Here is a 144,179-nt window from a genome sequence, read left to right on the forward strand (position 1 = left end):
CCTCTAATTGCGGCCGGGTAATGTTCATTCATCTCCTATTCATCTCCTATTGACTTAAATGGGAAGTAGATGTGCAGTACCCAGCCACAGTCGCTATAAGTTGACAGGGCAGCTCCAGAATAGAGCATTTCCAGCCTGTCTCTACATATATTGGACTGCACTCAAATGACATCAGTGCAGTCCGATGTAACATAGTTGTAGAAAAAGTTATGGACTGCACATCCAAAAATCACAAGTTTATCTAATGCCGGTATGCAACATTTTATGCACCTGAACATGAGGTTCTTGGTTAAACATTATGATCAGAATGTATGAAGCCTAGTGCCACATCAAGGTGAACCTCTGAGTGGGTCCCTAACTTTGATGCCTTAAAGGTGAGGCACTGTGCGCCAACCACTGCCGCAGTGGCACACACACACACACACACACACACACACACACACACTTAGACTTGTATAGTAGAGTGTGATCCAGTAAACACTGCCAAATGCATCATGCTATTTTTTCTCATGCTGAATCGGCATGAGAAAAAGATCTCAGATCTGACGTGCATCATTGATTAACATTGGTCAGAGAACAATACAAGATTTTCTCGCACTTCAATCCTCCATCCTCCATATTCTACACCAGTGTGAACGAGCCCTAACAGTCACACTAAATTCACCAAAGTTTACTTACTTAACATGCATAGGAATTAAAAAGAAGACCCCCAAAAACAGTCTAGTAAGTCCCCAAATTATGCAAGTACACATAAACACATTTGCTTGTGTATAAGACGTAAAACGGGCTTTACACGCTGCAACATCGCTAACAATTGCTAGTGTCACGGGCGAAGGGGACGCGCTCGCCACGCTCGGGTCCGGGGCTTCTGCTGCTGCTGCTCGGTGGCTCGAGCGGTGGACCGGACCCGGGGACTCGAGCAGCGCTCCTCACCCGTGAGTGAAAAGGGGGTGGTTTGGTTAGGGAGATTGTTTGTGACACCACCCACGGGTCGTGGTGATAATGGCACCACCGCTGCTGGTAACGGGGATCCCGGGAGAGATGGTAGGGTGCAGCTGAGATGTTGTCCCCTCCGTGGGCAGGGGTTGGTGATCCCGGGGTCCGATGGTGTAACGGGGAGGCTGGATGGCTGGGGTGCAGGGTTGCAGGGACAGCGTGGCGCGGTGCCGGACGGCACTGGTGTACTCACTCAGACAATCACTGACAGAGTCTCTGGTAAACCAAAACGGCTGGATGGACGGGTCCCGCAGCCGGCTGCAGTGTTGTTGTTGTGCTCTCCCCGGACGGCTGATGGTGGCTGTCTTTCCCTGCACCTTTTAGAATGTTCTGACTCCTGTGGTTGCCCACCGGTAGTCCGCTCCCTGGCGTATAGGTGCCGTAGGAGCCCGTTTTGCCCGCAGGCGCTGGCCCTTGGATCTCTAGCCTGTGGCGGTGGCTGTATATCCTCTCTGGGTGGACGGTTGCCTTCAATCGGGACTTGGTAGTTGGGAAACCCCTGGGGTTCCTTTCACATTCGGATTTGACTATTGACGGCGGCTCCAAGCCTGGTCGGGGTCCGATGGCCCTGCCTGTGTGCTTAGCTTCACTCCGTTCCCCGGTCCGGTACCGGCGGGCCGACGCCCGACCCCGCTCCTTACGGCTCTGCAGAGTTCCACTAACTCCTGCAGACGGCCACCACCATCTGCCAACCTTGCTATCAGTGTCTGGGCTCCAACCCAGACACCCAAGTGATCACTCCTCTCACTTTCACCTCCTCAACAAATCTCACACTTTTCCTGCCTCCAGGCCTGTGAACTCCTCGGTGGGTGGGGCCAACCCACTGGCTCCGCCCCACCTGGTGTGGACATAAGACTCTGGAGGGAGGCAACAAGGGTTTTGTATTTGGCTGCTGTAACTGCCTAGGGTGGGGGTGTGTATGTTGGTATGTTTGTGACTACCTGGCTAGTCCAGGGCATCACATTCCCCCTTGGTAAAATGCAGACCGTCCGCGGGCTGCCCGTTCATTACCGTTTTTATTTTTCAAAACAGTAAAAATATAAATAACAGGTAAAACGGTAAACATTTAAAACATAAGCATTTTCTTCAGGTCACCTTAAACGTTGGACATATAAACATTTTTAATACTGACGGACGGACGGACGGATGTCTTTCGCTCTCCCACCCAAGCAACCTAGCCCTGATGCTGCCCCTAAGAAGCGGGCAGCACCCCTTGACCGCAGTCCAGGTCCAGGTTACCCGAGCGGGAACGGGTACGGTAACTCGCACCCGACTGTCACTTCAGGGGACCCCACGTCCAGGGGGACCCCTGACCCCCGGAGGATGGCCACCGGTCCTGGTGGTGGCCGGGCCCCAGCCTGCTCTGCTGTGGGCCCTTCCTCCAATCTGCCTCTCCGGAGGCGGCAACGGTATCCATCCCACAACATTATTTACCGGCCCACAAGTTCGTGGATGGCCTGCCAGTTCTCGGCCATGTCCATGAGCAGTTCCTCATGTGGACGGTAAACACATAGAGTCCCTCCGGGGACAACTTGCCGGCAACGGCCAGAATAATCACGTAGATAATCAGATGAAGCTTCGGTTGGATTATTTTTCATTCATTCAACTATTTACACGTTTAACATACGGCACCCCTAAATGGTAGTTTCCCTGTACCTTAGTGGGGGTCGACCTAGACTGGGGCGTGTGGACCTTCTGGGCCCAATGTTATCAGTGGAGGGCAAGGGGACAGAGGAGACAGTCAGTTCCTCTTCCCTTATGGCAGATATGGCAAGTGGAGACCCAAGGGGAGGGGGTATAGGTGCGTCCCTGGGTGCTTGTTCGAGCGGCTCACTGGCGGGCGGTTCCGTCTCCATTTCTTCCACGTGTTGTGGGAACATTATCACCGGAACAGTCACCGCACCGTTTTACATAGGCCAGTCTGCTGGAAAATCACCCATCACTGTGTGGATCACCTTCTTCTCCTCTTCTCCGCTCGGTGTAGGGACTGGAACTTCATTTGTCACTTTCAAGGGGTGAGGACACTTCTTCATATGGTCCCGGGAAACCGTAGTGGCAATCTTCCCTTGGTCGCGACTGATCACATAAGCCTTCTCATTCTCCCACTCAGTGGGCTGTATGACATACGGGGTCCTTTCCCACTGTTCATCCAACTTATGAGTCCTTCTCTTCCGTTTCAGCACGACATCTCCGGGCCCAAAGGGGATGGCTGATGCTCGCTTATTGAAGTGTTGCGCTTGCTTCTCTCGACTCTGACCGAGATTCTTCTCCACATACTCCTGGACTTGTCGGTATTGGATTTGCCGCCGAGTATCCCAGCCAGCAGTCGAAGGGAGGGCTTCCGGAGCTTCCAAGCCAATTTCTAGGTCCACCGGCAGCCGGCTCGGTCGGGCTCTCATCAGATACGCCGGGGTGCATTTGGTAGAGCTATGTTGTACATGTCGACCAAGTCGGGAAGCTTTTCTGGCCACAGGTTCCGCTCTTCCAACGGTATCACTTTGAGGAGATCCAGGACCAGGTGGTTCATCTTTTCGCACATCCCGTTAGTTTGGGCATGGTATGGCGTGGTCCTAATCTTCTTACATAGTTACATAGTTACATATAGTTGCATAGTTACATAGTTACATAGTTACTAAGGTTGAAAAAAGACCTAGGTCCATCTAGTTCAACCTTCCTCCACCAGTTCTACATTTGGTCACTAAGTCATTTATAACCAACAATGTTGTGTGTACTGAGGAAATCATCCAGCCCTTTTTTGAAAGCTGTTATAGTATCTGCCATTACTACCTCTTGTGGTAGGGTATTCCACAGTCTGACTGCTCTAACTGTAAAGAACCCTTTCCTGTTTAGCTGTCGGAATCGCTTTTCTTCCACTCGCAGTGAGTGCCCCCTGGTCCTTAGTATTGTCTTCGGAAGAAATAAGTCATGTGCCAGTCCTTTATATTGACCACACATATATTTATACATATAAATGAGATCTCCTCTGAGACGTCTTTTTTCTAAGCTAAACATATCTAACTTTTCCAACCTGTCATCATATGGGAGGCCTTCCATTCCTTGTAGTAGTCTAGTTGCCCGCCTTTGAACTGACTCTAACTTCTGAATGTCCTTTTTAAAATGTGGAGTCCAAAACTGGATCCCATATTCCAGATGTGGCCTTACAAGTGATTTATAGAGGGGTAATAATACGTTGGGATCGCGGGATCTAATCTCTCTTTTTATACACCCTAGAATCTTGTTTGCTTTTGCAGCTGCTGCTTGACATTGAGTGCTGCTGCTCAGCTTATTTGTAATGAGAATACCCAAGTCCTTCTCCTATTCTGTAGTCCCGAGTTTACTTCCATTTAATGTATACGCAGTTATAGGATTACTCCGTCCTAGGTGCATTACTTTACATTTATCAACATTAAATCTCATTTGCCAAGTATCTGCCCATTCTGACATCTTATCCAGATCTTTTTGTAATATTATACTATCAAGGTCAGTTTTTAATATCCTACATAGTTTGGTGTCATCAGCAAATACTGACACTTTACTATCAATCCCATCCACAAGGTCATTAATAAAGAGATTAAAAAGAATTGGTCCTAGCACAGATCCCTGCGGCACCCCACTGCTGACTATGGCCCATTTAGAGAATGTTCCATTTATGACTACTCTTTGTTTCCTATCTTTTAGCCAATTCCTTACCCAGTTGCATATAGTTTCCCCCAGTCCTTGCTTCTGGAGCTTTAGTATAAGCCTATTATGTGGTACAGTATCAAATGCCTTTGCAAAGTCCAAAAAATCACATCAGCTGCATTACCAATATCCAGGTTTGCACTTACCCCCTCATAGAACCCCAACAGGTTGGTTAGACACGACTTATCTTTCATGAATCCATGCTGTCTGTCAGTTATTATATTATTTTCTGCAACATATTTTTGCATGTCATCCCTTAAAATGCCCTCAAAAACTTTGCATACTACTGATGTCAGGCTTACTGGACGGTAGTTGCCTGGATCTACCCTCTTACCTTTCTTAAATATCGGTACCACATCAGCAATCCTCCAATCCTGAGGCACCAACCCCGTTACAAGCGAGTCTAAAAAGATGAGATACAGCGGTATGTCAATTACGGAGCTTCTTACAACCGTACAATTGGCAGAACTCTTGAAACACCTCTGCTTCAAAGGCTGAACCCTGGTCCGTGAGCACCCTCTCCGGGTATCCGTGCGGTCGACAGTAGGCCTGGAAGGCCCTAGCTGCGGTACGGCCAGTCAAATCCTTGACGGGAACAACCACCATGAATCTGGAATAGTGGTCTACGATGGTTAGGGCATAGGTATACCCATTCCGGCTGGGTGTGAGCTTAACGTGATCCAGGGCAACCAACTCCAGCGGTTGGTGGGTGACGATTGGTTTTAGAGGGGCTCTTTGGCTGACTTCATCCTTCCTTCTCAGCGCACAGGGGCTGCACTCTCAGCATCAGGCCTCCAAAGACTCCCGCATCCTACTCCAATAAAACTGCTCTCTCAGCAACATCTCCAGATTTTTCCAGCCGAAATGCCCGGCGCCATCGTGATATGCCCGTAGGACTTTGGGCACGCTGGCCTGAGGAACTACTAGCTGACGGACCTTCTCATGAGTCTTTGGATTGATCAGTCCCCGATACAGCTTCCCCTCGTGCAGGTACAACCGGGCTCGTTCTTTCCACAGCCGCTGGGCCTCAGGGGGCACTGCCGGATCCATTCCGGAGGAGCCTTGCTCAATCATGGTCTTGACCAATTGGACGGCAGGCGCTTGGTCTTGGGCTTCTCTCCAACCCTGACTGGGTAGCGGGTCCAGGTTCGCCTGTTGTTGTTTGACATGTAATTTTTCGACCGGTGGCCGATGAAACGCGGGCAACTCAATTTCTTCGAGGTCATCGTCTTCTGACCCCCCATCCGGCAGGTGGGGCATCCGAGACAACGCATCCCTGTTGGTGTTCTTGCGGCTGGCTCTGTATTTGATCGTGAAGTCATAATTAGATAGCCTGGCCACCCACCGCTGTTCCAGGGCGCCCAGTTTGGCCGTGTCCAGGTGAGTCAACGGGTTATTGTCCATGTAGGCCGTGAATTTTGCCGCTGCGAGATAATGTCGGAACCTATCGGTGATTGCCCACACCAGGGCCAGGAGCTCAAGCTTGAAGGAGCTGTAATTTTCGGGGTTCCTTTCTGTGGGCCGGAGTTTTCTGCTGGCATAGGCGATCACCTTTACTCGCCCATCCTGGACCTGGGACAGGAACGCTCCCAAGCCCACATTGCTGGCATCGGTGTAGAGGATGAACGGGAGGCTGTAATCAGGGTACGCCAGGATTTCCTCTCCCGTCAAGGCCGTTTTCAACTGGTGAAAGGACTCCTCATGCTTCTTCTCCCACACAAACGGAGTTCCAGGGGACCTGCCACCCTTGGTCTGTCCCACAAGGAGGTCTTGCATGGAGACGGCCATCTTCGTGTACCCCTTGATGAAGCGACGGTAGTAGCCCACCAGGCCCAGGAACTGTCTCACCTCTCTCACTGTGGTCGGTCTCGGCCAGTCCTGGATAGCAGTGATCTTCTCGGGATCTGGGGCGACACCTTCTGCGCTCACCACGTGTCCGAGGTACTGTACCCTAGGCTTCAGTAGGTGGCACTTGGAGGGCTTCAGTTTCATCCCATACTTGGCTAGGGACGCGAACACTTCAGCCAGATGTTTCAGGTGGGCCTCGTATGTCTGGGAGTATACGATCACATCATCCAGGTACAGTAGGACCGTTTCGAAAATTGAGATGTCCCAGGCAACACTCCATAAGCCGTTGGAAGGTTCCAGGGGCATTGCACAGCCCAAACGGCATGCTGTTAAACTCGCAGAGTCCCATGGGAGTGGCGAATGCAGTCTTCTCGCGGTCCTCTGGTGCGACCGCCACCTGCCAGTATCCGCTGGTAAGGTCAAGGGTAGAGAAGAAGTTAGCAGTTCTCAGCGCAGCTAGCGACTCTTCGATACGGGGGAAAGGATAGGCATCTTTATGCGTTATCTGGTTGATCATCTGGTAATCCACACACATTCTCATGGTGCCATCTTCTTCTTTACCAGCACCAGTGGGGAGGCCCAGGGACTACAACTATCCCGAATGACCCCTGCCTCCTTCATGTTCCTCAACATGTCTTTGGCGCATTGATAATGTGCTGGCGGGATGGGCCTATATCTTTCTTTGATGGGTGGATGTATGCCTGTGGGGATATGATGTTGAACCTCTTTAATCCTCCCGAAATCTAATGGGTACTTGCTGAAAACCTGTTCATACTCTTGCACTACCCTGTATACCCCTTCTTTGTGATGTGTGGGTGTGGTTTCAGTGCCTACGTGTAGTTCCTGGCACCACTCTCCTAACTGTTCAGGGGGTATATCGTTACTGGCAGGGGATGCTGAGGTAGGAGGGGCGGCTTCATGAATGGTGTGAGGGTCTAGGGCAGTGATGGCGAACCTGTGGCACTCCAGCTGTTGCAAAACTACAATTCCCATCATGCCTTCACAGCCAAAGCTTTTGCTTTGAATGGCCAGGCATGATGGGAATTGTAGTTTTGCAACAGCTGGAGTGCCACAGGTTCGCCATCACTGGTCTAGGGTAAGCAACTTGGCAAGGGTAGCGTAACGGGGAAGCCTAACTTCCTCCTCTCCACAATTCAGCACTCTTACAAGCACTCTCCCCTTTTTGACGTCAACCACCCCTCTGGCCGCCATCACCATGGGCCAGTGTTCGGAAGGCGTGGGTTCCACCATCGCCGGGTAGTCACGCCACTGGGGGCCTACTGCTGCCCTGCACCAAATCATCATCTCACTTCGGGGTGGCACTACCAAGGGGGCCACATCCATCACCCTCACTCCACCAATCTCTCCACCAGTTGAGTTCACTTGGTGCCGATACAGAAGGGCCCGGATCCCACGCTGCACAGCCCTCTGTCGGCCTCCTCCTGCTGTGGCGGCCAACTGCTGCAACAGATTCAGCACCTCACTCATACAATGCTCCATCACATTGGTCCCTAAGATTACTTTCGGGGTATGATCACTGGGTTCATTCATTACCACAATCATCCCTTGACTCTTTAACTCCGCACGTCCCACAGTCAGGGTCACTTGCTTGTATCCCACCTGGGTTAGCGGGAGTCCATTGGCTGCAACAAGAGTCAGGCTATTATCAGAGGGGGCAAGTTCATCAGTACTCCAATACTGCTGGTACAGTGTATATGGTATGGTGGTTACCTGTGATCCTGTGTCCAAGAGGGCCATGTGCAGGACGCTGTCCACTGCCAGGGGGATGATGAGGCGAGCTCCGACGTATCAGTCTCGCCAATCGGGTGGGCCGTTGGTGTCTACTCCTGAGGATTGGCCCTTGGCCCCAGGGTTTGCTCGTTTAACGGGCACCGCCTAGAGTAGTGGCCAGGCTTGCTGCACCTGTAACAAATAGGAGGCCCATACCGTGAGTCTTTGGTCCTTCTCCGCTGCATCCAAGGGACGTCCTCCGGGCTGTCAGCGAGCTGGATCCTCCCTGGGGGCTTGACTCTCGTCGGAAGCTGGAGTGCGGTGAGGATCTTGGCTAAGTCTCCATCCATGCGGCGGACCTGGGCAGCTAGCTCCTCCATCATCCCGACAGGCGCTGCAGGGGCCGGTAGAGCCGGGAGAGGAGGTGCCACCGTAATGGGAGCGGTTTCAGCTGGCCATGGGGCCGCCTCAGGAGCGTCTGGCGTTGGGGCCTGCAGGGCCTTGATGAACCGCTCCTTCAGCACTGCAAAGTCCAGATTGGGGTGTTCTAGGGCCCATAGCCGTAGCTGCTTGTGGTCTTCCGCAGACCCCAGCCCTTGCAGGAATTGTTCCACCAGCATCTTATTACTGTCCGCATCATTAATAGTGTCCACCGCTTCAGCGTACGGAGGGCTGTTTGCAGGCGCAGGGCATAGTCTCTTATTTTGTCTGCAGGCCGCTTCCGACTGATAAAACTGCATCCGCAATTCCGCTTCCGTGCGGGTCTCAAAAGCGATTTAGAGTTTCTCAAAAATGGTAGTCCCTGAGGCCCGGTCTGCGTCGGTCCAGGTCTCCGTCTCCTGCTTAGCCGCGCCGGTTAGCTGTCCTAGCACTACCGCTGCCCGTTGCCTATCAGTCAAGGGATATAAATCGAGGACCGGGGTAATCTTTTTCCGGAACACCTGCATACATCAGGCTTCCCATCGTACTGCGGCAGCCAGGTAGCACCGGGCACATAGGGCAGGGAGAACGGCATTACCTGGGTGACCGCTGGGCCCGCGGCCTCCCCCGCTTTTGCGGCCGGAGCACGGGCTACCCAGTTTCCATCTACGGGCGCTGCTGCGGCTGCGACAACCACTCCTCCAATGGCTCCGTCAGGCGCAGACATCTTTTTCCCGTCCCCATTGGTTCTTTCTAGCACTTACGCTTGTTGGGGGCGGGGCTTCACTTTCACGCCTTCCCTGCTCGGGGAAGACGCTCGAGCGGGAGATTTTCGCGCCAAAGATGGCGGCGCTTTCAATTTTTCGTCCGGATGCCGCCGGCGGAGACTACAAGGCGCACTTCTACTGGTAAGTAGATGGGTTCTATCCTGTTCGTGACGCCAAGTTGTCGCGGGCGGACGGGACGCGCTCGCCAAGCTCAGGTCCGGGGCTTCTGCTGCTGCTGCTGCTCGGTGGCTGGAGCGGTGAACTGGACCCGGGGACTCGAGCAGCGCTCCTCACCCTTGAGTGAAAAGGGGGTGGTTTGGTTAGGGAGATTGTTAGTGACGCCACCCACGGGTCGTGGTGATAATGGCACCACCGCTGCTGGTAACGGGGATCCCGGGAGAGATGGTAGGGTGCAGCTGAGATGTTTTCCCCTCCGTGGGCAGGGGTTGGTGATCCCGGGGCCCGATGGTGTAATGGGGAGGCTGGATGGCTGGGGTGCAGGGTTGCAGGGACAGCGCGGCGCGGTGCCGAACGGCACTGGTGTACTCACTCAGACAATCACTGACAGAGTCTCTGGTAAACCAAAACGGCTGGATGGACGGGTCCCGCAGCCAGCTGCAGTGTTGTTGTTGTGCTCTCCCCGGACGGCTGATGGTGGCTGTCTTTCCCTGCACCTTTTAGAATGTTCTGACTCCTGTGGTTGCCCACCGGTAGTCTGCTTCCCGGCGTATAGGGGCCGTAGGAGCCCGTTTTGCCCGCAGGCGCTGGCCCTTGGATCTCTAGCCTGTGGCGGTGGCTGTATTTCCTCTCTGGGTGGACGGTTGCCTTCAATCGGGACTTGGTAGTTGGGAAACCCCTGGGGTTCCTGTCACATTCGGATTTGACTATTGATGGAGGCTCCAAGCCTGGTCGGGGTCCGATGGCCCTGCCTGTGTGCTTAGCTTCACTCCGTTCCCCGGTCCGGTACCGGCGGGCCGATGCCCGACCCCAGTCCTTACGGCTCTGCGGAGTTCCACTAACTCCTGCAGACGGCCACCACCGTCTGCCAACCTTGCTGTCAGTGTCTGGGCTCCAACCCAGACACCCAAGTGATCACTCCTCTCACTTTCACCTCCTCAACAAATCTCACACTTTTCCCGCCTCCAGGCTTGTGAACTCCTCGGTGGGTGGGGCCAACCGCCTGGCTCCGCCACACCTGGTGTGGACATCAGACTCTGGAGGGAGGCAACAAGGGTTTTGTGTTTGGCTGCTGTAACTGCCTAGGGTGGGGGTGTGTATGTTGGTATGTTTGTGACTACCTGGCTAGTCCAGGGCGTCACACTAGCGATGTTGAGCGCGATTACACCTGCCCCCGTTGTACGGCCAATATGTGGTGATTGCTCCCGTAGCGAACATTACCGCTATGGCAGCGTCACACGCACATACCTGCTCTGCGACGTCGCTCTGGCCGGCGAACCACCTCCTTTCTAAGGGGGAGGGTCATGCGGCGTCACAGCGATGTCACACGGCAGCCGTCCAATAGAAGCAGTGGGGCGGAGATGAGCGGGACATAAACATCCTGCCCACCTCCTTCCTTCCGCATATCCGGTGGAGGCAGGTAAGGAGATGTTCGTCGCTCCTGCGGTGTCACACATAGCGATGTGTGGTGCCGCAGGAATGACAAACAACATTGCTAAAAAGCAGAAAACTATTTTTTATTTCAGGACGACCTCTCCGCGGCAAACAATTTTGCCCTATTTTGCGATCGTTTCAGATCGCTCTTAAGTTTTACACACTGCAATATCGTTAATGATGCCGGATGTGCGTCACAAACAACGTGACCCCAACGATAATTCATTAACGATATTGTAGCGTGTAAAGCCCCCTTAAGTCCTATAAGACATTGTTTTCTTTAAATCTTAAGACTCTATTGATATAGTTTAGCTACTCTGCAATCCTTTGCAGCTGTATTTGGTTTGGAAACATTAGAGATGAGCAAATATATTCATATATTCAAGTAAAATTGATTTCTACTTGAATTTTACAAAAAGTTGCATTTGCCAAAATGCAGATTTTTGTAATTTGCTTAAACATGAATTCAGAAAAATGGAGGTTTCTAGCTGACATTTTTCTGAAGTGTAAAGGACTTTGAAAAGGTTAAAAAATAAAATAAATCCTTGTACTCACCTTACTGGTTTACTCACAAGCCCATCATGCATCATGCATTAGCTTTTCTCTTGCTTGGGCATACCCGTATGTAATTGACCTCATAACTGTCATCAAATAGAAGGAAGGCTGAAGAATTCTATTTCACAGCGCATGTGCACTCTATAAGTCATGTATGTGCTGTGTTATTACATATAATGATTTGTACATTGAGTGAGGTCCAAATAGGAAAAACGGCATTTGTTAGAGGGTTATTTGGCCCAAAGAAAATACAGTGGGCCAAGTCTTCAGATAGCTGCTGCGGCCGGGTACTGTACATTCACTTGCTATTGATTTGAATAGGTGGTGGATGTGCAGTACCCGGCCACAACTGAGCATTTCCAACCTCCTGCTGCCGCTACCTCCACTGAGAACAGCTGATCGGCAAGTGTGCCGAGTGTGGGACTCTGGCCAATCAGCCATTGAAAACCTATCCTAAGGATAGTCCATCAAGGTAAAAGTAGTGGACAACCCCTTTAAAGTTTAACATTCTGTCAGCCAGAAGTGACAGTATAACCTGAACTCACAACTATGTAGGGAATGTAGCCTTTGTGGTCTAATTGCTTTCTCCATTCTACAGAAGCTGAAGTTTACTCTAATATACCAATTAGAGCGCTAGGCACACCCTTAGTGTATCCAAGAGGCTCTGTACCCCCTTTCTGTTCTCGGCTTTTTCATGTCCCTGCCTCATTCATTCATTATAAATAGTACAGGCTTGCCTGGAGCTAACACTGTCTGCTGAGAATGTTGATACCAGTACTGTCAATTAGCAATGAGGGAGGTAATGACATGCCAAACCAGTGTGTAGAACTATGCACCCAGCCTCTTGGCCACACCAAGGGTGCACTCAAGCACCCTAATGTGCATATATGATTAAATTTCATGTTTGGCAGAATGAAGGCAGTGAATAGAATACAGTATAAGTGCTATTACGGATCGTATTTTTGGTCTGACTGCGATCCTACAAAACATTGGTTCACGCAGGGACCAATGCTATTCACTGAGGCAGTACACATTTTCCTCAAACAGGGTAGTATGAGGAAAAAAATCATAGTGTGACGCCCTGGACAAGCCAGGGGTCACAGGTAATGACATCACCACACCCTACACCCCGGTTAGGCACATCAAAGCTAGACCAGAAATCCTTGTTGCCCTCCTCCAGAGGCTGATGTCCACACCAGGGGGTGGGTCAGGCGGTTGGCCCCACCCACCGAGGAGGTCACAGTCCTGGAGGCGGGAAAACCAGGCAGTTTTAGCTCAGGAGTTGAGCTCAGGCAGAGCTCGAGTGCAGAGGAGAGTTAGAATTTGGAGATGAGAGAGAGTAAAGTGACAGCTTAAGAGCCTGAGAGCGTCCGGGTGTGTGGCCCGGATGGAGACAGCAAGGTTAGCAGACGGCGGTGACCGTCTGCAGGAGTGGCCTATCGGAGGTGCCGTAAGGACCGTGGACGGGTGGTGGCCCGGCGGTACCGGACCGGTACACAAGGAGAAGCCAGCACCATTGGCAGGGGCCTTTCGGATCCCGGCAAGGCTAGGAGTCGCCGTAAATTTGCCAAATCCGTCAGTGAAGGGGACCTCTGGGTTTCCAAACAACTAAGTCCCGATTGAAGGCAAGAGTCCAACCGTATGAGAGAGTCACCGCCACCGCCAAGGCACCAGTTTCTCAGGGCCAGCGCCTGCGGGCAAAGAGAGGCTCCTCCGGCCCATATCCAAGCCGGGGAGCGGGTTACCGGTGGGAACCCATCGCTACCAACATTGAACATAGGTGCAGGGTAAGAGACAGTCACCGTTAACTACCGGGGAAAAGCAAACGCAGCCGTCCGTGGGAACCGTCTTTCCAGCCGTGTGTTTTACCGAGAACTGTGTCATCGTCTCAGGCTGAGTGAGTACCACAGTGCCGTGAGGCACAGCGCTGCCCCCGCGACCCTGCACCTCACCAGGCCCCGCACCCAGCCTGCCATCACTCATCCTCCACCCCATCACTGGGCCCCGGGACAACCCACCCCTACCCACGGAGGGGAGAACTAACAACTCGGCTGCTCCCTGTCACCGCTCCCGGGATCCCCATACAGAGCAGCAGTGGTGTTACCAAAAATCACCACAACCGTGGGTGGCGTCACGGACACTAAATCCCCAAAACCAATCCTTTTTTCACTCACGGGCGAGGAGCTCCGCTCGAGTCCCCGGGATCCGGCCCATCGCTCGAGCCACCGAGCAATGGCAGCAGCAGCCGGACCCGAGCAGTGGGAGAGCGTAGCGTCCCCTCCTCTGCCCGCGACAATAGCATGCACGATTTGCCTACATGAATCGGATTGCACTCCACCATTCAAGGCTCTGGGTACATGACAAAAATTGGCCTGCACTAGAATGACATCCAAATAATGTCACAGGTATGACACGGTAACCAGGAGTAAGGGAACTTAGACGGGCCCGAAACTGTCCCTTATTCCAGAAGTAGGCTCAATTGTAGCCAGGTCTGGACCACCAGGGTGGCCCTAACTCCTGAGCAACCCTGGTCTAACACCCCCGGGGAGGGTCGGGACAGAAGTAAACAATCTCAGAAATACCAACAGACAGGGGAAAATAAGAGCTCAAACTCACTGCAAGCACACAGGGGAAAAAAACAATACATGCTTAGGGACACATAAAGTACAGGGAGAAAATAAACAAACAACAATGATATTTCCACAGCACACCAAATCGCATGCAACCGTTCAGCAACAACTGGGTCACCATGCATAAAGACCGATAACGCTGGAGCAGAGCTAGAGCTATCTTTGGCATGTGAGGCTGAACTCCACCATCTTTTAAATGGCGGAGGCGGCAGTGACCCCAGCAGCCATTTAGCAGCCAGTAGGAATCAACTCCTGCTCAACCGAAAACCAGAGAGCTCAATGCAGTCAGCACCTGACTCTGGATGAGCAACTAAGAAGCATCAGGTTGCATCCCAGACTCTGCAATGTGAATAGAGTCTGGAGTTGCCATAACAAATGTGGTCAGATTTTCTCTGCCAGAATGAAGAAGATGGAGAATTTTTTGTTTTTCACTCTTCACCACATCCGGGAAGAATGGATCCCAAGCTGACCGCACTCTGATGAAACTCGGATCAGAGTCTGATTAGCATAATTGGAGCAATTTTCTTTCAGGGAGAAATACAACTGTGTGACCCCTAGGCTAAGAGTGTGATTTGTAAATGGGCTATATCCCTTATTGCTATTTGTTTAGTTTATGCTGTCACTTTGTGCTGTCAGATGCCTTTTAAGGTATATTACAAAAATACATAACATCAGTGCAAAACAAACCCTTTAAATGGCTGCTGTCTCCTGTTGACTGATGAGCTGATATAATGGGGACATGATGGCAGTCTACCTACTCCGCCTGATGAGATGAGAAGAGACAATTGCACACACATCTTTAATACCTAACAGTTCTCACATCTCGGGTCTATAAATTGCCTGTTGTGTGTCACTGTATATGCTGTTTTATTCCTTTGTGTCACCGTAATACTCATCACGGTAGAAGATTTTCCAGCCCTCTTGTAAATTTTAATGTAATCCATAACAGAAACGAGCGCATATTTCAGAAATACAACTAACATTTACAAAAGTAAAATGAGCTACATTGCCGCTGGCTTGGACCGGAGCCCAGTGTTGTGCGGAGGAAATGTAAATTTTTATGTACAGTGTTCACAAGTCTTTTGGTTTTATTTGGATTTTCATTTTTACTGTATTCATTTTCATGAGGTTAAGTTTTGCACAGCATTTTTACTGTGATAATATTTACGCAATTAACTGTAGCGGTTTTTTTCACGTACATAATTTGTGGAATGACGTAACTCAATGGGGCCAGCGCTGCAATGACTGTCAGCGGTAATTGTATTTTCCTCTAGGAGAGAGAATAGAAGAGGAAGAATAAAAGAATTGACTCCTACTTCTCCGAGCGGGCGGCTGATATATACGGATATTTACGATGTAGAGCTGTAAACCACTGAGTGCAAACAATTATACCAAAGACCAGAAGGTTTGGCCATAAATATGGAAAATGTGTAAATTATTATGTAAAAAATATAAATATTCATTAGCACTCACTTTCAATTATGCAGATATCACATTGATACGGAGGTAAAAAAAATTGACTCTCAAGAGGCTGCAAAAAATTGTCTGATGGCAAACGCTGGATGTTCCCAATATGCTGCCTTCACCCATACTTACATGAGATAGTGTGAAATCTGCTCCCTTTATTGTCTACATTTACCCACATTAGAGCCACATATTTAATTCCCACTACAATCTTACTTAAAGAGTTATGGTCATCTCCAAAATCCTATCACAATATGTAATAGGTGTAATATTAGCAAATACCTCCAATTAGAAATGTAGTATAGTTCTCCTGATCAGTTATGTCTCTTACCTCATGTGCAGGGCATTGCAGGAGCTTAAAATTCCAAGTGAAAGGGAGTAAATTTCAGCCTAACATAGCCATGTGATCCAAACCACCTAGGGTGCACAGATGAAGAAAAGGGGCGGTCCAACCCTGCAGATGTCAATCTAAATAAGAGTAAGTGGTAATCCAGCATAGTAATGCTCATAGTAATGAGTAAGGGTCTCTATGGCCTGAAACGCGTAAGGCTGTACTGATTTTAAACATGTATGTTTTTAACATGTTTTGTGAATGAAAGATGTCTTAATTTTCACTGAAGACTAGACTATGGGTGCCTGATTACCACTTACTCTTGTTTAGATTGACTATTGTAGGACCTTAGTTATCCATAGTTATGACCACTCATATAGACAGTTAGTTGCTAGTGGTGATACGTTATAACCTTGGATCCCTAAAGTTCTGCAATGCCCTGCACATGAGGTAAGTGACATGGCTATATCAGGAGAACTATACTACATTTCTAATTGGAGGTATTTGCTAATATTATTATTATTATTATTATTATTATTATTATTATTACTACACCTATTACATATGTATAGATGGGATACGATTTTGGAGATGACTAACGCTTTAAGTAAAATTGCAGTAGCAATTAACTATATGGCACATAGGCTCTAATATGGGTAAACATAGACAATAAAGTGAGCAAATTTCACATTATTACACCTACTACATATTGGGAGAGGATCTTGGAGATGGGAATAACCCTTTAAACCAAGGTCTACACAGTGATGTTTTCTAGTGCTACTGAAGGAATTTAACTACCAAACTACAGACATAGTCCAAAACAATACATGAGCTGTTTGTAAGATGCAGCCGCCACTCAATAGTTAAAATCAATCAGTAGAATTAGTTAAAGTCTTTTTGTAGTCCTATCCTTAAAGAAGTACAGAATTAGGAAAACATGGCTGCTCTCTTGCACATACAGCTCCTCATATTATCTATGGTCCAAGTCATCTTAAAGGGACTCTGTCAGAAGGATTAACCCTCAAATTACTGTTCTTGATAGGTGTCTGTCATGGACTTTCTTCTGTTGAAGATTTTGGTGACAGGTTCTGAGTCTGAGTCTGACTTTTTCTTCTGGGACTCAGTTTATTAAATGGATTCCCTTTCCTTTGGGCCCTATCTCCTGTCCATGTCCCTGATGATAAGACCCCCTTCACAACCCACCACCCGGGGGGAAAAGGCAAGAACCGAAGTCAACCACCCAACCGACAAATAAAGACAAACAGGGGTAACAACTACAACAACTACTCGTACACACGGCAACCACACATAAAGGAGCCACAAAAAGTGTACAAGGGGAAATAACATAAAAGGGGGGAAGAAAACAAACTACTGGGGAACATCCATACCATTCAGCCAGCACACCGAGAACTGCTGCAGCAAGCACCAATGCTGCAGCCCACAACACAAGTCTCTAAAAGAGAGGATTACACCAGCTCCTTTCACCTCCTGGCCAAGCTACCAAATGATAGGAAATAACCGGCACTCTCAGATGGAAGTTGAGGGTATTTATAGGGCCTGGGTGCGGTCCCAACCGGAAACACCTGACCAGGAGTCAGGAGCTGCTGGAAAGAAAACTGACATTAATCCACTCCTCCCTAAAGGAAAAGTCCTTCCTCCTTCCTCCCCTGTCTCTGTTTTTACAGCAGGAGGTAAGAAGGATGGGGGAGGGAAGAACAGGCAGGCAGAAAGGGGCAGGAATAACTAGCACAACCGAACCCACTTATTAGATAGTCCATGGCACCTATCAATCAAGTAACAGTGTATTTCACAAACTTTACTTGCCTATATTTTAGAAAGTATACATCCGATCTCACAACTAAAGGTATGTATAGAATCAGCATGATAGCGTCACTAAAACACTCACTTTTGTTTATATAGGAAAATCCTGGTGGTTGGTCCTCCTTAAAGGTATGTTTTACACTAGATATCCCAAAACAAAGAATCTCATTTTGGCATAGTTTTGTGAGGCTAGTATATGTATATATCTGGTGCCTGGCAGCTATATAGCCAGAACTGCATGGAAAGAGAATAAATATGGATATATGTTATTTACTCCAGATTGGGCCAGTGTGATAATTTTTGTTTTTGGGGGGGATCTATTTTTATTCGAACCCATACCAATAAGTATTTTTAATATAAAAACCCTAAAAACTAGTGGAAGACTTGTACATGATGTATGCAATGTAGCCGAAGACTGTAAATTAATTCATAGACACAAGTGGTCCTTATGAGATGGCAGGATGCACTTATTTGCGGTATCACACAGTTCACATTTCTTTGCCTCTAGCTTCAGCATTTAATTACCTGTATTGAGGAAATCTTTCTATTCTTTAGGAAAGAATGCATTATCCATGACGTTTATCCGCTCAGACTGTCTAGATTCCTCGATGTTAAAGTTTGTAGCTCTCATTTAATACATGAAACTTTGAGATACAATAGATTACATAAAATGAAAAAGGAAAATGCAGAAATGGGTTTAGTGCCAAATATTCCACCGTCTGCATTACTCACACCTAAAAATTAGATTACAGGGCGCTGCCTTGCTTTCAGTTTTTATGCAGCCATATTAAAGATTTTAGATGCACAGTATACACTAGTTCTAGTTCTATAACGAAGCACAATGGCCTCTGTCATATACAATATATCACAAAAATAAGTACACCTCTCGCATTTTTATATTTTATGATATCTTTTCATGGAACAACACTGAAGATATGACACTTTGATACAATATAGAGTAGTCAGTGTACATCAGGGGTCTCAAACTCGACTGGGTATATGGGTAGCACATACAACTTTTCATAATTTGTTTGAAATTTTTGGCAACATTTTTAGTGGCATTTTTTTGTTTACATTTTTAGATTTTTTTCTTCCAATGGCCACATACAGTTATATTGCCTTAAAGTTAGAACCATATAGTAATTCTAGCCAACATCTTATAATAATGTTCCCATTATGCTCCCTATCTTGTAGTTATATTCCCCATCCAGGTCCCTATCTTGTAGTTATATTCACCATCCTACTCCTCATCTTATAGTTATGTCCCTCATCCTGGTTCCTATCTTGTAGTAATGCCCCATCGTGGTACCCATCTCATAGCAATGTCCCCATCTTAGTCCTCATTGTGTTGTAATGCCCCATCTTGGTCCCTTTCTTGTAATAGTGTGCCCAATCCTAGTCCTCATCTTTTAGTAATACCCCATCCTTGTCCCCTTTCTGTGGTAATATACCCATTATTTTCCTCATATTGTAGCAATGTCCCCATCCTGGTCCCCTTCTTGTAATGATGACCCAATCTTGGGCCCCTTATAGTAATGTCCCCATCCTGGGTTCCTTGGACATCTTGAAGTAATGTCCCACATCCTGGTCATCTTGAAGTAATGTGCCCATCATGGTCCCCATCTTGTGGTAATGTGCCCTTCCTGGTCCTTATCTTGTAGTAATGTGCCAATCCTTGTCCCCATATTGTAGTAATGTTCCTTTGTTGTCCCCTTCTTGTGGTAATGTCCCTAACCTTCTCCCCTTCGTGCAGTAATGTTTCCATCCTGGTCTCCTTGTAGTAATGTCCCCATCATGGTCCTATTCTTGTACTAATGTGCCAATTCTTGTCCCCATCTTGTAGTAATATGCCAATTCTTGACCCATCTTGTAGTTATGCCCCATCCTGGTCCTCATCTTGTAGTAATGTCCCTGTACTGTACTAATGTCCACTTTGTGTTATTTTTTACATACACAAAATAAAAAAACTCTTCTCGCCTATACACCATTCCCTTGGCATTCTCTTTTCTGCACATATCGCCATAGGCAACATAGACCCCTTGATGATTGTGACCCTTTCCAGGCCAGCCACAGGTTAATCAGAGGCCAGCAGCAGATAGCATGGCGGAGTTTAATGTCACTACCATGCACCGATGGGGTTTGATATCACTACCATGCCGACGTCTGCTGCTGACCTCTGAATTGCCAGCCGCTGGTATTGCAGTGCAAAGCGCCGATTTCTGCATGGTAATACATTTCAATTGAATGTGCATCTAAGGACACACATTCAACTAACATAATTTGCTGACATCGATGGTCCCAGTGGTCTACGCTGTCTGTCAGCTGCATGTGCAGCCTAAGTGTCCACATGTATGCTGCGGGCCACGTGTTTGAGACCCCTGGTGTACAGCTTGTATAACAATATAAATTTGTTGTGCCTTCGAAATAACTCAACACACAGCCATTTGAAGATGAATCACAGATGCCCAATAGAGTTTAACTCTGGAGACATGCTTGGCCTATTCAGCAGTTCAGCACCTTTAACCTCAGCTTATTTAGCAAGGCAGTAGTCATCTTTAAGGTGTGCTGGGGTCATTGTCATACTGAAACCCAGTTTTTAAAGGGAGGGGATCATTCATTATGTCACAATACATGTTAGAATTTATGGTTCCCTCAATAAACTGTAGCTCCCCACAGTTGGCAGCACTCATGCAGCCCTAAGTTATGACACTTCCACCACTATACTTGACTATAGGTGTAGCACTGGCATGACTGCAGGGACACCGACTTACCACCCCGGCCAGGTTGCATTCTCCCCTACTGCCCTGTGGCTGTCCACATATTCTCCTGCTCTCTCCCCCCCTCCACACACTGGCCCTACTCTTGAAGGGCCAGTGTGCCTTTTCCCAGAAATACCTCTCAGGATAGGGCAGAGAGTCACTATGTATTTACGGCACCTTCCCATTAGAGTAGGCGCTTGCGCAATGCCATTATTTAGTCTTTTGTCTCCTAGCTAGTTATTAGGTCCTTTGCTTCTGTCCTGTCACCTGTACCTGTGTCTGTCTTCCCATACCTATCTGTCCCTGCCGTGCCAACCACACCTGTCCATTCCCACCTGCTAGTCTGCCTCAGTCATCTCACCAATACCTGCCAGTCCCGGTCACTGCCCTGGGAGTGGTATCTGGCATCTGCCTCATGGCAGGTGCTCAGTTAAGCCCCTCCCACTAGGGGGTAAGACCAGGTCCCCTCTGTGGTCCAGTAGGTCCACTCCTGCTTGTCGCCTCTACAACACCGGCGGTGAGCGTTCCAGTTTGTGCAGGCCATGGACTCCACTGATTCAGACACCCTTTTGTTGCCAGCGCTGTACCAGGAATGTTGCAGATGTGGGAACAGCAAGAGCAGATAATGTCCTTTCTGCAGACAGTTAACACTCATCTGAATGCCCTTGGGTCTGGCTGTTTCATCAGCATCCTTCCAGCAGGTAGCTTTGGCACTGACAGAATCCTGGACCTGTTTGTCTGCTCCACCTCGTTTTGATGGCAATCCAACCAATGCCGAGGTTTCATCAATCAGTGCTCCTTGCACTTTGAGCTTTTGCCAAACTGGTTTACTTAAGAGCGGACCAAAGTGGCTTTCCTGATGTTGCACCTCGGTGGGGAGGCTCTCGCTTAGATCAATTTCCTGTGGAAGAGAAGAGATCCGGTCACCACTAATGTCCGAGACTTTCTGGAAGCTTTTTGGAAAGTTTTCAATGGAAAAATAAGCCCTACCCTGAAAATAATCCCTAGCACATTTTTTTGGGCAAAAAAATAATATGACAGTGCCTTTGTAACGGGGTGCCGGGGGTGCCTCGGGGGTTGTAGTCGTGGCCCCTTTTTCTATCAGGCAAACCCCCGGCTCCGCCGTCACTATTGGGACAGGAGATGGCTTGGTGGGGCAGAGTGTGGTGGTACTGAGAATGTTGTCAGACGTAGGAAGACTCTGCAGACGGAGATCAGTTGAATCAGAAGACATATTTATTGCACGTATCTTCACAACAAAGGCAGCAATTTGATAGCATCGATTCACACCTTCTGCTGGGGGAAAACTCTTCTGGTCGTATCCTCTCATGGGGCTGTGCCCGGCTACTCCACTTCACCTGGGCTCCCACTCCGGCTACCACAGACTTGACCCACCCAAACCTGTTTCACCACAGAGGACACTCTTTCTTTTCCTTCGTTAACTGTCCACCTAGCTTCCACACTCTGCCCCCCCGCTGTTCTTCTCTCCCATCCCAGACTCGACTGCCTCAAAAAAAACTTCCTTCCTTCCTCTACCACACTCTCTCCCTCCCCCTTCTGCTGCCGGCTCCTCCTTTCTCTTGCCCTGTTTCTATGGGGACAGCCGTCCCACCCGGCCACTAGGGGAACCCATCTATACAGTGCAATTACAGTAAAACATACACATTAACATTAACATTAACGGCTTTGTCTACCCCAGCGTGGGGTATCTTCAGGGGGGGAAAACTGTGCCTCTTTGTAAAGGGTCTGTCCACCCCTTACATTCCTCCCCTCTTTTTGCCTTAGCCTCCCGGCAAGGCTCGCACCTGTGAAACACAAGCTTAGCAGCAAGGCAACCTTTAATAAAACTTTAAAACCCTCTAGAAAATATAAACAATCACTGAGCGTACGAGTTCTGCGCCCGGAGTCCCTCCAAGGGGCTCCCGGTCTTTGTAGGCAGTTTGCCCGGAGGCCTCCAATAGGCACTCCCGGTCTTTGCTGGTCTTCTGCCCGGAGGCTTTCACAGCACTCCCGGTCTTTGCAGACAGTGGAGCACGGATAATAAAAGTCTCCTTCAACATCACAGAGGGAGTCCTTGCCCAGTCCGGCATCAGGCTCCTTCCGGGCTCGGTAACTTAAATGTGGTTACAAACTTTAAACCTTCACCAGTTCCTCAACAATACCGGTTTTTAGCACAGATATGTCCCTCACCTCCGGTCGCTGGGATTCACACGGGGTGGTAAGCTCGTAGCCATTCGGCCCGCTGGGCCTTCACATAATCGGAAAGGGACTGACCTGGCAAGCGGCGCAGCCTCCGGAACGGTTCGTAGTTAACCGGTGTCTCCGATTCTTCTGGCTCCGGCTTTGGCCCCTCGGTTCCCGGCGGAGGTGACGGGGTAGCTGGACGGGACGGCTGTGGACTTCCGACGACGACCACCGGGTGTGTCACCATACTTTGACGAATCGCCAATACCACCGGCGTCTCCTTTTCCGGCTCAGCTATCAGTCCTGTAGTGACTTCTGGCGACACCGCCAGCATGTTTCTCGGCCGGTAGGCCTCAGCCAGCACCGGTCTCCGCTGTGTACGTCTCCGGCACTGACACTCTTCGCATTCAATCTCTTGTTGCCATTGGGCGGCCTCTTGAGCAGTGGGTGTCCGGATCACTCCTACGGCAAATAGGCCCCGGCATCCCACTTCTCTCCGGAATTTCACTTTTTCTCCCGGGTACAGGGTATGCAGACGTTGGGGCAAGCCCTCAGTGTCCAGGTTAACCCGGTTATAAAAAAAATGATCTCCGGTCTCTTCGTCCTCTATGAATCCATAGCCCTCCGCCTGATTGAACTTGACCACGGTGCCAACGGTGCATTGCCGGTCAAACTCTTCGCTAAGGGGACCGGCCATCATCTCACGGGCCACGGTCTCGGCCAGCAACCTCTCTTGCACCGGATCGGTTTCAGGCGGTGGGGACTGTCGTCGGGTCAGGGGCGCCGGTTTTACCGGCTCCCAGAAGAATCCCCACTCATCTTCCTCTAACTCCCGGGCATGCTGCTCTCCCGGGGCCGGAACTTCTGTGGGGGCTGGGGGACCCACCTTGTCGGGTATAACCACCTCCGGACTCTGGAGAGGTGTTCCCAGCATTTCGCTTCCCGGCTGTAGTAGTGTCTTGTAGGTGGCCCGGACTTCCGTAGATGTCTCGCCGGTCACGGCATCCCAGGAAGTGACCCACGTTACTTTTGCGGGCCGCTCCGGACCTCCTGGCACAGCCGGTAGTTTAATGGTAAGGGTTTCTTCAGCTGCAGTCTGACTCGGGCGTCCTCTCCCCAGGCTGGTTGCCACCAGCGCGCCCGCTGCAGCTCGCTGCTTCATCTGAGTCTCCATCTCACTTAAGGTCAGTTGTGGAGTTTGCGTCTCTTGCAGCTCCTCTCGTAATGGCGCCAGGGACGGTGGAGATGCTGGGGAAGGTGGAGGCGGGCCGTCTTTTCCCGCTCTTGTATACACTCCACCCCCAGTCTCACACATTAAATCGACCCAGCACAGGAGACGCCTCTTCTTTTCTGTAACGCCGCCCTCTTCACATGTCTTCAGCAACATCTTGGGACCAGCACCTCCCCTCTTTGGGTGGCGCACTCTGTACTTCTTTTTCTTCGTCAGCCAACTCAGGTTTTTTCGTTTGGCGCCAATTCTTCGCGTGCTCACTGTGTTCGTGAAGATGGCGGCCATTTTAGTACCGTCCCGTGCCTGGTCCCACACCTTAGGCACCACTTGGTCTTCACATTCGGGGACCGGGACCCCCTGCAGATAATCCGGATCCTGCCGACTACGCCACATGTAACGGGGTGCCGGGGGTGCCTCGGGGGTTGTAGTCGTGGCCCCTTTTTCTATCAGGCAAACCCCCGGCTCCGCCGTCACTATTGGGACAGGAGATGGCTTGGTGGGGCAGAGTGTGGTGGTACTGAGAATGTTGTCAGACGTAGGAAGACTCTGCAGACGGAGATCAGTTGAATCAGAAGACATATTTATTGCACATATCTTCATAACAAAGGCAGCAATTTGATAGCATCGATTCACACCTTCTGCTGGGGGAAAACTCTTCTGGTCGTATCCTCTCATGGGGCTGTGCCCAGCTACTCCACTTCACCTGGGCTCCCACTCCGGCTACCACAGACTTGACCCACCCAAACCTGTTTCACCACAGAGGACACTCTTTCTTTTCCTTCGTTAACTGTCCACCTAGCTTCCACACTCTGCCCCCCCGCTGTTCTTCTCTCCCGTCCCAGACTCGAGTGCCTCAAAAAAACCTTCCTTCCTTCCTCTACCACACTCTCTCCCTCCCCCTTCTGCTGCCGGCTCCTCCTTTCTCTTGCCCTGTTTCTATGGGGACAGCCGTCCCACCCGGCCACTAGGGGAACCCATCTATACAGTGCAATTACAGTAAAACATACACATTAACATTAACATTAACATTAACGGCTTTGTCTACCCCAGCGTGGGGTATCTTCAGGGGGGGAAAACTGTGCCTCTTTGTAAGGGGTCCGTCCACCCCTTACACCTTATTTTCGGGGAAACATGGTATACTGAGGAAACCTTTACTTATTTATTTTTCACTGTGTGTCTTGTCACTTTTGGACACATTTGTCCTAGCACTCGAATTTTGGCAGGATGTGGGCTCCTCTTTTGACAGGTCTAGGGGGAAGTGTGAGACTGCCAGATTCCACTCCCCCTGACTGCTGACTCCCCTCTGTTAAGAGGATAGTTGACTGTTGATGGCTCCTAGTTCTTGCTTGGGGTGGCAGCCCAAAGAAATATATTCATAGCTCAACAATGTAAAATTCTCTAAAGCACTTGAGGGTTTCAAGGTGCTCTCCATACATGTAGATGAATTCCTTGAGGGGTCTAGTTTCCCAAATGGGGTCTCTTGTGGGTGTTATCACTGTTTAGGCACCTAGGGACTCTCAAATGCAACATGGTGTCTGCTATCTATTCTAGCTAATTTTGAATTGCAAAAGTCAAATGGTGCTTCTTCCTTTCCGAGCCCTACCGAGCACCCAAACAGTAGTTTTCCACCACATATGAGGTAACTGTGTACTCAAGAGAAATTACACAAAAAACTGTATAGTGCATTTTCTCCTGTTATCCTTGTGAAAATGTAAAATATGGGGGTAAAATAACATTTTTGTGGGAAAAAGTAACATTTTAATTTTTTCCTTCCTCATTGCTCTAGTTTACGTGAATCACCTGAGAGGTAATACACTTGTTGGATGTGGTATTGAGCAGTGTGAGGGGTGCAGTTTTTAGAATTATGAAACTGTGGGGTATTTTTTGTCACCTAGGCCCCTCAAAGTCACTTCAAATGTGATGTGGTCCCTTAAAAAATAGTTGTGTAAATTTTGTTGTAAACATGAGAAATTGCTGATAAACTTTGAACCCTTCCTAAAAAAAAAAGGATGTTTCAAAAATTATGCTGATGTAAAGTAGACATGTGGGGAATGTTATTAACTATTTTTTGTGGCATAACTATCTGGTTTAAGGGCATAAAAATTGACAATTTGAAAAATGTGTAATTGTACATTTTTTTTTTGCCAAATTTTTTATATTTTAACAAATAAACGCAAATAATATCGACCAAAATTTACCACTAACAAAAAGTACATGTCATGAAAAAACAATCTCAGAATTAGGGTACGGTTCTACTTGTGCACAGCTTCCGATGTGAGAGTATCAGAAGCAATATGCTAATGACCCTCTGCTGCAAGCGTCAGCTGAGGGTCATGTGACTGTGATCCGATCTCGCGATCGGGTCACATCTGCGGAGAAGAGGGAAGGAGCACTTTCTCCCCATCTTCTCCGCTGCCTGTCTCTGTGTACATCGCACTTCGGTCAGATGACAACCGAGTGCAGTGCAATGTTTCACACGCAGCCAGGGCCGGCCTTAGGCTAAATGGCGCCCTGTGCCAAATTAACCTTTGGTGCCCCCAGACCATGTCACAGTCGACCTGCAGCCAATCAACAGCTGGTTTACTTTCTCATCCTTTAGATAAAACTGATATCCAGAGGAAGTCATAAAACAGCAGCAGCTCTCATTTCTTCTGAATTACAGTTTTGAAAGAGGGATAATGAAGCAGCCGCTGATTGGCTGCAGATCACAAGACCCTGGTGCCCGGTTGTATTGCTTTTCTGCTGCGTTTGTTTTTTTCATGTACGGTAAAATGACAAAAAAAGCCTCACCCTAACCATACTGCAATTTAGTTATTTAAAAAAATGAAAAATCATTTGCAAAAAACATCCTGAAAGTCTATATGTATCCGCCGTTTTTACTGGCTTCATTTCTGGTGTCTATGCAATAACTTGAGAAGAGACAGAAAATTACGGAACATTTAGGGCTTATTATAAAAATATATCGACTTATTCTAAAAATATATCGAATTTTTCAAAATTACAATATGATAGTGCTAAATGTTATAATGGGTGAAAACCCACACGTTAATGGGGGGCCCAGGCAACCAACACAAGAAAAATGGGAAGTCAGGGAAGGGGGGGCTCTATTTATAATATATATATATATATATATATATATATATATATATATATATATATATAAAATATCATATAGCTGACAAAAAAGACAACCGCTATAAAAATCCAAGAGGGATATTAGCTTGGTGCAATCAATACCATTGGCTGATAATATCAGTTTAAATATGTCAGGGAGGCAAAATAGAGAGTCAGCCAAAGATAAATCAAATAAATTGCCCTAAGGGGTACTTTGCATGCTGCGACATCGCTACTGTGATATCGTAGGGGTCAAATCGAAAGTGACGCACATCCGGCGCCGGTAACGACGTCACAACGTGTAAAGCCTAGATGCGATCGCAAAAGCGTCGAAAATCGGTGATCTGTGTAGCGTCGGGCATTTTCATAATGTCGCACCAATAGGAGATATGATGTTGTTCCTCGTTCCTGCGGCAGCACACATCGCTGTGTGTGAAGCCGCAGGAGCGAGGAACATCTCCTTACCTGCCTCCACCGGCTATGTGGAAGGAAGGAGGTGGGCGGGATGTTTATGTCATGGGCGGCGGGGCGCTGCGCTCGCCAACGCTTGGGTCCGGCGCTGCTGCTGCCTGCTGCTGGCTGCTCGGTGGCTCAAGCGGTGGTCCGGATCCGGGGACTCGAGCGGCGCTCCTCGCCCGTGAGTGAAAGGGGTGGTTTTGGGTTTGGGTAGTTGGTCCGTGACGCCACCCACAGTGTGTGGTGAGGTTGGGGCACCACCGCTGCTCTGGACAGGGATCCCGGGAGCGATGACAGGGAGCAGCCGAGATGTTTCTCTCCCCTCCGTGGGTAGGGGGGTTGGTGGTCCCGGGGCCTGGTAAGGTGGGATGGGGAGGCAGGGTTGGCAAGGTGCAGGGTCGCGGGGTCAGCGCGGTGCCAGATGGCACAGTGGTACTCACTCAGCCAAGAATGGACACAGAGTCTCCGGTAAAACAAACGGCTGGATGGACGGGTCCCTACTCCTGGTAGGTTGGTGGTAACTGCCTTTCCCTGCACCTGTTGTGTATCTTCGGTCCCGATGGCTTCCCACCGGTAACCCGCTTCCCAGCTTGGATATGTGCCGGAGGAGCCCCTTTTGCCCGCAGGCTCTGGCCCTGGGAATCCTAGCTCTGGCGGAAGCTGTATTTCCCCTTCTCGGTTTGGACGGTTGCCTTCAGTCGGGTCTTTGTTGCTAGGAAACCCTGGAGGTTCCGGTCACTAACGGATTTGACCGGTTCAACGGCGACTCCAAGCCTGGTCGGGGTCCGTAGGTCCTGCCGGTTTGTGCTGGCTTCTCTTCGCTCCCCGGTTCGGTACCGGCGGGCCACCGCCCGTCCCCGGTCCTATGGTTCCGCGTCGATTGGCCTCTCCTGCAGACGGCCACCACCGTCTGCCAACCTTGCTCTTGGTGCCCGGGCCACGTACCCGGACACGGTCAGTCTGCTCCTCTACCACTTTACTCCACTCTCTTTCACTCTCTGCACTGATCTCTACTCAGACTTCCTTTCCCGCCTCCAGGACTGTGAGCTCCTCAGTGGGTGGGGCCAACCGCCTGGCTCCACCCCAGCTGGTGTGGATATCAGCCCCTGGAGGGAGGGAACAAGGATTTGTGTGTGACTGGTGTGCCTATCTCGGGGTGTGGGGTGTGTTGTTGCAGTACCTGTGACGACCTGGCTAGTCCAGGGCGCCACATTTACGTCCCGCTCATCTCCGCCCCTCCGCTTCTATTGGCCGCCTGCTGTGTGACGTCGCTGTGACACCGCACAACCCGCCCCCTTAGGAAGGAGGCGGGTCGCCGGCCAGAGCGACGTCGCAGGGCAGGTGTGAGCGTGTGAAGCTTCCGTAGTGATAATGTTCGCTACGGCAGCTATCACAAGATATTGCATGTGCGACGGGGGCGGGTACTATCGCGCTCGGCATCGCTAGCCAATGCTAGCGATGTCGCAACGTGCAAAGTACCCCTAAGACTTACCCATAACAAGCAGTGGTCAATCAAGAGTCCCACATCAACATAAAGACCCTCCAACGCGCGTTTGGCGGAACAATAGAGGTTATAGCTTTTTCAGGGAAGGTGTAACAAATAATGACATATGAGGACCTTAAATAAGCGGTGACCGCATTGGACCTGCAAGGACCTATTTCTGGTGTCTCCGCCAATCGGGTCGCTGCTCAGGCGCATGCGCACAGCGCAGCAGACAACACACGCCCCCCGGCCACACAGTGGGAGGAAGTGCACGGAACCCATGGCAACCATGGACGCCGATTGGCGAAGACACCAGAAATAAGTCTTTGCAGGTCCAATGCGGTCACATGACCGCTTATTTAAGGTCCTCACACGGCATTATTTGTTACACCTCCCCTGAAGAAGATATAACATCTATTGTTCCGCGAAACGCGCGTTGGAGGGTCTTTATGTTGATGTGCGACTCTTGATTGACCACTGCTTGAGTTATGGGTAAGTCTTAGGGAGATTTATTTAATTTATCTTTAGCTGAGTCTCTATGTTGCCTGCCTCACATATTTAAACTGATGTAATCATCCAATGGTATTGGATGCACCAAGATAAAATCCCTCTTGGATTTTTATAGCGGTTGGAGGCCTCTCTTTTTTGTCAGCCATATGATATATAGATAGAGCCCCCCTTGCAGGACTTCCCATTTTTCTTGTGTTGGTTGCCTGGGCCCCCATTAACATGTGGGTTTTCACCCATTATAACATCTAGCACTATCATATTGTAGTTTTGAAAAATGTAATATATTTTTAGAATTTTGTACTTAATAAAGTGGATATTTTTATAATAAGCCCTAAATGCTCCGTCATTTTCTGTCTCTTCTCAAGTCTATTATGCAGTGGTATATGATATGATACGAGATGTGCACTAGTCAATTATTTATATACTAGAAGGTGGCCCGATTCTACGCATCGGGTATTCTACAATTTACGTATTGTGTAGTTCATGTATGATTTTTGTTTTTTATATATATATATATATATAGATGTTGTTGTGTGTAGTTACCAAGTGTTTGTGTAGGGCGCTGTACATGTTCTGGGTGTTGTCTGGGTGTGGCGGGGGGTGAGAGCGGTGTTGTATGTGTGTTGCGTGTGTTGCGTTGTATGTGGAGTGGTGTGTGTCTGTCGCGTTGTGTGCGTGTGTGTTGCTCGGTTTGTGTGGGTGTGGTGTGTTTTGGGGGGAGGTATGTTTTGTGCAATGTGTGTGTTGTGCGGTATGTGCGTATATTTATGTATGCCGCGGTGTTTGTGTGTTGGGTGTTGTGTGTGCGGCGTTGTCTGTGTGTGTGGGTGTCCGTGTAGGGCGGTGTTTGAGGTTCCCAGTGTGTGTGTGGTGTGTTGTGTGTGTGTGTGTTGGGGGGAGGTGTGCACCTCCCATCGTGCTCCATCCCCCATGCTGCACATCCCCCATCATGCCCCATCCCCCATGCTGCGCACCCCCCATCGTGTTCCATCCCCCATGCTGCCCAACCCCCATCGTGCTCCATCCCCTATGCTGCGCATTCCCCATTGTGCTCCATCCCCGATGCTGCGCACCCCCCATCGTGCTCCATCCCCCATGCTGCGCACTCCCCATCATGCTCCATCCCCGATGCTGCGCACCCCCCATCGTGATCCATCCCCCATGCTGCGCACTCCCCATCGTGCTCCATCCCCCATGCTGTGCACTCCCCATCGTGCTCCATCCCCCATGCTGCGCACTCCCCATCGTGCTCCATCCCCCATGCTGCGCACCCCCCATCGTGCTCCATCCCCCATGCTGCGCACCCCCCATCGTGCTCCATCCCCCATGCTGCGCACCCCCCATCATGCTCCATCCCCCATGCTGCGCACCCCCCATCGTGCTCTGTCCCCCATGCTGCGCACCCCCCATTGTGCTCCATCCCCATGCTGCGCACCCCCCATCGTGCTCCATCCCCCATGCTGCGCACTCCCCATCATGCTCCATCCCCGATGCTGCGCACCCCCCATCGTGATCCATCCCCCATGCTGCGCACTCCCCATCGTGCTCCATCCCCCATGCTGTGCACTCCCCATCGTGCTCCATCCCCCATGCTGCGCACTCCCCATCGTGCTCCATCCCCCATGCTGCGCACCCCCCATCGTGCTCCATCCCCCATGCTGCGCACCCCCCATCGTGCTCCATCCCCCATGCTGCGCACCCCCCCATCATGCTCCATCCCCCATGCTGCGCACCCCCCATCGTGCTCCGTCCCCCATGCTGCGCACCCCCCATTGTGCTCCATCCCCATGCTGCGCACCCCCCATCGTGCTCCATCCCCCATGCTGCGCACCCCCCATCGTGCTCCATCAACCATGCTGCACACTCCCCATCGTGCTCCATCCCCCATGCTGCGCACTCCCCATCGTGCTCCATCCCCCATGCTGCACACTCCCCATCGTGCTCCATCCCCCATGCTGCGCACCCCCATCGTGCTCCATCCCCCATGCTGCGCACTCCCCATTGTGCTCCATCCTCCATGCTGCGCATTCCCCATCGTGCTCCTTTCCCCATGTTGCGCACCCCCCTCGTGCTCCATCCCCCATGCTGCGCACCCCCCATCGTGCTCCATCCCCCATGCTGCGCACCCCCCATCGTGCTCCATCCCCCATGCTGCACACCCCCCATCGTGCTCCATCCCCCATGCTGCACACTCCCCATCGTGCTCCATCCTCCATGCTGTGCACCCCATCGTGCTCCATCCCCCATGCTGTGCACCCCCTATCGTGCTACATCCTCCATGCTGTGCACCCCATCGTGCTCCATCCCCCATGCTATAATAGTTCTCCTATTATACTCAGAGAGGAGTATATTAGGAGGACTATAATAGGAGGAGTAGTCCTGGGGGGAGAGGAGTATAATGCCAGCTCCCTGCACATGTGTACCGGGATCCGGTGTACGCTGGTAACTATGATACACATCGGGTAACTAAGGGACCTTAGTTACCCGATGTGTATAATGGTTACCAGCGTTCACCGGCTCCGTCACGATCCCAGCAGCGCAAGGTTATGTCTGGCGATGCGTGCGGAGGGCCGAGGCGAGCGGGCAATCCATGCGGAGGGCGGGGCCAGGCCGAGGCGAGCGACCAATCCGTGGGGGGGCGGAGCCAAGGCGAGGCGAGCGGCCAATCCGTGCGGGGGGCGGGGCCATGGCGAGCCCAGCGGCCAATCAGCTTTGTGTAACCGTAAGGACACAATTTTGGAGCAAGACAGACAGACAGACAGACAAACAGACAGACAGAATAAGGCAATTATATATATAGATGTCTATGCAATGACTGTATTATGTGTCCTTTAAGTATATAGAGCGAGTGGCTTCTTCCAATTTTAGGCGCCCCAAGAATGAGAAGGTTAATTCTTTTAGCCGTTTCATAGCTTTTGAAGCCTACAGCAGCTAAAATAATTAACCAAAGATGGAACATGTGTGCAGCAAAATCATTTTGAAATTGCTGTGCATCATGTCCCTTTGCTATGGTGTGTTTGCAGCGCTTTTTTAGGCAGGTACTCCCTGTTGCTCACACGCCTTTATCTGTTGCGCACAGGAAACATGTCCGTTTTTTTTCGGCACCACTGATGTCCCACAGACCCCATTATGGTGTGATCTGTGAAACATGTACAAGAAAACACGAACATTGAAAATAAAGTGATTTTTATATTCAAGCTCTCCAGTGACGCTGTCTCTGGCCTCTGCTGGCTGCTGCTTCCTGCACGGCTAATTACTGTCATGCATATTCATTTATGGGCAGCACAGCTGACCTGGAAGTAGTTGCAGAGGGGAGACACAGCGGCGGCCGGATGTAGCAGAGCCGAAGAGTTCAGCACCACGGACAGCAGGAGCGGGGGCAGGTGAGTTTACCTCCATGTGCTATCATGTATCACAGATTGCACATTGACAACCCACGTGTGCTGTGAATCACGGCACACAGAGGGACACATGCGCTTTTCACACGTCAGTGAAAAATTTCCTTGTTTTTCACTGACATGCGAAACAGGCCTAAAATCTTAAATCTTAGAATATGTCAGAACGGATGCAGTCAATAATCTCTGGTGAGGTAGCAAAAACCTGCTGACTGATTCTCTTTAAGTGATAAGATGGATTTATTCTGCAGGTTGGTGCTGTTACAGTGATACCAGATTCATATTGTTCAGCTTCTATCACACAGTGAAAATGCTTTTTTTTTATAAAAAGTTTTTTCGTCGCCATATTGTGAGAACTGTAACTTTTTTCTTTTTGGAGCGAACAGGGCGGTGGGGAAGCTTATTTTTTGCGCAATAAGCTGAAGGATGTTTGGTACTATTATGGGGTGCATAACATTTCTTAATTGCTATTTATTCAGATTTTTCAGAAGCAAAATGAGGGAAAACCAGCAATTCGCTTATTCTTTTCAATTTTTTGCTCAGTTCACCATGCGATAAAAGTGATGACTCATTTGTTCTTCAGGTCAGAACGATTACACTATACCAGATTTATATAATTTTTTATACTTTACGACTTTTGCACACTAAAAGCAATATTTTACAAAAATTAATTTCTTTTTGCATCGCCATATTCTGAGAGCTGTAACTTTTTTAATTTATTTTTTGTTCAAAAGAGCCTTTAGGGCTTATTCCTTCACATATGACTTTTGTTGGCTTTTTATTGAAGTTTTGTGTTTTCAGTAAGACTAAAAAACATTTTTGGAGTGATTTTTCCCAAAGTTTTTTTTGTTTGTTTTTTTTTGTTACGGTGTTTGCGTAACAGCATAAGAATTTCTTTATAATAACCTACACCTTAGGCTAGACATTTACTAAAAGAACAGCCCCTTTAAAAGGGCTGTACACTAAATTTGACAACCCCCATTCATTCCATTTGCTGAAGCATAACCACATACACCCTTTGTAATAAAATTATGCCCCACTTCAATCCATAAATGGGATGTCAGCAACCCTTTCTCATTCCTCTTGTTTGCCCCAGAAAAATAAAGTTATACTCCCCTCCGGTACGGCTTAGTTTCCAGCGATGTCTTAAGCTGCGTTCCATGAGGCCCCTTGACCAAACAGCGCCCAGTGTCTCTCTCTCCGCCTTCAGACATTTGAGCAGGATGTGAGCGCTACACTGAATTTCTGCCGAAATGTCCAAAGGTGGGCACAAGGAAGCCGGCACCGATTGCTTTTGGGGCCCGTGTATCATAACAATGTCACAGATGCCCCTGGAATGCAGTTTTAGACATCGCTGGAACCAAGGCTGCACCGGAGGGGCGTATAGCTTTATTTATTTTTCTGGGGCAAACAAGGGTAATGAGAAGGGGTTGTCCAAGTAGTGGACTTCCCTTTATTGGACTGGAGAGGGGCATCATTTTATTACAAAGGTACAAAGGGTGTATGTGGTTATTCTTCAAGGAGGTGCCATTTTACAATAATGGGTTCATATTATTATACTACTATGTAAGGACACACACACGCACACACGCACACACACACACACACGCACACACACACACACACACACACACACACACACAACACCCCTTGCATGAAAATGATGCCCACTCCAGGAACACAATCACATATCCTTGATGGTAACAATAGCACATACCATATTTTTTGTTTTATAAGATGTACCGGATTATAAGACGCGCCCCAAATTTATAGATAAAAAAGGTAAAAAAAATGGGGTCCGTCTTGTACTCCATTGTTGTCTTACTGGAGGGGGAGCAGAGTCATAGGAGGCAGGCACTGCAGTGGGAATGGTGTGCTGTGCTGGCAGCAGTGTGGGCTGTGCTGGTGTCGCGGGCGGAGGAGGGGACGCTGCACTCTCCCACTGCTCGGGTCCGGCCGCGGCTGCTGCGGCTGCTGCTGCTCGGTGGTGGCTCGAGCGGTGGGCCGGATCCCGGGGACTCGAGCGGCGCTCCTCGCCCGTGAGTGAAAAGGGTGGGGATTGGATGGTGGGGATTTGGTTATTGTCCGTGACGCCACCCACGGTTGTGGTGAGTTTGGTGACACCACCGCTGCTCTGGACAGGGATCCCGGGAGCGATGACAGGGAGCAGCCTGGATGTTAGTTCTCCCCTCCGTGGGTAGGGGGTTGGTTGTCCCGGGACCCGGTGATGGGGTAGGGATGGATGGCAGGTGGGTTACGGGGCCTGGTGAGGTGCAGGGTCGTGGGGGCAGTGCTGTGCCGCACGGCATGGTGGTACTCACTCAGCCAATGATGAGGACACAGTTCTCGGTAAAACACACGGCTGGATGGATGGGTCCCACAGACGGCTGCGGTGTTGTTTCTCCCGGCAGGTTGATGGTGACTGCCTTTCCCTGCACCTATGTAGTGTAACGGTTCCAATGGGTTCCCACCGGTAACCCGCTCTACCAGCTTGGATGGTTGCTGAAGGAGCCCCTTTTGCCCGCAGGCTCTGGCCCTGGGAACTTTAGCCTTGGCGGTGACTGTGTTTCCCTCGCTCGGCTGGACGGTTGCCTTCTGTCGGGACTTGGCTGCTGGGAAACCCAGGAGGTTCCCTTCGCTAAACGGATTTGGCAAATTCACGGCGACTCCTAGCCTTGCCGGGGTCCGTAAGCCCCTGCCGGATGGTTCTGGCTTCTCTTTGCGTACCGGTCCGGTACTGCCGGGCCACCGCCCGTCCATGGTCCTTACGGTTAGCTCCAATAGGCCACTCCTGCAGACGGTCACCACCGTCTGCCAACCTTGCTGATCTGTCCGGGCCACACACCAACTTCAGTCTGCTCTACTACCACTTTCCTTCCTCTCACTTTCCACTCTCAAACTGCTCTGCCTGCTTTTCCCGCCTCCAGGACTGTGAACTCCTCGGTGGGCGGGGCCAACCGCCTGGCCCACCCCCTGGTGTGGACATCAGCCCCTGGAGGAAGGCAACAAGGGTTTTTGTCTGACTTTGGTGTGCCTGACCGGAGTGTGGGGTGTGTTGGTGTTGTTCTCTATGGCCCCTGGCTTGTCCAGGGCGCCACATTCCCCCTTAGTAAAATGCAGACCGTCCGCGGGCTGCCCGTCCATCACCAGTTTTATTTTCACAAGCTGAAAAATAAACGGTAAACAGAGATAACAATTAAAATAACATCTTCCCACATCGGGAGGTACTCTTGCTTAAACATTACTAACGGTGTAGGCTTCCGCTCTCTCCCACCCAAGCAACCTGGCCCTGATGCTGCCCCTAAGCAAATGGGCAACACCCCTTGACCCCAGTCCAGCACAAGTTACCCGAGCGGGTTCTGTCCTTTTCAGGGGACCCACGTCCATGGGGAACCCCTGAAACCCCCAGAGGATCGCCACCGGTTCCGGTGGTGGCAGGGCCCCAGCCTGCTCCACTGCGGGCCCTTCCTCCAATCTGCCTCTCCGGAGGTGGCAACGGTGAAATCCACAAACATAATTATTTACAAGCCACAAGTTCGTGGTTGCCTTGCTAGTTCTCAGGCTTGTCCATAAGGAGTCCCTTATGCAAAACTTGTAAGCAGTCCCCACGGGGACAACGGTGCCGGCAACGACCGGTTTCAGTCACGGTTAGTCAATCAGGTAAATCTTCAGTTAATCATTCACTTATCATTCTTTTAAAACTTTTAACACTGGTGGTCCCAACGGGGACAACTTTTAGGCGGAGGACCGCCGACTTCACTGCTCGCTTTCATCATCCTCAGCCGGCCCCAGGTGGAGGAACACGGGGATCAGCCCCTCCAGCGCATAGCAGGCGCGACGGGTAAGGGCCGCACGGTAACCATTATTTCCGCTCCGAGGGATGTAAGTGACCTCCATGTCACACAGGGCAACGACCCCTTCGTCTTCCTCGGAAACAGGCTCTGTGTCCGGTCCGGAGTCGCTATCATCTGTTCCTGCACCAGGCGGGTCGCCGCCAGCTGCCGCAGCTTCTGGGCTCTCCACTCTCTCAACCACTGCCACGAGGGGGTGTACGCCAGACGGACCAGGCGCAGCACAGTGCACGGGCAAGGAAGATGGACGCGACATGGGAGCCAGGGGTAGACCGGGTCCCTCAGCCGCAATGGCCGGTCCCTCGGGGACACAGGGGCGTGGGTCACTCACCAGATCCTCCATCATTGCTTCCATTCCATACACCCGGGCGACTGCAGCTACCTCCTCCACCTCCACGGTCCACTGCTCCATCAGCCTACATATATGCCTCCGGTAGTGTCGGCAGATCCCTGCCGTTCGGGCCCTCAGCCATACCGCTGTTCCGGGCACCGGCTCGGTAGCCTCCGCGTAGCTGGGTGGAGCGGACATTCTTTGCAGGGGTTAGCGGATCGTGGGGTCCCGGCGTCCCTGCTTTTACAGCCGCGGGCTACATGCGGCCAGACGCCATCAGTCCCCCTTAGTCTCTTTCCAGCTCCTCCTCTACAGGGGCGGAGTTTTGGCCTTCGCGCCTCCACTACTCGAGGAGACGCTCGAGCGGGAATTCTTCGCGCCCAAGATGGCGGCTTCTCAAATCTTCCGGCCGGACACCTCCGGCGGTTACAAGGCGCACCTCTACGAGACGGTAGAGCGGTAAGATCCTGTTCGTGACGCCAAGTTGTCGCGGGTGGAGGAGTGGACGCTGCGCTCTCCCACTGCTCAGGTCCGGCCGCGGCTGCTGCGGCTGCTGCTGCTCGGTGGTGGCTCAAGCGGTGGGCCGGATCCTGGGGTCTCGAGTGGCGCTCCTCGCCCATGAGTGAAAAGGGTGGGGATTGGATGGTGGGGATTTGGTTATTGTCCGTGACGCCACCCACGGTTGTGGTGAGTTTGGTGACACCACCGCTGCTCTGGACGGGGATCCCGGGAGCGATGACAGGGAGCAGCCTGGATGTTAGTTCTCCCCTCCGTGGGTAGGGGGTTGGTTGTCCCGGGACCTGGTGATGGGGTAGGGATGGATGGCAGGCGGGTTACAGGGCCTGGTGAGGTGCAGGGTCGTGGGGGCAGTGCTGTGCCGCACGGCACGGTGGTACTCACTCAGCCAATGATGAGGACACAGTTCTCGGTAAAACACACGGCTGGATGGACGGGTCCCACAGACGGCTGCGGTGTTGTTTCTCCTGGCAGGTTGATGATGACTGCCTTTCCCTGCACCTATGTAGTGTAACGGTTCCAATGGGTGCCCACCGGTAACCCGCTCTCCCAGCTTGGATGGTTGCTGAAGGAGCCCCTTTTGCCCGCAGGCTCTGGCCCTGGAAACTTTAGCCTTGGCGGTGACTGTGTTTCCCTCGCTCGGCTGGACGGTTGCCTTCTGTCAGGACTTGGCTGCTGGGAAACCCAGGAGGTTCCCTTCGCTAACGGATTTGGCAAATTCACGGCGACTCCTAGCCTTGCCGGGGTCCGTAAGCCCCTGCCGGATGGTGCTGGCTTCTCTTTGCGTACCGGTCCGGTACCGCCGGGCCACCGCCCGTCCACGGTCCTTACGGTTAGCTCCAATAGGCCACTCCTGCAGACGGTCACCACCGTCTGCCAACCTTGCTGATCTGTCCGGGCCACACACCCGGACCAACTTCAGTCTGCTCTACTACCACTTTCCTTCCTCTCACTTTCCACTCTCAAACTGCTCTGCCTGCTTTTCCCGCCTCCAGGACTGTGAACTTCTCGGTGGGCGGGGCCAACTGCCTGGCCCACCCCCTGGTGTGGACATCAGCCCCTGGAGGAAGGCAACAAGGGTTTTTGTCTGACTTTGGTGTGCCTGACCGGGAGTGTGGGGTGTGTTGGTGTTGTTCTCTGTGGCCCCTGGCTTGTCCAGGGCGCAACACTGGCAGCAGAAGCTGTGCTGGCTGTGTGGAGAAGGCCAGTGCGGTGGGTGTCCCGGATGCTCTGTCAGCGGTGCGGGCTTCAAAGAAATAGCATCCGAAGCGGCGCATGCGCAGATTGAGCTCTCAGTTCAATGGCAAGATCTTGAGCTGAGGGCTCCATCTGCACACGCGCTGCCCCGGGCGCCATCATTTGAACCCAGAGCATCTGGGACATCAGCCATATCGCCCTGCTCCACACAACCACCGCTGCCCGCACAGACAGATATCCAGCGGGCAGAGGCCCGCACAGAGGCAGGCAGCCGGCCGCCTGTACAGAGGCGCAGGCACCCGCCCGACCGCACAGAGGCGCAGGCAGCCGGCCGCACAGAGGCGCAGGCAGCCGGCCGCCCGCACACAGGCGCAGGCAGCCGGCCGCCTGCAGAGAGGCGCAGGCAACCGGCCGCCCGCACAGAGGTGCAGGCACCCGGCCGCCCCTACAGAGGTGCAGGACCCAGCCGCCCGCACAGAGGCACAGGCATCAGCCGCCCGCACAGAGACGCAGGCACCTGGCTGCCCGCACAGAGACACAGGCACCCGGCCGCCCACAGAGAGGCAGGCACCCGGCCGCCCGCACAGAGGCAGGCAGCTGGCCGCCCGAACAGAGGCAGGCAGCTATCCGCCCGGTCAGAGGCAGGCAGCCGGCCGCCCGCACAGAGGCAGTCAGCCGGCCACCCGCACAGAGAGACAGGCAGTCGGCCGGCCGCCCGCACAGAGAGGCAGGCAGCTGCCCGCCCACACAGAGAGGCAGGCACCCGGCCGCCCGCCCGCACAGACAGCAACTGTGCCAATTTTCCCCTGGTAGGACTGCCTGCAATAAACTGCACCTGCGCTGCGGTCACATACAGGGCATGATCTTCTCTCTGCTGTCGAGGTCTGTGGATGTGAGATGAGGTGAGCCCATGGAGCAAGGTGGGAGAGCGACTGGATGCGCACATTCACTGATTGGAGCAGGGGCAGTAGATGAAACTCATCTTTCTGTCTCCGCGCCAATGACACCGTTTGTATGCATGGTGCGGGCGCCCGGTTGCCAGACTTCACGAAAGGGATGGAGAGGCGCCGCTGGAGACAGTATGTTTAGCTTCACAGATAAGGTCTCCCCGCGGCTATTCCCATCAAAGCCTTCTGCCCGTGCAGCGGTGGTTACAATAAAAATGCAGTGCTGAGACCGGAGGAGGCAGGAAATTTACTTCTTACCTCTCTGCGGTGCCCCTCTCTGAAGCATGGACGTCGGTGCCCTGTGCGACCGCACAAGTCGCACATGCCTAAAGCCGGCCATGCACGCAGCCATAAACTTGTATGGGTGCGTGTGAGTCGGGACTCACTGCCAAAAGCAGCATGCTGCGATTCATTGCTCATGCTGATGTGGTGCCCTGGCCTAGCCAGATCGTCACAGATAACATACAAACACCCCCCACTCCCATTAGACAGGGACATCAGCCAAACAAAAATCCTTGTTGCCTCCCTCCAGTGTCTGATGTCCACACCAGGTGGGGCGGAGTCAAGCGGTTGGTTCCACCCACCGAGGAGTTCACAGGCCTGGAGGCGGGAAAAGTGACAGAAAGAAGTTGGAGTTTGAAGTGAGAGGAACAAACACTTGGTTGGGTTTGTGGCCCAGGCACTGACAGCAAGGTTGGCAGACGGTGGTGGCCGTCTGCAGGAGTGGTGGAGCAACGCGGAACCGTAGGACCGGGGATGGACGACAGCCCGCCGGTACCGACCGGGGAGCAAAGTGAAGCCAGCACACACAGGCAGGGCCATCGGACCCCGACCAGGCTTGGAGCCGCCGACAATAGTCAGATCCGAATGGGACTGGAACCCCTGGGGTTTTACAACAGCAAAAGTCCCGATTGAAGGCAACAGCCCACACCGTGAGGGTATACAGCTACCACCTAAGGCTAGAGACCCAAGGGCCAGCGCCTGCGGGCAAACGGGCTCCTCTGGTACCCATACACCGGGGAGCGGACTACCGTTGGGAATCCATAGTAGTCAGAAGGAGAACATCAAGGTGCAGGGAAAGACAGCCGCCATCACCTGTCCAGGGAGAGACACAGCAGCCGGCTGTGGGACCCGTCCATCCAGCCGTTTGGTTTACTGGGGACTTTGTACCTTTCTTGCTGAGTGAGTACACCCGTGCCATCCGGCACCGTGCCGCGCTGTCCCTGTGTCGCGGGCGGTGCGCTGCTCGACCGCGCTTGCGGCTCGAGTCCGGCTGCTGCTGCTGCTCGGTGGCTCGAGCGGTGGGCCGGATCCGGGGACTCGAGCGGCGCTCCTCACCCGTGAGTGAAAGGGGTGGTCTGTTGGGGTTTTGGATGTCGGTTTGTAACGCCACCCACGGTATGTGGTGAGGTTGGGGCACCACCACTGCTCTGTACGGGGATCCCGGGAGCGATGACGTGGGTAGGGGGATTTTGGTAGTCCCGGGGCCCGGAGTTGTTGGCTGTAAGGTGGATTGCGGGGCTTGGCCGGGTGCAGGGTCGCGGGGGCAGCGCAGTGCCAGACGGCACGGTGGTACTTACTCAGCCAGTAACGTACACGGAGTCTCTTGTAAAACAAACGGCTGGATGGACGAGTCCCACAGACGGCTGCGGCGGTCACTCCCGGTAGGTTGGCGGTAACTGTCTCTCCCTGCACCGGTGTTGTGTTCTCGGCCCCAATGGCTTCCCACCGGTAACCCGCTCCCCAGCTGTATATTTGCCGGAGGAGCCCCTTTTGCCCGCAGGCGCTGGCCCTGGGAACTCTAGCTGTGGTGGTAGCTGTATTTTCCTTCACGGTTGAGCGGTTACCTTTAGTCAGGTCTTTACTGCTGGGAAACCCCGGAGGTTCCCGTCGCTGACGGATTTGACCGGTTTAACGGCGACTCCATGCCTGGTCGGGGTCCGCAGGCCCTGCCGTATGGTGCTGGCCTCTCTTCGCTTCCCGGTCCGGTACCGGCGGGCCTCCGCCCGTCCCCAGTCCTTACGGTTGTGTGTCAATCGGCCTCGCCTGCAGACGGTCACCACTGTCTGCCAACCTTGCTGTTTCTGTGCCCGGGCCACGTACCCGGACACGGCCAGTCAGCTCCTCCACTACTACTTCCTCCACTCCATTCCAACACTCAACTCCAAACTGAACTGAACCCTTTTCCCGCCTCCAGGACTATGAACTCCTCGGTGGGAGGAGCCAATCGCCTGGCTCCTTCCCACCTGGTGTGGACATCAGCCCCTGGAGGGAGGCAACAAGGATTTTGTGTGTGCGGCTGATGTGCCTAACCGGGGTGTGGGGTGTGTTGTTGCGGTACCTGTGATGTCCTGACTTGTCCAGGGCGCCACACCTGCAACCCTGCGCCTCACCAACCCTGCCTCCCCATCACATCATCGGGCCCCGGGACCACCGACCCCTACCCACGGAGGGGGAAAACAACATCCCAGCTGCTCCCTACCATCGCTCCCGGGATCCCCATCGCCAGCAGCGGTGGTGCCCATCTTCACCACGACCCGTGGGTGGCGTCACAGAATAAATCCCCCAAACCAACCACCCCTTTCACTCACGGGCGAGGAGCGCCGCTCGAGTCCCCGGATCTGGCCCACCGCTCGAGCCACCGAGCAGCAGCCGCAGCAGCGCCGGACCCGAGCGTTAGCGAGCGCGCAGCAGGGGCAGCGTCTTCCCGCCTGCGACACTGATATGGCATGAGAAATCAATCGCAGATGAACACTGCTCCATAGTTTTACACTAGAGGGAGAGCAATCCAATGTTTTATCAGATTGCACTTGTCCGTGCAAAACGCAAGTGGAATCGTACGCTTACTTGGATATACTGAATATACAGTACTGTTCACTTCTTATATTGAACAGATTGAATAAATATTCACATTATGGGGAGAAAAAGTAAGTGACTTCTCCAAGACCTAATTGGCAAAAAGTGTTTCAATTAATGAGCTGAGATTGAAAGTGTGGGTTTCACAGGCTCTTTTCAAGAAACATTGGTTGGAGTGAACCATGTCTTGAAGCAAACAACTTTAAGAACACTGCAGAAGACGTGTTATAAAAAAGCATTGGGTTGGAAAACATTACAAAAGCTAAAGACCGGGTGTACGTCAGTCTATGTGAAGTTCTCTACAAAAGCACATACAGCAGCAGAGGGTAAGTATGAGCTTTTTTCCTTTAAAAAAAATAATGCCAATGAAGTAAAAAAGTAACTTAGAAAACCCCTTTAATTGTATTGTGATGCTCTGGTAAATTAAAATTAATTTTATTACTATTTCACCAACAAATTTTGCGGCACTTTACAAATCAGAGAGGACATGTAGAGATAATATAACGCATTACAGACTTCGGCCTCATTTACACGTCCGTATTTAAGCATGTGTTCATTTTTATCATCAGTGTTTTACATGGATGGATCAATAAATAATTACATTTCAAAGCTTCTCCTATCTTCTTCAATGTAAGGCTAGGTTCACACGACTATATTTTCTGTTATCCGAGAAAATTGGTCCAATTATGCTAATCACACTCTGATCAGAGTGGGATCTCATTTTCACATATGAGAAGTTGATAGAAAAAAAAAATCTCCATTCTATCAGTCCATGAAAATCAGACTGCACTCGGATGTCATCTGAATTCGGTCCAATTTTTCCTACAGGCCCATTGACTTTATACAGTCATGGCCAAAAGTTTTGAGAATGACACCAAAATTATATTTTCACATGATCTGTTGCCCTCTGGTTTTTAATTGTGTTTGTCTGATGTTTACATCACATACAGAAATATAATTGCAATCATATTATGAGTACCAAAAGGTTATATTGACAGTTAGAATGAGTTAATGCAGCAAGTCAATATTGCAGTGTTGACCCTTCTTCTTCAGGACCTCTGCAATTCTCCCTGGCATGCTCTCAATCAACTTCTGGATCAAATCCTGACTGATAGCTGTCCATTCTTGCATAAGCAATGCTTGCATTCTGCCAGAATTTGTTGGCTTTTGTTTGTCCACCCGTCTCTTGATGATTGCCCACAAGTTCTCAATGGGATTAAGATCTGGGGAGTTTCCAGGCCATGGACCCACAATCTCTATGTTTTGTTCCATGAGCCATTTAGTGATCACCTTTGCTTTATGGCATGGTGCTCCATCATGCTGGAAAAGGCATTGTTGGGCGCCAAACTGCTCTTGGACAGTTGGGAGAAGTTGCTCTTGGAGGACATTCTGGTACCATTCTTTATTCATGGCTGTGTTTTTAGGCAAGACTGTGAGTGAGCTGATTCCCTTGGCTGAGAAGCAACCCCACACATGAATCGTTTCAGGATGCTTAACAGTTGGCATGAGACAAGACTGGTGGTAGCGCTCACCTCTTCTTCTCCTAATAAGCTGTTTTCCAGATGTCCCAAACAATCGAAAAGGGGATTCATCTGAGAAAATGACTTTACCCCAGTCCTCAGCAGTGCACTCCCTGTACCTTTTGCAGAATATCAGTCGGTCCCTGATGTTTTTTCTAGAGAGAAGTGGCTTCTTTGCTTCCCTCCTTGAAATCAGGCCTTGCTCAAGCAGTCTCCGCCTCACAGTGCGTGCAGAAGCACTCACACCAGCCTGCTGCCATTGCTGAGCTAGCTCGGCACTGCTGGTAGTCCGATCCCACAGCTGAAACAGTTTTAAGATACGGTCTTGGCATTTGCTGGTCCTTCTTGGGCGCCCTGGAGCCTTTTTGGCAACAATGGAAGCTCTCTTCTTGAAGTTCTTGATAATGCGATAGATTGTTGACTGAGGTGCAATCTTTGTAGCTGCGATACTCTTCCCTGTTAGGCCATTTTTGTGCAGAGCAATGATGGCTGCACGTGTTTCTTTAGAGATAACCATGGTTAACTGAAGAGAAACAATGATACCAAATACCAAGCACCAGCCTCCTTTTAAAGTGTCCAGTGGTGTCATTCTTACCAGTGGCGTAACTAGAGTTGGATGGGCCCCGGTGCAAAGTTTAGACCTGGGCCCCCCCTCCACATACACATACACTTGGGGTAAGGCATACCTCCCAACTTTTAAAGACGGAAAAGAAGGACAAAGTTTGTGGCGCGCTAAGCGCGCCGCGGCAAATTTTTAGGCCACGCCCCCTAACCACACCCATTTCACAGTCACGCCCATATCCACTCCCCATCCACACCCATTCAGCATGGACACGCTGGCAGCCGGCGGGCCTCCAGCATGGACACGCTGGCAGCCGGCGGGCCTCCAGCATGGACACGCAGGCAGCCGGCGGGCCTCCAGCATGGACACGCAGGCAGCCGGCGGGCCTCCAGCATGGACACACAGGGAGCCACAGTGAGGCGGCCGGTCGCTCACACAGTGAGGTGGCCGGTCGCCTTCACAGACCGGCGGCAGGGGGGCGCCCGCACAGACAGGCGGCAGGGGGGCGCCCGCACAGACAGGCGGCAGGGGGGCGCCCGCACAGACAGGCGGCCGGGGGGCGCCCGCACAGAAAGGCGGCCGGCCGACCGCACAGACAGGCGGCCGGCCGACCGCACAGAGAGGCTCCGGCCAGGGGTGAGGGGGGGGGAGGGAGGGAAATCAGCGCTGGGGAGATTTTACTGTACCAGCAGCAGCACAGGCAGCGCTCCTCTCTGTTATGCCACGTCTACTGGGATGGTAGGAGGGAAAAGCAGGGAGGCGGAGAGAGAGTGGGTGGGCGGAGCCCGGGAGCCGGCCGTCCCGATCGTGGCAACGGGACAAACAACGTAAAGTGTGAAAGTCCCGCTGTATCCGGGACGGTTGTGAGGTATGGGGTAAGGGATAATGACACTGACACTCGGGGTACAGGATAATGACGCTGACACTTGGCTCTCACCCACAGCACCCTGAAATCCCTCTATCAGCACCCAGCTTTCCTATGTTCTGATATTTATCTTGTCCTCAGCACCCAGCTTTCCCATATCAGAGCATGAGAAAGCTGGGTGCTGAGAGATGTATATCAGAACATGGGAAAGCTGGGTGCTGAGAGATGTATATCAGAACATGGGAAAGCTGGGTGCTGAGAGATGTATATCAGAACATGGGAAAGCTGGGTGCTGAGAGATGTATATCAGAACATGGGAAAGCTGGGTGCTGAGAGATGTATATCAGAACATGGGAAAGCTGGGTGCTGAGAGATGTATATCAGAACATGGGAAAGCTTGGTACTGAGAGAAGATGTATAGCAGAGCATGGGAAAGTTGGCTGCTGAGGGAAAGAGCCTTTTTCCCTCAGCACAAAACATTTCCATCCCATACTTGTATCTTTGTCCCCCCTGTATAAAGTTCTCAAAATACTATAACAGCCCCCACATAGCCTTCCAAATAATTGTATAAAGGGTCTCACATAACCCTTCATATATTAGAATGCAGATACATAGCCCTCCATATATTATAATGCACCCCCATAATCCTCCATGTATAAAGTAGCCCTTCAATTATAATGCATTTCCCATAGTTCTCCATGTATTAAAATTCACCCCATAGTTCTCCATATATTATACTGCACCACATAGTCCTCCATGTTTTATAATGCACTTCCATAGTCCATGTATAAGGTAGCCTCCATAGTCCTCCATATGTTATAATGCAGCCCCCATAGTCCTATATGTATTATAACACAACCCCATAAAACTTCAGATGGTATTATGCAGCCCCATACTCCTCCATGTATAATTCACCCCTATATTCCATGTATAAGGTGTCCCTTCATTTTGTATTATACAGCCCCCCCCCGACCTCCATTTTAATGCAGCCCTATAGACCTCCAGTATAATGCAGCCTCATAGACCTCTATGTATATTACACCTCTATATTCAATGTATAAGGTGTCCTTCATGTTTATTATGCAGCCTCACCAGGCCTCCATATATAATAATGCAGCCAACCTCTCCAGGCCTCCATGTATAATATAGCAGCCAGCCTCCCAGGCCTCCATGTATAATATAGCAGCCAGCCTCCCCAGGCCTCCATGTATAATAATGCAGCCAGCCTCCCCAGGCCTCCATGTATAATAATGCAGCCAGCCTCCCCAGGCCTCCATGTATAATAATGCAGCCAGCCTCCCCTGGCCTCCATGTATAATAATGCAGCCAGCCTCCCCAGGCCTCCATGTATAATAATGCAGCCAGCCTCCCCAGGCCTCCATGTATAATAATGCAGCCAGCCTCCCCAGGCCTCCATGTATAATAATGCAGCCAGCCTCCCCAGACCTCCATGTATAATAATGCAGCCAGCCTCCCCAGGCCTCCATGTATAATAATGCTGCCAACCTCCCCAGGCCTCCATGTACAGTATAATGGAGTCTCCCCAGGCCTCCATGCACAGTATCATGCAGCCTCCCCACCCCAGGCCTCCATGTACAGTATCAGGCAGCCTCCTCACCCCAGGCATCCATGTACAGTATCATGCAGCCTCCCCACCCCAGGCCTCCTTGTACAGTATCAGGCAGCCTCCCCACCCCAGGCCTCCATGTACAGTTTAATGCAGCCTCCCCAGGCCTCCATGCACAGTATCATGCAGCCTCCCCACCCCAGGCCTCCATGTACAGTATCATGCAGCCTCCCCACCCCAGGCCTCCATGTACAGTATCAGGCAGCCTCCCCACCCCAGGCCTCCATGTACAGTATCATGCAGCCTCCCCACCCCAGGCCTCCTTGTACAGTATCAGGCAGCCTCCCCACCCCAGGCCTCCATGTACAGTATCATGCAGCCTCCCCACCCCAGGCCTCCTTGTACAGTATCAGGCAGCCTCCCCACCCCAGGCCTCCTTGTACAGTATCAGGCAGCCTCCCCACCCCAGGCCTCCATGTACAGTATCATGCAGCCTCCCCACCCCAGGCCTCCATGTACAGTATCATCCAGCCTTCCCACCCCAGGCCTCCATGTACAGTATAATGCAGCCTCCCCACTCCAGGCCTCTGACCACCGTGTACTCATATATATATAAAAAAAAAACCCCAAGTACTCACCGCTCTCCTCCTTCCACTGCTGCTCTGTCCTGACGTCTCCTTGTTCCACTGATGCTGTACTCCCGAGTCCCTGCTCTCCTCCTTCCACTGCTGCTCGTCCTCCCGGTGCTGCGGTCGGCGTCCTCCCTCCCTGCGCTCTGTGCACTCAGCACAGCAGTCGCACAGGAGTGACGTCACCGCACAGGCACAGGGGCAGAATGATGATGCAGAGCGGCGCCGGCCGCTCTTTGCTTTATTATTACTGTGCGCGGTGACGGGGGAGGGGGGCCCCGGTGCCGCCGCTGACATCGGGCAGGAGGGCCCGGTGTCGGGGGCGGCAGCGGGTCATATAGTGGGCGCGTGCACTGTGATAGATCAGCGCAGCTTCTCTCTCACTGAGAGGAGCTGGCTGCTGATCTGCCGGGTCCCCGCGGGCCCCAAACCGCCCGGGCCCGGTCGCGATCGCGACCGCTGCGACCGCGGTAGTTACGCCACTGATTCTTACCTAATCATGACTGATTGATCGCCAGCCCTGTCCTCATCAACACCCACACCTGTGTTAATGGAACAATCACTAAAACAACGTTAGCTGCTCCTTTTAAGTCAGGAATGCAATGCTGTTGAAATGTGTTTTGGGGGTTAAAGTTCATTTTCTTAGCCAATATTGACTTTGCAAGTAATTGCTGTTAAGCTGATCACTCTTTATGACATTCTGGAGTATATGCAAATTGCCATTAGAAAAACTTAAGCAGCAGACTTTGTAAAAATTAATATTTGTAGCATTCTCAAAACTTTTGGCCATGACTGTAGATGAGTGCCATCTGATTTATGGATGTAAATTGTGCATGCTGCGATTTTTTTTGGGGGGGGACAGACTTGGTCCCAGGAGGAAATTGGGCATATGCACAGCCCCATAGAATAACATTTGTCTGAGTGCAACATGATGTTTTGTTGGATCGCACTTGGACTGAAAATACAGTCATCTGCATGAGCCCTTAAACACATGCAGCACTGGATGATACACGGATTCAATCTGTGCAGCTTACATATTTTTCATAAACTTAATGACTTGTATCAGCCTTTTTTATTTGTGCTTCCGGGGAAAAAAAACTGACATGTGAATAACTTCATAGATTATAATGGGTACATGCTGTATCCATAAAAGAAGTGTGATACAACATGTGTGGCGCCCCTGTCAGGTGCCACAGGTTACTACTAGGGTTGAGCGGATTGCTAATAATCCTGGTCCGGCGGATCAGTGGCGGGTTGAGAAGGAAGTCCGAGATCCAATCCGGAATCCGGCCCTATATATGTCAATGAGGAGCGGAGAGAGAGAGAAAAAAAAAACAAAAAAAACCTCCACCGGCAACCACATGCCTGGGCCTTCAGGTCACCGTTACACTCCTGTCAGTACGGTTATGTTCGACTCCTCTCACTTCCACTTACTGACTCTAACTGACTGTCTGATCCCTGTTCCCCTGGTTGTCGTCTAGTGGACTGGATCGGTCTGGAGTGGCCTGGTTGTCGTCTAGTGGACTGGATATCCATTGGGTCCAACTCTAGTCTGTCACCAGTCTTTGGGGAAGGGAAAAACAGGGATTATAATGTGTTTTGGTGTTCCCAGCACTGGACTTCTGGGTCCCTGGGGGTAGGCCCTGCATCTTTGAGAGGATGCAGTTACCTGTAGCTCCTGATGGCTTCATAGGCGCTACATTCCACCCTGGTGAATTCCAGCATGTCCTCGGGCTGCAACAGTGAGTAAGTAAACATTTTTAATGCACACTTTTCAAACATCAACTTTCTTCCCTCGCAGGGGAGGCACTTTTTAACCCTAAAACGCATACCTGGGGCCTTGCAGGCCTGCTAAGTTACTTGTTTTCTATGGTTGATTTCTATGGTTGCGCGTTCTAGGGTTAAACGTTACTAAACCTGGAGTACCCTTCCCATCACCCACCACCCAAAGGTCCTGGTCCCAAAACCCCTAGGAGGAATGTCACCGGTTTCCATGGTGAAAGGGTCTCGGCTGCCTCTGCCGCAGACCCTTCCTGCAAACTTTTCCTCTCCTTGCTGGTGGTGTCAATGAGAGTCAATATTGTAAGGTTGTACTCTGTTAGTAGGCGTGTGAACCTTCTAGGCCCGCTAGGTTCGCAGGGGATTGGCTGAGGAGAGGGCGTGTCGGGTCCCTCTTCCCTAATGTCGGGTATGGCCGGTAGAGATCTACGGGGTCGAAGTGTAGGTGCATTCCTAGGCGCTGGTGTAGGTACGCTAGTGGCAGGCTCTTCTGACTCGCTGTCTTCCACAGGTTGTGGGAACATGATAATGGGAACAATCACCACTCCATTCTGCATAGGCCAGTCGGCTGGAAAATTACCCATCACGGTGTGGATCACCTCTTTCTTTTGCTCCACATTCGGTGTAGGAGGGAGGACATCTTCCATCCCCCTTAGGGGTTCTGGGCACCTCTTCAGATGGTCCCTGGAAACAGTGGTCGTAGTTCTTCCCTGATCTCGACTGGCAAGGTATGTGTGGAGACACGGGGGTCAGTGAGTGCTCTCGTCCACTGGCCCGGCTGCCTTTAGTAAGACAGCATGGCCCAGGGCTCATCCCAACTGAACGCCCGACCTCCTTAACCGTGGGCGGAAAACTACTCAAACAACACAGGGTGAGGGAATCACAATATTAAGACTTTATTGGATCCCCAAACAATTAACAGCACATAACACATGACCAGCAAAACACACAAATGTAACAGGCAACAGAGTCTCACCCTTTCGCTGGCTCACCAGGGATTTAGAATGTCCGTGCCGCAGAGCTTCCAGGGCTACTTACTCCAATCCAGCAGCACCACGCTTTCGGCGGGCACCCATCTAGAATGGAATAACGCCAGATTTAGAAAGCTGGCTGAGGTCTGCAAAGTCTGTAGCCAGGTGACCAAATTGTGCCAACTTGGGTTTCTTCCTTAAGTAGTCTCTGGTATGATGATGTGATATAATCCTGGCAGCCAGAGTCGAAATCCCTAGACTGTGGTACGGTCTCCAATCGGAATCGGAGTCCTTAGATTGAAGCCTTGTAGCCAAGTGATCCTCTAGTCGGAGCCAAAATCCCTAGACCGAGTCCACAAGGCATCCTGGTTCTGATCCCCTAGCCAGCTCCTAAGAGCTTAGACTGGATCATGCAACATCCATCAACAACCTGGTGACTCCAAAAAGTCCCCTTTTATAGCCATCACCTTCCTTTAGGATATATTGAGCCGTTATTGGATTGGTTGTACAAGGTTGCTTCTCTTATTGGATGAATTTCAAGCTGTATTCAAATATCCAGAGACAAGAGTGAGACAGGTAAGTTACATCACATCTAGCAATTCCCTTAGTAATACAATGGGAAGTTCGCATAATTGAGTTATCTGGGTGTCTGGCCTTCAGTGGCCAAAACAAATACATGAGTCAACAAAAACTTCAATACTAAACTCACAACAGTCTTGTAGAACAATGAGGGATTATCCTCATCTATAAACAAACTGTCTTCATGTCTGGCTGAATGTTAAGAAATTTAACCCCTGCTAAGCACTCCCAAACTCCATGTTGTCACAGTATGTTTTCTGGTCTTCCCATCCAGTGGGTTGGATAACATAAGGGGTTCTTTCCTACGGATCGTCCAGCTTGCGCGTCCTTCTCTTCCTCTTCAGTACCACATCCCCGGGTCCAAAGGGAGCAGCCCGAGCCCGCTTGTTAAAGCGCTGCTGTTGCCTCTCTCTGTTCTGGCGCAGGTTCTTCTCTACATATTCCTGGATCTGCCGATACTGCTTCTGGTGCTTGATGTCCCAATTGGCAGTGGGGGGGATGGTCTCAGGCACTTCAATGTACAGCTCTAGGTCCACCGGCAGCTTCCCAGGTCAGGCTCTCATCAGATATGCTGGCGTGCATTTCGTGGAACCGCAGAGGATATTATTGTAGATGTCCACTAGATCGTGTAGTTTCTCGTGCCACAAGTTCCTCTCTTCCAGAGGCAAGGTCTTAAGTAGATTGAGAACCAAATGATTCATTTTCTCACACATTCCGTTAGTCTGGGCATGGTAGGCAGTGGTCCTGATTTTCTTGCATCCGTATAAGTTGCAGAATTCTTGGAAAACCTCTGCCTCAAAGGCCGGGCCCCGATCCGTAAGCACCTTCTCCGGGAACCCGTGTGGTCGGCAGAAGTACGCCTGGAAGACTCTTGCTGCAGTGCGACCTGTTAAATCCTTGACAGGGACTACCACCATAAACCTGGACTAGTGGTCTACGAAGGTCAAGGCGTACGTGTATCCGCTTCTACTAGGCATGAGCTTCACATGGTCTAAGGCAACCAACTCCAACGGCTGGCGAGTAACAATTGGCTGCAGCGGGGCTTTTTGACTGGTTTCATCCCGTCTTCTCAGTGCACAGGGACCACACTCTCTGCACCAGGCCTCTACGGACTCTCTCATCCCACTCCAGTAGAAGCGCTCTCTGAGCAGCATCTCCAGCTTCTTCCAGCCGAAATGTCCGGCCCCGTCATGATAAGACTTCAAAACCATAGGTACGTATGCTTGTGGCACCACCATCTGGTGGACTTTCTCATGCGTCTTTGGGTTAATTAATCCCCGATACAGCTTGCCGTGTTGCAAGTAGAGGCGGTCTCTCACTTTCCATAACCGCTGCACTTCAGAGGGGGCAATAGGCTCTAGCCTGGAAGCATCTTGAGAAATCATTGTTTTGACTAGCCAGACTGCGGGTTCCTGATCTTGGGCTTCTTGCCACGCATGGCGGGGTAACGGATCAAAGTTTGCCTGCTGCTGGCCAACATAAGGCATTTCGTCCCTCGGTTGGTGGAACGCGGGCAGCTCGATTTCCTCTAACCCATCTTCATCCACCCCTTCATCAGGTATGTGCGGCATCCGGGACAAGGCACCCGCGTTGGTGTTCTTATAGCCGCCTCTGTATTTAATGGCGAAGTTGTAGTTGGCTACCCAGCACTGTTCCAGGGCCCCCAGTTTTGCCGTGTCCAGGTGTGTCAATGGATTGTTGTCTGTATAGGTGGTGAATTTTGCCGATGCCAGGTAGTGTTTGAACCCCTCAGTTATCGCCCACACGAGTGCCAGGAACTCCAACTTGAAAGAGCTGTCGTTCTCGGGATTCCTCTCTGTCGGCCGGAGCTTCCTGCTTGCATAGGCAATCACCTTTTTCCTGCCATCTTGCATCTGGGACAGGACAGCACCCAAACCCACATTGCTGGCGTCAGTGTAGAGAATGAATGGGAGACCATAGTCGGGATAGGCCAGGATTTCTTCTCCAGTTAGGGCTGACTTCAGTTGTTGGAAGGACTCCTCGTGCTTCTCGCTCCAGGCAAACGGGGGTCCGAAATTTTTGCCAGTCTTGGTTTGTCCCACGAGGAGGTCTTGCATGGGAGCAGCCATCTTAGTGTATCCCTTGATGAAGCGGCGGTAGCAGCCCACCAGGCCCAAGAACTGCCGCACCTCTCTAACCGTGGTAGGCTGTGGCCAGCTCTGGATGGTGGTGATTTTTTCAGGATCCGGGGCCACACCTTCAGCACTCACCACATGTCCTAGGTACTGCACTCTGAGCTTCAACAGGTGGCACTTAGAGGGTTTCAATTTCATCCCGTACTTGGAGAGAGCTTCAAACACTTCCGCGAGGTGTTCTAGATGGGCTTTGTACAACTTGGAGTAGACGATAACGTCATCCAGGTGCAACAAGACCGTCTCAAAGTTACGATGTCCCAAACAACACTCCATGAGCCTCTGAAAGGTCCCCGGGGCATTACGCAGCCTAAAAGGCATGCTGTTGAACTCGCAGAGTCCCATCGGGGTAGCGAATGCAGTCTTCTCACGGTCCTCCTCTGCAACTGCCACCTGCCAGTAGCCACTAGTGAAGTCAAGAGTAGAGAAATAATTAGCTGCCTTCAACGCGGCCAACAACTCTTCAATGCGGGGGAGAGGGTACGCATCCTTATGAGTTATCTGATTAATTTTCCGGTAATCCACACACATTCTAATAGTGCCGTCATTCTTCTTTACCAGGACCAATGGAGCTGCCCAGGGACTACAACTATCACGGATGATCCCTGCCTCCTTCATATTCCTCAACATATCTGTGGTGCACTGATAATGTGCAGGTGGGATTGACCTGTAACTTTCCTTAATAGGTGGGTGTGTGCCGGTGGGGATATGATGCTGAACCCCCTTAATCCTCCCAAAATCTAACAGGTGTTTGCTAAATACCTGCTCATACTCTTGCACTACCCTTTACACCCCTTCCTTGTGATGTGTAAGGGTATGTGCGCACGTTGCTTTTAACCTGCTTTTTACCTGCTTTTTTGCTGCTTTTTCTTCTGCGCTGTTTAATGCCAAAATGGATGTGTTCTTCTATTCAAGCAAAGTCTATGGGAATTTGGGTTTCTTGTTCACACTATGTTGTTCAAAATGCTGCCTTTTTGTGGCAGAACTTTGGTGAAAAACTCAGCTTTTCAAAGAAGCAACATGTCAATTGTTTTTGCCATTTGGGTTTTGCACTGCAAAGCTGAGTTTTTGACCAAAGTTCTGCCACAAAAAGGCAGCATTTTGAACAACATAGTGTGAACAAGAAACCCAAATTCCCATAGACTTTGCTTGAATAGAAGAACACATCCATTTTGGCATTAAACAGCGCAGAAGAAAAAGCAGCAAAAAAGCAGGTAAAAAGCAGGTAAAAAGCAACGTGCGCACATACCCTAAGTGTTGATTCGGTGCCTACATGTAACTCCCGGCACCACTCTTCTAGCTGTCCGCATGGGGTATCACTGCCAGCCTGGGGTGCGGTCACAGGGGAGGTTGCTGCGTGAATGGCATCTGCATCTACAGTGAATAGCTTAGCAATGGTGGCGTAGCAGGGTAGCCTGACCTCTTTCTCTCCGCAGTTTATCACTCTCACGGCACCTGTCCTTTCTTGACATCAATCACCCCTCTAGCTGCCATCACTGTGGGCCAATGCTCGAAGGCAGAGATTCCACCACTGCCGGGTAATTTTGTCCACGGGGACCCACTGCCACTCTACACCAGATCATCATCTTACTCCGCGGAGGCACCACTAGAGGCATCACATCCATCACTTGCACACCACCAATCTCTCCACCTGACATATTCACTTGCTACCACTGCAGTAGGGCCCGGATTTCACGTTGCAAGGCCCTCTGATGCCCTCCTCCTGCTGTGACGGATAGTTGTTGTTGCAATAGGTGCAGCACTTCTCCTATGCAGTTCTCGATCCCGTTGGTCCCTAGGACCATTTTTGGGGTACGGTCAATAGGGTCATTTTGCACCACAATCAGCCCTTGGTGCTTCAGCTCCACCTGCCCCACCTTCAAGGTTACCTCCTTATACCCAACCTGGGTCATAGGGAGTCCATTAGCGGCAATGATGGTCAAACTGGGGTCTGGAGGGGTGAGCTCACTATCGGACCAATATTGCTTGTACAGTATATAAGGCATAGTTGTTACCTGCGAACTGGTGTCGAGAAGAGCATAGGTCGGGATACCGTCCACAGCGAGGGAGATGATGGGGTAGCCTCCAACGTATCGATCACGCCAGTCAGCTGGGCCTTGAGGGTCTATTCCTGAGGATTGGCCCTTGGCCTCAGGGGTTGCTCGTTTAAAGGGCACCGGTGAGAGTAGTGACCAGTCTTGTTACACGGGTGGTCCATACCGACTGTCATTGTTCCTCCTCCGTTGTATCCACGGGACGTCCTCCGGGCTGTCGGCGACCTGTATCTTCTCCGCTGGCTTGGCTTTCGGTGGTAGCTGTAAGGCGGCGAGGATCCTGGCGACGTCATCACTGAGGCGCTGTACTTGCGACGACAGGTCCTTCGGGGTCCCAGCCACTGCTGCAGGAGCTGACTGGGCCAGCAGGGGGGGCGCTACCGAGACGGTGGCGGTGTCAGCTGGCCAGAGTGGCGGGGCAGCGGCACCAGCATCAACCGTCTGCAGCGCTTTAATGGCTCTTTCTTTTAGGAGTCTGCGTGTTCCAGAGACCACAGCCGCAATTGTTTGCGATCTTCGGCGGACCCCAGTCCTTGCAAGAATTGTTCCACCAGCATTTTGTTGCCCTCGGCCTCACTGATAGTGTCCACCTGCTTCAGGGTGCGTAGGGCCATCTGCAGCCTCAGGGCGTAGTCTCAGATGCTGTCCTGCGGGCGCTGCCGGCAATTGTAAAACTGCATCCGCAGCTCCGCTTCAGTATGGGTCTCAAAAGCGACTTGCAGTTTGTCGAAAATGGCGGTTACCGAGGCCCGTTCGGCGTCTGCCCAGGTCTCCACCTCCTGCTCATCGGCGCTGGTCAGCTGCCCGAGTACCACAGATGCACGCTGCTTACCGGTCATGGCATACAAATCAAGAATAGTACAAATTTTCTTTCTGAACATCTGCAGGGCATCGGGCTTCCCGTCATACTGGGGTAGCCAGGCAGCACCGGGCACATATGGCAAGTAGATCGGCATCACTTGAGTGACCACCGGGGCCATGGCCCCACCCGCTCCTGTGACCGGAGTGAGGGCCACCACATTTCCGTCATCTGCCCCATCCGCGGGCGTCACCACTCCAGCGGCCGGCGCCACTCCGCCATTGGGGTTAGGTGTGAACATCTTCCCGCTGCTCCCCCTTGGTCTTTTGCTGGCACTCCTCTTTCAGGCCTGTAAGTTTTGTTTTCCGACTTCCAGCCTCGTTTTCCAGTCGCGTTCCCAGGGGGCAGGGCTTCGGCTTTCACACCCTTTTCGCGGGGAAGAAGACACTGGGCTGTAGTTTTTCGCGCCAAAATGGCGACCAAAATGGCAACTTCTGGAAAATTTGCAACAGATCACCGCTGACTGTCCAATACAAGGCGCACTTCCACAAGGTAAGTGGATGGGTAAGTATCCTGTTTGTGACGCCACATTTCGGGGTGTGCCGCCCCTGTGCCAGCAGCCGGTGCTGCTTGGATCCGGACCTTCAGGGGTGGTGGCTCGAGGGTCTCTGGACCTGGGGGTCTCGCGGACATGCCGAATAAATGAGGGGTGGTATATGTACGGGCTGGGCCGTATTGAGTCCGTGAATACACCCACGGTGTGTGGTGAGGTAGGACACCACCGCTGCTGTGACGGGGGACCCGGGGGAGATGGTGTGCAGCGAGTTGTTAACCCCTCTGTGGGCAGGGATGGTGGCCCCGGGACCCGGTTGGCGCATGCAGGGGATGGCGACCGCAGGGGGTGCTGGTGTACTCACAGTTAGAAACACACAGAAGACTCTGGTAAACCAAGGTGGTGGTGGCCGGTGCCGCTGCCGGTTGCGTTCTGGTCCCCCACCCGGCTGGTGGTCTCTATCCTTGTCCTGCACTGCTTTAAGTAGAAATTACTTCCTAGTGTGAAACGCAGGAGTCCGCTCCCGGCTGGATGTGGCCTAAGGAGCCGTGTCCGCAGACACTGGCCCGTGGGATCTATGGGCCTTGGCGGTGAACTCTTATCCCTAATCGGTGGGCTGTTGTCTTCTATGAGGGACTTTTGGTGGAACAGAACCTTTAGTCCTGGCCTCAATTGGTTAATTAACCAGCTCCAGTCAATTCTGGCTTCTGGCTTCAGAGTCCGAGTACCCCCCTTTGTGCCACAGTTTCCGGGTCGGTTCCCCGTGTCGGTACCGGTGGGCTATAACCCTGTCCCGGTCCACCTCGGTTCCACAGAGCCATCTTCCCATCTCCTGCTGACTGAGACCACCGTCTGCCTCCTAGCCAGCGGCACCAGGGCTCCTACCCTGGTACCTGTCAGTTTACTTCAGGCCTGACACACAGGCCTGACCTCTACTCTCACTGTACTCCAACACTCCACTACTTTTCCCGCCCTGGGCTGTCTAGACCCCTGGGTGGGCATGCACCAACCGCCTGGCCACGACCACTGGTGTGTCTATCTGTCCCTAAGGGGGTGACTATGGTTTAATGGTTGGCTGTGTGTTTCCTAATGAGGGAACGGTGTTATGCAGGGGCCTATTTTTGACTACCTGGTTTTGCCAGGGCGTCACATTGGCCATGGTTGGATAGAGTATGGAGTGAGTTCCGACACTTCTGCAGCTCCGTGTGAGAGGACATTAAGCCCTGGAGCTGCACCTGTGACGCCCTGGCCTATCAGGTTGTCACAAGGTATTGTGCTACTTGCCTTTCTGCACATTATCCACTCCTCCTTGGTTACGGATCCTGGTCCTATGGTGTTGCTAACAGCTTAGCCAGTCAAAATCCTAGGAACACTTTACACTGAACCCACCAGGCACACCATTGGGGGGCCTGAAGGGAATGGAGCCGCCCATATGGGAGGGTTGGTAGGGGAAAGTGAGAAAGTGACAGAGAAGTGAAACAGGAGTGAAAGGAGTAGGAGGTGAAAGTGACTCTCTGGGAGAGAGAGGTCACTGGTCCGGAGCAGGGCTCCTGGAGTTTACTAGGTGGCAGACGTTGGTCTGGGCCTGATAGGAGCTGGAACCCCGGTCGCAGGGGATCGCGTCAAGGGGCACGATCTGCCGAGGAGGGCAGCCGGCGGCCTTGAGCCATCACCGGGCAGGGGCCAGAGCATGACGGGGTATGTGTACCCTAGGCTGGGAAGTAGCTTCATGCATCCTGGTAATTTACCCGACGGGGGTGAAGACTTCAAGATTCTTCCCCAACCCGCTCCAAAATCGGGGTACTAGCGCACCAATGGCATAGGACTTTCCCAATAAAAAGTTTCAAGCTTTTGAACAGTTTCAAGCTTTTGTCCAACAGTTTCAAGCTTTTGTCCAACAAAGTTTCAAGCTTTTGTCCAACAAGTGAGAAGGTGCCACAGAAAAGGCCACAGGCTAACAGCAACACCAAGGGCATGGATCCCAGCATGCTCCCTCCAGGCTGCAGTGGTGCTCAGAATTCTGGTTTACAAGCTGTCAGTGTCATTATTCCTGGCCTGAGTGAGTACGCTGAAAAGCCCCTTTTCCTCTACCCAACGGCACCCCAATCACCAATGCCCAACGGGCCCCGGGGCACAAACCCCCTACCCACGGAGGGGCGGAGGGGTTAAACATCCTGCTGCTACACCATCGCCACCGTGCTCCTGTGTCGCCCTGGGCAAGCCAGGGGACACAGGTCACAACACCACCACACCCCACACTCCAGGTAGGCACACCTGCTAACCAGAAATCCTTGTTGCCTTCCTCCAGAGGTTGATGATGCACACCAGGGGGTGGGCCAGGCGGTTGGCTCCGCCCACCAAGGAGCTCACAACTCTGGAGGCAGGAAGTAACCAGGCAGTTAGAGTCCAGGGAGAGTCGAGTGAGGGAGGAGGAAGTGGAAGGAGTGAGGAATAGCCCAGGCAGGGGCTAGAGTAAACAGAGAAGTGAAAGTGGTGAAAGTAAGGAAAGTAGTAAAGGAGAAGAGTAAGCAAAGTGACAGAAGGAAAGAAAGCCTGAGAGCCCAGCTTGGTGTAGGGCCAGAACAGCAAGGTCAGCGACGGCGGTGACTGTTTGGAGGGGGACAGTTTGGAAGTTCCTGGAAGGACCCCGTTGGCTGTGTGCCCGGTGGTCTGGAGCAGTGTTCCGAAGGACAGTCAGCACCAGGGCAGGGGCCTCTCGGACCCCGGCAAGGCTAGGAGTCGCCAGATTTGCCAAATCCGTCAGTGACGGGGACGCAGATCCCCCAGCAACCAAGTCCCGATTGACGGCAACAGCCCGACCATTACCGGGGAGACACCGCCACCGCCAAGGCACAAGTTTCCCCAGGGCCAGCGCCTGCGGGCAAAGTGTAGAGCTCCTCCGGCCCAGATTGCAGTCGGGGAGCGGGTAACCGGAGGGAATCCACCGCTACCATCAGACAACATAGGTGCAAGGAAGAGAAATGTCACCGTTACCTACCGGGAGTGCAGGTGCAGCCGTCTGTGGGACCGTCCTACCAGCCGTTGGTTTACCGTACAAACTGTGTCCGTGTGTCAGGCTGAGTGAGTACCATAGTGCCGCAAGGTACAGCGCTGCCCCCGCGTCCCTGCGCCCTCCAGGCCCTACACTTCACATCTCATCACCGGGCCCCGGGATCACCAGCCCCTACCCACGGAGGGGCAATACAACACCTGGCTGCTCCGCATCACCATCCCCGGGACCCCCACACTGAGCAGCGGTGGTGCAATCACCACAACCGTGGGTGGTGTCACGAACTATAACAATCCCCACACCCAAACACCCCCTTTCACTCACGGGCGAGGAGTGTCGCTCGAGAAACCCCGGGATCCGGCCCACAGCTCGAGCCACCAGGAGCAGCTGCCGGACCCGAGCAGAAGGGGTGAGCGCGGTGTGCTGACACCCTCCTCCCCGCCCGCGACACTCCCCCAACAGCAGCGGTGGTCTCCCATATTACCACACACCGTGGGCGGCGTCACAAACTTTCTAAATCCCCTGTACATACTCCCCCTCCCCTCCTCTTCCTTTTTAATTTGAGTGTCCGCGCGGACCCCCCGGATCCGGAGACCCCTCAAGCCATCGCAGCTCCGGATCCGAGCGGCTCGGCCGCTGGCACGGGGGCGGTACACACCACAACCACAGATTAGCCAGGTTGCCAGGAATTACCCACCCCCATCTGTCCCCCCAATTAGGAGAAGAATCCTGCCTGCCACTTACCAAGCACCTGAACACTGAAGCCCCAGGCTGGAAACCTGTGTGACTACAGACATACTACATCAGGGAGTGTGTAGTTACTGCTATGACTTGTGGTTCCACTGTTGGGGACGTATAATGAAGTTAACAATATTGGAGTATTACTGGGACTTGTAGTTCTGTAACATGGCGTGGGGTGGTAGCTGGCGGCAAGGTAGTCATCTGCCGCACCCCGGTACGCTACATGAAAATGGGGGTCCTGGCTGGGTGTGTGGCACCCCTGAGGTGTCAGTCGCCACAGAGGTACTGCACCTCAGCCAGAGGTGTGGTGCCCCATCCCTGGGTAAGGAAGAGGTCATCCACCAGTGTACACACAAACACACAACACTCTCACTTAGTAGCTCCCCACCAAGCCAGGTACTACAGTAGCGATACGCCCTCGCAGGCCACATATTGCTGATGGTTTTAGCTTGCCAGGACCAGATGGTACTTAGCTCCAGAGAGGAAACCACAACTTCTTTATAAACATAGTTTTTACTAAATGGTTGATGACTGATAACTGCATACACACGGAAGCGGGCATATTGCTTTTCGGACGTTTCAAACACTTTAAGGAGTAACTTCTGACATAGTCTTGTAGCATGCTCAATCTTATATGTTCTTATAATTCCCTATCACCCAGCCTGACCTGAAATCCCAGTGCTCTAAAGTCACTCTGTCTTTACTCTACCTCCGCGTCATATTCCTCTCCTTTAGGGAAAGTGCCAATATGGCCGGACCAGGCTATTCGCCTCCTGATGCTTCTGGAACCGCTTCTCGGTGCTCTCCCTATTCGCTGGCTTTCTTCTTCCTTTCAGGCCCGTCTCTTCTTGAGCTATAAGCTGTTAAGGGATGTACTTCTGTGGCATCTCCCTGCAGTACCTTTGTTGCCACTGTAAATAAACCTTTTAATTGTTTCAACCTCATCTCTAGTGAGTCTACAGTATATGGACCGTGGACAGGGGTTCTCCCGAATTTACCCCTGGTAGAAGATGAAGACCCCCTGCATCCCCCTAGAGGTCTTAGCAAGATTTTGCTAGAGGCCCTGTTCTGTATTGAGGCATGAACTAGCGGACACACAGCCCATGGAGGCGGCTAAAGGGGTATTGTATCTAGACACAAGGTCTTCTAGTGTCCCATTAGATGATTGGTTTTGCCCAGTTATATTCCGGTTCGATTGAGCCTCTATTGTTCTATAAAACACAAAAAGGACTTTAAATAGTGAAATATTTAGTACAGCAGATATTATGATCAGTATGTACAGTATATTTTTACCTGATCTTGTTTGTTGCTAACCATGAATACATTATTACTGAGTGTTAATGATTTCTTTTCTCATATAATTAACACAATTATTTATTGCAGAAACAACAAAGCACACGATGAAAATGATAAAAGCAGCTTTAAGTAGGTCAGTGGTCTACATAGGATTTTCAGAGACTTTTTTGCATTGAGTGAATTTAATACAATTGCTTTTTTTCTTGAGAAACTATAGGATAAAATATTGACATTGTTCATTCACCGGATTAAAAAAAAAAAAAAAAAGAATACGGAGACTGCATTGATCACACTTCTTATGGTGGTAATTGATATGTATTTGTCAGGAAAGCAGGCAGTGTGCACTTATCACATATCAAGCATCAGCAGATGACATGTAAGTGGCGATATTAAAAGTGAAATTAAGTCAATTTCAAGATCAGTCACATTTCTAGCACTTATTTGGAGCTTGACAGAAATCTGTTTTGTTTGGAAAGTGTATCTGTTGACATGATGACATTAACGCAGTTCACATTAGACGTAAATGGAAAATGTTGTCGATTATACAAATTGCTACAATTTGTTTTGTTAATAAGTTTTAATAGTTGCAAAATTCAATTATTTTACTGGTATATATATCAATTATCCATCTGTCTGTCTATACAATGACATACAATATACAGAATTCATAGGGGCAATTTTGAAATTCATGTACGATAAAAGCATAGAGCGCACCTTCCATCTGATGCATGTGGGCACGCTAGGTGTCTGATGGTGGTCAGAACAGTGAGGAGTCATTTTGCACAACCTGTCAAGATGAGCTACGGGAAAGACACCCAAGATGAACAGGTTACGGGTCATGGAGACAAAGACAACAAGACATGGCTGAGGGCGGACGATGCCCTCTGTGGGTGAAACGGAAAAAAAAAGAGCGCAAAATGCTACCCGGCATGCTCAGAAGCTGGGGATTAAAAAATGGCCGGTGTGTAGTGGAGCCTGTCACTGGCCAGTACACCTGGGGGGGGGGAAGAGCACGAAACGCTGCCCTGCATAGCCAGAAGCTGGGGATTAAGAAACGTCCCATGCTTAGTAGTGCCCATCTCTGATAAGTTCACCAGAGGGAGAGAGCCTGACCTTCATGAGAAGCTAAAGGGGAATGAGTAGCGGCCCTGCAGAAACTGGGGGAGAAACCGAAAAAGGACCCACCCTGGAGGTTGCGGTCTGTAAAATGGAAACCGCCTCCAACAGTGTCGGCTGGCGCCATTAGACGTGCGACTGCTAGAGGATGCTGATTGGACCATGAAAGAGGCACCGGCCGATGGAGTTGATGGTTAGGGATGAGATGGCCTGTCAGTGGGATCCCAATTAGAGGGCCCAGGTGCAGCAGATGCTGAGTGATTAGGCAGACTGGACTCTTGCAGTGGTGGAGCACCAGTGGGCTCAGGAAGAGTGGGATTCTGGACCCAAGCTATTGCTCATGGCCAGGTACCAGCAGCTGGCCACTGTGTAAGAGGTGGTCTTCTACAACTCATGGTGCAGAAACAGATTCATCTTGGAGGCCGGGATGCAGCACTGGGTTTTAGTTGAGAGGGCTGCAGTGGAACACGGCCATCTACTCTGGGGCCCCTTCACAAAGGGACTTTGTGTTGCGTTCCTGAAGGTAGAGAGTCCCCAGGGTACATTAGTGGCCCCCATTTAGTGAGCCAAATTCACGTTTGAGGGCGAGACTTATCACTTACATCATGCAGAGAATGGAGCCAAGTAAAAGGATGACCGCTGAGGGTCGGCCAAAAATTTGGTGGACCTGGACGAGTACCCCAGTTGTACCTCTTGCAACTCAGCATGGAACTGTTCTGCATTCCGTGGAAATCTGATGGGAGATCTGGCCCCTGAGTGGTATTATTGTGCTGTTTATTCCTCCTCTCTAGTTGTTTTGCGCTTGTTGCGCTCCGCTCTGCTGGATAAAAAAGACTGTGGGCAGGTGACAAACCTGCTCATGGCCCACACTGTGGACACTGCCCAAACTCTTTGTACCATAGACTTTACCAATGCCCCAAGGACATTGTCCCTTTGTCCCAAAGACTCTGCCCTTCCCCTAAAGACTTTGCCTCTATTCAGTGGTACAGCACTGTGTGTTAACTACAAGAGACTTGTTGTAACGCCTGCCTGGATCCACAGACTCAGATGGGCTGTAATGGGGAGGCTAGAGGGAAGCCACTCACCAAGCAGGACCCCCATAACCCTGAAACCCTTTAACCCCTCTACAGGGATTTGGAATTACACAGGGAACTGGAGATCACCTGTGGAAGGCTGCAATCCGATGAGAGTAGTAGTCAGGCAGGGTCAAACCAGGAATTGCGGAACAGGGACAGAATCGGCAGGCAATGACGTAGTCAGCAAATGTAGCAGAGGTCAAATCCGGATCGGGCAGCGAGGTACAGAAACAGTAGGAAGGAGGGTAGTCAGAAAACACGCAGAAGTCAACACACAGGAATCACCAACAGAATAGGACGTAACAGGAGCCAGAAAAATCAGAACTATCTTTGGCAGTGGTCATGTGACAGGAGCGGGAATAAGAAGGGTGTGGTGTCTTCCCATTGGCTGTAGCTGAACGCTGGCAACTTCAGCTGGAAGACACATGCCACCCACAGTCAGCCAGTGGTACTGCAGATCCCAAGGTAACCCAGCCCAGTGGATGATCGGAGCCTGCGCCCATCGACTCCTCTCCCATCACCAGCACCATCCACGGCAGGAACACGGCGTCGCCTGGCGATCGGAGCAGAAGTCGCTGGAGCAGACTCCGGCAGTGACGTAACACTTGTGTCCGCAGAAAGGGGCGGAGGTGATAAGAACTGGTGGACCCTGAGGAGAGGGACTGTCAAGCGCCCCTGATGAAAATGGGCAGGTGCGTGGACCATGCCGTTGCTGGTGAAGAAGTGACTGTTGCCGTCTGGCAGTTGGTTTATAAATGTGTGAGTCCCCATCCGGAATGCGGAAGAAGGAGCTGGACTCTGGCCTATGGCCAACCATGAGGAAATGATGTGTAGGTGTCTATTGCCTGGTAAAGTTTGGGCCGAGGACGGCCAGATTTAAGAGACAGGTAGGAGGTGGTCAGCTTACCCCCACTCCTACGGCATTTACATAATGTCTAACAAATGTTATACTGAATTCACTGTAATATAGTCATTTTTTAAAATGAATGTCTAAGTGTTGCTGCTGGTGGAGAATAAGAGCTGACAATATAACAGAGCCAGAGCAGTGCAGCGGTCGGCCCCACCTGGCAACCGAGAGTTTAATGTAGTGTAATATATACTGTATTTTACTGCCTAAGGTGTATTTTATAGTATGTTGATTGTGTAATATATTTTAACCAAGTATGGTTGAGCTGGGTGTTTCTTGTGTACTTAGAGCAAAGATAGGAGGAGTGACAGATGGCCAGGGGGGTTGGCTGTAGAGACAGGCAAGAGATGAGTGAAGTCTGCAGTTGAGTTCCTGGTGTATAAATGGTGATTAGTAACTTGGTCCTGTCAGGGCACCCGGAGATATCCTCCAAGTGTCTGAAGCCTACAGATCACATTAGGACGGTCTTAGAAAAGTTCAGGGACTAGATGGATGTGCCTGAGAGAGAGAGTTTCTTGGCATGGGCCTAGGGAAGTTGAGAGGCTAGAAGCCATTGTAACGCCCCTGCAACTGGGTCATTACAGGGTATTAAATATTACCCCATTTTTTTCCTGGGCAGGAGGAGTGAAGTCCACACACACACTCACATCACACTGGCAGGAAGGAGTTAATAGCTTTTGCAGGATGTAGTTTTGAGCCTATGACTCATCCTGTCTCCTTAATGAGCAGGTTGCTGCACACAGGCAGGTTTCCATGACAACTCAAGGGGAGGGGGGCCTGAATAGGAGTGAGTTTAGTGCAGAACACACAGAAAGTTTAGGCAGAACGTCAGAGGCTGCAGCAGAGTGCAGACTTACACAGGACAGCTCCTGTTGAGGAGATGCCACGAGACCAGGGCTGATAACATCTAGAGGAAGGGAATGGAGCTGAGGACTGGGGATCCCTGGAGAAAGTTGTACCCGGTGGCGGTTGGTGGTGTCCGCTACCGGGATGAGAGAGACAAAGTGGCGGCGAGTTCCCAAGATGCTCCATGCCACGGGGACAGCACTAACGCACACGAAAGGGAGAGACCCCCAGAACACCTCACCGGACCCCTGTTCCTCCTACCTGCCCGGGACTGACCAGAAGTTACAGGCAGCGATGACCAGCACCTGGGTGCGATGTGGAACGGACTTTAAATAAAGAACAACTGGAACCGCACTCTGTGACTGGTGTGAGTAATGCCGCCGCCCTGTGCCCCCGATGTCCCTGAGGACTGTTGCCCTGGGTCTCATAAACCTCCCGGGGCTAACCCACTCCACCTGTGGGGAGCGATTCCATCCGGCTGCCCATAACACCTGCCCCGGAGAGAGACTGCGCAGCGGCAGCTGATCACCTGGCCGCAAACCACGGGTGGCGCTGTAAGCATCCCCCGTCCCCGTCCCATACCATTTCCTGGGGAATAGCGATGGCAAGCTCCCCAGGAACCCCACTACCCTCCTTCCATCAAACTTGTAACACTGGACTGACTTTGGGACTTTCCTTTTATTGAAACCCGCCAGGGGGTCACAGAAGCCGGGTCGGGCCACTCACAGCCTGACCCCGAATACCACCGGCCCGGTGACCGTGCGAGCCCTGCAAGCCCCGGCGCAAGCGTTTCACCATCCAGGGCAGTGATTGGACATGGGTAGCTACGGAGAGAGGAACAAGGGGGGAAGAGAAGACTTATGTTTGGCAACTGGAAGACTAGGTCCCAGGCAGTGGGCTAAGGAAGACAGAGTACCCCTGGAAACAGCGGCAGCAGAATTGGATGTTATTGGCTATGTCTGTCGTGAAGGTGAAAGGGTTAAATAAAAGTTCAAAGTTGTATTTCCCAGAGCTTATAGGAGGGTCACCAGTGCCCTGCAACCCCCCTTAAGACATCATGGTCAAATTGTGTATATTTATATGTGTGAAATTTTTATGTGCGTGTGACCTTGGGTGCACAGTGTTCAGCCACCACTAGGTGTCATTGCTCTCTGGTCCCTTAGATTAGGGGAGAGTTTAGGGCTGGGATGGAGAGGAAGGGCTGAAGGAGTTAAAAGGGAAGGAGGCCAGCCCACAGTAAGGGTTAAACCAGGAAAGACTTCCTGGTTCTAATCAGATAGGGACACCAGTGAGTAGAGTGGAGAAGCTGTACCTCAGGGAGGTATAGTGAGAGAAGACCCGAGTAATTCGGCCAGACCCTCAGGGTCTCCCCAGGAAGTCCGGAGCAAGTGTGAAAAGAAGCTCTTTAGTAGTCAGGTGCAGCAAAGGGCCCGGACTCTGAAGTTGCGTGCCTCGGCTCTAGTGGGACTTCTGACCAGCAACTGACTCCAATAGGACTGGTGTAGGTGTGAGGTAATATAGACCTGGGCAAAGGGGTTGGCACAGACAGCAGTGAAGGATCTTCATTCTGTGGTGTATCACATCCTTGTGGGAGGGGATGCAATGTGGGACTCTATGAATTCATTGTCTGCCAATGTGGTGTTACCGGGAGAGAAAGACAGTCCTATAGTAGCCGGAGACAAAAATGTGAAATGAAACCAAACCATAACATGCCTGCAACGTTCAAGCTATTTGCCCACAGTGGAGGTATTGCACAGAAACTATGCGAGTTATTCAGTAAAGAAGTGTTAAGCGTTCTATTGGACTCCATGTCTGAATTGATCTAAAAGAAGAGGGGTTGCAGTGTTCCTTGTTGCACTGTGGAGGTGGCAGGAGTGCAGCACAGGAGAGAAGCACTGACTGGAAGCAGTGGCTCATCTCTGCCCATGACTACGGCTCCCTACCACCCTCACAATAAGCTCTCTGGTGTCCTGTATTTAACAGAACTATCCGAGATGCCAACCGGCTATGGGGTGATGGACACTACCCTGAAAACTACAGTATGAGTCGCACACCCCGCTCAAAGCGGTCTACAAGCACTGTCTCTCTCTGATGAAGGTGTGTGGAGCCTTCACGACCTGGAGTCCATACCTCCCGTCAATTCAACAAGCAGCCCAGTCATTGACTCATCGCTGGAATTGGGGTCTCTGCTGCTCTCGGATTATTTGGCGAAAAACTGGGGACAGATTCTCTTTAAGCTGTCAACTGAACATTCTGCAGCCAAAGTTAAATGAGCCATCCAGGGATCATTATCGTTATGTATAGGTTTGTGATACCAGTAGCCTATTAAACAAATGAATGTGAAATAAGTACTTTGGGTCAAACATCTAGCTGTGAACATCAGAAATCCTTTTCTTGTTTGCGTCTCACCTCCGGGATCTAAAATGTTCTCTTTCAGTGCCGAGCTGGAGGCTTCATGCTTTATAAAAAAAAAATCTCCATTTATTTTATCTGAAGATGTTCTCGGCTCTCCAGATTATTGTGCTGTAGCTGTTATCTAGTGAGACCTGCACTTCCCTTCCCATCCCACAATGCACCACTTTATTTCATTTCGGCAAAGCACTTTCACCTGAGCGCTCTCCCCTTTTGCTTCACCATATTTTGATATTATTCCAACTTCTGTCAAAATAGCCTCCGTTGTCTTCCAGTAGCTCTAAATTAATTGTGGCTCCGAGCACTTAGCACATATTAGCAGTCACCACTCACCCCCCTCAGGAGTCGCAGCATTCCGCCTTTTGTGCAGACGGCTAAACCTCTTCAGCTGCATTCTGTAAAGAATCCCTTATATTTCCGGAAGATTTTTTTTTTTTCTCTCTCTCCTTTTTTTTTTTTCTCCACCTGTTTACATTTATACGATTGTGTTACTCTTTTGTCATCTCCAGCCTGCATAGAATGAGGGATGATACAAAATGAATGCACGTGTAATGGATTACAAACAATTACCGAGGACGAGATGAAACCATACATTTTTAAACCATTTTACGCAGCAACACAATGAAAAGACATTTTCTGCTAAAGAAAGGCAGGATTTAACGGCACAAAGGGAAGTTCATGACGACGTGCACATCCTGCAGTAGAGTTTATAGGGTTATTATTCTGCAGAAAACATCATTTTCAGATCATGTTGCGCAGCGGAACAACTTGCTTTATGGCAGGATATTTGGATGTGTGACAGCTCATTCTTTAGGGTCACATTTTATCGCCTATAAACAATATTACGAAAATTCGTCATAAAGCAATAGCTAGGTGGAAATCTGCTCAGACGGGAAAAAAAAAAGTCTCCACTGCTATTTCCAAATTTAAAGCAGACTTATATGCTGCAGAGTAATTAGAGGAACACAATGCAGGATAGGCAGGTGTAAGAATGTACCAGTGATACGATTGTCAGACGCAGCAGATTCGAGTCCGTCAACTGGCGTGACTCATTGTGCTAGATCAGTTTTTTTTCCATAAAATAGCAGTGAAAAAAAACCTACTAAAATCACATAGCTATTGTTAAACATTACTAATGCAATATCAAATCTTAAGGCAATTGCCCATTTACAAAGAGATGGGTTGGTAAAAAAGTTGAGTAAGAAGATTAGTAGGTCCGAGCTCTGGCGGCCACATTGGTAGTCCATGAGTGCCAGAGCAAAGACCGGCAAATCCCTACCACCTTTGATATCCTGAGATTCCTGAACCTTTTAAGGCCCAGTGCAGCACCATGTGCTCATCTCACTGCAATGATAATATGTATAAAGTACCAATCAGAAGGGGCACAGGAAGTAGTAGGAGGGTCACACTACTCCGCAGCTCCAGCCAGGGGTGGACACTGACAACTTGAGGCCCCCTGTGGAAGAACTGGTGCCTGGGCCCCTTCCTTTTATGACTACATAGCTACAGATATAGATATATTTGTGTGTGTGTATGTATATATACAACCCCTAGCAAAAATTATGGAATCACCTGGCTCTGAGGATATTCATTCAGTTGTTTACTTTTGTTTAAAAAAACAAAAAAGCAGATCACAGACATGGCATCAAACTAAAGTCATTTCAAATGGCAACTTTCTGGCTTTAAGAAACACTAAAAAAAATCATGAAAACATAATGTGCTAGCCAGTAACTGTTAATTTTCAAGACCAAACAGGGGGAAAATTATGTATCACTCAATTATGAGGAAAAATTATGGAATCACCCTGCAAATTTTCATTCCCAAAACTAATATCTGCATCACATAAGTTCTGCTTGTTAGTCTGCATCTAAAAAGGAGGGATCGCACCTTGGAGAGCTGTTGCACCAAGTGGACTGAAATGAATCATGGCTCCAACACTCAAGATGTCAATTGAAACAAAGGAGAGGATTATCAACTCTTAAAAGAGGGTAAATCATCACGCAATGTTGCAAAAGATGTTGATTGTTCACAGTCAGCTGTGACTAAAATCTGGAGCAAATACAAACAACATGGGAAGGTTGTTAAAGGTAAACATTCTGGTAGACCAAGGAAGACATCAAAGCGTCAAGACAGGAAACTTAAAGCAATATGTCTCCAAAACAGGAAATGCACAACAAAACAAATGAGGAACGAATGGGAGGAAACTGGAGTCAATTTCTGTGACCGAACTGTAAGAAACCGCCTAAAGTAAATGGGATGTACATACAGAAAAGCTAAACAATAAAAAGATGACTGCCTGAAGAGAACATGTCAATTTCCACAGTCATTGATGATATGTGGCTGCATGTCAAGTAAAGGCACTGGGGAGATGGCTGTCATTACATCTTCATTAAATGCCCAATTTACATTGAAATTTTGGACATTTTTCTTATTTCATCAATTGAAAGGATGTTTGGGAATGATGAAATCATTTATCAAGATGATAATGCATCCTGCCATAGAGCAAAAACTGTGAAAACATTATTTGAAAGAAGACACATAAGGTCAAAGACATGGCCTGCAAATAGTCCGGATCTCTATCCAATTGAAAATCTTTGGTGGAAGTTCAAGAAAATGGTCCATGACAAGGCTCCAACCTGCAAAGCTGATCTGGCAACAGCAATCAGAGAAAGTTGGAGCCAGATTGATGATGAATACTGTTTGTCACTCATTAAGTCCATGCCTCAGAGACTGGAAGCTGTTATTGAAGCCAGAGGTGGTGCAATGTTTGGTCTTGAAAAGTAACCGTTACTGGCTAGCACATTATGTTTTCATGATCTTTTTTTATGTTTCGCAAAGCCAGAAAGTTGGCATTTGGAATTACTTTAGTTTTGTCCCATGTCTGTAATCTTTTTTTTTTTTTTTTTTTTTTAAACAAAAGTAAACAACTTTTGCCAGGGGTTGTGTGTATGTATGCTTATATACATACAGAGATGATGCTGTGAAATAGAGAGTGCTATGAATAAAAAAAAATAATAAAAAAAAATGTCAAGAGAATCTGATATACAGTATAATGTACATTGTTGTATATACTAAGGGAGGGCACTATGTGATATAAATATATATGTATTTAAATTTATATCACATAGTGGCCTCCCTTGTTATATACAACACCATACATTATACTGTATATCGGACTCTCTTGAATTTTTTTATTTATTGCACCCTCTCTTTATTTCACAACATTGTCTCTTGATAGATATAAAAGTAAATGACTGCTGATGGAACATGGTAAAGCTTCTTTTCTAATGGAAGAGGCTGATGGACTGGTCTTCTGGTCAGCTGCTGCTCCATTAGCATTTTATATCTAACAAGAGAGGATTATATAATAAAGAGAGGGCTCTGCAAATAACAAAAATTCATAATGAGAGTTAACTGTAAAAGTCGGTGCTATACTGTACATAACAAGAGAGGAAGCTATATAATAAGGGGACGATGCGTCACATAATAAGAGAGGACACTTTATTATAAAGGATAGTGTCCTACATACTGTAACTAGAGAGGATGCTAATAAGGGACAGTGTTATGTTATACATAATATAAGAGAGACGATAATTACTTACCAGTAATTGGATCTTCAGAACCATAACAGCACCATAAATGAGAGAGGGTATCCGCCCTCAAGAACGGGAAACCGTCCTGAAAAAAAAGGGGTGGTGTACCGCCCCCGGGCCAGCGGCTGAGCGCTCGTATCCGGAGCCGCGGTGGCTCGAGGGGTCTCCGGACCCGGGCGTTCGCACGGACACTCGAATTCAAAAGAGAGGGGATAGACATGTACAGGGGGATGTGCAAGTTCGTGACGCCACCCACGGTGCGTGGTAATGTAGGAGACCACCGCTGCTGTTGGGGAGCCCGGTGGCGATGGTGGGGCAGCAGGATGTTTAACCCCTCTGTGAGTATGGGGTTTGTGCCCCAGGGCCCCTTGGGTGTTGGTGGCTGGGGTGCCATGGGGCAGAGGAAAAGGGGATTTTCAGCGTACTCACTCATTCCAAGAATAACAACTCCGACAGCTTGTAAACCAGAATTCTGAGTACCGCTGCAGCATGGAGGGAGCATGTGTGGATCCGTGCCCTTGGTATTGCTGTTAGCCTGTGGCCTTTTCCGTGGCACCTTCTCACTAGTTGGACCCTCAAGCTTGAAACTTTTCGGGTCCTGCTCACCCGTATGGCTAACAGAGTGAGCTTGCTCTTAGGGTTCACGCGTAGGATTTCTTTGGAATGTATTTGGGAAAGTCTTATCCCATCGGTGCGCTAGTACCCCGATTTTGGAGCAGGTTGGGGATGAATCTTGAGTCTTCACCCCCGTCGGGTAAATTACCCGGACGCGTGAAGCTACTTCCCAGCCTAAGGGACCCCATCGTGCCCTGGCCCCTGCCCGGTGATGGCTCAAGTCCGCCGGCTGCCATCCTCAGCAGTCCGTGCCCCTTGACGTGATCCCTTGCGACCGGGGTTCCAGCTCCTACCAGGCCCAGACCAACGTATGCCACCTAGTAAACTTCAGGAGCCCTGCTCCAGACCAGTGACCTCTCCCTCTCGGAGAGTCACCTTCCACCTCCTAATCCTCTCACTCCAGTTTCACTTCTCTGTCACTTTCTCAATTTCCCATACCAAACCCCCATTTGGGCGGCCCTATTTCCTTCAGTCCCTCCAATGGTGTGTCTGGTGGGTTCGGTGCAAAGTGTTCCTAGGATTTTGACTAGCTAAGATGTTAGCAACACCTATGGACCAGGATCACACTCTCACTCCATGTGCCAAATAAGCTAATTAAGCCCTGCGTCAGACACACCCATAGGCAGGGGTATGTGGATGGCCAGTCCCACCCATCTCCTAGCCATCCGTAATCCTGGCCCATTTAAAACTATAGAAAATGTCTGTGGCACTACAAGTACCAGAAAGAACTCCCAGGATCACACCACTTCCGTAGTACATACCTGTCATCCACAATATAACCGGTTGCCTTGTCACAATATGTGTATATATATATATATATATATATATATATATATGTATCTGTATATATATATATATATATAATATTAGTATATGTGGTGCCCTTGAGGCTTCAGTCACCACAGGGTACTGCACCTCACTTAAGGTGCAGTGCTCAACCCGGATCCAGAGGAGGTTGGTACCGGTTTCACCACTTCCACAACTCAAATTCACAACCAGTTTGCCCTCCCCACTGGTGACCGGGCTAGGGTCGGGTCTTAAGGCAGTCTCCAAACATGGGGGGGGCATCCATCCACTAGTGACAGGGACCCGGGGTAGGAGCAATCACGAGGGGGAGTTAGGAGCCAACACAGCTGGGACAGGGAGATTGCACATCTGAAGCACAGTGCCATATAGGATCTGGGGCCTTTATCTGAGTCAGGCCCCATTGCGGAAGCACGACATCTGCAAACGGGATGGGAGTTTCACTCAACACGGGCTGGGGTCACCAAGTAGTTTTAAGCCACAGGGATCCATCTTACATGGCGTTAGGAGGAAGGGCCCACCGACCATCACACCGGACTGACCTAAAAAGAGATCCGGGTTCGACGGGGCCCATCAGAGCGGGTGACCGGTACTACCTGGGCGTGTGGCATAACAGTGAGTAAAACAACCTGGAACCGCCAAGACTGTGTGAGCCTATTATTGCCGGCGCTGTCACACTGCGATTCGGCCCTGTACAACTTCCCTCATCATCCTCCCCGGGGCCCGCTCCACCTGTGGGGAGTGATACCATCTTTGCTGCTATGCTATTACCATCAGCTAGGAGGACAGTAACAGCAGCGGCGGCTAATGCTTGGCCGCGTACCGCAGGTGGCGTTACGACAACAACCCCCATCATCACCATCCATCCCCTTTTATTGTGGACACCTCGTGGCACAAAACCGTTTATGCCACCGCGACATCCCACACCCCCACACCGGCCTGGTGACGAGTAACAGGTACGAGACCAAACCTGAACCCCCTGTGCCCCTGGGTGCCACATATATATACAAAATCCCCCACTAACTTAGGGAGGGAATTAGCACAGTGCTGTTATGGTTCTGGAAAATCCAACTACCAGTGAGTAATTATCGTCTTTTCCCTTCCCATGACAGCACCGTACATGAGAGAATAAAATAGAAGAAATTTAAGGTGTGACCACTTAGAAACACCTTTCTCTGAAGGGATAGAACTGACAGACTCCCATCCAAATGGTAGTGCTTAACCAAGGTAGAAGGTGAAGACCATATTTCAGCCTTACCGATCTGCTGTACCAAGGCTTTCGCTGTCTCCGTCCAAGAAGTGGATATAGCCCAAGTAGAATGGGCCCTAACTACCTGAAGAAGGGCCTGACCTGCCCCTGAATATGCCAACTAATGGCCTCCCTTACCCACCTAGCAGTATTGGATCTGGTGGCTGCATTCCTTTTATTTGGACCGCCAAAAAAACAAACATGGCGGAGGATTTTCGCCATGGCCGAGTTACGTCGAGGTATCTAAGGACGCTACTCCTGACATTATGAATGAGAAAGACCTGCTCTCCTTGTGACTTGAGATATCCAGAGAAGCAGGGTAAAATAATTCCCTGGCCCCTATGGAATTTTGAATTGAACTTGGGAAGAAAAACATCCTGAATTTTAATGAAGGGAGGGTTAATGGAATGGCTTGAAGCTCCAATATTATTATATTCCAATACCAATACCAATACCAATATTATATATATATATATATATATATATATATATATATATATGTATATATATATATATATATATAGATCAGACCATGTCCCTGTATGGTCAGACATGGCCATTACACAGTACATTGCAGGGACACACATATATAAGATTATCTCAACATAAAAAGATCTTTCTGCAACACATCCAATTGTGAAAATTATTATTATTCCAAGAACTATTGATTAAACTGAACTTTGTTCATGGGAAAACCCCTTTAACTATATCCGCGAGCATCAAATGCCAATATAGTTAACAATGGCAGTAGCTCTGGGTGGGCCACACTGAGTGCGGGGCCCGGGGAAACCCCCCGACATGTCCCCCGGTAGCTATTCTACTGGACCTCATATGAGCTGTGACAAACTTAGCGCTATTCAATTTGACAGACTTAGCTCAACCACGTAAAGAAACATTTAATTAAGCTCATGTTTATCTTCAATAGAGTTTACAACCGGAGTGGTATAATTGAAATAGATCATGTCGCACTTTACTTTTTGTGACTTGGTATTTAATTTGCAGTTAGTTTTTGTGCTTTACTTACTAGTAAATGTTCCTGTTACATTCAATGTGTGTGATGTGAAGTAGCTAAGCTGTCATAAATCTCTGAGGCTATGCACATGGCATATTGTCACATCTACAGATGAAGCGGCATTCATTACACCATGACATCACCTTCCACTCACTGCAGTGTGAACACAATGAGGAAAATGGGTATCACATGCAGAGCAGATAGAAAACTGCAGAACGTAATATCAGCACCAAAGTGCACATTCCTGGAGGTTTCTGGTGCACAGAAGTCGGCTCCATCTGTTATTTCATAGCTATAGTGAAGGCCGAGGTACAGTCTTCTCTTGGTCCTGGTGTCTGAAGGGCGTAAAAAAAACCTGTACCCCATAAGAACAATCCCGTATTAGAAATGGTAGATGACCAAGTTACATATTTTCCAAGAGTTTGAAGTTATTCATCTCGCACTCATCAAGGGATTATACCGTATATAGATTTAAATGACTATTCTAAGAATGACATTATATTATTTATTGGGGTGCACTGACATAATTATCAGTCCAAACGGTAAAAACGGAATGCAATATAAAGCAGATAAAGAAAACTCAAGGATTAATAAACAGAACTTCATTGCAAAATATGTAACATGGATATTCCTCCATAGATGCAAACACAAATAATTATGGGGTCAGGCCACGAAGAATGGAAACAGATTTTATTAGACACATAACTGATCAAGACCAGTCTTCTTGTAGTGTCTCTGCTGCAGATGCAAGAGTACGACCCCCACTTTGCACTGACAACCTGAGGTTCACAAGGTAGGGTGAAAGTTTTATTTTTGCGACAGTTGGTGAGCTGCAGATTCAGAAGTAATACATTAGGGATAGGATGGGACAAGTGGTAGGTAAAGGTAGGCACCTGCATGGGGCACCAGATTAGGGGGGTCGGGTCCCTATGCTAATTGAAAAGTTGAAGTGTGGTACCCCTGAGGGTTCTGTCGCCACAGAGGTGCTGCACCTCATCCAGAGGTGTGGTTTCCCATCCCAGGGTAGGGAAGGGATCATCCACCAGTTCACACGACACACGCACACAGACAGACTCATCACAACACTCCACTAAAACGTAGTTAGGGCCTAGTGCAGCTGAACTTATATACTGGCTAGCACCATCCCCGAAGCCAGTCTGGGGGTGAAGCGTAGTGGTTGAGGTATCTGACGTGAGTGGGCGGAGTTGATGTGACAGTTGTTAGTTAGTGGTGTAGTGAGGAGGCGACCAGAGAGTAGAGACCTGAGGGTCCTGCTCAACCCAGGTGACACAGAAAAACGGATCCTAGAGATACAGGGATGCGGAAGGCACCCGTGGGCTTGCTCCACAGAACACCGGATGGAAGGATCTGGCCACAAAATGGAGACCCGGTCCCTAGACTGAAAGAACAATAACGTACTCTTGGGTGGCTACAAACATCTTGGGCAGAAAATCAGCACACAAATCCGCTGGAAGGGGGCCACAGAAGATCAGGGAGCCAAGCAGGCAGAAAACCCGTTGGCCCCTGGCTCAAGTCACTGTGTGCGGAGACGCGGGACAGGAGGGCGAGAGTCAATGCAGTAGAGGCGACTAGGAAAGGCACATCTGAGGGGTGCACCGGTATTGACCTCTGAGCTGCCCGGGATCGGCAAGAGCCAATCATGGTGGATCCCAGCATACCGCGGGTGATTGCCAGTTTACTGTACACCTGTGGAACTGGTACCATGAGTAAAGACTTTGACTGCAACCATCAGTGTTGTCTACGTCCTTCCTGCGCCCTCTCATAATCTCCGTGTCTCAAGCTCTACCTGTGGGGAGCAATACCACCTCAGCTGCGCCATTAATATTTGCCCCGAGGAATACACAGCGTAGCGGCAGCCCACATAGCCGCAGTACCACAGGTGGCATCACAAACTTACACTCTTAACTACAACTCCCATCATCACAATCATCATCCCTTTATTATCAAAAGACACCGCCAGGGGCATGGAATCGGGCCATGCCACCACGACATCACTGGACTAGTCCGGACCGGTAACGAGTACCGCTGGCCCTGGAGTTGGGCGTGTCAGAATCAAGAAAAAAGAAATTCCTGTGGCGATGTACAATGAGCACCTTTTCTCTGACTGATGGAAATACTCATCAAACAGGATAAATGCGGAGAGAGCACTTATTGGGACAGAAAGACTGAAGAGTAGTGTTGAACCACCCCCCTAGTGTTCGAGTTTGGTTCGTCGAACGGCAGCTCAGTTTGGCGAACGTTCGACGAACACATTCGAACCCCATTGAAAAAATGGGAGGCAAACACAAACACATACAAACACATAGAAAACACCTTCTAAAGTGTCCAAAAGGTGAGAAACAACTCACAAGACACCACAAACACATGGAAAAGTGACCAGTACATATACTCATGCAAAAACAAAAGAGCTAGACGAGTAAAAGGAGGAGGAGACACAGATATAGGAGTATCTGCAAGTGAACATCGATGCCATTACTTTGCAACTTGAGCATTGCTCATTTTGGGCTTCCAATCTGGAAAAATGGCCTGAGCTCGCCACTTACGCCTTGGGGATCTTGTTGTGTCCCGCAGCCAGCGTTCTCTCGGAACGTGTCTTCAGTGCTGCTGGTTGTGTGCTGACAGATAAGTGCACGCATCTGTTCAGTGACAATGTGGACAGACTAACGTTCATGAAGATGAACAATTCATGGATCTGCAAGGACTTTTCTACCCCTGTGTCATGCTAGGGAGACGAAAGGCTGGTGGATTTTTGACTGGGCTTCATGAAAATAACAATTTTAAGTTTGCAATTGTGAGACAACTGATGCCAGTGAAGTGGTGTGTGTGGCCCAATTTTTGGAAAAGAGGGAGACTGTGATTGGAGTTCCCTTTTTTTGAAAAATGAACCAAGATGAAGAAGTCATGGATCAGAGAGGGCTTTTCTACCCCTGTGTCATCCTGGGGAGACGAAAGGCTGGTGGATTTTTGACTGGGCTTCATGCAAATAACAATTTTAAGTTTGCAACTGTGGGACAACTGATGCCAGTGGAGTGGTGTGTGTGGCCCAATTTTTGGAAAAGAGGGAGACTGTGGTTGGAGTCCCCTTGCTGTGTTTTACATGATTTTAGGAGGGCATGACATGGCTAAGAGGTTGACTTTCAGCATCTGCAAGCTGTTGACAGAAATGCTGCCTTTCCACCCGGTGGACACAGAGGATTTTCGAGACCCTATGCTTATCGCAGTGCCCCAAGAGCAGATGCCCAGTCACCACTCCTTCTCCAAGAAAGGCGTGCCAGCATGTTGCACACATCATCACCGCTTCCTTGAGAAACTCTGTGTGAGACAGGGTGCATTTCACCACAGATACTTGGACCAGTAAGCATGGACAGGGGCGTTACATGTCGCTGACTGGGCACTGGGTAACTATGGTGAGAGATGGAGAAGGGTCTGCTGTACAAGTCTTTCCGTCCCCACGGGTTGTGTGTCAATCCTTCCTCTGTATGTAGTAATTCCTCCACTGCTTCTGCCTCCTCAACCTCGTCTAGATCCTCAATCTCCGCGCAAAACCTGTCTGGTAAGGCCACTCGCATTGTAACTGTGCACAAGGAATCCCGCACACCTCTTTACTATGCTGGCAGCAGAGCTCAACGCCATCAGGCAGTCAAATCTTTACTTTGAAATGTATGGGAAATGTGAGTCACACCGCTGAGGAGTTCTGGACGGTTAGCTCTGGAGACCGAGTTTCATCAATGGTTGTCTCCACTCAATCAGCAGCCAGGGAAGGCCATGTGCGACAATGATGCAAACCTGGGTGCGGCCCTTCGTCGTGACAATGTTACACACGTGCCTTGTATGGCTCACGTGTTCAACCTGGTTGTCCAGCAAAACCACTATCCCAGCCTACATGGCCTTCTGTAGAGGGCACGCTCGCTATGTGCTCACTTCCACCATTCACACCCCGCAGCTGAACAACTTGCATCGCTCCAGAAGTCTTTCGGTCTGCCGGTTCACCGCCTAAAATGCGATGTGCCGACACGCAGGAATTTGAATCTGCACAGGTTGCAGTGTCTGTGGCAGCACCAGCGAGCCCTGCTGCAATACGTTATGACATATAGCCTGGGCTAACGAGATCCAGAGGTGGGGCAGATCACGCTGCTGGAGTGGTCTCAGATCAAGGACCTATGCATCCTTCTTCACAGTTTACAAATGGCGACAAAGATGTTTAGCGCTGACGATGCCATTATCAGCATGACAATTCCGGTCATCTACATGCTGGAGCACACTGTAAACAGTATTCAGAGTCAGGGGGTGGGACAAAAGGAAGGGGCGGAAGTACAGGATAAGTCATATGTGGAAGGGATAACAAGATATATAAGGTCCAGATGGTCAGCAGCACCAAGCGGCAGGCATGGGACGTGGGGGAGAGGGATTAACAAAGGCGCATAGTAGCAGCCAAACTGTTGAGGAAGGTGCAGGAGCCCAGGAAGAAATGGAAGACAAACTGGGGATGGGCATGGAAGACTCAGCAGATGAGGGAGACCTTGATCACATTTCGGTTTTTCGAGGTTGGGGGGAAAGGGCAGAGGAAGGAAGCATGATTCTCACCTCACCACCACCAACACAGCAAGGACGTGGTCCTCCTGGATGCGCAAGACACATGAGCGCCTTCTTGCTGCACTACCTACAACATGACCCTCAGATTGTCAGAATTAGAAGTAATGCTGACTACTGGGTTGCCACACTGTTAGATCCCCGGTACAAGGCAAAATTTGTCAAATTAAGTCCTGCCATAGAAAGGGACGCACGTATGCAGGAGTATCAGCAGAAGATGGTACGCAATCTAAGATCTGCTTTTCCACTAAACACCAGTGATGCACAGAGTGAATCTCAAAGCTTTGTCATGGCTAGGAGGAAATGGTCTTTTACTTGTCCACATCTGAGGGACCGAGGGCTGGCTGCTGTGCTGAGACAGCATTGAGTACGGTGTCCCTGCAGAGTTGCAAATTTGGTCATATACAAAATGAGTGGAAAAAGGAGAGATGCTGGTGGAAAGGGGAACAGGTGTGTTGGAAAGGGGAAAAACGTTTGTGTCCGTGGGTTTGGTGGTTAAACAACAGTAACATCTGCTGAAGAAACACCATCTGTTATGGGGGGACTGGCAGATTTGGATAAGGTGGTATATATCCCAATCGCCAGTCGGGGTCCACCGTGCTCCCAGATGGAAAAGGAGATTCTGGCAACCCAAAGGTTAGGCGGAGGATACAGAGCTGGGTGGCTCTCAAACTAATCGTAGCCTGAACCGAGTTAGACAACACTCGGATCTGGAAACTGTGAACCCTGTTAGCGTCACAGGGTCCACACACCCAGTCCAGAAACTCCTTGTTAACAACACAGGGCCATTGGCTACACTGTCCGTGTGTGTAGGGGGCACACCTGTGGACAGCAGGTGCAGCAGCAGCAGCACAGTTAATGCCACTGTGCTGCATTAGCAGGACTGGTAGGACAGGAGCTGGTCGTAACCGTTCTGCGTTACCAAGTGTACTGGCGTCCTGCACCGACGCCCTATCTCTGCCTACCTCTGGCCTAAAGCCGCAATGGGTTCAACACATGGACGTGTGCTCTGTCTGCGCATAATAGAAGAATGCGCACCTCCTTGTTGCCTACAGCCCCTTTTATAACCTGGGTCCGCCCCAACCCAGGGTGGACCATAATGCACCTCTAGGAGCCAATAGCAGAGTGCCATGTCATCATTGACATAACCAGCGGCCTATCCGGAACTGCCACATCAATGATGACCTCATGGCAGCCACGCCCCAAACACCTCACCAGTCATCGTCTGACGAACAATGATGAGGTGCCAAATCATAGGGGTGGGCCACTGCGAGCCAGTCCGGAGTGGCCACATCATCAGGACACCTGATGCCCTCTGGGCTATCATGGACTGCCACCTCATGGACATGGCCAGTGAGTTCCTTAACGGACCTAGCCTCTGATGCGTCAAGTGCCTGAGCATGCTCAGTAGCCTGAACAACAGTCTCAGAAAACAGCTTCTGCATGCTCTATAGGCACAACACAGGACTTACACACGGCACGGAGTCCAAGTACCTGTGCAAAGAGGCTTTTCTCACTTACTGTGGGAGCATGCTCAGTAGCACGAACTGAGGACTTAGCCTCAGGAATGGCATAGTCATGCTGTGCATGCTCACTAGGCAAAACACTGGACTTAGGCTGTGTCTGGGGTAAATCGGCACACGCATGCGCACTAGCCGTTCCTCCACACTTAGACATGGAGGGGAGGAGGAAGCAACCAGCTGGACGACCCGAGGCACGGCCAAAAATGGCAGCTGACGCCTACCAATTTGTAACACCAAATACCAGCCAAAATAAGAGGTGAACTTCTTCCCATGGGTAATCTGATATGATACCTTTATTCACTGACACAACCATCGCTAGCAAATGTAGATGAGGCACCAAAAGAGCAGGTGCTTCAATGGATCTCAAGTGCTCCATCAAGTGGCCTCTCCTCCACCTCAACTTCAATATCCAAAATACTCCATTCCTCTGTGGTGTCAACCCAATCGCACTTGCTTCCAAACAGCTCACAAGTTTCCACCAGCCCTGCTGAGTATGGGGTAACAGAGATGGTTGAGTCTGCAGAGCTGTTTAGTCACACTATAGCCTGGGAATCAGAGGTCTGATCCAAAGCTGCCGTGAGTCCAGACAAGGAAATGATCTGCACTGATGCCCAGAAGCTTTGTGAGTCGGATTCAGGCTCCGATGAAGAAGGTTCTGAGCATAATGTACACCCTCATTTACTAACTATAAATCCTCCTGGTGGAGACAATGGGGAATATGCTGATGAGACTCAAATACCTGATTGGAACGACAACTTTACTATTCGGTCAGGGCAGGAAGAGGTTGGCTCGGAGGAGTCAGGACGAGGGGAGTGAAAACACACTGGGTGATGATGAGGTTGGAGTCACCACTTACTGTCAAACCACAGTCAGCCAGTCGATGAGGTCAGCAGAGGAGGTGGAGGAGTATGCTACTGACGATGAGGTTAGGTTGCGTCTTCCTGGACAGAGACAAAGTACTGGAAGCACGTCAACAACTGAATCCTCAGCCACAACTCTGCCTCTGAGCAGAAGTCGTGGTGGCTCTGCAGGTCACATGGGCTGTAAGCCTTGCCTAGCCTGGGGCTTTTTTTACATCGCAAAAGATCATCCAAGTCATGTCATCTGTAAGATTTGTCACCAATCTCTAAGTAGAGGCAAAAAAATCACTACTTTGAGTACTTCGTCCATGAACTGTCACATGGATATGAAGTGATAGCATGAGGGTGTATTGATGAGCTTTATCCACTGGGAATGCAACATGCTTATTTGCTGTTCATTGTATGCATTGTTGCAGACTACCGACAAGGGGCGGCTGTTTTTTTGCATCTGCCTTTGACTGTTTGGTCACTATAGCAATAGCAAAATGGTCTTCGGCTGTGGACTTGGAGACCGGACTAGGTGTTGTCTGTGAACTGAAGGAAAAACTAAAGGTGTGCGTTACAGCAAGAAGCCACCGCGGAAACACTTCGGTGGATTGTGAGGAGACTCCTGTTGGAGTTTGGTGAGGAGGACCGTAACGCCTGTGAGCAGCATCCTGTGCCGGAGACAGACACTCTTCCGGTGCTGTCTATACTGTTTACTGTGAGAGGATCGTAAACTCTGTATTTATAGCAACTTGACACCACAGTACCCGGGTACGGTAGGCTGGGCCCAGACAGTAATGCGTGCACGCAACACTTTGTTTTGTTAACAAAACACATATCTATTCTGCTTAGGCCGACTATATAGACAATAAGACTTGCTGCCTCTGCTCTGTCAATTTGTCAGTTACAGTTAAAATCCCAGAGGGACAGCAACAGATGTTTGCATTTACTGTTGCTTTACAAGATTTCCAGGACTGTATTGCTGAGCTGTGTGGTTTGACTTACCACTGTTATCATCTGCCTTATCTGTGAGGCTTCAGCTAACAAGGGTATTCAGGGGTGTTAATGGGTTTTGTCTATGTTTAGGTAGATAAGTTGTAAGCTCTTATGATACGCTACTGGTAAGTCATGTTCGCACACACACACACAAACACACACACACACACACACACACAATTACTACTGCTACGCAGAGGGATTACCAGGTAGTAGGTAACAGTTTAGACAGTACCTTGGTTAGGCAAAGGTTGTAAGAAGGGGGTATAAATTGCCATTATGAGTGTCGCAGCATAGGGGTGTAGGCTTTTGTACTTGTGAATAGATTGTTCTATTCTTTCAGTTTTATGCATGGTCCTTATTGTTTGTTTTGGGAAAGTTAAACAATCATTTATCAACCCAACTGCCTAGAGTCCTTTTCCTGTTGCGTGGTTTTGCTGTATACTGGGGAGCCCACCTTGTACATGACTTTAAATGAAGCATCTATGTGGAAGGGTCACTGTGCTACAATGCGGCCTAGCGGGGCGGTGCACCCACCGTCTGCCCCATCAATGGCATCTGCGTACTCTTCATCCTCTGTGACTGTGGGGACAGTATTCACACATGCTTTTTGACGCTGATCTTCCACTCCTTTACCCGCAACAGGCAGTGTGATTGGCAGGTCGTCAGTTGTTTTTGAAGTGGAAACATCTGCTGGTGTTGAGCTCTCTCAGACATTGAGAGAACCACCTTTGGATGAAGGCAACATTATATCCACGCCTGCACCTTCGTCACAGATTGGCTGGACTACCTGCAGTTAAAAATTGCATAGCATAAATGGAGAGGTGGTGTACAATGCAGAGTTGGTCTAGCTTTATTGACAGCTAAAGAACCAACACTGAATATCACAGACAATGAAACTATGCCCCTAAAAGTGTCAGCGCTTTTTGCAAATAAAATTGCGTAGCTAAAATGGACAGGTGTGTAGAATGCACAGGTGGTGTACCTTGCTTGACAGCAGAGGAACCCTAAGTTAGTATCCCAGACAATTTTAGTATGCCCTAAAAGTGGCAGCACTTTTTGCAATTAAAATTGCAAACCAAAAATGGAGAGGTGTGTAGAATGCACAGGTGCTGTAGCTAATTTGTCAGCAGAGGAAGCCTCACTTTCTATCCCTGCCAATGAAACAATGCCCCAAGGAATTGCCTGAGCTGATTTAGCCAGACGCTGTGATATAAGCCCCTGCACAGCGCTGGCACAGACCTGCCTAGCAAAAATGGCTATGAATGGCTGTAATGTAGCCCTGAAAAGGGCTGAAGTTACAAGTAGTCCCTAATCCCTAAAGCGATGTGTAGATTGCACTGTATGTCTATAGCGCACACTGCAGCAGTGGGAGCGGGAGTGGTGACTGTCACCCACCCACAGCAGAGAGATAATGGCGGCGATGGGCAAAATGGCTGGATCTTATAGGGCAAAGACATGTGACATGCACAGCCAATGACACATGCCCTTGCTTGTTTGGCAAAAATCAACTTTGCTGTGTGTGTGTCTGTGATTGGCTGACAGCCTGTCACGCTCGACTGTACGATCGGTTAGGAAAAAAAAAAAAAATTGCGATCACCATTCTGTCAGCACTCAGCAGCAGCACTGATTTAAACCCTGTCCCCCCCGCACACTATACACTGAATTTTGATAATACCATGATTCACAGTGACTCACAGTATTACAGTGAAAAGCCAGCTAGTAACTAGCTACGCTTTTTGGTGATCGAACCGTTATCGAACGTAACTTGAACTGCCGAACTTGAAGCAAATCGTTCGAGTTCGTTGGACGACTCGAACACCGCCCAAAATCACTCGAATTTGAAATTGGGGAACCGTTCGAATCGAACATCTCTCAACTCTACTGATGAGTGCTGAGTGAGGCTGATATAAATTTCTGCTCCTCGTTCAGCGTGCTGCCTCATGGGGTCCTGAGCAAATGTTGCCTGCCCTGCTCTTCAGGACTCCTCATACAATTCCCACTCTATCCTTCTCCTGGTCCATTGCTCCAGTGTCTGATACACTTACCACATACACTGCCCCAGCAATCTCCAGTGGATCACCAGTTAGCAGGGAAACAATAAAGCCGCTCATATACAAAAATGAGCTGATCTCAATGGGTTTGGCCAACTGTCTAATGTATGTAAGGGCCCTGAATGAGTCCCTCCTGTGTATGGGAGAGCCAGCTGAGATTGCTGTTGAACGAACAATTGACTGAAGCATCGGTTCGCTGACAGCTATCTCATGTTGGATTCACAGGGGAATAGCAAAGATATCATTATCCTGATTAGCAAAACATCTCTATATTCACAGATATAGCAAAATTCAAGTTGTCAAGCTCAGCTCTGCTACACTGACAAAAAGCTCTGCTACATCAAGACAAGCTTTCCGCTACTGCCTCTGACAAGCACAGACCTGTTGTATCTGGAAATTCCTTTTTTTCTACATCTGAGGCAATGTTCATATTGTGTTTTACCCTCACGTCAGTGGCTCTTCTGTTGCTTACGTCTAAAGCCCTGTAAAACAGGACCCGGGTATATGGGTGGGCAGACCATTAACTGCAATGATGCAGTCACTATGTGATCTGTCAGACATCATTTTCAGCCATATCTGACTATTTGAGGCATCTTCCAAGACATGGTCAACTGCCAGCTTCTAACCTTCAGAATCACCAGTGGGTAACCTGACACACTTTGTAAGGATAGTCCTGGGAGTGGACCCACTGGACCATGCACTGGACTACCCCGCGATGCCTCCTCGAGCAAACCCCTATACAGGGACTGTCGGGCGTAACTACAGAGGGCGTAGATGCACAGGAGCCGGGATCAGCAAGAGTCGCTGGATGCAGGATCTGATCAGGACCAGGTACAAGTTAACGGGATCAGGCAGAAGTCCAGAACTGAGACTGGTGCAAGTTACAGGGATTAGGCTGAAGTCCAGGAGCGTAGACTGATGCAGGTTAACAGGATCAGGCTGAGGTCCAGAGGCGGAGGCTGGTGCAGGTTAATGGGATCAGGCTGAAGTCCAGAACTGGAGACTGGGGCAGGTTACTGGGATCCGGCTGGAGTGTGTGCTCGGAATGGTACTCAGCATCTGCAAGCAGAGACAGAGTTACACCAAGCACAGGCATAGTGGGACCTGAACAAGTAGTACAACAGACAAGCTACAGGGACACGTTGAACAAGCACTGGCCATGGGGAGTAGCAAGTCTTAAATATCCAAGGTTACTTATTAGTAATATTCCGGACAGCTGTGCTGGCCCTTTATGTCTAGGTGAGTGCATGTACACGCCCCCTAGTGTGCATGTGTGAGGGCCGCAACCCGGAAGTCAGAGCCGAGACCACAGGAGGAGAGGCAGGACGCTGGAGCACAGGTGGCTGCAGTGAGTGAGCGGTGTGGGGCGAGAGCCAACGGGGAAAAGGTCTGAACAGAGTAGCAGGAGAGCGGGCTCGGTGGGGAGCGAAGATCCCAGGGGTTGGAGCGACGGGTGGTGAGCGGCACGTTCGGACCAGGAGCGTGACACACTTGTGCTTGGCTGTGTCCAAAATAGTACCACAAATACTACAAACACACAAGAAAATGCACGCTCATGAAGAAATAAACATACATGAATGGCCATCTTGCAATTCTGGCAAATGTCAAAAGGGCCAGTCCAGCAGTTAGTATTATACTGATTGCCTCCATCATCAGGCAGGGTGATATTGGTAACGGAGACCACTATCTGAGGAGGTGGATGAGTGGGCAACAAGCGCCTGTTTGTTTTCTAATGCCAGTCCTGCATGTAAGTCCCAGTCCAGCGCTGTATATGTCGCGGGCGGGGAGGGCGCCGCTGCGCAGCGCTCGCTAACGCTCGGGTCCGGCGCTGCTGCGATGGCTGCTCGGTGGCTCGAGCGGTGCGCCAGATCCGGGGACTCGAGCGGCGCTATTCGCCCGTGAGTGAAAGGGGGTAGTTTGGTTTGGGGATTTGGTCCGTGACGCCACCCACGGGTTGTGGTGAGGTTGGGCACCACCGCTGCTGGTAACGGGGATCCCGGGAGCAATGGCAGTGAGCAGCTGGGATGCTGTTCTCCCCCTCCGTGGGTAGGGGTTGGTGGTCCCGGGGCCCGGTGAGGTGACGGGGAGGCAGGGTCGGGAAGGTGCAGGGTCGCTTGGACTCTGCAGCGCGGTGCCGGACGGCACGGTAGTACTGTGACGCCCTGGCACAGCCAGGTTGTCACAGAAAGAGTTAATCCTCCTTGGTAATCTGATCTCACACCGGTGCAGCAAGACAAACCACATCCCCCAGGGTAAGAGAAAAGCAGAGCAGAGGGGAGGGGCTGGAGCAGAGAGTGTGTGGAGAGGAGACAGAAGAGGAGCCTGGAGTTGTAGCTCCCAGGCTGATAGTGAAGCGTGCTCCGAGAGGGCCGGGACAGGCTGTAGTGAGGAAGGGGCCAGAGGTAACCGGAGCAGGGCGGTGGCCCCTCGGTACCTGGGTACCCGGATCACTGCAGGGGAGTGGATTCCCCATTCCCGGCTGAGGAGAAAGAGGAAGAGAGTGGAGAGAAAGGCACCTGGCTGCAGGGAAAGAACAACAAGGGCTGCTGCACCGTGTGTGGGACACTAACACCCCCGTACCGAAGGCTGCGGACACCGGCAATTCCTAGTTTACCAGTGACTCCGTGTGACTTACTTGTGAGTACACCCGTGCCCTCGGGCACCGCACTGCAGCACTGCGCCCTGCTCCCTGCTTACCCCATCACCGGGCCCCGGGACAACCAACCCCCTACCCACGGAGGGGAGAACTAACATCTAGCTGCTCCATACCATCACTCCCGGGATCCTCGTCCAGAGCAGCGGTGGTGTCCCAATCACCACAACCGTGGGTGGCGTCACGGACAATATAAATCTCCCTTACCAAATCCCTTTATACTGTGGAGCCTGGGATCACAGACCGGGTCACGCCACCGTGATACCCACAGAAGTGACTCTGTGGCCCGGATCTGAGTACCCCCTGGTCCCCGGGCGACACATTTGGCGTCACGAACAGGATCGAACCCATCCAGTTACCTGGAGGAAGTGTGCCTTGTTCTGGACTGTCAGCGGTGATCCGCTGCAAAATTTTTAAAGTCGCCATCTTTGCCGCCATTTTGGGCGCGGAAATCTCCCGCCCAGCACCTTCTTCCCCAAGCGTTGGGCGCGAAAAAGAGGCTCCGCCCCCCTGAGAACGCGGGCGGAAGTGAAGCTCCGGAGGACCGGAAGCGAAAGGGAAGCTTTAAAAGTTGCTGGAAGGACTGCTCCCGAGTACCAAGGGGGAGCAGGAAGAAGGAACCGCAGTTTATGTGACTAGGACTGTAAAGGCAGGGACGCCAGGACTCTGCCAGCATTTGGTTCCTGGAGAGGCCGCCGCAGCGATGCACCGACCCGTTACCCCTGTTACCGGTAGCGGAGCCCGCAGCGCCTAATGGGGAGGAACCAGACCTGGGGTCCCCAGGCCTCACCTTTGTCACCGCCCTGCCACCGGCCCCGGCAGTCCGCCCGGCCGCGACGGAGAAGACGACGGCTCCAGCAGTCCGCCCGGCCGCAACGGCAGCGAAGTACCGGTCCCGTTGACCAATCTGGAACCATTTCTGGACTGGGGTCAAGGGGTGCTACCCACTTCCTAGGGGCAGCACCAAGGCTAGGTTGTTTGGGTGGGTGACTAAAGGACCCGTTACGTTGCCATTATTAAAAGTGTTATTTGTTGTCGCAACGTTGAAGCAATGTACATCCCGCTGTGGGACGATTGAAAATGCATGTGTGAAAATGTTTAAAAAGTTTTATTCTTTTCCCAGTTAAATAAATGTTGGTGGCCAGACGGCCCGAGGACGAGCCGTGTTTTACCAAGGGGGTGTGTGACGCCCTGGCACAGCCAGGTTGTCACAGAAAGAGTTAATCCTCCTTGGTAATCTGATCTCACACCGGTGCAGCAAGACAAACCACATCCCCCAGGGTAAGAGAAAAGCAGAGCAGAGGGGAGGGGCTGGAGTAGAGAGTGTGTGGAGAGGAGACAGAAGAGGAGCCTGGAGTTGTAGCTCCCAGGCTGATAGTGAAGCGTGCTCCGAGAGGGCCGGGACAGGCTGTAGTGAGGAAGGGGCCAGAGGTAGCCGGAGCAGGGCGGTGGCCCCTCGGTACCTGGGTACCCGGATCACTGCAGGGGAGTGGATTCCCCATTCCCAGCTGAGGAGAAAGAGGAAGAGAGTGGAGAGAAAGGCACCTGGCTGCAGGGAAAGAACAACAAGGGCTGCTGCACCGTGTGTGGGACACTAACACCCCCGTACCGAAGGCTGCGGACACCAGCAATTCCTAGTTTACCAGTGACTCTGTGTGACTTACTTGTGAGTACACCCGTGCCCTCGGGCACCGCACTCCAGCACTGCGCCCTGCTCCCTGCTTACCCCATCACCGGGCCCTGGGACAACCAACCCCCTACCTACGGAGGGGAGAACTAACATCTAGCTGCTCCATACCATCACTCCCGGGATCCTCGTCCAGAGCAGCGGTGGTGTCCCAATCACCACAACCGTGGGTGGCGTCACGGACAATATAAATCTCCCTTACCAAATCCCTTTATACTGTGGAGCCTGGGATCACAGACCGGGTCACGCCACCGTGATACCCACAGAAGTGACTCTGTGGCCCGGATCTGAGTACCCCCTGGTCCCCGGGCGACACAGTACTCACTCAGCCACAAATGTACGCAATGTCTCTGGTAAACCAAACGGCTGGATAGACGGGTCCCGCAGCCGGCTGCTGTGGCTTCTCCCGGACGGTTGGTGGTGGCTGCCTTTGCCTGCACCTTTGTGTATGTTCGGTCCCGATGGATTCCCACCGGTAACCCGCTCCCCAGCGTGTATATGTGCCGGAGGAGCCCTTTTGCCCGCAGGCTCTGGCCCTTGGAACTCTAGCTGTGGCGGTAGCTGTATTTCCTTTTGCTGGTTGGACGGTTGCCTTCAATCGGGTCTTGGCTGTTAGGAAACCCCTGGGGTTCCGGTCACTGATGGATTTGACCTCTAATGGCAGCTCCAAGCCTGGTCGGGGTCCGCAGGCCCTGCCTGTGTGTGCTGGCTTCACTTCGCTCCCCGGTTCGGTACCGGCGGGCCACCACCCGTCCCCGGTCCTACGGTTCCGCGTTGATCTGCCTCTCCTGCAGACGAGGAGGGAGGCAACAAGGATTTTGTGTCTGGCTGATGTGCCTGTCTCGGGGTGGGGGTGTGTGTTGTAGTACCTGTGACGACCTGGCTAGTCCAGGGCACCACATATACACACGTGGTCAAAACTGTCGGTACACCTCATTTAATGAAAGAAAAAACAACAATAGTCACAGCAATAACTTGACCCTGTCAAAAGTAATAATAAATAAAAAAATCTATGAAAATGAATGAAAGTCAGACATTGCTTTTCAATCATGCTTCCACACAATTTAAAAAAATAAATAAATAAATAAATAAAACTCATGAAGCCTGAACAGAAATGATGGTACCCCTGTAAATAATATGAAAATAGGGACATGTTAAATCAAGGTGTGTCCACTATTTAGCATCACAGGTGTCTAAAATCATGTAATCAGTCAGTGGACCTGTATATAGGGCTACAGATCCTCACTGTGCTGTTTGGTGACATGGTGTGTACCACACTCAACATTGACCAAAGGAAGCAAAGGAAAGAGTTGTCTCAAGAGATTAGAAAAAAATATATAGACAAGCGTGTTAATGGTAAAGGTTATAAGATTATCTCCAAGCAGCTTGATGTTCCTGTGACTACATTTGCACATATTATTCAGAAATTTAATGTCCATGGGACTATAGCCAACCTCCTTGGATGTGGCTGCAGGAGGAAAATTGATGACAAATCAAAGAGACGGATAATATGAATGGTAACAAAAGAGCCAGGTAAAACTTCTAAAGAGATTAAAGGTGAACTTCAAGCGAAAGGAACATCAGTGTCAGATCGTACGATCCGTCGTTGTTTAAGCCAAAATCGAATTCATGGGAGACGACCATTGTTGAAAAAAAATCATAAAAAAGCCAGACTGGAATTTACCAAACTACATGTTGACAAGCCACAAAGCTTCTGGAAGAATGTCCTATGGACAGATGAGACAAACATGGAACCTTTTGGCAAGACACATCAGCTCTATATTCACAGACAGAAAAATGAAGGATATCAAGAAAAGAACACTGTCCCTACTGTGAAACATGGAGGAAGCTCTGTTATGTTCTAAGGCTTCTTTGCTGCATCTGGCACAGGGTGTCTTGAATCTGTGCAGGGTACAATGAAATCTTAAGACTATCAAGGGACTCTAGAGAGAAATGTGCTGCCCAGTGTCAGAAAGTTTGGTCTCAGTCGCAGGTCATAGGTCTTGCAACAGGATAATGACCCAAAACACATAGCTAAAAACACCCAAGAATGGCTAAGAGGAAAACATTGGACTATTCTGAAGTGGTCTTCTATGAGTCCTGACCTAAATCCTATTGAGCATCTTTGGAAAGAGCTGAAACATGCCATCTGGAAAAGGCCACCTTCAAACAGGAGACAACTGGAGCAGTTTGCTCTTGAGGATTTGGCAAAAATACCTGTCAAGAGGTGAAGAAGTCTCATTGACAGTTACAGGAATCATTTGATTGCAGCGATTGCCCCAAAAGGTTGTGCAACAAAATATTAAGTTAAGGATGAGGGAATCATCATTTCTGTCCAGGCCAATTTCATTAGTTTTATTTTCTAAAAATTCTGTGGAAGTATGTGTGCCGCCCCCGTGCCAGCAGCCAGTCGCTGCTCGGGCCCGGACCTTCAGGGAAAGTGGCTCGAGGGTCTCTGGACCCGGGGGTCTCGCAGACACGCCAAATAAAATGGGGGGCGTAGATGTACAGGCTAGGCCGTAATAGGTTTGTGACGCCACGCACGATGTGTGGTGAGGTGGGCAGGGATTGTGGCCTCGGGACCCGGTGACTCTGGTGCAGGGGAGATGACGACCGCAGGGGGTGCTGGTGTATTCACTTTTAGTAAAACACACAAGTCTCTGGTAAACCAAGGTGGTGGTGGCCGGTGCCATGGCCGGTTGCATTCGGGATCCCCCACCCGGCTGGTGGTCTCTATCCTTTTCCTGCACTGTTTAAGTAGAAAAGACTTCCCAGTATGAAACGTAGGAGTCCGCTCCGGGCTGGATGTGGCCTAAGCTGCCGTGCCCGCAGACACTGGCCCGTGGGATCTATGGGCCCTGGCGGTGACCGCTTATCCCTAATCGGTGGGCTCTTGTCTTCTATGAGGGACTTTGGGTGGGACAGGATCTCTAGTCCTGGCCTCAATCGGTTAATTAACCAGTTCCACTTGTTTCTGGCTCCTGGCTTCAGGCTCCGAGTACCCCCCTTTGTGCTACGATTTCCGGGTCGGTTCCCCGTGTTGGTACCGGTGGGCCACAACCCTGGCCCGGTCCACCTCGGTTCCACTGAGCCGTCTTCCCGTCTCCTGCTGACGGAGACCACCGTCTGCCTCCTAGCCAAGGCACCAGGGCTCCAACCCTGGTACCTGTCAGTTTGCTTCAGGCCTGACACACAGGCCTGACCTCCACTCACACTCCTCTCTAAAGCTAATCTGCTCCTTTTCCCACCCCAGGCTGTCTGGACCCCTGGGTGGGCATGTCCCAACCACCTGGTCATGCCCACTGGTGTGTCTATCTTTCCCTAAGGGGTGTGACTAGGGTTTAATGGTTTGCTGTGTGTTTCCTAGTGAGGGAAGGTGTTGTGCAGGGGCCTATTTGTGACTATCTGGTTTTGCCAGCCAGGGCATCACACATGGTTGAAAAGCAATGTCTGACTTTCATTTATTCATTTTCATAGATTTTCTTATTTAGTATTACTTTTATCAGATTCAAGTTATTTCTGTGACCATTGTTGGTTTTTCTTTCATTAAACGAGGGGTACCAACAATTTTGACCACGTGTGCATATACGCAGATACATACTGTATATTTTTTCCATTGCAAAACATGTTGCTTGTGCAGTGTAGGAGAGATCCATTTGGCATTGGCTTGCCGACATTTCTTTGGCATAGAAAATGTTACATGTCATTGCCAACTGTTTAACATGAGGAAAACATGCATGAGCCGGATAAGACATCATTTGGAGGATGTACTTGCACTATTTTCAACACTATTCTTTAAAAAACAATTGTTAATTTACCACATGTGCACAAACTTCACAGATTTCTGAATCTTACACCACAGAAAAAACGTTTTTCCTTTTACTTGTGAAACTGGACTAAACCTGGCAACACAGATTGCATTTTTGCATTACAGAGTTCCATATACTTTTTCTCCCTCAGAACCATAAAGTTAATAGTTGTAGTTGGTATAATAATATTAGCAAATACCTCCAATTAGAAATGTAGTATAGTTCTCCTGATTAGCTATGTCTCTTACCTCATGTGCAGGGCATTATAGTAGCTTCTGTGTCTATAGTTACAACCATTCATACATGGAAAGTTAGTTAGTTGCTAGTGGTCAGAACCATGGATATCTAAGCTACTGCAATGCCCTGCACATGAGGTAAGTGATATAGCTAATCAAGAGCACTATACTACATTTCAAATTGGAAGTATTTGCTAATATTATTATTACACCTACTATATATTGGGATAGGATCTTGGAGATGGCATACCCCTTCAAATGGTACATTTTGAGCAAAATAATTCATAGGATACCGGTCCAGGAGCAATGTTGGTAGTCCGTGGCTGCCAGATCAGAGCCCTGTGAAATGCCTTCAATTGACTGGCATTCTCGGAGCTTCTTCTGATTAGTATGCCCAACATCATGCAGCTAAGATGATATTGCGCTGGACTTACTTAGGCTGCTTTCACCCATCCGTTTTTTTGCTGAGCGGCACAATACGGCGCTTTGCAGAAAAAACGCAACCATTTTTTTTCCGCCGGTTGCGCTTTTTATGCATAGACTTGCATTAGCGCCGTATTGTGCCGCATGGCCTTGCGTTGCGTCTGGTTTTTGACGGATGCGGCATATTTAGCCCATGCGGCGGCCGGATGGAACGTTGCCTGGCACGTTTTTTTTGTGCGGCGCGATTTATGATGCAAGCCTATTAACACTGGATGCGGCGTCCTGTGGCAAAAACCGCATCCGGATGCGTTTTTTTACACTGCGCATGCTCAGTATCAAGCCGCATCCGTCAAAAAACGGACGGGCCACATGGAAAAACTTATGCAACGAATCCGGTTTTTTGCCGCATCCGTTGCATAGGTTTTTGAGCCGGATTGAGCCGCCCTGCAAAAAACGGATGTGTGAAAGCAGCCTAATCAGAAAAGACGTTGAGAGTGTCACAGGCAGAAGGGGTTTCAGAGGGCTGTGGTTTGATGACCATGGACTACGGACGTGTCTGCTGGGCAAGTTAGTTTTGTTCTTTGAATCTTTTTGCTCAACTCTATTAACTAGAAAAACTTTGCATCGATGGAACAGATTCCTGGGGGAAGTACATTTATTTATATAGCCATTTTAAGACATGTGCAGCAAAAATTGTCTGCTCTTCAATTGTGGGAGACCCCTGTGTTATATATCACTTTGAAAGTGGAGCCTTCAAGCCCTTAATCCAGACTCGCAATTTTAATGCAGCTCAAACTGATGACGTTCATACAGCAGAACAATCTAATTGGAGGGGAGGCAAATGTGGCAAAATGGAAATCACAGTGAATGGTACAGCAGCATAAGAAGCAACATGAAAGCAGAGAGGAGCGATAAAATAAGTCCAGCGATTTATCAGTTAATTCAGCAAAGGAGCAGAGTCCAAGTCACATATGACATAGCAGTTAGGAAGGTTTACCTGCAATATAGTGTACCGACCCGGGGCTCGGCCGGCTGCCGAGCCGCTCGGATCCGTGCTTGTCGGTGGGTGGCTCGAGCTCCTCACGGACCCAGGGGTCACGTCGCTCTGAAAGGGGGGTGTTGGCGCGACACGTAGGGACTTCAGTGGGGAGGTCCAAGGCCGGAGCCGCGGTTGTTTGTAGGAGATTTGAGTTTGTGGCGCCATCCACGGGTTGTGGTGAATGGATGGACACCACCGCTGCCGTTGACTAGGCTCCCGGGGACGGTGTTGCGCAGCTTGGTGTTGACCCCTCTGTGGGTAGGGGGATAATGGTCCCGGGGGCCCAAGGGAGGTGCTGAGGCGGGGGAATGTATGATGCTGCTGGCGTGTCGGTGCGGTGCGCGGCCCGAAGGCACTGCTGTACTCACTATCACAAACACGCTGGAGTCTCTGGTAAACCAAACAAGATGGTGGACGGTGCCCGCAGCCGGCTGCGCTTTTCCCCTTTTCAGGTTGGTGGTTTCCGCCTTTCTCCTGCACCTCTCTTTTGTAGAAATGATGACTCCTATTCCTGAGCAACGGTAGTCCGCTCCCCAGCCTGGTGTGTGCCGGTAGAGCCCTTTTACCTGCAGACCAGCGTCTCGATGCCTGGGCGGTGGCTTTCTACCCCTATGGTTGGGCTGTTGTCTTCAGTCGGGTCTTAGGTGGGAAAGGGCCTAAAGTCCAGTCCTCAGTCTATGGTTGATTTGACTCAGCCCAGTTGTTTCTGGGCCTCGTACTGGGTCTGAGTACCCATCCTGGTGCTCCGGTTTCCAATCGGTTCCCCGGTTCGGTACCGGCAGTCCACCACCCATCCCCGGTCCTTACGGTTCCACCGGCTGTAATCCCAGCTCCTGCAGGCGACCACCACCGTCTGCCTCCTTGCCAGAGGTGACTGGGCTCCAACCCAGACATCTGGTGTTAGACTGTAGCAGACCTGGTCATAGGTCTGCACTTGAACTCCACTCCACTTCACTTCCAAACACAACTGTCCCGCTAACAAGTGCTCCTCACGGGAACTGCACTGTTTTTCCTGCCTCCGGGCATGTGTACTCGGTGGGCGGAGCCAATCACCTGGCTCCGCCCCCTGGTGTGAACATCAAACCCGGAGGGAGGTGACAAGGTTTTTGTAGGTTGGCTGCTGTCACCTTATTAGGGGGGAGGTGTTTGTGCAAGGGCCTACCTGTGACTACCTGGCTAGTCCAGGGTGTCACAATAGCAGAACTGGATTTGTTAAAGGTCAGGCAGTACTGACCAGTGATGGAGTAAAGGTGGGTTTGTCACAGAGACCAAGTAGAACTGGTGAGCATAAAGCTGAGTAATCAAGTGATATAGCAGATCTGAATAGTGAAAAAAGTCCAAAAATTAGAAAGCAGTCCGTAGGAGCAGCGTGGATGACAACCTCATGAATTTTGGGTCCGACTGCGAAGACTGGGGCAAATTTCATATGAGCAAGTTGGGTTACCATAGAAGTGCAAAGAGAACTGATTAAGACAGAGAGAGGATACAAAGTCTGGTGCTGAGCCAGGATAGGTTTCACGGGGGGACTAGAGATAGCAGGAAACCGGGACCTCTAAGCTGACCCTCAGACTAGGGGGTACTGTGATATCCCTATTCTCCGAGATACCCCTAATGATGAGGATGTCTGAATCTACTTCCTGGCCCTGCTCCTGACCAGCCCTGATCTTATACACCTACTCCCGGGGGGTGGGAACGGGCGGGACAGGAGTGTGATTTAACCCACAGAAATAGATAAACAGGGGGAACAAAACTTTGTCACACAGTACGCACACACAGAGGTATAACACAACAAGAGATTAGGTGGAAAATAAGAGCAGCGTGGAAACATCAAGATGACAGGTAAACTCCACAACAACACCAATGACAGGCTACTCTCTCCCACAAATATGGGACACCACAGCACACAGACCAACACAGCAGAAACTATAGTTGGCGTGGGTGGAAGATCTCCTCCAACCTAAGCATGAGAAGAGCAAATGTGATAGGCTTCCTTACAACATGTGATCCCAGGTTAGTAGAGGTTAACTCTTGCTAGCCGGTCTATGGCAGAGCTGATTGATGCCCGAGTCTTCCTCTGTAGATCAGAAACACCAGAGAAACCCTTGGGTGGAGTGTCAGAATCTGCAATGTGAATAGTGTTTGATGCCACTGTACCGCCCCCGTAGCAGCAGCCGAGCCGCTCGGATCCGGAGCCGCGGTGGCTCGAGGGGTCTCCGGACCCAGGGGGTCCACGCGAACACTTGAATTAAAAAGGAGTGGGGGAGTATATACACGGGATTAGGAAAGTTCGTGACGCCACCCACAGTGCGTGGTAAGTTAGGGTACCACCGCTGCTGTTTATTGGGGGAGCCCGGCGGCAGTGGTATAGCAGCAAAGTGTTTAACCTCTCCGTGGGTAGGGGGTTGTGCCCCGGGATCCCGGTGATGGTGATGTAGGGGTGCCATTGGGGTAGGAAAAGGGTTTTTCAGTGTACTCACTCAGTCCAGAAATAATCACACCGACAGCTTGTAAACCAGAGTTCTGAGCACCACTGTAGCTGGGAGGGAGCACGCTTGGGTCCGTGTCCTTGGTGTTGCGGTTAGTCTGTGACCCTTTCCTTGGCACCTGTGTTTTCTTCTTTGGACCCGGTCCCGCTCATCCGTATAGCTAACGGAGTGAGCTTGCTCTCAGGGTTCACGCGTAGGATTTCTTTGGACTGTATTGGGAAAGTCCTATCGCATCGGTGCACTAGTACCCCGATTTTGGAGCGGGTTGGGGATGACACTTGAAGTCTTCACCGCCGTCGGGTAAATTACCAGGACGCATGAAGCTACTTCCCGGCCTAGGGTCCACGTACCCCGTCGTGCACTGGCCCCTGCCCGGTGATAGCTCAAGGCCGCCGGCCGCCCTCCTCGGCAGTCTGTGCCCCTTGACACTATCCCCTGCGACTGGGAATCCAGCTCCTACCAGGCCCAGACCAATGTCTGCCACCTAGTACTCAGGAGCCCTGCTCTGTGACCTCTCCTCACGAGAGCCACTTCACCTCCTTCTCCTTCCACTACCACTTCACTTCTCCTCTCACTTTCTCACTCTCCCCTACCAACCCCCCATCTGAGTGGCCCTATTCCCTTCAGGCCCTCCAATGGTGTGTCTGGTGGGTACAGTGTAAAGTGTTCCTAGGGTTTTGATTGGCTCAGCTGTTAGCAACACCAAAGGACCAGGACCTGTAACCAAGGAGGGTGGATACTGTGCTGAAGGGCAGATTGCACAATACCCTGTGACGACCTGATAGGCTAGGGCAGTCATGGCGAACCTTTTACAGGCCGAGTGCCCAAACTGTAGCCCTAAACCCAATTTTTTTCCGAAGTGCCAACCAATCCTATTATATAAAGAATTGATCTTAATCTTACCTTTGCCGTCTTCTCTTCAGCAGGGGGCATCACCCTCATGCTTACCACACATTGGAGCTGAGCCCCTGCCCTTTCCAGACACAGCAGTTGGATTGATCTTTCTGGAAAAAAATTGCAGCATATTAGACAGAGATTTTAGCCTGGAATGCAATCAGAGGTCACCCTGTAATCCACATCTACATTTCAAAGTCTGAACATCTTGAAATCCTATAAAGACGTACGAGTGGCTCCCCTCCCCTTCATTGTGTAGTTCTGTCCCCCTTCCTGGGCCACTTCCTGGTAAACATGTCCCCCATCCTGATATATATTTCCTACATTCTGATATATTTGTCCCCATCACGGGCCCATCCTGGTAAATGTCCTCCATCCTGGTAAATGTTACCCATTCTGGCATGTTCCCCCATGCTGGTAAATGTACCCCATCCTGACATATTGCCCATCCTTGTAAATGTTCCCCCATCCCGGCATTTACCCCATTCCTGGTAAATGTTCCCAATCCTGGTTAATTTACCCCATCCAGGTAAATGTACCCTATCGTGGCATGTTTCCTCCATCCTGGCATGCATGTTTTCCCCATCCTGGCATGAATGTTTCCTCCATCCTGGCATTCATATTTTCCCCATCCTGGCATGCATGTTTCCTCCATCCTGGCATGTATGTTTTCCCCATCCTGGCATGCATATTTCCTCCATCCTGGCATGCATGTATCCTCCATCCTGGCATGCATGTATCCTCCATCCTGGCATGCATGTTTCCTCCATCCTGGCATGCATGTTTCCTCCATCCTGGCATGTATGTTTCCTCCATCCTGCCATGTATGTTTCCTCCCACCCCATGCTGGCATGTGCGTTCCCCCACCCCACGCTGCCATGTGTGTTCCCCCACCCCACGCTGCCATGTGCGTTCCCCCACCCCACGCTGCCATGTGCGTTCCCCCACCCCACGCTGCCATGTGCGTTCCCCCACCCCACGCTGCCATATGCGTTCCCCCACCCCACGCTGCCATGTGCATTCCCCCACCCCACGCTGCCATGTGCGTTCCCCCACCCCACGCTGCCATGTGCGTTCCCCCACCCTGCCATGTGCGTTCCCCCACGCTGCCATGTGCGTTCCCCCACGCTGCCATGTGCGTTCCCCCACCCTGCCATGTGCGTTCCCCCACGCTGCCATGTGCGTTCCCCCACCCTCACCCCACGCTGCCTTGTGCGTTCCCCCACCCCACGCTGCCATGTGCGTTCCCCCATCCCCACGCTGCCATGTGCGTTCCCCCACCCCCACCCCACGCTGCCATGTGCGTTCCCCCACCCCACGCTGCCATGTGTGTTCCCCCACCCCACGCTGCCATGTGCGTTCCCCCACCCCACGCTGCCATGTGCGTTCCCCCACCCCACGCTGCCATGTGCGTTCCCCCACCCCACGCTGCCATATGCGTTCCCCCACCCCACGCTGCCATGTGCATTCCCCCACCCCACGCTGCCATGTGCGTTCCCCCACCCCACGCTGCCATGTGCGTTCCCCCACCCTGCCATGTGCGTTCCCCCACGCTGCCATGTGCGTTCCCCCACGCTGCCATGTGCGTTCCCCCACCCTGCCATGTGCGTTCCCCCACGCTGCCATGTGCGTTCCCCCACCCTCACCCCACGCTGCCTTGTGCGTTCCCCCACCCCACGCTGCCATGTGCGTTCCCCCATCCCCACGCTGCCATGTGCGTTCCCCCACCCCCACCCCACGCTGCCATGTGCGTTCCCCCACCCCACGCTGCCATGTGCGTTCCCCCACCCCCACCCCACGCTGCCATGTGCGTTCCCCCACCCCCACCCCACGCTGCCATGTGTGTTCCCCCACCCCCACCCCACGCTGCCATGTGCGTTCCCCCACCCTACGCTGCCATGTGCGTTCCCCCACCCCCACCCCACGCTGCCATGTGCATTCCCCCACCCCACGCTGCCATGTGCGTTCCCCCACCCCCACGTTGCCATGTGCGTTCCCCCACCCCACGCTGCCATGTGCGTTCCCCCACCCCCACGCTACCATGTGCGTACCCCCACCCCCACGCTACCATGTGCGTACCCCCACCCCCACGCTGCCATGTGCGTTCCCCCACCCCCACCCCACGCTGCCATGTGCGTTCCCCCACCCCCACGTTGCCATGTGCGTTCCCCCACCCCCACCCCACGCTGCCATGTGCGTTCCCCCTCTCCCACCCCACGCTGCCATGTGCATTCCCCCTCTCCCACCCCATGCTGCCATGTGCATTCCCCCTCTCCCACCCCACGCTGCCATGTGCATTCCCCCTCTCCCACCCCACGCTGCCATGTGCGTTCCCCCTCTCCCACCCCACGCAGCCATGTGCATTCCCCCTCTCCCACCCCACGCAGCCATGTGCATTCCCCCTCTCCCACCCCACGCTGCCATGTGCATTCCCCCTCTCCCACCCCACGCTGCCATGTGCATTCCCCCTCTCCCACCCCACGCTGCCATGTGCGTTCCCCCTCTCCCACCCCACGCTGCCATGTGCGTTCCCCCTCTCCCACCCCACGCAGCCATGTGCGTTCCCCCTCTCCCACCCCACGCTGCCATGTGCGTTCCCACTCTCCCACCCCACGCTGCCATGTGCGTTCCCACTCTCCCACCCCACGCTGCCATGTGCGTTCCCACTCTCCCACCCCACGTGCATTCCCCCACCCCATGCTGGCGCTGCCGAACACGAGTTATAAAAAAAAAAAAAAAGCAACACACAACTTACCTTCCTGCACCCGCTCCACCGCTGCACGCTGCTCAGTTCCCACGCGGCCAGCAGACGGCACTGGCGCCGCTCTCTGACGCTCCTCCGTCTCCTAGGCAACACACCTGCAGCCTGGGGGAGGAGGAGTGTCAGAGCGGAGGGGAAATGTCTCCTCCGCTCCAACACAGATTTGATCTGCCGGCGCGACTGCACTAGCAAACCAAAACTGCAGGATCGGGCGACAGCACGCGTGCCATAGGTTCGCCATCACTGGGCTAGGGCGTCAAACCACCATGACAGTCGGCTAGTTTTGTGTTTTGTGAGTGACAACAGGTGAGTATTGTTCTGCACAATCTGGAAGAGTATAAGAGTATTTTATAGCTAGTATATTGCAGGAATGCATAGTTCTCAACATGTTCTCAATAGGGTTGAAGGTCCTATTGTATAGGTAAGGTGAAACCCTGCTCTAGCTGCAAATATGAGCATCCTAGTGGTTATTGCCATTGCTGAGAAATGCATGTGACAAAAAAAACAGACAACATATTCATAGACGACAAATTATCCCGAAAAAAGATGAAATATTGTGTTTACCTGAGAGCAGCGGACTCGTACACAAACTGTAGCATAAAAGTCACAATACATTTCCTGCTTTATATATCATAGAAGTAAAGATGGGTCAACAATGAGGAGGGGCAAAGCATCAGCTTAAATGCGTGAGGCTGGAAATTGACTTTGTTTCTGGAGAAGATTGTTATGCCCTAAAATATCATCTTGATAGTAGCTACTGTACGCGGCCCAAACTGCTCACAAATAGAGATTGGCAGCTTTGCCAGCATAAAACATTTCCTCTAATGTTCCCGGCAGTCAGGAATAAACAATAAAGACATTCTGAATAAGAAACTGCAGACAACAACAAAGTGATAATCACGGCTGCCCTTACTGTCCTTGAATCACTGCAGAAACACATTGCATATGGTTTATAAAAGAGATTGTAGCCGCTGGTTATGGCTGTTTTCTTATATGATTGCCTTGCATCTTTCATATACCGAGCAGCATCTACACTGTATGGACAAAAGTATTAGGACAAACGTCTTAATCATTAAATTCAGGTTTTTCCTTCAGTCTCATTGCCTCCACTGTATAAAATCCAGCCCCTTGCCATGCTGTCTGCCTTTACTAACATTTATGAAAGAATGGCTCTTTCTAAAGTGCTCACTGATACCAGCTTGGTATTGTAAGGCTATGTTCCCACAATCAGTATTTGTTGAGTTTTTGACGCAGCTGAATTTCCGCATCAACCCTGCACCTAAGTTCGCTAACGTCTTTCCTTGCGATTTTGTATGCGGCTTTTACACATGCGTTTTTTTCTCAATAAAGTTTCCAGGAAGTTGCCTAAATCAAAGAAACAAGTTTATTACCATTTCATTACAAAGTCTATTACCGCCAATGTCCCAATACACACAAAGACACATATACAGACACTCAAAAAAACCCAAGTTTTAGTTAGATAGATTCTAGAAATATATTTAATAGAATGAATACAGAGATAAATATCTTGCAACTATATAATCTGCCACCCTCTTATATATATACACTTATTTCCTTTAGTGCCTTTGATGTGGCACTAAAGGGTCTTGAACCTGGATTAACTTACTAAATTAATAATTAAAAAAAAAAATGGTTTGGGGTACCTCCTATTTTTGATAACCAGCCAAGGTAAAGCAGCTGATATTATCAGGCTGGAAAGGTCCATAGTTATTTTATCCTTCCCAGCCTAAAATTTCCAGCCCGCAATTGCTCCAAAAGTGGCACATCACATTAGATGCAGGCGCTTAGCCTTGGTTCTTCCCGATTGCTTGGTACAGTGGCAATCAGCGTAATGGTATTAAGGGTTGATGTCAGCTGTGTAGTATTAAGTAACATTAACCACTGGTGTCAGTAAAGGACAGGTGTATATAAGGCACCCCCATTACTAATCCAGTAAGTGAAAAGAAAAAAAAACGCAAGCCCTCGAATGTCTATATTGAAGGAAAAATAAAAAGTTATGGCTCTTGGAGAAAGAGAAGAAAACAAAAATGGAAAATCGCAGGGTGCTCAAAGGGTTAAGATGCCCTTTTAAAAAAAAAAAGAACAGACCCTTCCATGTAATACAATAGAAATGTCTTGTCCTTTGTGGTGTATCGGCAAGCTATGATCAGTTATGAGTGGATAAAGAAGAGTAGCCCAGAATAGCTTTGATGCCTCCGTAGATTTTGGCTACCGAGATTTTTTAGAAAACCTTTTGAAATCTTCATCTTCCCTAACAGCCTGCAGTGTATATTACTGAAATCCACCTGCATCAGTTCTGAAGCTCTTCCAGCACCCAGCTAACAACCTATCTGCGTCTAGTCCTTCAATGTTTAGAGCCTTTTCAGAATACTCTTAAAGGCTTTAAAGTTTCCCCTGTGGCTCGTTATGCAGAGACCCTAGACACTAAAAGAAGCAAACTTGTTCAAATCCTAACAAGACTCAGAATTATTCCTTTCCTTCCGAGATTTTTCATTGTGAATTTTTGCTTTTAGATAGCGCACGCCCTCCTCCCATCGTGGGATAAGAGTATTAGTCAATTTGGCCATTTAGTTCCTGAAACATACGTGGGAAGATAAACATCACACAACCTTTCTTAGATATTTAGTGTTTTGACCCGATCGATCAATCAAATCAATTAAATGTATTCTGTGGCTGCGGCAGAGAAGGGAGGGAGGCTCTGCCTGGTGTATATAGCTATTTTTATTACATTATAGAATCCATACGCCGGAACGAAGAGCAAAATAAGGTTGTTAGGAAAGCAATGATGCCCATGTTTCTGTGGTAACGAGCCTTCAAGAAACTCAATTATGGCCAGAAATGGCTATTTGCTTACAATAAGTTTCTATGAATTTATAAAAATATTTAATTTGTGGAGTAAAAGGTTCACTTTATTGCACATCGAATGAGGTATCTTATTTCTGTTACTTTTTAGGCTTGAAAATATTATTTTTATTATTTACTTTTAATATCTAATTTTGCTCCATCCCATAGTCATTGCTCATGAATATCTAGAGCTCAGGATTGTCATAGTAACTTCAACACGGGATGCCACTTGAAATTGAGTGCAGTGGTAAACACAATTTTAAACACGTCGTTTTTAATTAAGGTTATGACCATAATATCATTGGTAAGATAGTATTCAGTAACCCATGCAAAAATGTGATATAAACCTTTCTCTTGGTCTTTTAGGATTCATGGCTTCAAATTTGTTCCTATTGAATTTAATGAATGTCATTTAGAACTAAATTAGAGTTTACAGAATAAAATTTCCATACTCTGAATTGATGAATAGGTATTGGTAATTTTAGTTATTTTACTTCCTTCTTAAGGTAGGTTTACTCCACCGACATGCGGTATTAAACAACCACTGATCAGTAAATATTTATATTAATAACCTGTCTAAGGCTATGTGCACACGTTGCTTTTTTTTCAGCGTGGAAAAAAACGCACCCTCTGGCAGAGGGGAGAATTGTAAACAATGCTTTTTGAGAAAAACACATCGAAAACGCATGCGTTTTTCATGCGTTATTCATGCGTTTGTCATGCGTTTTTTTAGGTGCGTTTTTTTAAGACTTGTCAGTGTTAATAAAGTTGGTTGAACACAGACCTTTGGAAAAAAAAAACCTGTGATGTCATTTCCTTCTCCACATTCTGTTTGGATAAATGGGAGGGCTTGGAATGGAAGGAGCACCATTTGAATTTTGGAAAAGTTGAAATAAACTTCGCGCACCATGTCACATTAGCAGGGCCCCTTGGGTACCTATATGTCAGAAAACCCCCACAAGTGACCCCATTTTGGAATCTGCACCCCTCAAGGATTTTATTCAGGAGTATATTAAGCATTTTGAATCCACAGCTACTTCACCCAAAATGTTGCTGTAGCTACAATATTCTCACTTTTAGGCCCATTTCACACGTCAGTGAAAAACACTGACGTTTTTCACTGGCGTGTAAAACACGCACATGTCCCTCAGTGTGCCGTGAATCACGGCACACGTGGGTTGTCTAAGTGCAATCCGGGCTCCGTTCTCCGTGGCCCGTGATTGCACTCAGTAATCAACTCACCTGAGCCCCCTCCCGCTCTCCATGGTGCTGATCGCTCCTGCGGTGCAGCATCCGGCTGGCGCTGACCCCCGCAGCATCTGCTTCCGGGTTGACTGTGTCGCGCATCAAGAATATGCGCGACAATAATGAGCCGGCTCAGAAGCAGCAAGCTGCATGGGCTGCAGAGGACATCGCTGGACGCCGGGTGAGTTAAAATGATTTTTATTTTAAAAGCACGTTTTTTTCTGGCACGTGTTTCACGGACCACACCACTGCGTGGTCCGTGGAACATCAGTGATGCCAGAAAAAAATGGACATGTCTCCGTGTGGCAATCACGCACACGTGGGTACGCCGCACGGAGACATGTGCAGTGAAAAATCACTGACGTGTGATAAGACCCATTCATTATAATGGGTCTGCGTATGTCAGTGATTCTGGTACGTTTAAAAAAAAGCACAAACGTACCAGAATCACTGACATGTGAAAGAGGCCTAAGGCTATGTGGCCATGATCCAGCGACACGGCGTCTAGTACACAGTGTCAGCCTTCCTGCAGCTGCCCATGCCCACGATTTGGGTTCAGGCTGCTGTGGAGCTCTATGCTACCTGCAGAGAACACTCTCGTCTCCGCAGCATAAATTGACATGCTGAGGCTCGGGAAGCCACGCCACCGGTCAGTTTATGCTGCGGAGAAAAGAAGCACAGTGGGCATGGGATCTCCAAAAATCCTTCCACTGTGCTTCTACTGCACAACGCAGCGTTATGGACGCAGGGAAAACACTCAGCGCCCATAACGCTGCAAACCCTGATTGTGGGCACACAGCCTAAAAAGCGTCAATGGATGAATGGATGTCAAATATATATAACGTCCCACCCCCGCCTGCATATTCTAAACTGGCAACTTTAGTACCTTTCATGTGGCACTAAAGGATGCCTAGATTAGTATTTATCCAAAAAAAAAAAACTCAATGAAAAAAATGGCGTGGGGTCCCCCCTATTTTTGATAGCCAGTCAGGGTAAAGCAGACAGCTGTAGCCTGCAAACCACAGCTGGCAGCTTCATCTTGGCTGGTGATCAATTTGGAGGGCTCCCCAGGCTTTTTCAGACTGTCTCTTCCACTTTACTCCTCTCACTTGCTCCTCTACCTCTTCCTTTCACTTCCTAAACTCATCTGCCTGGTTCTCCCGCCTCCAGAGCTGTGAACTCCTTGGTGGGCGGAGCCAACTGCCTGGCCCACCCTCTGGTGTGGACATCAGCCCCTGGAGGAAGGCAACAAGGATTTTTGGTTAGCCTTGGTGTTCTTATCTGGGGTTTAGGGTGTGGTGGTGTTATGACCTGTGACCCCTGGCTTGCCCAGGGCGTCACACCTGTAAACCACAGCTGGCAGCTTCATCTTGGCTGGTGATCAATTTGGAGGGCTCCCCAGGATTTTTTTTTTTATTTATAAATAAAGAATTAAAAAAAAAATAACGCGGGGTCCCCCCAAATTAGATCACCAGCCAAGGTGAAGCTGACAGCTGGGGTCTGGTATTCTCAGGGTGGGAAGAGCCATGGTTATTGGACTCTTCCCAGCCTAAAAATAGCAGGCCGCAGCCGCCCCAGAAGTGGCGCATCCATTAGATGCGCCAATCCTGGCGCTTCGCCCCAACTCATCCCGCGCCCTGGTGCGTTGGCAAACGGGGTAATAAATTGGGTTGATACCAGATGTGTAATGTCACCTGGCATCAAGCCCAGCAATTAGTGATGTCACGGCGTCTATCAGATACCAGACATAACTAATTGACAGTAAACAAAAGCAAAAAAAAATGACAAAAATTCTTATTAGAAAAAACACTCCCCAAATCATTCCCTTGTTCTCCAATTTAATCAAAAAATTTGAAAAAAATGGGTCCGCAGAAATCCATTTGGACGTCCCACGTTGCCTCTGGACCTTCTAGAATATGGGGGCACGTTCAGGGAACGTATCCCCCATTTTCTAGTAGGGCAGACCCTCCATTTGAGGAGAGTGGGTGCCAAAAATCTGCACCCACTCTCCCCGGGTCACAGCTGCAGACTGCGAGCAGCCAGCACAGCTCACACTGAACACAGTGCTGGCTGTCAGCTGCTCTGCACATGTTACCGGCCAGCGTGCACTGTGAAGGAGGAGGGGGCCGCGGGGGATCAGCACTGCGACCGGACAGGTAATGGGGAATACCGGGGGGAATAGGAGGTGACCTGGCAGGGCCTGGGGGGCATTTTTCTGTCGCATGTCTCAAGGCACATGCGACAGAAATCATAGGAGCAGGGTGGCCGGTGCGCTACTGTGCGCGCGGCCATGTTGGATTTTTGGGAGGGGGGTCGGGGGTTGGGGCGGGCACTTTGGCAACACCGGGGGCTTTCCAGGACTTTGCCAGGAAGTGAGGTCAACAGGAAACCTCTTGACCTCCCTTCCAGGTAAATGCCTGCGTTCTGTATGCCGACAAAGCCTGCGGACCGCAACAAAAAAGCAGCTCACTGCGGTGTAGCTGCGTTCTGACCCCACATCATTGATTTAATGGGGGAGAGAACGCAGCCACAATGCACAAAAGAAGTGACATGCTGCTTTTCTTTCCGCACCGATTTTTGGCATCCAAAACGCTGCGTTTAGAAACGCAGCGTGTGCACTGATTTTTCGGCTTTCTCATACACTTTGCTGGGAAAGCTGAACGCATGCAATTTGCCACTAAAACGCTGCGGTTCTAAAGAGGTATTCCCTACATGTTTCAGAATTCTTATCATTCTGTTAACACTCAACATACCATATAACATAATCTAATGTAATACCTTTGATTTCAGAGTGACCCACTACTCACATTAGAACTACATAGGTTTTCCTATGCATATCAGCATTCACCCTGCTGTTTAAACATACGGTATGATATTCTTATCTACGGTATCTAACCTTCCCTCATTCATCTCCCCAAATGTATTCTCATTATTCATCTTTTCACATTACAGGTCTAGTGCATCCACTTTTATTTCTACTCCATCATCTACTGCTGCTCTCCAGGTGAGCAATCCCCGGTCCTCCCTCCCCCACATCACCTTTTCTCTAAAAAATCTTTTGTCTTACTTAGGCTGCTTTCACACTATGTTTTTTTAACATGCGTCATGAACGTTTTTTTGCTGTAAAAGCGGATCCTGCTTTTACAGCAAAAAACGCATGCTAACGCATGTGTTATTTTGCAGGATCCTGTCACTGGATGTTTAGGGGCGGGCATTGGAGTCATGTGATCGGGAGTGAGGGGAACTAAACGTGCCAGACTGGGAGCCGGCTTCTTACAACTGCGGAGGTTCGTAACCAAGGTAAACATCGGGTAACTTGCTTGGATACCTGATATTTATCTTGGTTACGAGCATCTGTACACGTAACCAACGTAAACATCGGGTAACTAAGAGAAGCGGTTACCCGATATTTACCTTGGTTACGAGTGTCCGCAGCTCTCAGGCGGGGGAGAGAGAGAGGAGAGGGAGGGGGAGAGACAGAGAGAGAGAGAGGGAGGAATGAGAGGGTGGAGGGAGGGGGAGGGAGGGGGAGTGAGGGAGGAGAGAGAGGGACTGATCACCCGAGACTGGTTTCTGTGCATGCTCAGTAGAGCAAGCAGGATCCTGTGTATCAGCATGCAGCGTTCACATGTCTTTGCATGCTGTTTAGTCAGGATCATGCAATTTGCAGTATTTGGACGCAGCTCAAAAACGCTACAAGTAGCGTTTATGAAAAATGTTAAAAAACTGCAACTCGCTGGATCCTCACTATAACGCACGCAAACGCAGGTGAACGCATGTTAACGCGAGTCCATTGCAAATGCATTGAAATGAAAATGCATTTGCACTGGATCCGCTTTTGCGTTAAATTTGCATGACGGCTGTTAAAAAAACGTAGTGTGAAAGCAGCCTAAAACGTCGTCGGTGCCACAACTGATTTCAGACACACGTTCACCATATGACCACATTCTCATTTATTAGCCTTAAAAACCAATTTGACTCATACGTATCTATACTAACTCATCATCTCTCTGGTGAAGTCTCACTTTAATCATGGCATAAATCCGTGTATGGTGACTAAAACTCTTGATACTGTATCATGGTCTCCCCATTGACCATTTGTACCCCACTAAGTACTAACCCATGTATACCTTTGTATTTACATATCCTTTATTATCTGTATTGATTAATGTCTTTTTGTTTTATTTTGTATTTTCACTATTGCAAATACGCAGTTTGTCCGACCTGAAGAAGGCCGATTGGCCGAAACGTCGGCGGACGTATGTACAGCACGTTTTTCACTATCTCACAAGCAAAATAAAAAGAAAAAGATTTTTTCAATTTACTAGGTCTCCTTGATTCTACTGTGTTCAGTGTGAGCTGTGCTGGCTGCTCGGCACTCTGCAGCTGTGACCCGGGGAGAGTGGGTGCAGATTTTTGGCACCCACTCTCCTCAAATGGAGGGTCTGCCCTCCTAGAAAATGGGGGATACGTTCCCTGAACGTGCCCCCATATTCTAGAAGGTCCAGAGGCGACGTGGGACATCCAAATGGATTTCTGCGGACCCATTTTTTTCAAATTTTTTGATTAAATTGGAGAACAAGGGAATGATTTGGGGAGTGTTTTTTCTAATAAAAAATTTTTTGTCATTTTTTTTGCTTTTGTTTACTGTCAATTAGTTATGTCTGGTATCTGATAGACGCCGTGACATCACTAATTGCTGGGCTTGATGCCAGGTGACATTACAAATCTGGTATCAACCCCATTTATTACCCCGTTTGCCAACGCACCAGGGCGCGGGATGAGTTGGGGCGAAGCGCCAGGATTGGTGCATGTAATGGATGCGCCACTTCTGGGGCGGCTGCGGCCTGCTATTTTTAGGCTGGGAAGAGTCCAATAACCATGGCTCTTCCCACCCTGAGAATACCAGACCCCAGCTGTCAGCTTCACCTTGGCTGGTGATCAAATTTGGGGGGACCCCACGTTATTTTTTTTTTTTATAAATAAAAAAAAAAGCCTGGGGACCCTCCAAATTGATCACCAGCCAAGATGAAGCTGCCAGCTGTGGTTTGCAGGTGTGACGCCCTGGGCAAGCCAGGGGTCACAGGTCATAACACCACCACACCATACACACCAGATAGGAACACCAAGGCTAACCAAAAATCCTTGTTGCCTTCCTCCAGGGGCTGATGTCCACACCACGGGGTGGGCCAGGCAGTTGGCTCCGCCCACCGAGGAGTTCACAGCCCTGGAGGCGGGAGAACCAGGCAGATGAGTTTAGGAAGTGAAAGGAAGAGGTAGAGGAGCAAGTCAGAGGAGTAAAGTGGAAGAGACAGTAACAGTTAAGAAAGCCTGAAGTTGGTCCGGGTGTGTGCCCCGGACTGAGACAGCAAGGTCAGCAGACGGCGGTAACTGTCTGCAAGAGAGGCTGCTTGGAGGTTGCCGGAAGGACCGTGGACGGGTGGTGGCCCGGCGGTACCGGAGCGGTATACGAAGAGCAGTCAGCACCATTGGCAGGGGCCTTTCGGATCCCGGCAAGGCTAGGAGTCGCCGTGAATTTGCCAAATCCGTCAGTGAAGGGGACCTCTGGGTCTCCCAACAACCAAGTCCCGATTGAAGGCAACAGTCCGACCGTTAGAGAGAGACACCGCCACCGCCAGGGCACCAGTTTCTCAGGGCCAGCGCCTGCGGGCAAAGTAGGGCTCCTCCGGCACATAACCAAGTTGGGGAGCGGGTTACCGGTGGAAACCCATCGCTACCATCATCATCTCAGGTGCAGGAATGAGACCGTCACCGTCAACTACTGGGGAAAAGCAACTGCAGCCGTCCGTGGGAACCGTCTTTCCAGCCGTGTGTTTTACCGAGAACTGTGTCACCGTCTCAGGCTGAGTGAGTACCACAGTGCCGTGAGGCACAGCGCTGCCCCCGCGTCCCTGCACCCCACCAAGCCCTGCACCGGCCCTGCCATCCAGAATCCCCCACCTCATCACTGGGCCCCGGGACAACCACCCCACTACCCACGGAGGGGAGAACTAACAATTTTGCTGCTCCCTGTCACCGCTCCTGGGATCCCCATACAGAGCAGCGGTGGTGTCCATACAATCACCACAACCGTGGGTGGCGTCACGGACAATAAACTATCCCAAAAACCAAACCCCTTTCACTCACGGGCGAGGAGCGCCGCTCGAGTCCCCGGGATCCGGCCCATCGCTCGAGCCACCGAGCAGCAGCAGGCCGCAGCAGCAGCGGCAGCCGGACCCGAGCAGTGGGAGAGCGCGGCGTCCCCTCCTCCGCCCGCGACACAGGCTACAGCTGTCTGCTTTACCCCGACTGGCTATCAAAAATAGGGGGGACCCCACACCATTTTTTTCATTGTTTTGTTTTTTTTTGGATAAATACTAAGCTAGGCACCCTTTAGTGCCACATGAAAGGTACTAAAGGTGCCAGCTTAGAATATGCAGGCGGGGGTGGGACGTTATATATATTTGACATCCATTCATCCATTGACGCTTTTTAGGCTGTGTGCCCACAATCAGGGTTTGCAGCGTTATGGGCGCTGAGTGTTTTCCCTGCGTCCATAACGCTGCGTTGTGCAGTAGGAGCACAGTGGAAGGATTTTTGGAGATCCCATGCCCACTGTGCTTCTTTTCTCCGCAGCATAAACTGACCGGTGGCGTGGCTTCCCGAGCCTCAGCATGTCAATTTATGCTGCGGAGACGAGAGTGTTCTCTGCAGGTAGAATAGAGCTAAAGTCCACAGCAGCCTGAACCCAAATCGTGGGCATGGGCAGCTGCAGGAAGGCTGACACTGTGTACTAGACGCCGTGTCGCTGGATCATGGCCACATAGCCTTAGGCCTCTTTCACACGTCAGTGATTCTGGTACGTTTGTGCTTTTTTTTAAACATACCAGAATCACTGACATACGCAGACCCATTATAATGAATGGGTCTGCTCACACGTCAGTGATTTTTTACTGAACGTGTCTCCGTGCGGCGTACCCGCGTGTGCGTGATTGCCGCACGGAGACATGTCCATTTTTTTCTGGCATCACTGATGTCCCACGGACCACGCAGTGGTGTGGTCCGTGAAACACGTGCCAGAAAAAAACATGCTTTTAAAATAAAAATCATTTTAACTCACCCGGCGTCCAGCGATGTCCTCTGCAGCCCGTACAGCCTGCTGCTTCTGAGCCGGCTCATTATTGTCGCGCATATTCATGATGCGCAACACAGCCGACCCGGAAGCAGCTGCTGCTGGGGTCAGCGCCAGCCGGATGCTGCACCGCGGGAGCAATCAGCACCATGGAGAGCGGGAGCGGGCGCAGGGGAGTTGATTACTGAGTGCAATCACGGGCCACGGAGAACGGAGCCCGGATTGCACTTAGACAACCCACGTGTGCCGTGATTCACGGCACACTGAGGGACATGTGCGTGTTTTACACGCCAGTGAAAAACGTCAGTGTTTTTCACTGACGTGTGAAACGGGCCTAAAAGTGAGAATATTGTTGCTACAGCAACATTTTGGGTGAAGTAGCTGTGAATTCAAAATGCTTAATATACTCCTGAATAAAATCCTTGAGGGGTGCAGATTCTAAAATGGGGTCACTTGTGGGGGTTTTCTGACATATAGGTACCCAAGGGGCCCTACTAATGTGACATGGTGCGCAAAGTTTTTTTCAACTTTTCCAAAATTCAAATGGTGCTCCTTCCATTCCAAGCCCTCACATTTATCCAAACAGAATGTGGAGAAGGAAATGACATCACAGGTTTTTTTTTTCCAAAGGTCTGTGTTCAACCAACTTTATTAACACTGACAAGTCTTAAAAGAACGCACCTAAAAAAACGCATGAAAAACGCATGAAAAACGCATGCGTTTTCGATGCGTTTTTCTCAAAAAGCATTGTTTACAATTCTGCCCTCTGTCAGAGGGTGCGTTTTTTTCTGCGCTGAAAAAAAAGCAACGTGTGCACATAGCCTAAACAGTCAGATGGTGGTAGACAATGTGCACTCAATGATCAGTAATAGATTGTTTAGTGCACCTAGGCTGCCATAGTTCTTGCCTTTGTTTCTACTGGACAATGCGCTGCTGACGACGATCATCTTTTGTGCAGGAGAAAATATCAATTCACCTTAGAAACAAGCTTTTTCTTTGTACATTAGAAGCCTGTGTAGACTACATGATTATGGTGAAACGGGTCTGAGGGGTAATATTTCACCTTGTATAGAGGGACATGCCTGATATGCCACAGTAAGAAGGCTTATAAGACATGCAGTGCTCCTCTGGGAACCAAGCGATCTGCATGGATCTGCGATGCTGGAACCCAAGCCCTCTCCTCAGGACCATAACCCCACCAGTGCACCAGATCCTGCAGAGAGCAATGCACCACTCAAGAGCCAATCATTTTAGACACCCCAAACTTCAGGGAGCCATCTAACAAGACCGGGGGTGGAGGGACAGGAGGCAAGAGATTGATTATGGTAAAGATCCTGGATGGACTAATGGAATGAGGTCCCAACTCAAGAGAAGGTACTTTCAGCCTGTTTTTTGTGGATAACCATATCCAATCACCCACACATAGGTCTGGACCAGGCACACATCCACAGTTGCCACACACTTATATCGAGACCATGCAACGCAAGTGCTGCTGAACATTACTCCAAGTAGACGATAATAGAGAGCCTGCCTGGTCCTCCTCCAGTACCCCAGATGAGTGAACCATACGCAATGTACAAAATTGAGGGTGTTGCCCATAAACACAGAAGAAAGGTGACACCCCAGAAGACTCATGATGGTGGTAGTTAATATCAAATTCTGCCACAGGAAGGAACGCCGACCACTCCTCCTGTTTGTCGGATACAAAACAGCGCAAAAATTGCTCTAGATTTTGATTCATGTGCTCAGTCTGACCGTTGAATTGAAGATGAAGAGCTGATGAGTGAGACAATTTGAACCCCAACTGAGAGCAGAATGCTTTCAAAAAGTTTGCAATGAACCGAGTACTCCTATCAGATACAATGTGAGATGGGACTCCATGGAGTCTGACAATATATAAAAACCTGGGTTAATGTTTTGGCATTTGACAGAAATGGTAAGGCAACAATGTGAGTCATTTTAGAGAACCTGTCAACCACCACTAAAATAACCATACTGCCACAGAGGAGGGTAGGTCCATTATGAAATACATAGAGATATCCATCCAGGGTCTGCCAGGTACACCTAAAGGTAGCAAACACTCAGACAGATGAGAGTGCGATGGTTTGGATCACGCACAGATTGTACATGCAGATACATAAGAGACCATGTCCTTTTGGATCTTGGGCTACCAAAACCGACGCAATTAGAGATCTAATGTACCCTTCATCCCAGGGAGACCAGCTAGAACTGAATCGTGATGCTCCCCCAAAATCTTAAGGCAAAGGTTTAGTGGAACAAATGACTTGTTTGCTGGAACCCACAATGTTGCTTCATCATGAGTCTCAGCAACCTCAGACTCCACCTCAGTACTGAATGCTAACACAACCACCCCTTTCTGCAGGATGGGCACTAGTTCTTCCTGGGGTTTAAACCTAATAAAGAACAAGGACCATTGAGCTTGTCTTGAAGAAAGGCACTTAGCAGTCTCGAGATACTACAGATTCTTGTGATCAGTGATAACAATAACTGGGTGGGAGGCCCCCTCTAGGAAGTGTCACCATTCCTCAAATGCCAATTTGATGGCAAGTAGTTCTCTGTTTCCAATGTCATATTTACGTTCGGCGGACAACAACTTCCTGGAAAAGAAGGCACCGGGTTGTGATTTTGACCTGAGTAAAATTCCCATACACATCAGATATCTGTCAAGCAATTGATTGTTCAGTTGAGCGACATCTCTCCCGAATAAACTCATACACAGGAACTCTCGGTTGAGCCTGTTTGTGTTCCCTATGAGACCTGCTGCCAGACTTCTGTAGTAAGGACTTATCTCTCTTCTAAATGAAAGGTCAATTGCTAAAATTCCTAAGGGAGGATCCTTCTCTTCTACAATATCATCTGTCAGGAGACCCACATACACATTACACTGCTGACCCATCCCATGATATTCATGGGTTTGCTTGATTTTGTTTAGGGGGCATTAAGAGTAAAAGGTGAAACTAGGTAATAAAGTGAGAAATATTACCCTATACTGGTAGATACAGCCTGTATGAAAACCTTCAGACTGGCCACTGCTCTACAGGTTCTATAAATGGTCATACATATTGTTTTCAACTGCAAGCCTGGTCATATTAGTTACTACCTATAGATAAAGGGGTTGTCCACTTTCTTTCTTTTAACATATGCATTGTAGACATTATTTCGAGGCACTTACTAATATGTACTGTAAGTCTTAACTGTTTTCCTATCACACTTGTTAGTACATCCATCCTCATAAACTGCATAGTGCTCCAAGTCTCAAAATGTCTTCTGATGGAGGGCCATGTGACCTGAGCTGTCCAATGACCTCCTCTTATTAAAAATTAGTTTTCCTATGTATAAAGGTTTTTTTTATTACTTGAGGAGACTAATGCCCAGGTCTGGTTATATGTTCCTTCCATTGTAGATATTTTGAGAAAAGTAGGCTGTGCTGGCTATAAGGAAGGAAGGAATGGAGCCTTTAAAGGGAACCTGTCAGTTGTAATATGCACTCATGCGCAGTATGAAGTCGGGTGTACACGTCCTGGTTTCAGAGAGGTCTAGTGCATATGACCGGAAGTGTCAGGCATTCAGATGAGCAGTCACAGTGGACACAGGTCTGGTGATGCTGCATTGAATAGAATTTTAGCATGCCCCTGTGGGTGTACTAACATGCTAAGAGGGCATAATGAGAGTAGGAACTAACGCCCTTGCAAGTAGTCACTGGCCTCATTAGCATATGATAAAAGATCTTTAGAAATACTTTTTCTAAGGATCTTTATCTATGCTAACAGATACAGTTAGGCAGGGATTAGGGATATGCACCTGTCGCGCCCAGGGAAGGGGGTACTCGGTCCCGGGCGGTTGCAAATGGGGATATCACTCTGGTGGCCGTTGCCCGGTCCCGTGCCCTGGGGCTTCTTTTGTTAAAGAGGTATTTACAGGGAAGATAAGAGTTAATGTTTGTGTGTCGCCCTGGGCAAGCCAGGGGACACGGGTCACACCACCACCACACCCCACACTCCAGGTAGGCACATCACAGCTAACCTACAAATCCTTGTTGCCTTCCTCCAGGAGTCTGATGATGCACACCAGGGGGTGGGCCAGGCGGTTGGCTCCGCCCACCGAGGAGCTCACAACTCTGGAGGCGGGAAAACCAGGCAGATAGAGTTGAGATAGAGTCCAGTGAGGGACATGAGAGAGTGAACAGGTATAGCTCAGGGAGGAGCAGGAGTGAGGAGCTAGGTAGAGGAGTTAAGAAAGTGAAAGTGAAAGTAGAGAAGTGGAAAAAGGAGGAAAGCAAGTGAAGTGACAGAAGAGAAAGACAGCCTGAAGGGTCCAGCTTTGTGGAGGGCCAGATCAGCAAGGTCAGCGACGGCGGTGACTGTCTGGAGGGGGACCGTTTGGAAGTTCCTGGAAGGACCCCGTTGGCTGTGTGCCCGGTGGTCTGGAGCAGTGTTCCGAAGGACAGTCAGCACCAGGGCAGGGGCCTCTCGGACCCCGGCAAGGCTAGGAGTCGCCAGATTTGCCAAATCCGTCAGTGAAGGGGACGTAGATCCCCCAGCAAACAAGTCCCGATTGAAGGCAACAGCCCAACCTGAACCGGAGAGACACCGCCACCGCCACGGCACCAGTTTCTCAGGGCCAGCGCCTGCGGGCAAAGTGTAGAGCTCCTCCGGCCCAGATTGCAGCCGGGGAGCGGGTAACTGGAGGGAATCCACCGCTACCACAAGTCAACCATAGGTGCAAGGAAGAGGGACATCACCGTCACCTACCGGGAGTGCAGGTGCAGCCGTCTGTGGGACCGTCCTACCAGCCGTTTGGTTTACCGTACAAACTGTGTCCACGTCTCAGGCTGAGTGAGTACCACAGTGCCGCAAGGCACAGCGCTGCCCCCGCGTCCCTGCGCCCACCAGGCCCTACACTTTACATCTCTTCACTGGGCCCCGGGATCACCAACCCCTACCCACGGAGGGGCAACACAACACCTGGCTGCTCCGCATCACCATCCCCGGGACCCCCATACTGAGCAGCGGTGGTGCAATCACCACAACCGTGGGTGGCGTCACGAACTATAACAATCCCCACACCCAACAAACACCCCCTTTCACTCACGGGCGAGGAGTGTCGCTCGAGAAACCCCGGGATCCGGCCCACAGCTCGAGCCACCAGGAGCAGCTGCCGGACCCGAGCAGAAGGGGTGAGCGCGGTGTGCTGACACTCTCCTCCCCGCCCGCGACATTTGTGACGCCACCTGCGGGTTGCGGTTAAAGTTAGAGAACCGCCGCTGCTGAATGTGGGTACTCCCAGAGCTGATGGTGGTAGCAGCTGTGGTGGTAAGCCCTCCGCAGGTAGGGCTGAGCCTGGGAGATGTATCGTGCAATAATAAGGACGGCTAGTCCGTAGATGGTATTAAACAGTCCTTACTCACTGTGGACCCTCGGGTGCTGGTTCCGGTCCAGTATTGCCAGTGCCAGTTGGTGACCTGGGTGCTCTATCCCCGCCACCCTCTGTGTAGTTGAGACCCTGAAGCCTGGAACTTTGGGGGTCCCCCAGCTGTGTGGTCTGTCCATTTGGCTGGCAGTGCAGACCCTGTGGGGAGGTAAGTGTCCGAACACCGATCCGAGTTTACTGCTGAAGACCCCCGGATCTGTAAGGTCAGTGAGGCCCCTGGAGAGCCCTCACCGCGCAGGTAATTATCAAGCCATGTAAAACTGGCGCCTGATCTAGGGCCCTGTGCCCCGTGCGTGCCCAGGTGGGTGCTTCCTCGTACCGTCCTGGGGTCTTGACTCCAGCCCAGAGGTACTCGTTTGCCCTCTGCTGGCAACCTGACTCCCGTGCCCCTGGGTCACTGTTACACAGATCCAGCTTGAGGCACGTCTGCTCCCTTCACTACATTTCTGCAGACTCCCCTTCTTTTCCCCCACCAGGCTGCCTAATTCCTGGTCAGGCTCTGCCCACTGGGTGGCACTTCCCCTATTTGACTAGCAGTGTGGTGTGGGAACTGGGAAGTTAGGTGTCTGTTGCTGTTGCTGGCACTGGTGTTACAGGACCGAGGGGGTAGGTCCTGCATCCACGGGAGGATGCAGTTCCCTGTAGTGCCCTGAGTGGCTCAGGGGCGCTAGACACCCAGAACTGCTCATGATTCTGGGTGCATATTGCACCTGACAGGTTTCCTTTAATATTTATTCAGGGTGATTCAAAATGGATGATGCAAGAGTAAAGACCTGTAGTTATAGCAACTTCAGTGGTAAGTAGCCAGTGATTGAAAATCATATATACAGTAGTACCTATGTGCCGCCCCCGTGCCAGCAGCCGGTGCTGCTCGGATCTGGATCTACGGTGCGGCTCGAGGGGTCCTTCGGACCCGGGGGTCGCGCGGACACTCCGAATAAAAGGGGGACGTATTTATATGGGATTGTTTGTAGAATGTCTGTGACGCCACCCACAGTGTGTGGTGAGATGTAGCACCACCGCTGCTGTTGTGGGGCTCCCGGGGACGTTGGGCTGGCAGCTGGATGTTAACCCCTCCGTGGGTAGGGATGGATGTCTCGGGGCCCAATGTCTCTATGCTGAGGATGGTGGTTGCAGGGGCCGGCACACCCGGCCAGGTCGGGGATGTTATTCACGGTCGAATAAAGCACACAAGTCCTGTGGTAAACCAAGGGGTGGTGGCCGGATGCCGCAGACGGGTGTATCTGATCCCACACCCGGGTTGGTAGTCAAAGTCTCTTTCCTCTGCACTCAGTGTGTTGTAGGTAAGATTTCCCGGTGTGAAACACGGGAGTCCGCTCCCGGTCCTTTGGTTGGGAGCCATACCCGTCTGACGCTGACCCTTGGGATCTATGGGCCCTGGCGGTTGCCTTATCCCTATCTGTGGATGGTTGTCTACTTTTCGGGGCTTAGGTTGGGACAGGACCTAAAATCCTGCCCTTAATTGATTAATTAGCTAGGCCGTTGGTGCCGGTATTGGCTTCAGGGTCCAAGTACCCACTTTGTGCACACGGTTTCCGGGTCGGTTCTCCGCTGTCGGTACCGGCGGGCTACAACCCTGTCCTGGTCCACCTCGGATCTCCACAGCCGTCTTCCCATCTCCTGCAGACTCTGGCTACCGTCTGCCACCTAGCCAAGGTGTCAGGGCTCCGACCCTGGCACCTGTCATCTTGCACCTCCACCTATCACTTAACTGACTGTTTTCCCACCCCGGGCTCTCCAAACTCCTAGGTGGGCGTTTCCAAACCGCCTGGTCCCGCCCACTGGTGTGTCCGTTCTTCCCTGAGGGGGGTGACTAGGTTTTCAGGTTGGCTGATTTAACCCTTCGTGGGATAGGTGTTGTGCGGGGGCCTACATGTACATCTACCTGGTTTTCCAGGGCGCTGCACCTATTTCTTTTCTCAAAATGTTAACTTATTAGTTCCTAGTCTATCTGGGTAATTAAATAATCTAAAAACTAAATTTTCTTATCATTTATAGTGATAGTGAAGGATAAAACCCAAATGTTTGTGTAAACCATCTCTTTTCCTCATCGTATAAACACTGAGTCCCCCTTTCAAAGCATGTACCTTAATGTCTTTGCAGAAAAATGGAAGCTATTTTGCAATTGGATGCTATGGGCAACTAACCCAGTTTTGCACTGATTTCAGCCACTGGACCTTTACCGCTGTTATTTTAATTACATCCTTTAACTTTTGCCATTTACCTTTTTGAATCACCCTATATTATATATAAATGAAGGCCCCATAATTAAGTTCCCACACATTTATTAAACAAGTCTATCAACCCCCCCACCCCCCCCATTTTTTTCAGGAGCCAACATTTCTTGAATGAATATAGGGTATTTTGAGGGTGCTGAATTAAAAATCCTATTAATTTTGTTGAATTGGTTCTAGTTTTTCATCCCATCTAGAACCCGCATCAACAATCCTGATGTTTTCTGCTACATCTGTGGAGAGTACATGGTCAAAAACAAAGATGAAATATCACAGACTTTGTGCACCAAGTATACCTGGCTTGTTTTGAAGTACAGTTTGGAGACCAGGATAAGTCTTGGGCTCCACAGATGGATTGCAAAACATGTATGGAGCACCTATGACAGTGGGCAAATGGTGGAAGAAAAGGTTTAAACTTTGGGGTACCAATGGAATAGAGAGAAGCAAAAAACCACCATGACAATTGTTATTTATGTGTTGTGTGATTATGCTATTTTGGAATCAGCAAGATGACCTATTTCACATGTCAAAGAGATTCCCATATCAGTGTTTATCAGACTACCAGACTATCCACTGTAAAGGCGGCATTACACGCTACGATTTATCTGACGATATGTTGTCAAGGTCACGGATTCCGTGACGCACATCCGGCATCGTTAGCGATGTCATTGCGTGTGACACCTACGTGTGTCCGAACGATCGCAAATAGGTTGAAAATCGTTGATCGTTGACACGTCGTTCAATTTCAAAATATTGTTCGTCGTTTGGAACGAAGCAGATATATTGCTACGTTTGACACCCCGCCAACGACGAACAACATCCACACGACCGCCTTGGTCAAACAATATATCGCTGAACGATGTTGCGTCGTTTGTGAGATGTTTACGTGTGACCGCTACTAAACGACCTACGTGCGATCTCGACAAATCGTAACTACGATCTGGGTGTGTCACATTGCTACTGAGATCGTCAGATAAATCGTAGCATGTAACGGAGCCTTTAGACTCTTAAGAGAGGCAACATCCGGTCTGGCTGTGCCTGGATGGGGACACACTGGACCATGGATCATGAGTTTACCCTGGAGGGACGTAACTAAATACCGGCAGGGTAGTAGCTGATACAGAATGTAAAATTACAGCCTATTGGACAAGAGAAAAGAAGCTTCTGCCATATTTCAACCATGAAGAACTTGTATAGTACAATGATATCTCAAGAATTGTACTTCAAATTGGACTAATGATACATCGATCAGAAGAATGACGGCTTTTTATAGAAGGCTTCATTAGAAGCTTGAAACGTGTTCTCTTGTATAATGGTAATTATTTTGCATCTCTTCTCATTGCTCACTCAATAAAACTTAAAGAAAAATATGAAAATGTTAAAATTGGATTGCAAAAAATCCTTTATTATGAGCATCAGTGGTCGACTTGTGTTGATCAAAAGATGGTAAACCTCTTGGTTGCACAGGAATCTTCATAGACAAAATACCCTGGGAAAGCAGGGCAAAGCAAGATAATTGGCCAAAATTGTCATGGCCTACAAGGGAAGAAATGATTGTTGGCACTGTAAATATCAAGTTGCTGGTGGACAAGAACAAAATCATTCTCCCACCACTTCACATTAAGCTATAATTAATGAAGCAATTTGTTAGAGCTTTGGACAAAATGGGTAATTGCTTCAAATACATTAGTATGAACATTCCCTGGATCATGGAAAAACTAAAAGCTGGAATATTTGATGGCCCTCATTTTCATAAACTCATGAACGATTCAAATTATTCCACATGCCTGAATTACACTGAGACTATGCTTTGGAAGAGTTTTTTCTGCTGCGAAGAATTACTTTGGTAATCACAGAGGTGATAATTACAAAAAATTGGTGCACGATATGCTTGCTAACTTCCGAAATTTGGGAGTTAATATTTTCACAAAGATGCATTATCTCCATAGCCATTTTAACAAATTTCCAGAAAAACTTGGAGACTTCAACGAGGAACAAGGCAAAAGGTTCCACCAGGATATGAAGGTGATGGAGAAGAGATATCAAGGCAGACAGATGGGACATATGTGACGCCCTGGACTAGCCAGGTAGTCACAGGTAGGCCCCCTGCACAAACACCAGCCCCTAAAAAGGTATCAGCAGCCAACCTAAAAAACCCTGAGTCACCCCTCTCAGGTTTTTACATTCACACCCGGGGGCGGAGCCAGGTGGTTGGCCCCACCCACCGAGGAGTTCGCATAGCCTGAGGCGGGAAAAACAGACAGATGAGTTTTGGAAGTGAAAAGGAGAGGAGGTGAAGTGGAGTAGAGCGGAGTAAAGTCTGTCAGGGATCTGGGTAGGAGCCTGGATACCCTGTGGCCAGGAGGCAGACGGTGGTGGCCGCCTGCAGGAGCCGGGAAGACAGCCGGTGGAACTGTAAGGGACCGGGACAGGGTAGTGGCCCGCCGGTACCGAACCAGGGAACCGAACGGAAACCGGAGCACCAGGAGGGGTATCAGACCCAGTACGAGGCCCAGAAGCCGCTGGACCGAGTCAAATTCACTGATTGGGGCCTGGACCTTAGGTTCTTTCCCACCCAAGTCCCGACTGAAGGCAACAGCCCAACGAGGGGGAAAGAAAGCCACCGCCCAGGCATAGAGATCCCACGTGCCAGCGTCTGCGGGAAAATGGGCTCTCCGACATCCACTAGCCGGGGAGTGGACTCCCGTCACTGAAGCGAAGGAAGTCAGCATTCCACTACAGAGGTGCAGGAGAAAAGCGGGAACCACCAACCTGAGTAAGGGGCAAAGCACAGCCGGCTGCGGGCACCAATCACCATCCTTTTGGTTTACCAGAGACTCTGGTGTATTTATAATAGTGAGTACAACAGTGCCCTCGGGCAGCGCATCGCACCGCACCGTCCCGCTCACACCTCTCGTCCCAATTGGGCCCTCGGGGCCACCAACCCCTGCCCATGGAGGGGATCAAAACCAAGCTGCACAACACCATCCCCGGGAGCCTAGTCAACGGCAGCGGTGGTGCCCACTCACTCACCACAACCCGTGGGTGGCATCACGAACGTAACCCCCAAACAACCGCGGCCCCCGGCCGTGAACATCCCCAACGAACACCAGCCCTCACATAGTGCCAGCATCCCTTCAGAGCAACGTGACCCCCGGGTCCGGGAGGAGCTCGAGCCAGCCACCGACGAGCACGGATCAGAGCGGGTCAGCAGCCGGCCGAGCCCCGGGGCGGTATACATACACATGATGGCAGATGACTCTACTGGAGTCTACTGTGATTGTCCTGATGACACACATATAAGGAAATTGCATAAACAGCATTTTTGCTTTAAGCAGTTGCATTAAGAACTGTCACAATTCACGTATGACTCTGCTCTGCAGAATTGTTATATATGTTTTTATCCCTGCTGTCTGTATTCTCCAGGGTCGGGTCGAGTGGGAGGAGCCTATCCTGCCGTGACTTGTTCCTGTGGTCACGCTGCTTTATCTTGGTTCTGTTTCCCTCGGTACGGCGGCGCCAGTTAAAGGTCCTGCTCTGCAGTGTGCGCCGCTGGTTCCTGTAAGTCTATTCTGATCCTGTCTTCTTCCCAGTCCTTTTCTCCCTAACCTCCATCCTCCCATACTTATCTGTTCTCCCTATCTCCCTACCTGCTCTCTGCTTAGTTATCTCCATCTCAGGGACCTCCTCCTACTGACTTCTCCTCCCGGTCCCTGTCTTCGGTTTTTTACCTAACTACGACTCTGTTCCGCTCCAGCTTCTAACGATACCTCCTGGCTTCTGACTTTTGGCTCTCATGTGACTCCGGCTATGCTTACCCCTTTATACCTACGTGACTTCCCAGCTCTGACCTTGGCTTGTACGACCATTCTATTGCATCCTTGACAGTGCCCTATAGTAGACTTGCACCTAATTACACCTAGAAGCATCACATCTCTCTGGATTACCAGCTCCCCCTAGTGGTAGTTTCACAATAGCAATAACAATTAATAACTAATAGTGTATTAATTAAATTATACATATATTTTTCCCGTCACTGTAAGATATTTTTAATTTCTTCCCTTGTATGATTTTAGGCTGTTTATTTACTAGTTGTAATAAAAATAATATTCTTCCAATTCTGAATGCTTTTTAATTGTGTTGCGTTAATTAATTGATTAGCTATTAAATATCTTAGAAACTAGAGAAGTTATATTCTTAATCAGGACCATAAACTTAATATAAAACCATTCAGACATTGTTGGCTCCAAAATCAATGTATACCAGTGTTATTATTTAATTTATTAGCTTATATAGCACCATTAATTTTCCCCAGCACTTTACAGACACCTTCATCATGGTTCCCATCAGGGCTCACAATCTAAATTCCCTATCTTTTTGTCTTTGGAGTGTGGGAGGAAACCGGAGAACGCAGAGGAAACCCACAGATACATGGGGAGGACATACAAACTCCTTTTGGATGGCGTCCTTGATTTGAACCCAAGACCCCAGTGCTGCCAAGCCACCATGCTTCCCTCCTATCTGAAAGAAATAAAGATAAAGTGGACAACTCTTTTAAATTACAAACCCAGAACAAAACCTATCTAATCAACTCAGAGTCGAAAACGGTTAATTTATTTGTTGTTTCAAAAAAAAAAATAATGAAAAAAAAAATCTAATAAGCTGCTTTGAGAATTTAATAAAATTAGACTTTTAAATAGGCTTCACAGAAAGGTTATTACTGACGCACAAGCTAGAAGCAAGTTTAAAAGCCGCTCTACATGAAAGTTTGTATTGGTGATGCCAATTACCGCTCTAAAGAAATCGCGTCTAGATGCCAGATATTTCCTTCGGTGCAACTTGTTTGTTCCCAAAAAACTGGCGCATTAGCTATATTATGAGAGACCACAGACATTGGTGTTCAGTACTTTGTGTTCCCAAGCCACACGCATGATCACTTTCTTTATGATTGAATTCTATGGCTATTAATTGCTTTGTTTTACTCTAATTCCTCTCTTGTAAAAGAAAACCGCATTTTGCTTGTTTATCCTCTCCTGGAAGGTCTTCCTTTTTTGCTCCTGCACCATCTGGCTCCCATCAGGGAGTCATCATACTGAGCCTTCAATGTTTTTCTTCTTCTTTCCACCACTTAACACAAGCAAAGCGGCGTACTTATGTATGTATGAATCTGCTTTTCTGGACGACCGTCAGGAGCTTTTCTCTGCGGCTGATCCTGGGTGCTGCATTTCGGCTTTAGCTATTTACCGAGCGCTCATCTCATTTTGGATTTTACTAAGGACTTGTTCTTATGTAGGACAAATGATCCATCCTGTCCATTCTTCTAAATAATGACACAATTAAACTGATATCCCATTCTTCACCGTAAAGTGGGGCCGAACCGAGCGGCAATCGGAGACACTGTGTACACGAAAATGATTGATGGAAATGATAGGATTGGGGAAGATTTAACAAGTTGTTATGGTTACTGAGCCTACAAGTAACTTAGATTAAAATCATTTTCTATTCAGCGACATTGTCCTGAACAGTCGAGGAAGTAAAGCATTGAGAAAGGAAATTAATGAGAAATTGACTTACAGAATATTTATGCAAATTTCAAGTTGTCCATTTTTTCCGGCTCCATCATCAAACCTCTTGCAAACAAACAATCCCACAGCACAAATTCAATTTATTTCCTGCCACACAAATTTTCCATTCTTTACTGGATATTGTTGTTTTGTTTATTTCAACTGCTTCATATCAAAGAGTGATAATGAAAGAGATTGTTTTAGATAGAATTATGCTTAAAGGGACTCTAACCTATTCTTTGTGCCTTTTTCCTGCTATTTTTTTTTTCTAGCTTGTTCTGTATTCTGTTTATGCGAGGGAATGATGCATATAAAAATCAATACATAAAAAAAAAATAATCTGATACATCTGGTAGGCTGCCTTAAGCATAATGAATGCTTGTGAAAAAGGATAAAAAAGTGATATGAAACCTGTGAGGGAGTTTTACACCTTTGCAATCAATCTTTGGTTAAAAATACCCTACTGTTTTGTTTTGCCATTAGAGTTGGCTTGGTTACTCTTGTGGGAAAAAGAACTGCAGACAATGTTTCTGAATTGGATACCTAATTTTTTTTTATCAAGAAACTATGTAAAAATTGCTGTTTGATGGTATAGAACTCCTGGATTACTTCACTATTTTCTACTAGATGATAGCGTGTGAATGAGTAGGGATGAGCGAATCCAAATGGTAAAGATCGTGGTTTGTACCGGACACCAGGTGTCAGGAGGATCTCAAACTTGTACACAGACTTTTTAAAAAAAAGTTTGTGTCTCAGTTCAGAGTTCGAGTGCTGTTCGTATGTTAATAAAGTTTGTTGAAAGGTTGCAGCGCAGGCAACCAACAAGCTTTATTGCATACGGAAGATGCCTGTACACTGCTGTGAACAATCAAGAAAAAAAAAATGTAAGTTCCCACCTATTTTAGAAAACCAGCACAGATAAAGCAGACAGCTGGGGGCTGGTATTATCAGGCTGGGAAGGCCCATAGTTATTTGGCCATTCCCAGACTAAATTAATCAGCCTGCATTCACCCCAAAAGTAGCACATCTATTAGATATGCCAGTTCTGGTGCTTTGCCTGGCTCTTCCCCATTGCTCTGGCGCAGTGGCAATTGGGTAATACTTTTGGGGTTTATGTCAGCTGGCATCAAGCTCAAGGGTTAGTAATGGTGAGGAGTCTTTCAGACACCCCTATTACTAATTCGACAAGTGTACAGTTAAAAAACACACACACAATCACCGGAAAAAAATAGTATATTTGAATAAACACTCCCCTATCCTTCCTTATTCACCAATTTATTAATTCATAAAAATCCTCAACGTTATGATGTAAACCAATGGTGTAATGCCCCACAATGCCCATCTATTCCTCTGGAGATTTGTTCTGAGACCTTTCTCCATAGGTAACTGCCGGTCAACATCAGGCTCAGAATTTCTCAATGTGGTTGACTTAAGAAATGTAGTGAAATGCAATATGCAAGTCTGGCAGTGCACTTGGGGTATGTCATTGCTCTTGGAAGAAGCAGTAGAAGTGCTTTGACATGCCCTCAGTGGACATTAAGCCTGATTTGTGTATGGCTTCTTTTCCAGATTTATAATGACTATCACATTGTATCTCGAAATATGGTATTTTTATTTCAAATCCCAAGCACCTATACCACCATATCACTACTTCCATATACAAAAATGTGCTCACATAGATTTGTCTACTTTAACATTTTCCTCCCAAACAGCTTTTGATAAAGCTTCTCTCAATACCATCACAGAATTAATGAATACAATCTGACAGATTTACCGCCTTGTTGAGTCTTCCACCTAAGAGAACAACACACTGAGGGTCGACAAAGTGCATGTCAGAAAACAGGAGCTTGGATGAAGGTGGGCCTAGTCTTATTGGATGTATCTCAGTCCAGGATGCTTCTGTGATAGTTTTGCTTTCTCCATGTGTGTTGAGTCTTAGCTTACTGTCTGGGCATAAAAATGTGTATAATGTATCAGCATATGCATATTTTTACAGTATATGTGTGTATAATGTGAAATCTGTGTGTATACGCAGATGGGGTTTGATGTATGGCAAGCAGTATATGTTAATGTATATAGTTCATGTATGGCGGCAAGGTTTCATTTAATTTTTGAAAAAACTTGGATACCAAGATTGAACAGTTCTAAGACTCTGAAGAAGAAAGCCATAAGAAGTCCTTTTTGCTGTTTCCAAACAGCCATGGAGGGGACAAAGCAAGCACGTGGAAGAAGGATATCTGGTCAGATAAGAATAATAGAACTTCTTGTGCTAAATGCAATATTCTCTTTGTGGTGGAAAACTAACACTGCAAATAACGTTGAAAACAACATCCCCACCATCAATCATGTGGCAGCTTCATCATGCTGTGGGGAGGCTTTTCTTCAGCAGAGGCATGGAAGCAGGTCAAAGTCAAGGGGAAGATGGATGGTGCTAAATACACGGCAATCCATCTGGAAAGCCTGTTAGAGACTGAAAAAGACAAGACTGAGTCTTAAAGCCCTGTCACACAGATAAATCTGCGGCAGATCTGTGGTTGCAGTGAAATTGTGGACAATCAGTGCCAGGTTTGTGGCTCTGTACAAAAGGAACAATATGTCCATGATTTCACTGCAACCACAGATCTGCCAAAGATTTATCTCTGTGTGTGATGGGGCCTTAAGGCTCACTTTCCAGCAGAACAACAACCCTAAAATACTGCCAGAGCTTCAATGAATGGTTTACATCAAAGCATATTCATGTGTGTGATTGGCAGTGTCTCAGTCCAGACTTAAGCCTAATTGTGTATTTTTAGCAAGACTTGAAAATTACTGTTCACAGATGCCTCCATCCAATCTCACTGAACTAGAGCTATTTACCAAAAAAACATGGCACATTCTGTTTGCCTCTAGAACAGGGGTCTGGAACGTTTTTGGCTCAGAGAGCCATGAACGCCACATATTTTAAAATGTAATTCTGTGAGAACCATACAATATGATTAAGCAAAAAAACAAAAACTATAGTATAGTGCAAAGGGTAAATGAAGGTATATGACAAGATGCAGAAGTAATGGAGAAGTCTAGAGCCACAAGACAAAAGAATAGAAAAAAAATGAAAAAGGGTAACCAGAAAAGATGAGAGAAAATGACATGTGGATAATCACCATAACAAGAATAGTGAGATACAGTACCATGCTGCCAAATGTGGAGTCGCCTGGTATTGGTGGCGCATAGTGATAACAGCAGTGTCCGCCACTATGAAAGGCGCCAAGGTATCAAGGAAACTTCCGGGTTCAAAAAGGCATAGGTAGCCAGTAGCGGTGCAGGGAAAGCACCATGTGACCATTCACGGAAGTGTCTGCCTCCAGAGTAGCTAGGGAGATGGCACGTATACAGCACATGCGCCCATGATGTGGCCATTGAAAGGAGGAAGCGGTCTGTGTACAAAGTGCACATGCGTTGGTGACGCGAATGACAAAGAGCCGGGGTTAGGCTCCGGACGCACAGCAATCCGTCACCTGGGATTTAAGGCACTGCAATCTAGATGCAGCCATCAAAAGAGCCACATCTGCCTCGCGAGCCGTAGGTTCCCGCCCCTGCTCTAGATGTTCAAAGCTGGTAGAGACATATACCCCAAAAGACTTGCAGCGGTAATTGCAGCAAAAAAGGTGATCCTACAAAATATTGACTCGGGGCTGAATACAAATACACATTACAATTTTCAGATTTACATTTTTTAAATATTTAAAAATCCATCTATCGTTACCATTACACTTCACAAATACTTGTACTTTGTGTTGGTATATCACATTAAATCAAAATATAATACATTAAGTTTTTGGATGTATTGTGAAAGAATGCGGAAAAAGGTTCACGGTGTATGAATACTTTTTCAAGGCATTGAATGTTCACATCTTGCCCTTGTGCATAACATATCTTTTTTTTGTTTTGACAATGAAAATAGTATAGATATACATCTACGTATGGGCCACAAACACGTTCAGGGACACATCTCAAAAATTCCTGCCATTATAAAAGCAAAACACAACAAAAGCAAGAGTTTATTTCTTGGCAATGAACCTGTTAATAGTTTGCAGCTGCCTGGGAAAATGGATTTTTACAAAGGTAATCTTGTGCTTTCTCCTCCGTTCTTATCCACCAGGCTTACTTTACTTGCTGGCCTCATGACACTGGGATTTATAGCTACTTTTCTATGGATACAGCAAATTAATGATGAACACAGGTACTCTATGTACTGGATGCTGTAACATAAGCACTGCATCGCTGTGCACTTGTGCAAAGGCTACATTAGGAATGGCATCAAAGTGCTTTTTAAGTGTCGCGTAAAAGAGACTCAAGTCTTGAGTTTTGGATGATGGGGTATAAATCGTAGCAAAAATAACCTTACAGGGGGGCAAGAACAGGGATAAATGTGCTGCTTTTTTGCTTTGCCTTGTCACACTGGTGATTATTGCATTGATAGAGCACATTAGTGATGAAGACATCTAGTTGATGTACAGGGTAGATGATTACACTACATACACACTGCTTAGTCCTATGAATAGAAAAAGTATTAAGTAAATTACAAACAGATATTTATTTTTTAATATTTTTCTAATAGAATAGGAAATCATACATTTTTTAATAGACAGATGAATTACTCCAGAGGCGTATCTAGTGGGGGGCTGGCAGGGCATGTGCTCCAGGCGCAGCTGTCAGGGGGCGCTGTCAGGCCACCTAATGCGGCACACTTTAAGTCTCCCCAGCGGCTGTATTTTGCCGCCCCTGTAATGGGAGCTGGCTGTTCTTTGAGTCTACCTGTCAAACTGACAGCCGGACTCAAAGAAAATGTAGCGTGTGGTTCCCTGTGATCAACTGTACTTCAGATGTGAGTACAATTGAACCCTTACTTCCGTCACACCCAGGTCAGGGTGACATCAGCAGTGTGATCAGGTCAAATAATCACACTGCTGATGTCACTCATCGGCGCCGAAGAGGCGGCAAACCGCAGTGGTGGTAAGTGTTCCACTGGTGGTGATAAGTGCCCATACAGTCTAACATCTACAGAGGCAAGGCAGCAGACGGGGCGGGAATAGATAGCAAAACCTGACCCACATATCAGCTATTCGGCAGCTGCTGCCAATCAAAAGGCTGTACATTTCTGTAATTTTACTTGCCTGTATTTCAAACAATATATATCAAATCTGACAACTAAAGGTATGTACAGTGCCTACAAGTAGTATTCAACCCCCTGCAGATTTAGCAGGTTTACACATTCGGAATTAACTTGGCATTGTGACATTTGGACTGTAGATCAGCCTGGAAGTGTGAAATGCACTGCAGCAAAAAAGAATGTTATTTCTTTTTTTATTTTTTTATTTAAATTGAGAAAAGTTTATTCAGAGGGTCATTTATTATTCAACCCATCAAACCACAAGAATTCTGTTTGGTTCCCCTAAAGTATTAAGAAGTATTTCAGGCACAAAGAACAATGAGCTTCACATGTTTGGATTAATTATCTCTTTTTCCAGCCTTTTCTGACTAATTAAGACCCTCCCCAAACTTGTGAACAGCACTCAACCTTGGTCAACATGGGAAAGACAAAGGAGCATTCCAAGGCCATGAGAGACAAGATTGTGGAGGGTCACAAGGCTGGCAAGGGGTACAAAACCCTTTCCACGGAGTTGGGCCTACCTGTCTCCACTGTTGGGAGCATCATTCGGAAGTGGAAGGCTTATGGAACTACTGTTAGCCTTCCACAGCCTGGACAGCCTTTGAAAGTTTCCACCCGTGCCGAGGCCAGGCTTGTCCGAAGAGTCAAGGCTAACCCAAGGACAACAAGGAAGGAGCTCTGGGAAGATCTCATGGCAGTGGGGACATTGGTTTCAGTCAATACCATAAGTAACGTACTCCACCGCAATGGTCTCCGTTCCAGACGAGCCCGTAAGGTACCTTTACTTTCAAAGCGTCATGTCTAGGCTCGTCTACAGTTTGCTCATGATCACTTGGAGGACTCTGAGACAGACTGGTTCAAGGTTCTCTGGTCTGATGAGACCAAGATCGAGATCTTTGGTGCCAACCACACACGTGACGTTTGGAGACTGGACCCCAAGAATACCATCCCTACAGTCAAGCATGGTGGTGGCAGCATCATGCTGTGGGGCTGTTTCTCAGCCAATCTGGTCCGCATCCATGGGAAGATGGATAGCACGGCCTACCTGGAGATTTTGGCCAAGAACCTCCGCTCCTCCATCAAGGATCTTAAGATGGGTCGTCATTTCATCTTCCAACAAGACAACGACCCAAAGCACACAGCCAAGAAAACCAAGGCCTGGTTCAAGAGGGAAAAAATCAAGGTGTTGCAGTGGCCTAGTCAGTCTCCTGACCTTAACCCAATTGAAAACTTGTGGAAGGAGCTCAAGATTAAAGTCCACATGAGACACCCAAAGAACCTAGATAACTTGGAGAAGAGAAGATCTGCATGGAGGAGTGGGCCAAGATAACTCCAGAGACCTGTGCCGGCCTGATCAGGCAAACGAGGGTTATTCCACAAAATATTAAACCTAGGGGTTGAATAATAATTGACCCACACTTTTATGTTGAAAATTTATTAAAATTTAACTGAGCAACATAACTTGTTGGTTTGTAAGATTTATGCATCTGTTAATAAATCCTGCTCTTGTTTGAAGTTTGCAGGCTCTAACTTATTTGCATCTTATCAAACCTGCTAAATCTGCAGGGGGTTGAATACTACTTGTAGGCACTGTATATAATCAGAGAAAAAAAGGAGCCAGCACGATCTGAAATTGGCATGCATCATATCAAAAAAGTGAAAATTCACAGATTTATTCCAACTGTACTATAATAAAAAAAATGAGATTTTTAGCAAATAATTGATCAATTTTTTGAGCCACCGCTGCCAACATCACGGCAAATCTCAATAGGGGGGTCCTACTCTATATTCTGTATTTCATGTGCCATGCGGCCTCCTAGATAAAGTTAAAAGCAGAACCATAATGGAGCACACATACCTGTAACCTGTATATAGCCGCTTCCATGTTGCAAAAAAGGCAATTGTGGATAGAGACCAGCCCAGGTCCCAGCATGTGGAGCAAGCTCTACACATACCAGGACTATATCAGAACTGATCCTCCCAGTACCAAACAGCAACCATTGATAAAGGCGGACCAGATCCAAGAATGGTGCTTAATTAGCATTGCCTGTGGAAAGGGGTGAGGTAACTGAATCTGAACAGCTACCAACAGGAGGAATACATTGCAAACCAAAATCAGGCGTGCATGGCATGGTGATGGTCAGTCACCAGAATTGTAGCATAACTACAGTCATAACAGAGAAAAAAAGGAGCCAGCACGATCTGAAATTGGCATGCATCATATAAAAAGTGAAAATTCACAGATTTATTCCAACTGTACTACAATAAAAAAATGAGATTTTTAGCAAATAATTGATCAATTTTTTGAGCCACCCCTGCCAACGTCACGGCAAATCTCATTTATATTACAGTACAGATGGAATAAATCTGTGAATTTGCACTTTTTATATGATGCATGCCATTTTCAGATCGTGCTGGCTCCCCTCTCTCTCTGTTTGGTTGTAGTTATGCTACAAATGTCTGGTGGCTGTTCACCACCATGCTATGCACGCCTGATCTTGGTTTGCAATATATTCCTCCTGTTGGTAGCTGTACACATTCAGTTGCCTCACCCTTTCCACAGGCATTGCTAATTAAGCACCATACTTGGATCTGGTCCGCCTTTATCAATGGTTGCTCTCTGGCACTGGGAGGGTCAGTTCTGATATAGTCCTGGTATGTGTAGAGTTTGCTCCACATGCTGGGACCTGGGCTGGCCTCTATCCGCAATTGCCTCTTTTGCAACATAGAAGCGGTTATATATACAGGTTACAGGTATGTGTGCTCCATTATGGTTCTGCTTTTAACTTTAGGAGGCCGCATGGCACATGAAATACAGAATATAGAGTAGGACCCCCCTATTGAGATTTGCCGTGATGTTGGCAGGGGTGGCTCAAAGAATTGATCAATTATTTGCTAAAAATCTCATTTATATTACAGTACAGTTGGAATAAATCTGTGAATTTGCACTTTTTATATGATGCATGCCATTTTCAGATCGTGCTGGCTCCCCTCTCTCACTGTATATAATCAGCATGATAGTGCAAGTATAGCACTGACTTTAGTTTATATAGGGAAATCCTGGTGATTTGTTAACTTTAAACATTCAGAGAGCTTGGAGTGGACATATCTATACACATATCCATTGGACTAAACATGGCGTCAGTCTTATGACCTCTCCATCACAAACACAATAATGGAACTTAAAGGAGTTTTCCCATCTAAATCCATCTGCAGTCACTCCATGTGTCACTTTATGTGACTGCAGACTTGTGAATCTTCACATCTCATGCACTATGCACTGTGAGGATATACTGGTGTCAGAGCCGGGAATGGCGGTCATGTGACTGTATGTGATATGCAGTTCACGACCAGTGTCCAATTGGAGGGCAGTCTTTGAGTGAGGTCACACCCATCTAGTCAGATTTTAGCCAGCAGTATGCATATCCCTTACTTGTGGCCACGTGACCGCCACTCCCGACTTTGAAACTGGCAAATCCTCACTGTGCACAGTGTGTATAATGTGAGGATTAACAAGTCTGCAGGCACATAGAGTGTATTTAGACCTAAAAACCCCTGGAATGTTGCAGCTAATGATAATGCCACTTGAATGAAATCCCGTTTGCTTGAATGCAGCTGTTGTCTGCCCAGACGTGACTGGCAGCTCTATTGTGCATGGAAAGTTTGGGAAGGGTCCAGAGTGTTCAGCCAGAGCTGCATGACCTTAATTCTGTAAAATGAGTTTGGTCCAAGCAGTTGGACCCCCATGCCGTTGGACACCTATCAAAAAGTAATATCATAGTCTAGCAACTTGCTATCACATTCTTTCATGGGATTATCACTTTTTAAAGTGGAAATATACCTATTAGATATGAGCGAATGAGCTGGAAGCCACGGCCTAGATTGAAGAGGCCAAAAAGGATGCGCGTAACAGAGAAAGGGAAAATAATTGTCACAAGTGACAGATAGTCATGTGGTTTCTAGCAATAGAAGATCACAGACTTTTTCTGCTCATAATGTTCCCTGACTTTCTATTGTTCCTGCTGTTAATATTCATTATACTAGGTGGCTTTTCATATGGGTTTTCATCTCTTCCCCTTTAGGACCCAGTGAGCGCTATTTACGTCCAGCTGCTGATTATCTGTATTCCTGTTGTGTTTAAATACTCCCATCTTCCCTAGTGATATTATTCAGTTAATTCTAGCTCTGGTTGCAAGCAGGTGGCTTGTACTCATCTGTAGTATTGGTGCTGAAATGTTGCTGAACTTCTACCTGAGTCATGTAATGTTAATTAGTTCATGCATTTTTTCTCCGTGTGTGCTCCTTGGGTCTTCTATCGTGTTTAGTGGAGTTGACGAAAAGCTCATACCACCCGTTCCCTATTTAGGGTGCAGCACTAGGGATACCTAGGGTCAAGTATCCGGCTCAATGCATAGGTGCAGAACCTATCTAGGGTGGTGAGGGACCCAAGGGATCAGCAGTAGGTTTTGGTCAGGAGTCACCACATCCCCCTTCCCCAGACACAGGGTTTTCCTTCCCTTTCACTGTTCACTTCTGTGACGGGGTCCTTCTCCCATATCACACAATCAACCCAGTGAGAAATGGCTGTACAATCCAAAGAGCATTTATTCCAAGCAAATCAAATGGTCCATAACATAATCCACAAAACCGAGGGTAAAATTAGTAAACATGAATATAGTCCAGAAAGTGATAAATAAATGTCCAGGTCACCCTGAGAAGCCACAGCTTCCCTCAGAGGTTCAATCTTCTTCCTTCTCTCTTCAAGTTTCCAACAGACTGCCTCTCTCTTGTCCTACTCAGCCAGACTGACCAATTCTTCAGGTAAGCAGAGAGTTTAGGTGGATCTCACGCCTCCTCCCCCGACTTAGGAGCAAAAGCCTGGCAGGGGAGGGATTAAACCTGCAAATAGGACAATGTACACACAAGGAATACAGAATGGACAGTGAACCACACCTAAAATAGAAACCTAAACAACATGGTACATAACCAATAATAACCCACCATCACAACCTCTCCCTCCTTCTTAATAAGTGAGTATGCCATGAGGTCTACACAGACCTCTGGTCACCTCACTTAAGTCCATGTTGATCAGCGGTGGATAGTCCCTTGTACATCGGTAGGGTTGGAAGGACAAGTTTCCCATTGCGTCCTCCTTCACTCAAACTGTGTTTCCTGCACCCACAAATTGGCATTGTAGATCTCATACATCATTTCCTAGGAGAATATCTGCAGGCAGGCTGCTCATCACCCCAAGCACACATTGCTTGACCCCAAAGCCGAAGTCCAGATCTACAGTCGCCTTTGGGATATTCCTCCTTTGTCCTCCAGCCAATTCAATAACAATCCTTGGTCCATAATGTATTGCCTCTGGCCGAACCACTCCGGGATTAGCTATTGTGAGAAATGCCCTAGAGTCACAAAATCCAATGACTCTCTGTCCATCCAGCACAACCTCCTGTAAGTGCCTACTTTCATGGTGAGAGGAAGTTGGGGCTGTGGCTCGCCCCCCATAAACCCCTAGTGGACGACCATGAGTGTCTGAGTCATTAGGCAAGTCCACTTGAAGGAGTGAGAACTCTTCCCACCTTGTATTTGGCTGCAGAGAATGAACAGGTCGATTTGGTGCCAGGTCATTCCTCAATCAACCAGCAGGGCAAGTGTTTGGCAAATGCCCAGGCTGCCCAAATCGATAACATCTCCTCTGCGTATGATTCCTTCTAATGTGCATTCTTGAGGAAGCAGTAGGAGAACCTGGTGACAAAGGCCGGAGACCATACACTCCAACAGGGGCATCTATGGTGCAGGGGGGTCAGCGGTACACTCCAGTGGAGGTGGTTGTACTTCTTCCTCAGACGGGATGGACTTCACAAAATCCACCGGACAAGATGGAGGTGCGTGGGGGGTCCCTCCGAGTCCTTGCGGGACAACTGGATTGCAGGTACCCAGGTTGCCCACACCCATAACATCTCCTCTCTATGATTCCCCCAGGGCGTGGTCGGAACTGTTGGGGCCCAGGATTGTGAGCCGTGGTTGTCATCGGTCTGTGGCTGGTTTGAGGGGCAGATATAACTGGAGAGGGCCATGGAACAGGAGCAGGCTGTGTCTTATTGTCCTGAAGCCCCCTCCATTGTGGTCAGATAGTAAGGGCCTGATCAGCCAGGGCAGCAGCTCTATCCAAGGTGCACGGTCTGCGCTCTCTGACCAACTCCCGTATTTCCGAGGGACACTTGTAAAGAAATTGTTCTAAAAGAAATACCTGTATAATGTCTCCCACAGTGAAGGCGTCTTCAGCTTCCATCCATCTCCGACATGCCTGGGACATCTTATGGGCATACATCCTAAACGATCCCCCCGTGGTGCATAGGAGGTCTCGGAACTGTGCCCTATGTGAGTCTGGGGTGATGTCATGGTAATCCAGGATAGTCCGCTTTACAATGTTGTAATCCCGGTTCTGCTGTGAGTCAATGGTGCGATAAGCCTCCGCCAGGCTTCCGTTCAGGAGTCCCACTAACAAACGCATGCAGTCAGAGTGGGGAACCTCCATCAATCATGACACACTGCTGCTCAAAGTCCTTGAAGAACCCTTCCACATATCCGGAAGCCTCATGGAATGGCTTGAAGTCCACCAGGGTGATCCGTACAGGCTCCTGGATTGCTGGGTTTACACTCCAACACATATTACTCTCTCTGTCGGAGTCCATTGCTTCTTGTCTCCACTGTGCTCAGCGAGCAACCTCCTCCTTATACTATTGAGATACACCTGGGCCCAGAGCTGCCATCTCTTCTTCATACCACAACACCCACTGGCTTTTTGGGGCAGGAATCCCCGTCCCCAGTGCTTGTCCTTCAGACATATGGGAGGAGGTGGACTGTCTCGCACCCACCAGTAGATCAATTAAGGCCTCTCTACTCAGTCCATGGTGGTTCAGGCCCAGATCTCTTGCTCTCTCATGGAGACTGGATGCGGTCCAGTCTCTGTACTCACTCTGTGGGTGGATCTCCATTAGGCTATGCTCTGTTGATCCTACTGCTGCCACCAGTTGTGACAGGATCCTTCTCCCATATCAAACAATCAACAGAGCGAGAGATGGCTGTACAATTCAAGAGCATTTATTTCAAGCAAATTAAATGGTCCATAACATAATCCACGAAACCGAGGGTAAAATTAGTAAAGAAACACGAATATAGTGCAGAAAGTGATAAATAAATGTCCAGGTCTCCTTGAGAAGCCACAGCTTTCTTCAGAGATTCAATTTTCTTCCTTTTCTCTTCAAGTTTCCAACAGACTGCCTCTCTCTTCTCCTACTTAGCCAGACTGACCAATTCTTCAGGTAAGCAGAGAGTTTAGGTGGATCACACGCCCTGTCCCTTACTTAGTTAGCTTAAGTACTCCTTGTTACTTAGGAGCAAAAGCCTGGCAGGGCAGAGATTAATCCTGCAAATAGGACAATGTACACACAAGGAATGCAGAAGTAAACCACACCTAAAATAGAAACCTAAACAACATGGTACATAACCCACAATATCCCACCATCACAACCTGGTACTCCCCCCTACTAAGCATAACAATAATAGGCCAGACTGCAGATTGAGTTGGGGTGGAAAGAGCGTTGGGAAAGTGAGCTGTAAGTCTTTTTTAATTTTTTTTTTACCTTCTACATTTATTATGCTCTGATGTCTGAAGACAATCCAGAACATAATACAGAGCATTCAACTTGCATCAAATAACTTGACTGTGAGTCCAATTTCCGTGTAAAATCTGTATGATTGGGTGAATTTGAATCAGATCCAATCATCTCTAATACTTATTCTAAATGTATTTTACTTGACCCATCAATATTGTTTCAGTACAAAAATTCTACAATGCTACATATAATTCACCAGAAAAAAACTAAAGGAGTTGTTGAAACTTAAAATGTTAGAATTTTAATGTGTATATTATAAAAAGAAGGCAACAAAGCCAAAATTGTATAGGGGACATAATTGAGTGATCGGTAGCAATGCGATCACATACAATGTTGTGGGAGATATATATATAATACAATCTAATTAATAAATTGATCTATTACCACAACAACAGTGAATCATATATGGACCAAATTCAATCTACACTGATAATATTACGCATAACAAGTTGCACAAAGTACCACTAAACATGCTCCCCAATACACGTTTCGCCTGTTCCTCCTTGCTTCATCAGGGGACGCATTAATGATATTTGTAGATATGCTATTTGAGATCTGGAAGATTTGTTATCACACTACAATGCTATCCCCAAATGTCAGCAACCATGTATATGTATGAGGTTAAAACAAAATTATATTTGCATGCAGTAACACAGTATAGTTTGCTGCCATACACTAGATTAATGAACTTGTATGGTTGACCCTGATGCTAGTCTTTACAGGAGGCAGCCTAAAGCTAGCAGTGTGCTAATAATACATTCTAACCTTTTTGGTAACCTTTTTTCTTTTCTTCTTTTCAAAACTTTTCAGATCTTTTTGAACAACTACATTTTGTTTATTTAAAGTTTTCCTTTTCCCTCTTGTCAGTGCGCCTTTTACTTCTGATTGTTTTACAATTTTGCAGCTTATAGCAAATCCCCCAGCATGGGTTACTTTACTTTCTGTTACTTTGCATGTCAGACATTATTTATTTGAGGTTTTCATTCACAGTGAAATGCAAATTCATTTTCCCATAGAAAGGTATTTTGGCTGCGCTCACTTCTGTATGGAGAGGTGAGAAAGGTTAATGATTAGTGATGAGCGAGCATGCTTGTCACTACTCGGTACTCGCACGAGTATCGCTGTACTCGGGCTGCTCGGCGGGGACCGAGTAATCTCGCGATACTCGTGCTGTACTCGTGGTCTTCATTTCTGCATGTTGGCGCTCTTTTGAGAGCCAGCCCTCATGCAGGGATTGGCTGGCAGACCACTGCAATGCCACAGCCCTGTTAGTTGTGGAATTGCAGTGATTGGCCGGCCTGCACAGCGTGACCGAGCCTTTATATCGGCCGGCGCGCTGTGCTCTGCTCACAGCTATCCAGACAGTGAGTGCAGGGAGAGTGTCGCTGATTCAGGGAAAGCTTTGCGGCCCTTTATAGCTTTTTCAGTTGCAGGGCTGCAAACAGTGTGACCAAAAGTCCTTCTCAGGACTATTCTAGTTGTATACAGGCAGGCAGGGTATAGCCAGGTCGGAGTACAGTAGCAGAGTCCTTCTCAGGACTATTGTTGCTATATACAGGCAGGGTATAGCCAGGTCTGAATACAGGCTAGTGACCAAAAGAGTCCTTGTCAGGACTATTGTACCAGTATACAGGCAGGCAGGGTAGTGGTGACCGTATACCAGCCTTCATCATATCTGGGGCTGGTGTACACAGTGTAAAACAGTCCAGATAGTGTCTGACTTGTCTGTAATTGTCGCTCCCCAAAAAAACCTGTTAGGTTCTTATTGCGTCCGTGCTTGGTTTTTAAAACCGCACGTGTGTGCCTGTTGGTGGCAGCGTACAGGTGCACTTGTGTGCAATTTCCAGAAACTTTTATATAACGCACAAGTAGTGAATATACACGTCAGCAGTGCACAGCATTGCAAAATGCGCAAGGGCATTGGCAAGGAACAAGGAAGTGGACGTGATGGTGGTGCAGGCAGAGGCCGAGGTCGTGGGCAAGCTCTAATTTCGCCACAACAAAGGGCCACATCTAGTCGCTCGCACGTCCTGTCCCAAATTCTTGGGGACCGCAGCAGTACACCGCTCTTGAACCAAGACCAGTGTCAACAGGTTGTTAGTTGGATAGCAGATAATGCTTCCAGTCAGATTGGCACCACCACAAACACTCTGTGTTCCACACGGTCAAGTGTCAGTAGCCGTGATACTGCACCGCACATTTCTGAACCTGATCCTCCTTCCTACCACCAGGCTGAGTACACGTCCTCCTCGGACATTAATGATCCCACACTTGGACACTCGGAAGAGCTGTTCACGTTTCCATTCACACATTCTGGCCTCTCGCCAGCTCATATTGAAGTGGGTCATGAGGAGATCGTCTGTACAGATGGCCAAATATTTGAGCAGCCACGTTCTCACGAAGTTGGCAACGTGTCTCAACAAGTGGTGGACGATGATGAGACACAATTGTCAGCAAGTCAGGAGGAGGAGCAGGGTGCGGAAGAGGAAGACGACGTGGTGGATGATCCAGTAACTGACCCAACCTGGCAGGAGGATATGCAGAGCGAGGACAGCAGTGCACAGGGGGAGGGAGGCGTAGCATCACAACAGGCAGTAAGAAGCAGGGTGGTGGCCCCAGGCAGAAGTCAGGCAACCGTTCCCCGGAACAACACGACGACACAAGGTGCCTGTACAAATGTTAGGTCTTCCCGAGTCTGGCAGTTTTTTAAGTTGGATCCAGATGATTCAAAAAAGGCCATTTGCAACACCTGCCGTGCCAGCATCAGCAGGGGTACCAAAACTAGCAGCCTGACCACCACCAGCATGATCAGGCACATGTCAGCCAAGCACCCGACTTTGTGGGAAGTACAACAGAGTCGAGGAGCAGTGCTTGCTGATGTCACTGCTACGTCTTCGCTGGTTGTGCATGCGAGCCAATCCTCTGTCCATGCTGCCTGCGAACAAGCCTCCTCCACTCCTGCACCTGCAGTTGCCTACGCAGAAAGAACACCATCATCAAGCACGTCCTTGTCCCAGCGCAGCGTTCAGTTATCCATTCAGCAAACCTTTGAACGCAGGCGCAAATACACTGCCAACACCCCACATGCCACAGTTCTAAATGCTAACATTTTGCGACTGCTTGCGCTGGAAATGTTGCCTTTTAGGCTGGTGGAGACAGAAGCATTCCGTGACCTGATGGCGGCAGCTGTCCCACGTTACTCGGTCCCCAGCCGCCACTATTTCTCCCGGTGTGCCGTCCCCGCGTTGCATAACCACGTGTCACAAAACATCACACGTGCCCTGAACAACGCTGTTTCACCCAAGGTCCACCTAACCATAGACACGTGGACAAGTGCTTGTGGGCAAGGCCGCTACATCTCGTTGACGGCACACTGGGTTAATATTGTGGAAGCTGGGACCCAGTCTGAGCGAGGGACGGAACACGTCCTTCCCACACCAAGGTTTGCAGGCCCTACCTCAGTCAGTGTTTCACCCACACTCTACAGCTCCGGAATGTCATGCTCTTCAGCCTCCTCCTCCTCCTGCGCATCCTCATCCACTGTGCCCTCCACACCAGTCACAAGCTGGAAGCACTGCAGCACTGCCTCGGCGAAGCGGCAACAGGCTGTGCTGAAGCTAATCTGCATAGGTGACAAACCCCACAATGCAGAAGAGCTGTGGACAGCTCTGAAACAGCAGGCAGATCACTGGCTCACACCTCTGAACCTAAAGCCAGGAAAGTTCGTGTGTGACAATGGCCGGAACCTGGTGGCGGCTTTGAGGCGAGGCCAGCTGACACATGTTCCATGCGTGGCCCATGTGCTCAACCTCGTGGTTCAGCGGTTTATAAAGTCATACCCAGAGCTGTCTGATCTGCTGGTAAAAGTTCGCCGCCTGTCTGCACATTTTCGAAAGTCACCTACTGCTTCAGCCGGCCTTGCCGGCTTTCAGCGCCGTTTGCATCTTCCGGCTCACAGACTGGTGTGTGATGTCCCCACGCGTTGGAATTCAACTCTGCACATGTTGGTCAGGATATGTGAGCAGAAGAGGGCAGTTGTTGAGTACCTGCATCACCTAAGCCGTCGGGAAATGGGTCAAACTCCACACATAACACCTGAGGAGTGGAGATGGATGTCAGACCTATGTACCATCCTCCAAAACTTTGAGGACTCCACCAAGATGGTGAGTGGTGATGACGCCATTATTAGCGTCACCATACCGCTACTCTGCCTTCTAAAACGGTCTCTGCTGAAAAACAAACATGATGCATTGCAGGCGGAGCGCGATGAGTTGCAGCAAGAAACAGTAGTGGGTGTGGGTGATAACACACAGCCCAGCCTCGTCTCATCACAACGTGCAGTGGAGGACTATGACGAGGAGGAGGATGAAGACATGGAGCAACTCTCCGGCCAAATTGAGGATATGACATGCACACCAGTCATATCCTCGGTTCAGCGTGGCTGGCCAGAGGACAGGGTAGATGAGGAGGAGGAGGAGGAGGAGGAGGACAGCATGTTCAGTCATCTTGTTGGTCAGGCTACTGAAGTCCTGGCTGTTAAGAGTCTGGCGCACATGGCTGACTTTATGGTAAGCTGCCTGTCTCGTGACCCTCGCGTTAAGAACATCTTGGCCGACAATCATTACTGGTTGGTAACACTGTTAGACCCACGCTACAAGGAGAACTTTTTGTCTCTTATTCCCGTGGAGGAGAGGTCAACCAAAATGCAGCAGTTCCGGAAGGCCATACTCACGGAAGTAGGCAAAGCATTCCCCTCACAAAACGCTAGCGGCATAGGTCAGGAATCAGTGGACAACCGAGGCGTACAGCCGAGAGAGGCACAAGTCCAATCCGCCAGAGGTAGGGGAACAGTCTTTAAGATGTGGGACAGTTTTCTCAGCCCCTCACGTACCACAGCCCCTGAGGTGCGGGGTAGTGCCACAAGAAATCCTAAGTTTGCCCAGATGCTGAAGGAGTACCTTGCAGATCGAACAACTGTACTCCGACATTCCTCTGTGCCTTACAATTATTGGGTATCCAAGCTGGACACGTGGCATGAATTGGCTCTCTACGCCTTGGAAGTCCAGGCCTGCCCTGCTGCTAGCGTTTTGTCAGAGCGTGTTTTTAGTGCCGCAGGTGGAATCATTACAGATAAACGCACCCGCCTGTCAACTGAAAATGCTGACAGGCTGACTCTGATCAAGATGAACAAGGGTTGGATTGGGCCAGACTTCACCACACCACCAGCAAATGAGAGCGGAATTTAAAGTTTGCCATGTACCTCCACTCACCCATGGGTACACACTTCTGGACTTTGGATAATCGCTGGACTGCTCCTCCTTCTCCTCATGCGCCACCATGATGATGACCGTTACAAATTGCAATACTTAGGCCTTTGTTTCAGGTATACCCCCAGTGGTAAATTTTTTCGCCCATTCTTTGCA

The 144,179-nt window shown here is 49.4% G+C and overlaps 1 long non-coding RNA gene across 1 annotated transcript; it reads left to right on the forward strand.

Annotated features, from left to right (window-relative positions):
• Positions 1 to 17,957: 17,957 nt before the first annotated feature.
• Positions 17,958 to 108,500, forward strand: LOC142289813 (uncharacterized). The gene is made up of 3 exons (XR_012750168.1): positions 17,958 to 17,984; positions 61,851 to 61,896; positions 108,473 to 108,500. It is a non-coding gene; the product is annotated as an uncharacterized LOC142289813 (long non-coding RNA).
• The last annotated feature ends 35,679 nt before the right edge of the window (positions 108,501 to 144,179 follow it).

The sequence above is a fragment of the Anomaloglossus baeobatrachus genome, chromosome 1, assembly GCF_048569485.1.
Source record: "Anomaloglossus baeobatrachus isolate aAnoBae1 chromosome 1, aAnoBae1.hap1, whole genome shotgun sequence".
Classification (NCBI taxonomy): domain Eukaryota; kingdom Metazoa; phylum Chordata; class Amphibia; order Anura; family Aromobatidae; genus Anomaloglossus; species Anomaloglossus baeobatrachus.